The 119403-nt window shown below is 39.8% G+C and overlaps 2 protein-coding genes across 2 annotated transcripts; both read left to right on the plus strand.

Moving 5' to 3' along the window:
• Window positions 1-19008: 19008 nt before the first annotated feature.
• Window positions 19009-42659, plus strand: LOC140476142 (alpha-1-antitrypsin-like protein GS55-MS). The gene is made up of 5 exons (XM_072568274.1): window positions 19009-19050; window positions 19265-19925; window positions 37405-37675; window positions 39308-39455; window positions 42237-42659. Exons 2-5 carry the CDS (start codon window positions 19271-19273, stop codon window positions 42423-42425), a joined length of 1263 nt encoding a protein of 420 aa, XP_072424375.1. The 5' UTR covers window positions 19009-19050; window positions 19265-19270; the 3' UTR covers window positions 42426-42659.
• Window positions 42660-53051: 10392 nt separating this feature from the next.
• On the plus strand, window positions 53052-118411 carry LOC140475910 (uncharacterized). Its single transcript, XM_072567837.1, has 11 exons — window positions 53052-56426; window positions 59148-59788; window positions 64454-64724; window positions 66866-67013; window positions 69352-69536; window positions 108445-108538; window positions 109889-109951; window positions 112551-113280; window positions 114740-115010; window positions 117716-117863; window positions 117991-118411. The coding sequence occupies exons 1-11, from the start codon at window positions 56191-56193 to the stop codon at window positions 118180-118182; spliced, it is 2979 nt and encodes a 992-aa protein (XP_072423938.1). The 5' UTR covers window positions 53052-56190; the 3' UTR covers window positions 118183-118411.
• Window positions 118412-119403: the final 992 nt, after the last annotated feature.

Consider the following 119403-nt stretch of genomic DNA (forward strand, 5'->3'; position numbering starts at 1 on the left):
TAAATTTGCAGACGATACTTACGTCAGTGGAGTTGTAGGTAGTGAGGGAGGATGTTGTAGGTTACAGAGAGACATAGATAAGCTGCAGAGCTGGGCTGAGAGGTGGCAAATGGAGTTTAATGCAGACAAGTATGAGTTGATTCACTTTGTTCAGAGTAACCGGAATGCAAAGTACTGGGCTAATGGTAAGATTCTTGGTAGTGTAGATGAGTAGAGAGATCGGTGTCCAGGTACACAGATCCTTGAAAGTTGCCACCCAGATTGACAGGATTGTTAAGAAGTCATACAGTGTTTTAGCTTTTATTAAGAGAGGGATCGAGTTCCGGAACCATGAGGTTATGCTACAGCTGTACAAAACTCTGGTGTGGCTGCACTTGGAATGTTGTGTACAGTCCTGGTCACCGCATTATAAGAAGGATGTGGAAGCTTCGGAAAGGGTGCAAAGGAGATTTACTAGGATGTTGCCTGGTATGGAGGGAAGGTCTTATGAGGAAAGGCTGAGGGACTTGAGGCTGTTTTCGTTAGAGAGAAGAAGGTTGAGAGGTGACTCAATAGAGACATATAAGATAATCAGAGGGTTAGATAGGGTGGACAGGGAGAGCCTTTTTCCAAGAATGGTGACGGTGAGCATGAGGGCGCATAGCTTTAAATTGAGGGGTTATAGATATAGGACAGATGTCAGAGGTAGTTTCTTTACTCAGAGTAGTAAGGGTATGGAAGCTTTGCCTGCAACGGTAGTAGATTTGCCAACTTTAAGTACATTTAAGTTGTCATTGGACAAGCATACGGACGTACATGGAATAGTGTAGGTTAGATGGGCTTCAGATTGGTATGACAGGTTGGTACAACATCGAGGGCCAAAGGGCCAGTACTGTGCTGTAATGTTCTATGTTCTATAAATAAAGGTTGAGCAGTTTGGGACTGTACTCCATTGGAGTTTAGAAAAATGATTGTTTACTTATACAAAAGGGCATGACAAGATGGATTTGAGAGGGTGTCTCCATTATGGTAGAGGTCAGAATTAGGGGACGCAATTTTGAAATTAGAGGCCTCCTGTTTAAAGCTGGGATGAGAGATTGTTTTTCTAAGGGCATAGTTGATCTTGGGAATTCTCTTCCGAAAGAAAATAAAGTCTGAATAATTAAATGTTTTCAAGACCAAATTAGATTTTGATTGACAGGAAGTACAGGGTTATGGGGACGCAGACTGGTAAGTAGAGTTAAGACCACAGTCAAATCAGCTATTATTTTACTTATTGGTGGAGCAGGCTCAATAGCTGAGTATCCTACTCCTCTTTGTGTAGCTGTGTAAATCTTCATTCCGCAGAAGTGGATGAGATTAACTATGTTCAATGATCAGTTAGGTGAAGAGAACTGGATAAAGTTGGGAGCAGAATAAGCAAACCATTTATACGAAAGCAATTTCACAATGCAGGAATAAAATCAATACTGCAAATGCTGGAAATTTTAATAAATGCAGTGAATGCTTGAGAAACTCCCATCTGAAAATAGTGATGGAGAGAGAAACCAAATTAGTACTTCAAATGCAATGTGACATCTTCTGTGTGGGCCAATATTTATTACCCATTTCTGATTGCCCTTGTGATGGTGAACTGTTATAGCTCAGCTCGGCTAGTTACACCCACACAATACCCTTAAGGATGGAGTTACACGATGTGGACCTATAAACAGTGAAGGAACAGTGGTATATTTCTGAGTCAGGATGATGACTGGCTTGGAGAAAAACTTGCAATTGTTACTGTTTCTATGTACCTGCTGCCCTTGTCATTCCACTTGGAAGGTTTGCCTTGAGGTTTTTTGAGAATGTGACCAAGCATGTAGTTGAGGGTAAGGCAGTTGACATGGTGTACATGGTCTTCAGTAAAGCCTTTGATAAGGTTCCACATGGTAGACTGTTGGAGAAAATGCGGAGGCATGGGATTGAGAGTGATTTAGCAGTTTGGTTTAGAAACTGGCTTTCTGAAAGAAGGCAGTGAGTGGTGGTTGATGGAAAATATTCAGCCTGGAGTCTGGTTACTAGTGGTGTACCACAAGGATTTGTTTTGGGACCACTGCTGTTTGTAATTTTTATAAATGCAGGCATAGGTGGATGGGTCAGTCAATTTGCAGATGACACTAAAGTCGGTGGAGTAGTGGACAGTGTGGAGGAATGTCACAGGTTGCAGGGGGACTTGGATAAACTGCAGAATTGGGCTGACAGGTGGCAAATGGAGTTCACCGCAGCTAAATGTGAGGTGATTCACTTTTTGGGAAGAATAACAGGAAGGCAGAGTACTGGGTCACTGGAGAGATTATTGGTAGTGTGGATGTGCAAAGGGATCTTGGAGTCCATTTGCATAGATCCCTGAAAGTTGCTACCCAGGTTGATAGTGCTGTTAAGAAGGCATACGGTGTGTCAGGTTTCATTGGTAGAGGGACTAAGTTCCGGAGCCGCCATATCATGCTGCAACTATACAAAACACCAGTGGAGGATAGACAAGTCCCCCGGGCCTGACGGGATATATCCTAGGATTATGTGGGAAGCAAGAGAGGAAATTGCAGTACCGTTGGCAATGATCTTCTCGTCTTCACTGGCAACGGGGGTGGTACCAGGGGACTGGAGAGTGGCGAATGTTGTGCCCCTGTTCAAAAAAGGGAATTGGGATAACCCCGGGAATTACAGGCCAGTTAGTCTTACTTCTGTGGTAGGCAAAGTAATGCAAAGGGTACTGAGGGATAGGATTTACGAGTATCTGGAAAGACACTGCTTGATTAGGGACAGCCAGCACGGATTTGTGAAGGGTAGGTCTTGCCTTACAAGTCTTATTGAATTCTTCGAGGAGGTGACCAAGCATGTGGATGAGGGTGGAGCAGTGGATGTAGTGTACATGGATTTTAGTAAGGCATTTGATAAGGTTCCCCATGGTAGGCTTATGCGGAAAGTCAGGAGGCATGGGATAGAGGGAAATTTGGCCAATTGGATAGAAAACTGGCTAACCGGTCGAAGGCAGAGAGTGGTGGTAGATGGTAAATATTCAGCCTGGAGCCCAGTTACAAGTGGAGTTCTGCAGGGATCAGTTCTGGGTCCTCTGCTGTTTGTAATTTTTATTCATGACTTAGATGAGGGAGTCGAAGGGTGGGTCAGTAAATTTGCAGATGATACGAAGATAGGTGGAGTTGTGGACAGTGAGGAGGGCTGTTGTCGGCTGCAGAGGGACTTAGATATGATGCAGAGCTGGGCTGAGGAGTGGCAGATGGAGTTCAACCCTGCCAAGTGTGAGGTTGTCCATTTTGGAAGAACAAATAAGAATGCGGAATACAGGGTTAATGTTAGGGTTCTTAGTCAGGTGGAGGAACAGAGGGATCTTGGGGTCTATGTACATAGATCTTTGAAGGTTGCCACTCAGGTGGATAGAGTTTGTAAGAAGGCCTATGGAGTATTATCGTTCATTAGCAGAGGGATTGAATTCAAGAGTCGTGAAGTGATGTTGCAGCTGTACAGGACTTTGGTTAGGCCACAGTTGGAGTACTGTGTGCAGTTCTGGTCGCCTCACTTTAGGAAAGATGTGGAAGCTTTGGAGAGGGTGCAGAGAAGATTTACCAGGATGTTGCCTGGAATGGAGAGGAGGTCGTACGAGGATAGGTTGAGAGTTCTCGGCCTTTTCTCGTTGGAACGGCGAAGGATGAGGGGTGACTTGATAGAGGTTTATAAGATGATCAGAGGAATAGATAGAGTAGACAGTCAGAAACTTTTTCCCCGGGTACAACAGAGTGTTACAAGGGGACATAAATTTAAGGTGAAGGGTGGAAGGTATAGGGGAGATGTCAGGGGTGGGTTCTTTACTCAGAGAGTGGTGGGGGCATGGAATGCGCTGCCCGTGGGAGTGGTAGAGTCAGAATCATTGGCGACCTTTAAGCGGCATTTGGATAGGTACATGGATGGGTGCTTAATCTAGGTTAGAAGTTCGGCACAACATCGTGGGCCGAAGGGCCTGTTCTGTGCTGTATTGTTCTATGTTCTATGCAGCCACATTTGGAATATTGTGTACAGTTCTGGTTGCCCCATTACAGGAAGGATGTGGAAGTATTGGAAAAGGTGCAGAGAAGACTTACCAGGATGTTGCTTGGTGTGGAGGGAAGCTCTTATGAGGAAAGGCTGAGAGACTTGGGTCTGTTCTCATTGGGAAGAAGGCGGCCCAGAGGACATTTGATAGAGACATACAAGATGATCAGAGGATTAGATAGGGTAGGCAGTGAAAATCTTTTTCCTGGGATGATTATGTCATCTTGTACAAGGGGGCATAACTACAAATTGAGGGGTGATATATTTATATCAGATGTCAGAGGCAGGTTCTTTACTCAGAGAGTGGTAAGGGTGTGGAATGCCCTACCTGCCAATGTAGTTAACTCAGCCACCGAAGGGAAATTTAAGCAATCCTTGGATAAGCACATAGATGATGATGGGATAGTGTAGGAGCATGAGCTTCGAGTAGTACACAGGTCAGCACAATATCGAGAGCCGAAGGGACTGTTCTGCGCTGTATTGTTCGATGTTCTAAGAAGCCTTGGTGCATTTCCACAGTGCCACCCTATAAATGGTTCACACTGTTACAATTGAACAAAGATGGTGGAGGGAGTGGATGCTTGTGCCAATTTAAATGGGCTGCTTTGTCCTGGCTGGTGTCCTGCTTCAGTGTTGTTTGAGCTGCACACATCCAGGCAAGAGTACCTACATTTTGTAGATGGTGCATGGGCATTGGAGAGTCATTGCAGTATTCCTAGCCTCTGGCCACAATATTTTTACAATAATCCAGATTCTGGTCTATGGTAAGCCCCCAGAACATTGATAGTGGGTAATGTCATTGAACGCGGAGGGACAATGGTTAGATTCGGTTTTGTTGAAAATGGTCATTGCCTGGCCCTTGTGTGGTTTGACTTATTTGTAGTTACTTTTTATACTATGCATAGAATGTTTCAGAATGGGGACTAAATGACGTGCACAGCTGACTGAATTATCCTAGATACTCTTGCTGCTTTGTCTTAAGTTTCACTTTGTGTACAACGCCACAAGAAATCAATTAACACATTTAATGTAAATCTGTTACTATTGCTCATATATAGAGAACAAAATCATGCATCTTCAGAACAGCTAAACTTTGAAGAGACACTCTCCATCCGAAAACTGCTATACACAGAGAATAATTAATAATATGAGTAAGTAAGGCAAAAAAGGAATAATGGGATGAAGAATGTATTTCAAAGCAATAAAGTAAAAATAGTAAAAGAACAGGAGCTGGCAAGAAGGTTGGTATTAAAAAAGAGTTATGAAATGAAATTCATAGAATCCCTACCACACAGAAGCAGCTGTTTGGCACATTGAGTCTACACCGATCCTCTGAAGAGTGTGCCAACCAGACAACCCCCCCCCCCCCCTATGCCTGTAATCCTGCATTTCCCATGGCTAATCCACCTAGCCTACAAGTCCCTGGACACTACACAAATTTTGCAAATTGAGGAGTCATGAAATTTTCAGAGGAGCATGGTGGGAAAGGTACAACAAAAGACCCCATTTACACAAGAATTGCACAAAAGCAGTGTCCTGTCTTTGGCCACTCACCATCCCGAAGCTCTGAAGATGGAAAGAGAAAGGCAGGAAGAATTGAGGATCGTGAAGTTAAGGAAATAACCAAAGTGGAGTTGGAATAAAACAGTAAACATGAGGACAGCAAAGCTGGGCATATTTACAGGCTTACCATATGAATTCCATAGGAGAATGACTAATAGTGTATATATAATGCTTAAAGTCCTGTCTGTGCATACTGTCTATTTACCTTAATTTCCACTATTGAAATTTGGAACTTGTAGTGAAACATTTAGCTTGTCACCCTGAAATGTAAGTTTTAGTATTATTTTCTTGCTTTTTTGTTCCTATTTATTTATAAATCCAAGGTTGCCTTGTTTTTTTTTAAAACAGTTTGCTGGATAGGTCCTACCGTCCTTTTATATTTTGTGGAAATACACACCTAAGTGTTCCTTCACTGTATTTTGCTTGTTTTGCCTCATTCTTTCAACTGAAGTGTGTGATCTCATGAAATTTCACCAGCCATGACTTTGAAAAACAATTACTTACAATTGTAATAGTTTTCTTTCTATATATTAGCTAATTTTGTATTTACACTGCTGATTTCTCTTTACTTCCATGGACTTCAATTGTGATTACAGTTCCATAGAATGCACAGCACAGGAATTGGCCCTTCAGCCCACAATGTTGTCCCAAACATGATGCCAAGTTAAACTAATCCCTCCAGTCTGTTCTTGGTCCATATCCCCCTATTCCTTGCATATTCATGTGCTTATCTAAAAGTCCTTTTATTGCCCCTATCGTATCTGCCTCCACCACTGCCCCTGGCAGTGCCTTCCAGACTCCTACCATGCTGCGTATTCTAAAAAAAAACTTGCCCCTCACACTTCCTTTGAACTTTACCCATCTCACCTTTATTGCATGTCCCCTAGTTTTAGAACTTGCAACATTCGGAAAAAAGACAGTCAAGCCTATCTAGGCATGTCATAATTTTAGAGGCTTTTTTCATGTCTCTCCTCAGCCTCTGCCACACCAGAGAAAACAACCCGAGCTTTTTTCTATCCTGTCCTTTTAGCTCACACCCTCATATCCAAGCAGCATCCTCGTAAAACTTCTCTCCAAAGTTTCCACATCCTTCCTGTAATGTGGCAACCCAAAATTGAACACAACAGTCTAAAGTATGGTCTAACGAAAATCTTATCAGGCTGCAACTTGACATCCATATGTGAAATTTCATTAAAACAAGCCTTTTGAAAGTCTATTTACACAATCCTGACTATTTTCATAAGAGCATTTAATCAACTTGTTGAACCTTGGCTTGACTTTAATAAATCAGAGCTGATTTTCATTTATTAATTCCTGCTGTTTTTTTGATTAATTATTGCACAGTTACATTGTTAAGCTTATTTCCACAAAAGCTGTAGCAACAGTTTTCTCAGATGCGACTCAGTTGTCAGCACTCAAGTCAGGAGGATCTCAGTTCAGGTTCCATGCCAGAAATTTCAGCTACCACAGTGCAGTTTATAGAGTTTTACAGCATAGAAGCAGACTCTTCTGTTCAACTTGTCCATGCTGACCAGTTATCCTAAATTAATCTAGTCCATTTGCCAGCATTTAGCCCAAATCCCTACCCCTATTCCTATTCATATCCTCATCCAGACACCTTTTAAATGTTGTAAATATACCTACTTCCACCACTCCTTCTGGCAACTCATTCCACCCTCTGTGTGAAAAGGTTGCCCCTTAGGTCCCTTTTAAACCTTTCCCCTCTCACCTTTAACCTATTCCTTCTAGTTTTGGACTCCCTTACCCTAGGGAAAAAGACCTTGGCTATTCACCCTTTAAATTATCTCTCAGCTACTGCTGCAGGGAAAATAGCCCGAGCCTCTTCAGCCATTCCCTATAGCTGTAACACTCCAATTCTGGCTATATCTTTGTCAATCTTTTCTGCACCCTTTTAAGTTTAACAGCATCTTTCCTGTAGCAGGGAGACCAGAATTGAATGCAGTATTCCAAAAGAACAAAGAAAGTAAGGAGTAGGAGTAGGCCATCTGGCCCTTTGAGCCGATGCCGCTATTCAATAAGATCATGACTGAATGTTTTATGGACTCAGCTCCACTTAGCTGTCCTCTCACCGTAACTCTTAATTCCTTTGTTCAAAAAATAACGTCTTCGCTTTAAAAATGTTTACTGAAGTAGCGTCAACTATTTCACTGGGCAAGAAATTCCAAACCTTTACAACCCTCTGAATGAAGTTCCTTCCCAATTCAGTCCTAAATTTGCTTCCCCTAATTTTGGGGTTATGCCCTCTCGTCCTAGTTTCACCTGCAAGTGGAAACATCCCTTCTATTTCTATCTTATCTATTCCCTTCGTAATTTTATATGTTTCTGTACGATCTCCCTCATGCTTCTAAATTCCAATGAATATAATCCCAGTCCACTCAGTCTCTCCTCATAAGCCAACCCCCTCAACTCCAGAATCAACCTAGTGAACCACCTCTGCACCCCCTCTAGTGCCAGTACATACTTTCTTAAGTAAGGAGACCAAAACTCGCAGTACTCTAGGTGTGGCCTCACCTGCACCCATACAGCTGCAACATAACCTCTCTGCTTTTAAACGCAATCCCTTTAGCAATGAAGGACAAGATTCCATTTGCCTTCCTAATTATTGTTGAACCTGCAGACCAACCTTCTGTGATTCATGCACAAGCACACCCAGGTCCTTCTGCATAGCAGCATGCTGCAACTTTTTACCGTTCAAGTAATAATCCTTTTTACTGTTACTCTGACCAAAATAGATGCCTTCACATTTATTAACACTGTATTCCATCTGGTGGACCTTTGTCCAAACACTCAAAGTATCTATGTTCCTCTGCAAAGTTTCACAGTCCTCTGCAGACTTTGCTCTGCTACTCATCCCAGTGCCATCTGCAAATTTGACACACTACACGTGGTCCTCAACTCCAAATCATCTATATAAATTGTGAATAATTGTCCCAGCACTGATCCCTGAGGCACACCACTAGTTTCTGATTGCCAACCAGAATAGCACTCACTTATCCCCAGTCCCTGCTTCCTGTTAGTCAACCAGTACTCTATCCTTGCTAATACTTTACTCGTAACACCATGCATCTATATCTTGTGTGGCACCTTGTCAAAGGCCTTTTGAAATCTAGGTTCACCATGTCTACTGTGTCCCTGTTGTCCACCTTACTCATAATGTCTTCACAGAATTTCAAAAGATTAGTTAAACATGACATACCCTTCATGAACCCATGCTGCAACTGTCCAACGGGACAATTTCTATCTGGATGCCTTGCTATTTCTCCCTTGTTTATAGACTCAAGCATCTTCCCCACTTCAGAGGTTAAGCTCACCAGTCTATGATTCTCCATCTTTCGTCTAATCCCTTTTTTAAACAGTGGCATCACATTTGTTGTTTTCCAATCTGCTGGAAGTGCCCTAAAGTGGCCTAACCAATGTCCTGTATAGCCGCAACATGACATTCTTAGTCCTATGCTTAATGTACTGATCAATAAAGGCAAGCGTATGAAATGCCTTCTTCACTACCCTGTCTACCTGCGACTCCACCTTCAAGGAATTACAAACCTGAACCCCAAGGTCTCTCTGTTTGGCAACATTCTATGGTACTTTTTGTTTGGCAGTTTTGATAAGCTTAACCCAAATTTTGTGCACCTTTGGGTAAGTCTGATCACACCATGAGTGTCCTCTGTGGTGCATACCCCTGAACCAACATCGCTGAAGCAGGGTATGTTTCATAATTTCATTGGTTATGTTCAAAATGTCCAGAATTTATTCCATTAACTGTAACTTTAATTTGTTTTAAAATTGTGACAGGCACTATGCAAATGCAAGTCTTTCTTTCATAAAATGCCTTCAGTGTAGCAGCAGGCCATTATGTCCACACTGGTCCTCCATCGAGCATCCCACACTGTAACCTTGCATTTCCCATAGCTAATCCAACTAGCCTTCACATCCTTGGATACCACAGGGTAATCCATCTAATCTGTATAATTTTGGAATATGGGAGGAAACCAGAGCACCCAGAGGTGACATGGGGAGAATGTGCAAACTCCAAACAGACAGTTACTTAAAGGTCCCTGGCGCTATGAGGCAACAGTGCTGACACTGAGCTACCATGCTGCCCCTATTTCTTTACATCTGTTTTCAGGAGCATCAATACACCAATGAATGGCTAGCTTGTCTTCTATAAACTTACCATTTCTGCAGAGCTACAAAAAATGTACTTTCCTACTCTTCCTTTCCCTGGCCTGCCCAAATAACTACTGCAAACAAAACTTTAGCACAGGTTCTGAGGAGCTGGAGTGGTTCTAAGGTGATCGGATATGCACCAAGTTTTAAACTCCTTGCAACTTGAGAGGAGAGAAAGTAATGCAGTTGTCAACTGTGGAGCAGAGAATAAATTATTTGAGAAAAACTGTACTGCAGACGTATATAAGCGTTTATCTGAACAACTGATGGAACAGGAAACCGAAAGGTCTGTTCCTAACAATTTACTCAATCGCCACTCAAGACTTGAACATAAATTACAAAAACAAAAATCGCAGAAAAGGGTCAGCAGGTCAAGCAGCACCTGTGGAGAGAAATCAGAGTTAACATTTCACATAAAGTAACCCTTCCTCAAAACTAATGATAATTAAGAAAACGTCGGTTTACATGCAGAAGATAGGGTGGGGTGATGGGGAAAGGATTAAATAATAGGTGGAGATAGAGCCCAAAGAGTTGGACAGACAAAGGAGTGGATAACGTTCAGCCTCGGAGAATAAATAGTTTTTAGTGGACAATTAATGGCAGACCATGTGATGACAAGTCCTGGTGTGTGAGGGTTGGGTTGAGGGCATGGGAGAAGTCCTAAAATTGTTGAATTCCAAATTGAGTCCAGATGGCTGTATAGTACCCAAGTAGAAACTTAGGTGCTGTTCTTCCAGCTGAGCTTTGCTAGAGCACTGCAGTAAGCCTGAGACAGCGATGATTGCCAGAGAGCAGGGTGTTGTGTTGAAATGACAGACAGCAGGGTCTTTTTTGCAGACTGGATGTAGGTGTTCTGCGAAGCTATGCTAGATTTACACTTCAATGCAACACTGAAGGTCAACTGACCTTTGGAGGTGTTGGAAGTGTGAAAACAATCTGGAGCTGAGCCCTATTTGGTAGTTCTGCTGAATATTAATGATTCTGTTTAAAGAAGAGTAGAAAATCGGAAACAATATTGCTAATTCAGCCATAAGCACCAAACAGAATCCAAATTATTAATTTTATTGCATTTTTGTTACCTTGCTGAACATATACAAAATTGCAATACACACTAAAAGGTTAGCATTGAAGTAATTCATTGTATTTGTGATCTGATTAAAACACCATATAAACACAAATCTCTAATATGCAAGATTGACTAATTATTTCAAAGCCCTATTTCCAACACTAATAGGATTCATTTCAATTGTAATTTATTTTCACATGGAGCTCGCAGAGGTTGTTTATAATGCATTTCCTGCACCGATATCTAAATGTTATTCCCTGGACAAAAGTATTAGAGTAAAATTTAAGGTCTACCAATTTAGTCTTTTACATCACTAACAAAAGTCAATATTTATTACAAGTGGCTTTGCAATTATCCTCATTAATCTGTGATTGTATCATGGCTTTCACCAGCACTGGCAGCAATTCTGATTTTGCAACATCTTTCAATATTCAGCTTTAGTCATTTGATAGAACTTTAAAGAATGTGCAGTATATTTCTGTAGCCATTTATTGCTATCTGTAAAGAGTGCATAACTGAACGAGGCAAATTATTAAACAAGGAGACTAAATTAGAGGTGGGTTTCTTTCGAATAACAAAGAGTAAGTATGTAAACAGTTTAGCATGCTATTATGGTGAACATAATTTCCTGTGTATTTAATGTCCTCTGTGCTAGTGTTGAATTGGTATCCCGTGCATAATTATTGTAGTTTCAAGGTAAGTTTTCACAAGTTGCCAACAGTAGTTGGAATTTCATTATTTAAGTCAATCAAGATTACCTATAAATGTGGGGAAGCAATGTGTATTCATTATTTGTATTTTGTGCAGAAAAGTTGTACGGATTGAATTAAGTTAACTTGATTATAACTGTTCCTTTGTATATTTGTTTTCTGTGAAACAACCTACCTTGACAAATCAAATCTGACGTTTTGTCACCAAGTTTGTCTTCAAAACCATTGAAGAGGTTTGATTGTACACAAAGGTTTGATTTAGATTTGGTTTAAATCATGTTACACCCCTAGGCTTATATTAGGGATAGTTACATATTGGACAATGTAAGTTCACTTGGGATAATATTACAATTACAGCAATATAGGGGTGGCAGGGTAGCTCTGTGGTTAGCACTGCTGCCTCACAGCACCAGGGACCCAGGTTCGATTCCAGCCTCGGGTGACTGTCTGTGTGGAGTTTGCATGTTCTCCCTTTATCTGCATGAGTTTCCTCCGAGTCATAGAGATGTACAGCATAGAAACAGACCCTTCAGTCCAACGCTTCATGCCGACCAGATATCCCAACCCAATCGAGTCCCACCTGGCAGCACCCAGCCCATATCCCTCCAAACCCTTCCTATTCATATACTCATCCAAATGCCTCTTAAATATTGCAATTGTACCAGCCTCCACCACATCCTCTGGCAGCTCATTCCATACACATACCACCCTCTGCCTGAAAAAGTTGCCCCTTAGGTCTCTTTCCCCTCTCACCCTAAACCTATGCCCTCTAGTTCTGGACTCCCTGACCCCAGGTAAAAGACTTTGTCTATTTATCCTATCCATGCCCCTCATAACTTTGTAAACCTCTATAAGGTCACCCTTCAGCCTCCGACACTCCAGGGAAAACAGCCCCAGCCTATTTAAGCCCTACTTCCCTTACAGTGCACATTGCCTTCCAATCTGCCCCCTTTATTGCACTGATGAAAATGGCCAACCGAGGAAACAGAGGCAGGGATTTCAGCCCATACTACAAAATCAGGCCCATATCTTTGGTTACACCTCATAAACTTTCAGTTTTTTTTAATTTTTGATCTCAAAGTTAAGATCACAGTCAGACCAGCCATAATCTTATTGATTGTGGGCCAAGTACTTTTTTTTCTGTGCCTGTTCCTCATGATCTTATGATTTGTCCATTTTTTTTAGTAAAGCACTTTGGTTTCTTTATATATATGTTATACACTGGAAAAATGAAATTTATTGTAATCTTGAAAATGGCACAAAAGAGTTATATGTGGTATGTGTATGGAATGAGCTGCCAGAGGATGTGGTGGAGGCTGGTACAATTGCAACATTTAAGAGGCATTTGGATGAGTATATGAATAGGAAGGGTTTGGAGGGATATGGGCTGGGTGCTGCCAGGTGGGACTCGATTGGGTTGGGATATCTGGTCGGCATGAGTCTGTGTAATATTGCTGAGTGCTTGCACAGTTACACAAATTTCTCAAAGCAGTAAAGTATATTAATTTCAACCATAACAAGCACCTTTTATAATTTATCTCAATGTGAAAAAATCACTATACAGCTATTCCACTTTATAAGTAGTTTTGTGCTGGAGAATTTTAAACAGGTAGAGATCACACACATTCCAGTGATTGTTTTTAGTTAATATTTGATTTTATTCATGGACTTTGTCATGGTTCGTGGAACAGTTTGTAGTCAAACTGACATGCAAGTTAAATTAGTATGTTCAAGCAAAATAGTGTCATTCACGCTTTTTCCAAACTAGCACACATTCAACCTGTATTCAATCCATAATATCATAAAAGGAAAAACTATCTTCACCTCAAATACATTTTCTGTCTGGGTTTTGTATTCAAAGTAGTTCATAGAGTGCTCTCAGACACAGAATTATCCCTAAATAAAATATTATCTGTCAGAAGCAGAAAAGGTGAATTTCTATAATAAAACTTCAATATGTTCAGAAAATAAATGCTTATTGGAGGGAAAATGCAAAATCTTAAAATCTACATTTAGTTTTCTGAGTAAACTAGATGATTATAGTATAAATGATCCATATTAACTCAGCATTTAAAGGGAAATTGACAAAGTCAGTGTGTAACAGCATTATAAACGCATCTTCACAGAAAGAAATGCTCTTAGAATGGTAGCCTGGGGTTAGTTTTTAAATGCGTATATGGTGGTATTGATATGAATGACAGTGTAAAGTAATTAAGCTTGCATAAGAAATTTAGATTTACCTTAGAGTAAACCCTGTGGTTCAAATGAAAGTGATCGGTGACCATCATGGCCAGGCCAACTGTTCACTTCTATATTTGATGTGGATGGGCATATGAATAGGAAGGGTTTAGTGGGGTATGGTCCGAGTGCTGGCAGGTGGGAGTAGATTGGTTTAGGATAGCTGGCTGGCATGGATGAGTTGGACCGAAGGGTCTGTTTCTGTGCAGTACATCTCTATGACGATAATGTATAATTCAATCCCCATTTTGGTGGGACTTTCCAAGGCTTCAAAGGTCAACTTACAGATGGACAGCTGCTGCATTTCAGAAATTATCTAACAGTTTCATCCAGCTTGAGAGAAAGTGTTAGGTTATTGCGCTTCATTGTGCACTTCATAGGAGGCACCAGAAGAATGGAAGTGTTTAGTCGTATGTCCTTCGGAAGGGAATTCCTTCAGTTGGTTGAAGAACGGGAGCAGTCAGAACAGCATCATCTGCTGACATAGAGAGAGTGGTCACGGAGGAAGAGGGTAATAAGGTGGTTAAGTGACATTCCTCATTCTCTGGATCTCCTTGAATGGGTGACAGGATTCCCTTTATAATGACCAGATCCCATACAAGGTTCCCAATTCATTACAGTTTCAGATGGGTTCCTCAAACTGTTAAGATCCCAAATGAGGAAGGATAAACTCGATCCTCATCTTTCTTCACTTACCCTTTCTGTTAGTTGTACCAAGGTTAATAAAGATTAAATGGATCAGACTCTGAATTATTAGTACAGACATATAAGTTGACATTAGTTGCATTGATGTTGACAACTAAACAATTTGGAGATTTGAAGTTTTGTACGGTTTTGTTAGAAGTTCTTTTGTATTGATTCTCTTTTTAATTGGTTTGTAGCATTCAGAGCGAGTGATAATTTTTACCTGCAATACTGGGGTAAGTAGGGGATAGTTCTACGAGTGTGACTTTTACTGTACATTAACACTCAAATGCAGAGCAGAGCACATGAGAATGTTCAGTCCCACTAGCCTAGTACTGTAGAGTTGAAACAAAGCTTTTTAACCTCTGTTCTTGTGTATTCTTCAAAGGGAAATACACAAAATGGACTTGTAGTTTTAAATAAAATTCAGAGGGAGTGACATGCTGTTGAGCAGAAATTCGTCAGTCCTTAGTTATCAGTATAGTCATAAGAGATCGCAACCGAATCTGTTTAGGGGTTCCGATGTCGCTTTATATGTTACATTCCATTCTTCTATCCCTCTCGCTCTCTATGGACAGCCATTTAATTCACACCTGTATCAGACTTTTTTTAAAATAATTTTGAAGTGTTTTTGAATTAGAAGTTAAATTTTGCAAGTTACTGATGCTGTCAGACCTGCTGAATTTCTCCAGCAATTTCTGCTTTTGTTTAAGATTTTCAACACCTGCAGTTTTTGGTTGAGGCAATGTCCTGGATGATCTGGAGCTAAGGGAACAGAAGAACTCTTTAAAGGAGCAAGATAGGACACGGGGGGGAGGACAGAGTTCAATCAATACAAGCCAGAAAGGACCTGAATGACACCTAATTCCAGGAAATGAGAGCTGGGTGCAGTAGGTAATCATGGGCTATAGAACAGTCATTGGTCAATATGGTTTGCTTTGTGGGCTGAATAGCAGCCTTTATTCATTTCATGTGTGTTTACTTTTGTGGCTATGAATTTAATTTGTCCTCATGCTTGCCTATAAATGATGTTCCCCTGCTGCAGAATACAAGATCTACGGTTGGCATTGGTGACAGATTAACAATTACTTTCAGAGGATGTTTGAACAGAATGTAGCTAGGGACAGGTAAACTGTGTGGTCTGGGGTTCAAATAATGCCTACGGTAAGGGAATGAGCTTGGATGTGAAAGGGAGTTTGCAATGAGCAGTGGGGCTTTGTGGCTGCTCTGCTGTAGCGATAAAACATAGGAGCAGAGTAGACCATTCAGTCCTTCAAGTCTGCTCCACCATTCAATAAGATCATGGTTGATCTGACAATCCTCAGCTCCACTTTCCTGTATTTTCTCTATCACCCTTGATTGACTTACTGATTAAAAATCTGTCTCTTTTACCTTTTTTTTTGTTCCTACCTGAAAAAGACCCACATATACCTATTCTCAGCTTCCTGTTGGCCAGCCCATCTTCCATCCATGCCAATATGTTCGCTTCATGAGCTTCTACTCTCCACAATAACAAAAATAAATTATTTATCTGAATGAAAACAATTTGGAGGGATAAGAAGAATTTAAAGAGAGTGCAGAAAAGATTCAAGCAAATGCTTCCAGGGGTGAGGGACTTCAGCTACATGGATAAGTGGGAGAGCATCGCAGAGGGTGGAAGGGCATCTAATTGAGGTGTACAAAGTTCTGAGAGGCAGAGACAGGTAGAAAAGGAAAAAAAACATTACCCCCTTAGCTGAAGAGTCAATAATGAACATTTAGAGGGGATTTGAGGAAACATTTGTTCATCCAGAGGGTTGTGGATGTTTGGAACCCAATGCCTGAAAGGTTTGCAGAGGTGGGAGATATTTAAAAACTAGATGAGCACTTGAAACACTATAACATATGGGTCAAGATCTGGAAAAAGGGATGTGATGGATGTTGCAAGCCAAGGGCAATGCCAGATTGCCAATGCTTGCCTGGGTGGACAGTGGTCTTTCAAGATGACATAGGGTCCAGGGAAGCCGGCGTTTTGATGAGTGAGCAGCGACTAGCTCTGGGAATGGCAATTGAAAGGATGGGATTAGAATTAGGTGAGAAGGGCACCATGGGAGAGGGAGATAGTTAATGCATTAGGTTTGGAAAGAAGTGACAAGACGTCTCTTTCAGTCTTGTGGAAAAAGGCCTCCATGAAACTTGCCAACAAAGTCAGATTCAGCCCTAAGTGTTAACTTATGTTGTTTAAAACAAGAGCTGCCTATCCCAATGACTTCAGTTATATCCCAATTACTTTTGAGATCTGTGGCTATAATACTTTCTTGTTTGGACATTCAAGTCTTTCTGAATCCTCTGAATTCCTGGATAGCAAAGACATTTTCATTCTTTGGGTAAGCTTTGTTTTTGATATTCCAAACATATAATTCCTACTGCCACAGCAGTTTCCATGTTTCAGGATCTTATTTCTGATGCTACTCCCATTCATATGTACAATGTTACTATAAATTGGCCTCCTTTCATATGCCCTAGTGATTGATTTTTCCTGGGGCCCAATCTATATATGTCTTTTTGGGATTTCTGTGTGCATATACTCCATCTTTGGATCTATCCCATTTATGATCCTGTTATCATAATGCACTAATTTCTCTTCCCCAACACCCACCCTACACCCACCCACCTCATTTAAATCTCTAGTTAAACAGTTGTTCCACTTTAAAAATACTTTATTTATTGAAACGTACTTTAGGATACCCGAAAGTCTTGAAAGATGCTATATAAATACAATTCTACATTTTCCAGTTATTTTTCAGTGCTGCCTAAATATTCATCACTAGTCTTTTTATTGTCATTTGAATTATTTGCCACCAATCTGTCCTGTGCCAATCCTCATCAATCTGAAAATATAATTTTATACTTATGTTGGAATTATTCTTTTATGAATGAAGGTCACTGGAAATGAAGCATTCTCTTCACCTGCCAGACCTGCTGAGTTTCCTTAGTAATTTCAATTATTCTTTTAGACAATCAGCCTACTCAGTTCATTCTTTTATATTATTCTTGTGATATCAGTTTTCCAATATCTCCTTTAAGTCATCCGTTTTATTGGTGAATGTTGTTTTCACCAAATAACAGAAGGATATGCCAGACAACACTCATTTTTGAGGTAAATTTCATTCATCTGCTATTTAAACCTCATATTTTATCTCCCATATTGTTGATCAATAATTAGAGTAAAAATGGTACTGCTGCCTCTAGGCAAACCAATCTTGCAAAATGGTCCTTGTTCAGACATTAAGCTCTAAACTTCTACATTAGACATGGATAATGAACAGTACTTAATTATTCTTGTCCAATATGATGGCTTGTACACTTGTAGTGTGATGATGCTGTGGCTTTTAGAGTTTTTTTTAAAAGAGAGATTGAATGAGAGATACCAAGTTGTCTGTTATAAAGTAAACAGCTTGTGAGGCCTTGGTGTTTTTTAAAGTTGCAACAATAGAGGCAATCTGGCTGGGTGTGGCCAGGCTTTCTAGTTTTTTTTAGTTTTTAGGTTTAGCTTTAAGCAATTACTGTTGTGGGCTTGAAGACATAGAACCTATTTTTTCCCTCTCTTGGTAACAGCTGGGCATTCTCTGTGCTGTTGGGTTACCTTGAAAAAAATCTATTCTTTCTTAAATTGTCTTTCTTACCAAGGGAATGTGTATGGGATGGAAAAAGACATTCATCTCTATCCATCTCATAATTTTATAAACTTCTATTAAGTCTCCCCTCAGCCTCTGCCAGTCCAGAGAAAACAACTCAACATTGTATATCTTGTAAAGGAGTGGTTTTAATATGTAATATCATGGAGGCAGAAAGGAGAATCAGGACCAAAATCAAAAATGCACTGTGTGTGTGTATGTGTATACATGCCTTGGTGTGTCTAGACACATACATTAGTGTGACTCCAACAGACCACTGCTTTTGTCTGAAACAAATGTGGTAGACACTGTCAGGCTACACAATGCTTAACACTACCAAGATGTAAATCATCATCTCACAATTCAAAAGGCTGCCAAGTTAGTGAAATTATGTTTTTCAATAAATTTGTGAAATTAATGAGTGTATATGTGCATCAAGAAAGAAGGCAGCTGAAAAATAGAGTTATGTGTGGAATTAATTGCAAATGAAATGCTGCGTATTTATTGAGATGTATAAGATTGAGTTTAATATTAAATAACTATTAAATTAAGACATCATATAGTCATACATTAACCAAAATTTACCAAACAACAGCAGTTTGTGTGAAGACACTGGGAGGTGATAATGTAAGGACTGACAGCTCCTGTATTGATTGAAAAATGTAAGAGACAAAATGAATGTCACAACTATTTTGTCATATATGACAAAGCTTATACAAGCTGCACAGATTATATTTGCAATGCAGACGCCATTTATAGAAATGTTGACCATCAGACCAAAGGTCAGTTTACTGATTAATGCATAACAGATCTGTTTACAATTTCTGTGGTATAAATTAGCATTATACACCAAGGACCATGTAGAAGGGAGAAGAAAATCACGGTAAGTACAGTTTGCTTCACTTTAGGTAAAAGGAACTTAAACTACAATCAGACATCAAGTAAGAAACTGTTTAATAAATGATTATGTCTTAGAAGCTAAGTTGACAATATTTAGAAGTCTTTAGAACTCATTAAGCTTACTAAGCGTAAAAAGCTACCTCATTAAGGTTGCACTTTCAAAGCACTGCAAAACAAGTTTGTTCTTTCCTTTGCAGGTTAAGATGAGGAAGCTGATTCCTGTAGCTTTGTTGCTCACTGTGCTCTACAGTGGAAGAGCCATTACTAGTGGAAAAATGACTGCAATGAAGGCTACAATTCAACAAGCACATTCTGGTTCAAGAACTAAAAACAATCTGTCTGCACTCAAACTTTCAGCTGCAAATACAGATTTTGCCTTGCGTCTCTACAGACAGATTGCCTCCCAGCCAAGTTCAACTTCCAAGAATATTTTCTTCTCTCCTATAAGCATCTCCTCCAGCCTGGCCATGTTGTCACTGGGTGCAAAACATAACACTCTGAATCAGCTACTACGTGTTCTTGGATACTCCAATATGTCAAAGAATGATGCAGCCGAGGTGCATGCAACATTCAGATACCTCCTGCAGGAGTTAACCAGTGAAAACAGTGAGCTGCATATGATGATGGGGAGCTCTCTCCACATCCAGCAGGGACTAAGTCTTCAAAAGAAATTCCTTGACGATACAAGGCAATTTTATAAGGCAGAGACAGTCAGTACTGATTTCAGAGTGTTAGACAAAGCAAAAAGAAAGATCAACGCTTATGTGAGAAAACAAACAAATGGCAAAATCCAAGAATTCATTAAAACGCTTAATCGGAACACTGTAATGGTACTTATTAATTATATCTTGTTCAAAGGTAAGAAGTTTTTTTAATGCTATATCATGTTTACATATTTGTAAATAGAAGTGTGGCTTTCTGATTTCAAGAAGGAACATACCTTTAATTTGTTTTGAACTTGTCTTTGCTGGGTTAAAGTATTCTCATTGTTCTAGACATTGAAGACTACTAGTGCAGTGAATTAATGAAGTAAGTTGTATTGGTAAGGAATTACTCTTTCGTCTAGTTAAACTAGTCAAACCTGAGAACAATAATTTTTTTTCCATCCAAGCCATCTTATGAACTTTAGTGCAACAACTTATGGTTAATAAATTAACTTGGATGAGTTAATGACTGACAGGTTTGATATTTTTCAATCAATTATATCCATAAAATAGTTGAGATATGTGGATGGATGGCCTTGGTGTAAGCTAGAATTTTTTAAAAATTGTTTTTATATTAAAATCTGCTTTCAAGAGTTTCAGTGTTTACGACAGGCCACTTATTTAGAAAAAAAGAACTTGATTCCAAACAAGGACCTCAAATCAGAAAGTTATATTTTTGCTCTAGCCAATTCCAAAGGACCCCAAGTGGAAAGAGGAAGTCGGTGTGTTGGGTAAGCAATGGGACCAGGCATCTTGACGGAAGGACTACAGACCAACCAACTGGGGAGGGGAGTGGTTGGAAATTGAGGTTTCTGTGGATAAAAAGGGAATGCTGCTCACCTTCAAGGTTAGTTCATAAAGATCAATGGAGGAAACATATCTACTTTAGAAAGAAAATCAGCCTAGGCTTTGAAATTTGGTCAAGTTTCTGAATAAATCATTTGGCAAAAAGTGAAAATTTATTTTGGCAGGTAGAAGTGCCAAGGTGGAACAAAGTTATTATTCAGCTGAATATAACAAGAAGGGCCAGGTTTTGCAGTAGTAACCCTCCCCCCCACCCCCAACACTACTGACATGTTTCAAGATGGAGCTCATGGGTAGAAGGAGGGGCTCATATTGCAGCGAGTGATCACTTGACAGTCTTATTTAATCTCCATCTCTATTTTACCACAGCTGGGGGCAGTCCATGTGAAGGGACTGGTCCAGCAGATTTTATTCCACAGGTAGATGACAGATAAGACAGTGGGAACCTCCTTTTGGAATCCTCTCTGCCCATTTAAGGCACACCACAAAGTGCTCCTCTTCTCATCCCCTCCATTTCCCCATGACCATACCTCCATTCCCTAAATCCTCAAATTTAGCCAATCTTTGGAGTCTGCCAACCTGATTCCACAGTTTCCCCAGATCTACCTTAAGTCCAGGCTCTGAAACTTCCTCTTCTTTGGAGACCAGCAGCCAAATTCCTAGCAATGGCCACTAGCACCTGTATCTGGTGCTGCCAGAACTACAGAGCTGGCAGCCAATCAAATTGGCAAGTTACTGTCTAAGGCAAGGCTTCCTTCCCAGATGCAAGGTTCAAGTCTCACCCTGAGCCAGTTAACACTGTCTGCCCCATGCATAAAATGGCTATTGATAATTAGCTCCCAAATAGCTTGGCTTCAGGGCATATCGCTCCCCATGAAATCCACACTAGCACTGTGATGTAGATTGCTTTAAGTGTCTGTATATTTGCTCACCCAACAATTCTATAGCAAATTATTTTATAGATTTATATCCAACTACATCTTATGAAAGAGTTCTTTCCAGCACTTAGGTAAAACACAAAGGGGTATATGTGAAGGGACCATGATATCCATTCTTATAACACTGTTCAATCCTAAATTAAACTTAAGTACTACTTATTGGCTTCCAAAAGCAAATTCCTAGTTTTGATGGGTGTAGATTCATGTGCTGGCAAGATTGGTGTCAAAACCTCAGAAGAATATCCAAGTCAAACGACATTTTTATCAACGACATCCTCATTTAAAAATATCAAACTTTTGTACTTACTTTTCATTTCACGTTTTATTAACCGATGCATGTTACATCAGAACTTCATTCCTACTATCTTTAAAATTATCGAAGGTGTAGATCTCCAGGTGAAATTCTAGTGTTTGGATATTATTGCTCATAATTTGCAATGTGAGTCAACTTAGTTTTTAGAATTTCTACGGCACAAATCTGTGTGTCATTCAGCGGCGCAACTTCACTTAAAAAGTCAGAGAATGAAGCTTTTGGGAAGTGAAATTCTTGTTCACTTCAAACTACTGGTGAAATAAAACATTTTCAATCTTAAATGTTGAGAGCTGGAAAGAGAAACATGTTTCCAGAGCATTTCTTCTCTTGGAGTTCTGAGGACACATGCAAGAATACCAAATTTCAAATGATCACAGCAATTTATGAATAGTTCTGATTGACATGACAACACTGGATTAGTGGTTCTGGAAGAGCACAGCAGTTCAGGCAGCATCCAACAAGCAGCGAAATCGACGTTTCGGGCAAAAGCCCTTCATCAGGAATAAAGGCAGTGAGCTTGAAGCATGGAGAGATAAGCTAGAGGAGGGTGGGGGTGGGGAGAAAGTAGCATAGCTTCAGAGCAGAGGAAATGATCTGGGAGTTGCAGTGGGAGAGGAACTCCCTGAGATTCTTGTAGAGAGAGGAGGAAAACTTCTTCAAGGCAGGCATCCTTGCAAGAGGATTCGCAGTCGGGTTAAAATCAATGTGGTAAAAACAATGACTGCAGATGCTGGAGGGCAAATACTGGATTAGTGGTGCTGGAAGAGCACAGCAGTTCAGGCTGCATTCAACGAGCAGCGAAATTGACGTTTCGGGCAAAAGCCCTTCATCAGGAATAAAGGCAGTGAGCCTGAAGCATGGAGAGGTAAGCTAGAGGAGGGTGGGGGTGGGGAGAAAGTAGCATAGCTTCAGAGCAGAGGAAATGACCTGGGAGTTGCAGTGGGAGAGGGACTCCCTGAGATTCTTGTAATTATTCAAGACTTTGCCTCAGAGAATAGAGAAATATGTTCACATCCAAGTTCCTCAATAATTCAAACAAGGTGCAAGGCTTGATCATGTTCCTTTTGTTAATGGAAGGGGTGCATGTCTATGAATGTGTGAATGATCCAAGTTATGAGCTTGATCGATTATCTGAAATTAGTTGCCACTTTATCCATTGGCATTATTCAGCAGATGTTGCCCAATTGTAGCATCATTTTTAACAGGAGATTTATGTTTGGATTTTGCAGACTGTCTGAGTACAGTCTGTACCCTACCAATTACAAATAACTAAAGGAACATTGTGTTTAATTTGTCAGCTAAGTATGGAAAAATAAGACTTCTGTTATTGGCATCATATCAGATCAGAAATTTGTACATGAGGTTGCTCAATTGTCTTGTTGGCAAAATGTCATTTTGGACTGGTGGCACCATCCTTTTAGTGGAAAATCACACTCACGTAGCAACTGCATAATAACAGTGAGAAGTGGCTTGCTTATCTTGTATTTTGGAGACATCTTGCCTCTCCAGGGTAATTTTAGGAAGACCAGAAACTTTTCAAGTCTGAAAGTCTTCGCCCATGAGTTTGTAAAATACACTATGAGTAATGATCTGATCAAGATAGCTAATATCCTGTAGGATAGGTTCAATGCATTCTCTTTCGGTATCAGACTTGCAAGGTGATCAAATAATTAGGACCCAAAGGATGAGTGGAAGTAAGTAACAGAGAGGCACATTGAGTGAATTTGGGAGCAGGATGAAGCATATTGGAGTGTGAATAGAAAGCTAAACTTGTGGCTGCAAAACCAAAAATCGTTACATCATCTAAATATCTGAAATATGCTTGGGATAAGACTTTAGCACATGCTTCACCAAATATATGTGTTCACATGGAAACTAACAAAAATATCAGTAAGGCTGGAACTTGAGGAAATTTCAAAATACCATCAATTTGGCATCCATCATTGATACGGAACTTGACTGTATAAGTTTCTGGTGAAGAGCTTTTGCCTGAAACGTCAATTTTACAGCTCCTCAGATGCTGCCTGAACTGCTGTGCTTTTCCGGCACCATTCTAATCTAGACTCTGGTTTCCAGCATCTGCAGTCATTGTTTTTACCTGCATAAATTAAATGAAAACAAATGCAATTTATCTGCATTTCCATAAAAAAATGGTTCTGGTGTAAATGTCAATGGTCTCCTGCGGATCTACATGCCTAAATAAGCTCACAAACTGACCAAAAACATCGACAAGACATTGCTATCAATATGTAGCATGCATTTAGTCGTGGAGTCATAGAGATGTACAGCATGGAAACAAACCCTTCGGTCCAACTCGTCCATGCCGAACAGATATCATAAACTAATCTAGTCCCATTTTCCAGCACTTGACTCATATCCCTCTAAACCCTTTGAAATCATATACCCATCCAGATGCCTTTTAAATGTTGTAATTATACCAGCCTCCACCACTTCCTCTGGCAGCTCATTTCATACACGCACCACCTTCTGCGTGAAAAAGTTGTCCCTTAGTTCCCTTTTAAATCTTTCCCCTCTCACCCTTAAACTTGTGCCCTCTAGCTCTGGACTCCCTCACCCCAGGGAAAAGACCTTGTCAATTTATCCTATCCATGCCCCCCATGATTTTATAAACCTATATAAGGTCATCCCTCAGCCTCCAACGCCCCAAGGAAAACAGCCTCAGACTATTCAGCCTCTCGCTGTAGCTCAAATGCTCCAAACCTGGCAACATCCTTGTAAATCTTTTCTGAACCGTTTCAAGTTTCACAGCATCCTCCCGATAAAAGGGACAACAGAATTGCACACAAATTCCAAAAGTTACCTAATCAATGTCCTGTACAGCCACAACATGATTTCCCAACTCCTATAGTCAATGCTCTGATCAATAAGGAAAGCATACCAAACACTATCTTCACCATCCTATCTACCTGCGATTCCACTTTCAAGGAACTATGAACCTGCACTCCAAGGTCCCCAGGACCTTACCATTAAATGTATAAGTCCTGCTCTGATTTGCCTTTTCAAAATGCAGCACCTCACATTTATCTAAAGTAAACTCCATCAGCCACTCCTCAGCCCATTGGCCCATCTGATCAAGATCCCATTGTACACTGAGATAACCCTCTTCGCTGTCCACTACACCTCCAGTTTTGGTGGTGTCTGCAAACTTAGTAACTACACCTCCAATGTTTACAACCACATCATTTATATAAATGATGAAAAGCAGTGGATTCAGCACCGATTGTTGTGGCACACCACTGGTTACAGGCCTCCAGTCTGAAAGGCAACCCTCCACCACTACCTTTGAGCCAATTCTCTGTCCAACTGGCTAGTACTCCATGTGATCTAACCTTGCTAACCAGTCTACCATGAGAAATCTTGTCGAATGCCTTACTGAAGTCCATATAGATCATATCCACCATTCCGGCCTCATTAATCCTCTTTGCTACTTCAAAAATCATTAGTGAAACATGATTTCCCATGCACAAAGCCATGTTGACTATCCCTTATCCATTCATGCTTTTCCAAATGCATGTAAATCCTGTCCCTCAGGATTCCTTCCAACAACTTGCCCACCACTGATATCTGGCTCACTGGTCTATTCCTTACCAACTTTTCCTGGTTTTTCCGTACCACCTTGCTTAAATAGTGGCACCACGTTATCCAATCTCTAGTCTTCCCGCACCACACCTGTGACTACCAATGATCAAAATATCTCAGCAAGGGGCTCAGCAATCACTTTCCAAGGTCCCACAGGGTTGTAGGTCAAGTCTTGGGGATTGTTTCACCTTCATGCATTTTAAGACATCCAGCACCACCTCCTCTGTAATTGTGGATATTTTTCACGATGTCATCATCTATTTCCCCACATTCTATGTCTTCCAAGTGCTTTTTCATAGTAAACACTGATGAAAAATATTCGTTTAGTATCTTCCCCATCTCCTGTGATTCCACACATATGCTGCCTTGTTGATCTTTGAGGGACCCTATTCTCTCTTGTTACCCTCTTGTCCTTAATGTATTTGTAGAGTCCCTTTAGATTCTTCTTAACCCTACTTGTCAAAACAATCGCATGTCCCCTTTTTGCCATCTTGATTTCCCTCCTAAGTACACTCCTACTGCCTTTATATTCTTCTAAGGATTCACTTGATTTCTGCAGTGTATGTCTGATGTATGCTTCCTTCTTTTTCTTAACCAAAACCTTAATTTCTCTTGTCATCTAGCATTCCCGACACCTTCATGAAAGTGAAGGAATCTTTCACTGTGTATATGGGAAACTCATAAAGAACAGACTTGGTAATTCACTTGACCTTTAAACCAATTCATGTTTTGCAGGGTCAGTCATTGATAAAATAACATGCAGTTAAACATCACTTTTCTTTGGTTCACCTTCCAACTTGCCTTTCCAGTTTTGTCTTCCTGAATTGCTCTTAAAGAGATGGTGTTAGGAAACGAGTTCCAAGATTTGAATCTGGTAACAGTGAAGGAACAGTATTATAGTTCCAGGTCAGGATGGTGTGCACCTAGGAGTGAAATTTGCATATGGTGGTGTTCCCATGCACTTGCTGACCTAGTTGTTTGAGTTGTAGAGATCATATTTTTGAAAATGCATTTGAAGGGGGCATCATGAATTGCTGCACTACAACTTGTGGATAGCACCACTTTGTGTCAGTGATGGACGGAGGGAGTTTTGGTGTGGTGGATGGAGAATCAGATGGTGTCGAGGTTTTGAATGTTGTTGAAGCTGCATTCCCCCAGAGATGTGGGGAATATCCCATCAAACTCTTGACTTGAGCCTCATTGATGATGGACAGTTTTTGGTTTCTCAAGCAAATTATTTGGTGCAGTTCTTATACCCACAGTAATTATAAACTTGTTCCAGTTAAATTTCTGAACAATGGTAACTCCCAGGATATGGATATTGGGAATTCTGTTCAGTGTCAAAGGGAGATAGCTAGATTCTCTTTTGTTAAAGAGAACCATTTCCTGTTATCATTTCAAACAGTCTGAGGTCATATACAGCACAGATGACACGAGAGCAAAGCACTTCTCATTCTGTCTCAAAAAGACCCTGCCTTCATCCCTCCAGCATCAATACAAATTTTCTATTTCACTCACTAGTCATTTTGTTGCCCTTCTGTGTATGATCCTAATAGTAATGCTCTTTAATGATTAAATTTGGAATAGTTAATGCTGATTACTCATATTTATTAATAGAGTTGCCACTGGCCACATTAATTTCATTTCCAGCTAACAGTAAAGCAGGCCTTTCATCTCACCAGTTTGAGCTGGATTCCAGCCAAGGTCCCACTGGTAAAAGGATGTTGCAATCCATTGTTTCTTTTTCTGCTTCTTCTGTTTCTTTTATTTATCTCCTTCTGTAGATTTTGCAATTTTTTTTCCATAGTAAATGCTGATGACAACTAAATGGAATTGGATGGTGGAATAATTGAGGAACTGTTCACAATGCTGGGGATGTTGAAACTCGGCAAGTATCCAGGATACTTTATCAAAAAGATGTCTTCACTCTTGCCCATGGTAATGCTGACAGAAGGACTTCATACTGCTAGTTTCTCAGATTCCTTCAATTAGCATTACATAAACTGAAAACATAAGGATACTTGACTTAAATTATAGATCACGTCAATAAAGCACGAGCATTTAATTTGGAGTGAATTCACTCCATTCAGAAGCAAAAGAGGCATGATAATGCTGTTCTTTTGACCCCAACTCAACACTGATCTCAGCTGAATGACAGTTAACGCATTTCACTTCAACTTTTTCATTGCTTTCTCCATGGCACCATGTCAGCCAATCAGAATTGACTTGCCAACCAATCAGCACCTTTGTCTCCTGTAGACTAATTTGTTATGATCATTTGAAGTTGGCACAAATTTGTCCTGATTAGTGCAAGGCTCATTCGCTTTTACAATTTATGCGGTGACTTGGAACCTATAGATGTTCAATTAGTGCTCGTGTCGTGCAGTGGTAGTGTCCTTACCTCTGAACCTAGGTTCAAGTCCCACCTACTCAAGTGGTCTGTAATAATATGTCTGAACAGGTTGATTAGAAAATATCTAGAAATTATTTGGGTGAATGTATGGTTGCTAAACTTGCTATCACACAAAGATAGGTCAAAATGTAAAATGTAAATTGAGGCGGCAAATGGATTTTGTTTATAATTAGTGAGTACGCAAAGACCTGTCAAATGGAGGGATATGTGAATTATCCATTTGACAGGAATAATAAAAAAAACGTTATCTAAATAATGAGTTATTGCAGAGTTCTGAGAAGCAGAGGGTATCGGGTGACCTAGTGCCTGAATTGAAAAAAGTTAGCACGGGCAGTTGCCAGATTGTGAACAGGATGCCTTCTGGAGTTTGTTTGCAAGTTGATCAGTACATATTCAGAGCACAATGCAGGGCAATGGAAAGCAATGTACATAAGTGCAGAAAATATTCATATATCAGATCTTTAAAATTACAGCCATGTATATGATCACATTCATAAATTTGATATTTAATCTGAGGCTCCCTATATACATGCACAGAAAGTAATTAGGAAAGCCAATGGAATTTTATTGTTTATTCGGAGGAGTATTTAACTCAAAAATAGATGGTTATGCTTCAGTTGTACAGAGCCTTGCTGAGACCACATCTGGAGTATTGTACATAGTGCTGGTAACCCTTTGTAAGGAAAGATGTCAATATGTCAGTAGCAGTTCATACAACCTGCTGGAAATGGCCAGTTGTTTAAAGGGGAAAGACTGAATAGGCTAGGCTTGTATTCACTGGAATTAAGAAGTGACTTGGTTGAAGTATATGAGATCCTGAGGGAGCTTGATAAGGTTCAATGTGGAAAGGATATTCCCTCTTGTGGGAGAAACTGCTAAGAGGATTAATTATTGGGGAAAAAAAGAGGGTCATTCGTTTATGACAGATGAAAATGTTTTTTTTTCTCCTTAATAAATCTTTGGAATTCTTTTCTTCAAAAGGTAGTGGAGGTCTTCGAATATTCTTAAGGCATAGATGAATAGATTCTTAATAAGCAAGTGGGTGAAAGGTTATCAAAGTAGGTGAGATTATAGATTTGAGGTAACAATCAAAAGTTAAAAAAATCACACAACACTAGGTTATAGTCCAACAGGTTTAATTGGAAGCACTAGCTTTCAGAGCGCCTGATGAAGGCGTGGTGCTCCAAAAGCTAGTGCTTCCAATTAGACCTGTTGGAGTATAACTTGGTGTTGTGTGATTTTTAACTTTGTACACCCCAGTCCAACACCGGCATCTCCAAATCAGAGGTGATAATCAGATCAACTACGACCTTATTAAAATACAGAACAGGCTTGAAAGAAGCCAAATGACCTGCTCCTGCTCATCACTTGGATGATAATACATTCTCATAATATTTATCTCTTTTTAACAATGCTGACTCTTGCTGGCTCTAATACTGGTTATGTGTGAACCAAACCATTTCAGTTTGGAGAAATGTATTTGTGCTGTTCATACACCGCTGGCCTTCTGTACTCATGTGACCGCTACCTCTGCTGTATTCAGTATGTGGATGTACCTACTAGAAAAGGTACAAAATTTGACCTACTCTTGGGAAATAAAGCAGGGCGGGTGACTGAGGTGTCAATGGGGGAACACTTTGGGACCACTGACCATGATTCCATTAGTTTTAAAATCGTGATGGAAAAGGATAGACTGGATCTAAAAGTTGAAGTCTAAATTAGAGGATGGCTAATTTTGACGTTATTAGACATATGTTCTCAGGTAAAGGGACGGTTAGAAAATGGGAAGCCTTCAGAAATGAGATAACGAGAGTCCAGAGACAATGGTAGGGTGAAAGGAAAGGATGGCAGGTGTAGGGAATGCTGGATGTCGAGAAAGATTGAAGGTTTGGTTCAGAAAAAGAAGGAAGCATATGTCAGGTACAGACGGGAAAGATCAAGTGAATCCTTAGAAGAGTATAAAGGCAGTAGGAGTATACTTAAGAGGGAAATCAGGAAGACAAAAAGGAGTCATGGGATAGTTTTGGCAAATAGGGTTAAAGAGAATCCAAAGGGTTCTTACAAATACATTAAGGACAAAAGGGTAACTAGGGAGAGAATAGGGCCCCTCAAAGATCAGCAAGGCAGCCTTTGTGTGGATAAATCCCCAGTACCTGATCAGGTGTACCCTAGAATTCTATGGGAAGCTTGGGAAGTGATTGCTGGGCCGCTTGCTGAAATATTTCTATCATCAATAGTCACAGATGGGGTGCCAGAAGACTGGAAGTTGACTAATGTGATGCTTCTATTTAAGAAAGGTGGTAAGGTCAAGCCAAGGAACTATAGACCGGTGAGCTTAAAGTCGGTGATGGGCAAGTTGTTGGAGGGAATCCTGAGGGACAGGATTTACATATATTTGGAAAGGCAAGGACTGCTTAGGGAGAGTCAGCTTTGTGTGTGGGAAATTATGTCTCATGAACTTGATTGAGTTTTTTGAAGAAGTAACAAAGAGGATTGATGAGGCAGAACGGTGGATGTGATCTATGTGAACGTCAGGAAGGCATTCAACAAGGTTCCCCAGGGAGACTATTAGGAAGGTTAGATCTCATGGAATACAGGGAGAACTGGCCATTTGGACATACAACTGGCTTCAAGGAAGAAGACAGAGGATTGTGGTGGAGGTTGCTATTCAGACTGAAGGCCTGTGACCAGTGGAATGCCACAACGATCAGTGCTGGGTCCTCTACTTTCATCATTTATGTAAATGATTTGGTTGTGAACATAGGAGGTATGGTTAATAAGTTTGCAGATGACACCAAAATTGACGCTGTAGTGGGCAGCAAAGAAAGTTAACTCAGATTACAATGGGATCTTGATCAGATGAGCAAATGGGCTGAGGAGTGGCAGATGGAGTTTAATTTAGATAAATGCGAGGTACTGCATTTGGAAAAGCAAATCAGAGCAGGACCTACACACTTGATGGTAAGGTCCTCGGGAGTGTTGCTGAACAAAGAGACCTTGGAGTGTAGGTTCATAGCTCCTTGAAAGTAGAGTCACAGGTAGATAGGATAGTGATCAAGGTGTTTGGTATGCTTTCCTTTTTTGGTCAGAGTGCTGAGTATAGGAGTTTGGAGGTCACATTGTGGCTGTACAAGATATTGTTTAGGCCATTTTTGGAATTTACGTGCAATTTTAGTCCCCTTCCTATTGGCAGGATGTTGTGAAACTTGAAAGGGTTCAGAAAAGATTTACAAGGATGTTGCCAGGGTTGGAGGATTTGTGTAATAGGCAGAGGCTGAATAGGCTGGGGCTGTTTTCCCTGGAGCGTCGGAGGCTGAGTGGTGACCTTATAGAGGTTTATAAAGTCATGAGGGGCATGGATAGGGTAAATAGACAAAATCTTTTCCTTGGGGTGGGGGAATCCAGAACTAGAGGGCATAGTTTTAGGGTGAGAGGGGAAAGATACAAAAGAGGCCAAAGGGGCAACATTTTCACACAGGAGGTGGTACGCGCATGGAATGCGCTGCCAGAGGAAGTGGTGGAGGCTGGTACAATTGCAACATTTCAAAGGCTTCTGGATGGATATATGAATTGGAAGCGTTTAGAGGGATATGGGCCAAGTGCTGGCAAATAGGACTAAATTAGGATGGGATATCTGGTCAGCATGGATGGGTTGAACCAAAAGGTCTGTTTCCATGCTATACAGCTTTGTGACTCTATGACTCTATGGCATCATATTTTAGCAGTCCATTGCAAGTAAAAAGGCTGAGTTAACTTTTCCTGAGTTAAGGCTGACTACCCTGGGTATAATGTCCTTAGAGAAATAGCTTCTGGTAATCAAGGTACCATATCCATTATAGTAAGGATATGTACTGATGTCCTGCATTTATTTTTTTGACAGTGGTCCTACAGAATCAACTAATACAAGTCGTTCTGCCAAAGCACTTGTTTTGTGAACACAAATTTGCAATAATGTGATTAACAAATTGAGGGCACTGTTTCTATAGCACGAATTTTTGAAGAGTGTATTGTTTATAATGCGATTCTGGCCCCATTAGTTAAATGGTTGCTGCTATTGTGTGATTTCCTTATAATGTGGGATTGCATGAGAACGGAACTATTGCATTATAGCAGAACTGACTGCAGCTGACCAGTGGTGCTTTAAAAGCCAGTATGGGAATGCAAGGTGCTGGCATAATTAGATGTTGTACATTTCATTTTGTAGAATTGCACATCTTTATGAAGTCTTAGTCATGTAAAAAAAGCTGTTCATTACTATCTGTATTTTCCACATTCCTATGTGTCCTGCCATAGGAATTTCCTGTGCTACACACAATATTTCCCTACGATATCTGGGTGCTAGCACTACTTGATGAATAACTATACATTCTTCATCTGCAGGCCTGTGAAGATGTCTCCATTTCCTCATCACAATTCAGTTTCCAGTATAATACTGTGTCAGAACTCTTTTAGCCTCAGCTTCCATGTGATCTGACTATGCCAATTTATTTAACTTTGGATCTGCTTCCTAAATTTAAACATCAAAGACATACCAAACACTTCTTTTGAATTATCCTCTTTCTTTAATAGAGTTTTATCGACCCTGACTTGTCTTGGTATTATTGAGATCTCTGATGATGGATTTTATTTAACCACTGCTCTAGTCTCTGCAAACAAAGGAAAAATACAAAGAACCTACTCTTGCAACTGTTCTGTCTCTTTAGCCTCACTTGGATTTTCCATAATTAGAGGTGAAGTTATAATTTTCACTCCTGTCTAATCATTCCTCAGAAGTAAATGCCCTCCACCCATGAGTAATCTCTGAACTACCCCAGCTACCAGTAGTCTTGATAGTGAGCCATATTCTAACTGGACTTTGCACAATGGAAGCATGACATAATCTCCACCTATCCTGTTTACCAATATTTTGGCTTTCATTGAGCACCCTGGATGGAAAGTAAATCTTTCTGCAGGAAAAGAATTTGAGTGGCCCTTGAATCCCTTCATATAGTTAAACATTTGGCTATACTGTTTTGAAAAAAAAAGGATTATCTTCCATTTAGACAAAGTGCCTTCAAATCTCTCAAATATCGTCTGTTCTTATACTGCACTCACAGCAGTGTTTACCCCCAGTTGCTTAATTGCGGTTACAGCTTCAATTCTGTCCGGATCATTTTTCTTTTGAGTTTCCTTTTCAGACTCATTCTTAACTTGCCTCTGTTTCCTTCACAAATTCCAGCATCCTGAATGAATATATTGTACTTTGTTTCAATGGAGACAATTTGACCTCCCATTTTCACCTCCAGAGCTCTCCTTTCTGATCTGAAGAGTATAATCTGGGCTATTACCACCTATCTATTCTTTCGACCTTTGCTATTTAACTTTGTTTCACTCTCCCACTTTCTATTCCTTTTGAATTTCTAAGGGTGACAAATAAAAGGTTTTTTTTTGTATAGTTCATAATTGTCAGCCAGTACTGTTGCCTGTCTAGCAGTTGCAACCTCTAGTTCCTCAACAAGGGCCCTTAAGGATCACATACAGTGTTTTAGCATCTAGTGCTTGTATCTACCTGTTAAAATTGCTTTGATTAAGTTCCATGTAAGTTTCAAGTTCCATGTAAGTTTGCCCAACAGTTCAAAATTTGTAACTCAGGCACTAACCCATATGCAGACAATACAGTTTTTAACTTAAATGCATCACAATCCCTTGAATCTCCTCTGACACCAAAGCATAAATTTTCTATGCTTTACCTGCCAGCTTACTCTACATGTGCAATGTCAGGGTTCCTTTTCACTAATTCATTTATCTTGCTATTTTCTGAAAGAATATCTCTGAATCATTTTCCTTAAATTTTGGTACAGTCTGGTCAAATCTAAAAATTCCCTTACTGCACTTCAAATTATGACTCGTATTCTCCTTATCAAAGTCTATATTAGCATCCAATGTCACTTTGTTTACATACATCATTTGAAGCTGAAAAGCATTATTTCTCTCTTTTTCTCTCTTTCTTGTCTCCCTTTCACTTTCCCTTTGCAATTCTAGTTTTACTTTTCTCATTTCCACTTTCTGACTTTATAAATCTGCTCCTTTTCTTTATCTTTTTCTGTCCTTCAGAACAGTATCTCCTGCTTCTTTAATTCAAGTTGTTTTAAATATAAATGAATCATACCTAACTCTGATGTTTCAATTCCTAGAATACCTTGTCTCTTGTATTTCTATTAAACACAACTGCTGTGCTAGTACTTTGAATGTCTTTGCTTTCTTAGATTTAGCAAACAAAGCCATCGCCAAATTATTTGGCAATTCAATTTACCTGGTTTGCGTAGTTTCACTTAAGACTGTCAGTAACAACTCTGCCACCTGCAGGAAATTCTTTGCAATTTCCAGTGCCATTTCTTATTTGCAGTACACAACCTGGTGTTTTCTTTATCTTCATCACTTCCTAATACTGCAACCAAATTCTCGTTGCCGTTTCAATGTAATCTAACTATAATCCCCAATCTTTGTTACAACCCTCTTGAGAAATTTTGCTGATTCTCAAGCCCCACTACTCAGTGTAGTGCCACAAAAATGAATGATTTAATCAAAGCATGCAAAATCCTTCATTTACCTCTTTGTTGGAATCGAATTAACAGAAAACACTGACCTGGTTCCTGTGTTAACAATCATTGCAGTTTATTACAAACAAGTACATTCTAATCACAAGTCAGAAAGCTATGAACTATCAACATATAGGTAAAAACTCTAACCCCCTTTTAAATATCTGCGGGGGAATAATAAACTTGGGAAACACAATTCCATAACACCCGTCCAGAGGGTTTTTTGAGATGCCCTTTCGATCTGCCAGAACGCTCTGTACTTTCTCCAAGAGCTTTCTGTTCTTTGGAGCAGGCATAGGGTGATTGGTATACTAATTACAAAGGCTCTTGGTTACTGATTAAAGACACCAGCTTACAGAAACTGATGGAAGAAATGGTCTGAGATGAAGTTTGAGGTAGGCTGCTTCACTCTCATAGAGATTGATTACCTGGTCACTGTCAACTGTTGTTCTGACCATAGGGAGGTTGACCAGCTGACGTCAATGACTTCAATATCAGAAGGTTATCGCCCGACAGGTTTATTTGAAAGCACAAGCTTTTGGAGTGCTGCAAAAGCTTGTGATTTCAAATAAACCTGTTGGACTATAACCTGCTGTTGTGTGACTTCTGACTTTGTCCACTCCAGTCTAACACCAGCACCTCCACATAGTGACTTCAGTGAAACATTAGAATGTTTGAAAGTCATTATGGCATTCTTGACATTGTACTGAGTGACAATCAACCTCAATTCATAAAGGATTGGGAAATTCAACACCACATATCATCTCCACAGTATCCCTAGTCAAATGGAAAGGTTGAGGCAGCAGTAAAGATCACCAAAGGAATTCTAAAGAAATCATGAAAATCCAAATGTATACAAGGTAATCCTTGAGCAGAGAAACATGTCTACTAAAGACATGGAAACTAATGCAGACCAAATATTAATGTCATGCCTGTCCTAATCTACTCTTCCAATAGTGTAAAAACTATTGAGGTCAGGATTAAAATAGGTGTGATTGACAAAGTCAAGGAGGAATGACAAAATTCACATTGATAAAACCTTACAATATTGCTAGTAAATGTTAAATATTATAAACAAATGTCAGCCTATGTGGCAACAAAAAATTGGCACTTCGATTGTATGTGATGAACATGAGCAAACAACTATATCAACGAAACCACAGACACCTCCTTCACTACAGGCAGTGGATCGGAAAGGTACAATGTCATGACTTGCACAGAGTACAGACCATCAGACCCAGAAGTCCTCTGTTCCCCAGCAATAGGCATGGATTGACAATAACAGTTACAGTGGCAACAGCACTTGACTTGGAAGCAATACTCCCTCTAGAAGGAATCACACCAGGAAAGATCAAATATATGAGAAACAGCCAACAACAACGAATATCTGTACCATTAGAGACCTGCATAATTTATGTATGCCATACATGTTCAGTGATTGGCAAAAGTGGAACGGGCAAGAGTTAACATAAATGATAGGAGGATGCAATTGTATAATTAGCTCACTGCTGGCTTGTCATCATGTGACCTCTGCCTCTACTGGAGTCACTTTTCTTTATAATCTGGCAGAGCTATTAAAAATACATTACATGAAACAGTTTGTTTTATTTTAGCTGTGCAATTGTTGTGTACAGGCTTGTAACCCTTACAAATCAGAGGGCCTATTATATATATACGCTGTGAGGTAATGGAATTCCCTGCACGAAGGTGCCAAAGAGTGAAGGGGTGACATGTCTAAATTGCAATTTGTAGTTGCTCATATTTGCAGAATATTATAATGTGGGATCTATCTTCCTGAACAAATTATAGCAATAAAGATGAGAGAGTAATTACTCCCAAACCTACTCTGTTTGAAACCTTGATCTTATAAAAGACCTTCAGAACGACATTGGAAGTCAAAAAATCTAACCTGGTTTTGACGTGAAATATATAATTTAGTAAAGAATGACTATCATAAAAATTCAGTGATATTATGCATTGAGTAATAGTAATTTGATAGGTTTTACGACCACAAAAGTTGTTGAATTCTCGAACGCAGCCTTATCATCAGAACATAACATCTTTGGTGGAGGTTAATTGTTTCCTCACAGAAGGAAAGTAAAATTTCTCAAATGGGCATATTCAGTTCAGCTAAATCGTCCTTTTGTAAGCCTGAAAGAAGGAATCCCCCAATCCCGCACCAATCCCACGCACATTCAAATTCAAATAAGGTGATCTGAAAGAAGAAAGAAAAGGTGTAATTTTGTTATAATACCTACATTGGTAGAAATAGTATAAAAACAAAAGTTTTACCATGTGATTTTTGTGAATTTTTTTAGAATTTTGTTTCATCCCTTCAAGATTAATATAGGAAATCAGTACCAGCAACTCTTATCGATAGACCTTTAGTGTTGCAAAACATCTCAAGATGCAAGATTTGACACTAAGCCACTTAAGCAATACCAGGACATGTGACAAAAAACTTAGCCAAAGGGATAGACTTTTAAGAGTAACTTGCAATTTGTAGTTGCTCAGATTTGCAGAATATTATAATGTGGGATCTGTCCCTACCACTGGATTGGTAAGTGCAAGTTCAATTCCCACCTGCTCTAGATGTGTGTATTGGCATCTCTGAACAAGTTGATTAAGGGGAAAAAAATTGAGAGACTTGAGGCTATGTGTGAGCTTACAGCCTCGATAGCAAGCATTCAAGTTATTCAAACAAGAGCTGTGCATGACACTAAAATAAATGGAATTCAGATTGGAGGAGATTTTATTGAAAGGGAGTATAAAGGCAATAGAAGGATTTGAAAACAATTTTTGTTAATGTTTATGAATTGAGAAAAAATACACTTATATTCAAGTGAGTAAACTAAACCTCTTATTGTCTTTAATATAAAACCAGAAAATGCTGAAGAAATTCAATAGTTCTGGCAGTTTACATGGAGAGAGAAACATTTTGAGTCCAATGTACAATATCTCTCATTATCACTGTTTGGTTCTTTTAGGTAAATGGGTGAAACCTTTTGATCCTCAGAAAACCTATGAAGATGACTTTCATGTCGATGATACAACAACAGTTAAAGTTCAAATGATGAAGAGGAAAGGAAGATATTATATGAATTATGATGAAGAACTTCGTAGTTCTGTGATTTTGATTCCATATAGAGGAAATGCTTCTCTCGTGCTTATACTACCAGAGCGAGGAAAATTGGCAGAAGTGGAACAAAACTTGACAATTACCAATTTTCAAAATTTAATAACATCATCACGGATTGGGTAAGTTTGCTGCATCAATGAAATATAATTATTTTCCACCGACACAGAGGTGGTGTGTTACAATCAGTGACAAGGCAGCGAAAGATCCATGGTTTTGCGATAACTTCACTTTTATATTGCATGATCTTATCACCCCAATATCTATTGCTTTTGTGAAAGAGGTGCCAGAAGGGTCAAATTTAAGAGAGATCAGTGTGACAGATTGATCCAAATGTCTTCAGGTTGTTGTTTCTCTGACGCATGGATTTGAATCCTACTTCTGATATACTGACCCTTTGCAAAGTCCTAGCAGTATATGGGGATGCAGTGCTATAGTGGTGATGTTACTTGATTAGTAATAGCAAGCAGAGGTATAGTGATGATGTTATAGTGATGATCTGGAAGGCCTGAGTTCAAATCCGAGCGGAGTAAGTCAGGAATTTAAATTTACACTGAGATGGTTTAATAAGACAGCTCAGTCAATGGACACAAACCATTTATAGGAAAACTTTTCCAAGGAATTCATTCCTATGTTGCCCCCACAAACTACCCATAAGTTGCTTTACCAACGGGGGCATTGGATAGCAATTAGGAACAGGACAACTGGTGACTCTATGAACTCAGAGAATCTCAGGAATCTATAAAGAATCTCTCCTTGTTGAAATAGATTTCGATTTAACAGGTAAGAGTTCTAAACTTGGTAGTTCAGCTCAAAAGCATGATTTTAAAATTATTCTGAAGTCAGTTGTAGATTTTCAGTAAAATTATTCAAGGTTAATAATGACTTCTTTACATTTCTTTCATTTTAAAAATTGTTTTTGATTTCTACTTAGATTCAGAAATCGATATGGAACAAATGGGCTGGCATGGTGGCTCAGTGGTTACCACTGCTGACCCACAGTACCAGGGACCTGGGTTTGATTCCACTCTCAGGCAACTATCTATGTGGAGTTTGTTCATTCTCCCTGTGTCTGTGTGGGTTTCCTTCCCATATGCAAAGATGGGTAGGTTAGGTGGATTGGCCATGGTAAATGCAGGGCTACACAGGGCAGGGGTTGGGTTTGGGTGGGATACTCTTCAGAGGGTCACTGAGGATTCAATGGGCCAAATGGCCTGTTTCCACACTGTAGAGATTCTAAACAAATACTATTTTGACTCATCTAGTGTATTACTTCAAACAAGGTGCAAAGAAATATTTACTGGAGTGGGTGCACTGAATAATTTGATGTATCTACGCAAATGAAGAAAATTTTGATGAGATTTTAAAATGGAACATGAGATCCAAAAAGCACCACAACTACATTGTAGATAAAACCTGTATGAGCAGTGCCAATAACTAAGTATCTCTTTAATCAGTCAAACTGAAGAAGCATTAATAAGCAACACAGAGTCTGAACTGAGAAATGCCATCAGCTAGGATAATGACCATTCAGGAAAATACCAGGAAAATATGCAGTAGAGCTATGTACAAGAAAAGATCACCATCACCTTGTAAAATAGCATAGAGTTGGTGAATGGAAACCGAGAATATATCATTTATATTATATATGTTGGAGGTCAAAATTAAGAAATGAAAATAACAAATTAAAATAAAATGTAAGCTGAATGTACAAGTTTATAGAAAATGAGTGTATTCTTTCTGATACCAAATAGGTCTGTGGATCTACGCCTCCCAAAGTTGTCTTTAAGGTTGACGTACCAACTCAAGCAACTGCTGATTACAATGGGTCTTGTAGACATCTTCAGTAATAATGCAAATCTCTCCAAAATCACTAAATCTGGACCAGTACATGTATCAAAGGTAAAACATTTAACTGACATACACATAATACTCAAACTTTAATCAACTAATAAAAGGTTGTGGAACTGGTTGTCTGAATGTTCAAGTCTCACAATTTGAATAATCATCAGAAGACATAACTATTTCTTCAAGATTTTCCTGTGATTTTTCTCTTACATGTCATCTTTCTGGAGTTCTGCCTCTGTGAAATGTTTCACTTTATGCTACCTAAAGGCAAATTAAATGGTAGAGGTTCTGGTGTCAAGAGGCCATTGCTTTGTTTCTATCTACAAGTAATCAGAGTTCACCTGCACAGCGCAGCATAACAATTTCCATGTCTCGTTGACCTGTGTAAAACTAGAACGAGCCTTAAAACCAGGGATAGTCCATGGTCAGAAAAGTTGCAACTGTGACAAATGCACACATTATCAGATGATTCTATATTACAGACAATACTCCAGAATCCATAAGTTAACAATGAATAAGCGCCAGATATCCAAGCAAAAATCATTCACAATTAATACTTCTGATACAAAGAGGAAAAAGACCATCAATTCCATTCAGATTGTCCCAGAAGTTGCAATTCCTGGTGCATCTGTATAGATGCATTCTCTACCCCAATGAAAACCATGTGATCTTGTGGGAAATATGAACAATATCTAAATATCTTAACCATAGAACCATACAGAAGTTACAGCACAGTAAAAGGCCTTTCAGCCCATTATGTTTGCACTGGCTGAATAAATTAGGTGCCCATCCTAATCCCATTTTCTAACACCTGGTCCATAGACTTGCAGGTGTCTGTCCCCCGAGGGCTTGTCCAGGTCCCTTGTCAATGAGTTGAGGGTCCCCATATGAATCACCAAACTGGGCAGTGAATTCGACCCTTTGGATGAAACAGATTAATGGTAAAATGACCTGAAAACATTTTCTAAGGTCATGAGGAAAATGAAGGAACTGATAAAGCAGCTGTCTGACACAACCAGTGGAGTGATGCTGGGTTAAAATGGCTAGTCTTTGTGCTACACAGTTCTATAGTTCTGGTGTTTGAGTGAAACTGCAGCAGCACATAAACTACTTATTGGGAAACCAAATTAAACACTTGGTCACTTAAATACAATAATTGGTAAAGGTTCAAGTATAGCTCCAGAATAATAAAACGCAGATTGTGCTACTTTAAATACATTGTTTAATATTGTATCATAAACAGTGTGATTTGACTGTTAAAGTAGCAGAAGAAATTTGTAGCAATTTCAATGCCACGGTGAGATATGTGAGGGCACAGTAGTTTAGAGATACCAAACTTTGGTTTTCAAAACATACATTGTAAATGTTAGGGAATCCTGAGAGAAAAAAGAACTTTCACAGTTTTGACATTCTGGGAAATAATATTGAAGAATTTTGTCAAAGCTGTTTTTCCTCTAACACTGTAACTTCACAGTTTAGCTCAAAGCTTGATTCAATAATTCCCACATTAGAGTAGGAAACCTTCAAAGAAATGTATCCATAAAAAGCTATAGAAGGAAATTTTGGTTCAAGACATAGCTCAACATACATTTATGGAAGGTGAGTGTCAGGTGAATGTATAGAATAACACATACCTACAGCTTAGAATAAAGTAAGTTTCAAAGCAGTACTGGCTCTATTAAAATCAATAAAGCTGAAGTAATAGTAATCACAACAAAGAGAGAGTTTGATGGCTACAGCGTAGGAATGATCTCTGAATCTTGGAAGAGACTCGGTGTTGGGATTTTACCATGTCCAGCATCATAATGCACTAGAGAAAGCATCCTATCTGGATGCATCACAGCATGGTATGGCAACTTCTCTTTCCAACATGGCGAGAAACTAAGGGGTTGTGAACCCAGACTATTACATTAATCGGCCTCCTATCCATTAATTTTATCAATGCTTCCCCCTGTACCAGCAAAGCAACCAAACATAATCAAAGACCCCTCCCACCCCATTGATATTCTCTTCCACCCTTTCCATTGGAGAGAATATATGAAAGTTTGAATATACAGATTCAAGAACAGCCTCTTTCCCACAGTTATCAGACCTTTTAATTGGCCTCTTGTGTTAATGTTGATCTCTCTCTCTGCACCTTCTCAGCATCTCTAATACTGTATCCTGCATTTTGTTCTGTTACCCTGATGCTCTTGTACGGTACAATCTGCCCGTAAAGCTTGTGGTGGCACAGTGACTCAGTGATTAGCACTGCTACCTCACAGCACCAGGGACCTTGGTTTGATTCCAGCCTTGGGTGACTGCATGGAGTTTGCACATTCTCCCCGTATCTGTGCGGTTTTCTCCAGGTGCTCCAGTTTCCTCCCACAGTTCAAACATGTGTAGGTTAGGTGAATTAGCCAAGTTAAATTGCTCATAGTATTCCAGGATGTGTAGGCTAGGTGCATTAGTCAGGGTAAATGTAAGGTAGGGGAATGGGTTTGGGTGGGTTACTCTTTAGAGGGTCAGTGTGGATGTGTTTGGCTGAATGGCCTGTTTCCACACTGTAGGAATGTCATGATTCATGTAAAACAACATTTTATACTGTGCATCAGTATACGTGACAGTATTAAATCAAATATAATTATTATGTCTGTGAAACAGGAGCAGTTCCTTACCTGGGCATCTGCCTTTGATTGGCCGAGCCACTACCGTCCCACAGTAACAGGAACAGGCTTTTATCCTGATGCCATTTTGTCACTCCTGTTACCTCCCAGGCCTTCTCTAAAGGCTAATAAAATTCCAGCCATTGATCAGATTTTATTAATCCAATTTCATATTTCCCTGTTTTTCTAGGTGATTCATGAAGCAGTTCTGGATGTTGATGAAAGAGGAACTGAAGCCACAGCAGTTACAGGAGTTGGTTTGATGCCGATGTCAAAGCCTCCTCAACTTAAATTTAATAGACCCTTCTTACTATTAATTGCTGAACACAGCAGCAAGAGTGTCCTGTTTGCAGGGAGAGTGATGAATCCCACCAATTAATACTGATGCAAACTCCACACATCCACAAAATAGTCTAGAATCAATAAATTGAAAGTGATGAGGTTACTTGTAACAGCTGTTAACATTTAAATAGCAGAAGATTTAGTCAAATGTAGCTCTCGATAATGAAAACCCAGTGTATCAAATGTAGACTTATGATATATCATGCTTTATATGAGGTCTAGTTTTACTATCTTAAATATAATTTACATTAAAGTAGATGATGCATTTGAACTTTCAGGGTGTGATTTTTGTTTAAAAGTGCTCATGAAGTTGCATCAGTAAATTTATTTTATTTGAAGACTTAAAAGGACCAGAAGAGCCGATTGCTACTTTCAATTGGATTTTGTTTCTTGTATTACGCTTTTACACAGCCAAACAATTTTATGAGGCTACACTGATAGAGTCAAGCTAATTGGAGTTGAATAGTTAGGTCCAATCCACACAGATCCAGGTCTCAGTATGCTCAAAATCCCATTGGCATTTGGCTGTGCCTGTTGGAGAAGAATCAACAACAGGGGATTTGTTTGTGTCAAATAGACAAAGACAGCTTATTGTATCTGCTGCATCACTGCAATTTATTATTATTCATGAAAACTATAGGATATATATAAAACAGCAAATCACCAAATTTGCCTGTGCAGCTTCTCCCAATTCTGTAATTTCCACCACCAAGAATGTCAAAATTAACATTAACAGGGCAACACTTTGGACCAAATTGCCTTTCCAAACATAAATCATCCTCACTTGGATATCTAATGCCATTGCTGCATAAATGTCCTGGATTAGTGCACCTAACATCACTATAGAATAATGGAGCGATACAAAAGAAATTAATTGTGCCCACATCTGCTCTTTCCACAAAAACCTGCAAAATGTTCCCCCATTATCTAAATGCTTATCTAAATTCCTTCTAAAATTTATATTGGATCTTCTTCCTCTGTACTGTTAAGCAGTGCAAATAAATTTGTCAAGTACCCATACCATTAAACAAATTCCAATGTGCTTCATAGGAACATTATGAAATATGACATGTCAGTGAGCTACAGAAAGAGATACAGTATTAGTTCAGATATCAAAATCTTGGTTTAAGGAATGTCACAAAGATGAAATTGCGGCAGTGAGGCAGAGAGGTGAAGGAATAAAATTCCAGAGGATAGGCTTTCACCAACTAAAGGCACAGCCACCAATGGGGGAGCAAATTATCAGTGATGCTGAAATGCAGGGCACCATTTTTCTTTTTTCTCCAGCCGTTTCATAAGATTTTTTTAAAGGACTTCCATTTAGACCATAAGATATAGGAATAGAATTAGACCATTTGATCCATTGAGTCTGGTCCATTATTCAATTATGGCTCATATGTTTTTCAACACTATTCTCTTGCCTTCTCACAGTAATCCTTGATCTCCTTACTAATCAAGAACCCCTATCTATCTCTGTCTTAAATACTCTCAATGACTTGGCCTCCACAGCCTTCCGTGACAATGGGTTCACAGAGTCACCACCTTCTGGCTGAAGAAACTCCTCCTCATCTCATGTCTAAAGATCATTTCTTCACTGAGGTTATATCCTTGTTCTTAGTCTCTCCTTATTTTTGATTTTCAGGAGCAACCTTTTGGTTTTTGGGGCCTCCTTTTCATGCTTATTAACTCATTATAAGTGATGCAGTCATGTAGTAACACTGTCTTCAGTATTTGTGTTGACATATGCATTCTTTCAAATGCATTCATTCATGGAACATGGGCATTGATGGCTAAGGTAGCATTTACTACCCTCCCTAATTTCCCCTGAGAAGGTGATAATAAGTTGACTTCTTGAACTGCAGCCATCAATCTGATGCCGGTACCAAACAGTGCTGTCAGGGAAGGAGTTCCAGGATATTGAGCCAGCGATAATGAAGTAATCGTGATATAATTCTGGCACAGGATAGTGTGTACATTGGAGGGCAACTTGCCAGTAGTGGACTCAGACAGAAGCAGATTCAGAAGAATACATCGCTATCCTCAATAGTTACTATCCTCCTAATAAACTTAAATCCACAACACACAAGGAAAACATTACTCTTGGACACCAGAGTATTTAAATTGACATAAGAGAATGGGCAAAATTTCTACAAGTTTATTTTTAATTACTGACATACAAAGAAATCCACAGCCTGGCGAGATCTCAGCTCGTGCATTTCCATTCATATATCAATGCAGCTGACAGGTTTTAACCAAGCAGTTACTAGACTTTTTATTGCATCTCAAGTCTCTATTTCAGAATTAATTTTAACAATTGGCACACTGTTCAATACAGTAGAAGAATCCATAGTTGCTTCTGGACATACGCAGCCTTAAGCTAGAGAATCTACAGTCATTTGCAAGGAATTCATTGTGATTTCAAGTTTCCTCAAGTCTCAGTTAGCTGAATATTCTTTTGTTTACAGGTTTAAACTTTCTTTCTCCTTTGTATCAGAAATGCCTGGACTCAGATGCCCCAGCTTAGGATACACCCAATCTCAGACATCCCTAAACTCAAACATCTCTGGTCTTGGCTTCCCCAGAATTGATAAACTTCTGGTCTCTACCCAACCTAGCCTTAGACACTCCAGGCCTTGGACATCCTAGCCTCAGACCACCGCAGCCTTAACTATCCAAGCCTCAAGCCCGACTGGCCTTGACGCAGCACTGGCAAATGGCATCCCTGGCAGTTCATTCCTTTCCTTTCCTTCTTACTTGCCTTGCTTCTGTTCCTCCAATTTCAAGCTCTCATGTTTACTCACTACCTCTAAAGTAGAGAGATGCAAAGTTGCCCAATCATGGAGTGATTTCTCCTCATTTAATGAGTGACCCTTAATTTTAGAATAGGGGCCCTAGTTCTGGACTCACTCACAAGAGGAAATGTTCTTTCTACATCCATTCAGGAACCTAGAATCCATCAGTGAAGAGACTACACCCTTTGTGCAGCAGTCACAGTATTGTTGTCTGTGATTTAAATATTCAGCAGCACAGCTTCCCATTTCCCCAGTTCCTATTGAAGGCTACCAATGTAAGCTCGAAGGGGCTGCCATTTTACCAATAAGTCAAATAAGTCATATTGTCAAATGTATATTAAAGTCACATTCATAATTTCAAACTTAATATTTCATGAATATTTGTGAGCACCATTTACAGAAGGGTTGCACGTTCAAGGAGACAGTCCACCACAACCTTCTGAGGTAAGCAGTGTTAACCATGCAGCACTCTCATTTATGAATGTTGTGGATACAAATCCCACTCAAAAGATTTGAACATAAAAGGAGGAACTGAACATTTTCAGCTGCTGCAGGAGTGCTGCACTGTCAGAGTTCCTGTCTTCTGAATATGAAGATAAACTGAGATCCTTACCACCCTTTCAGATGAATGTGGGCATTCCCCTGGCATTACTTGAAGGAGTTCTTGACCGATCTTTATCCATTAACCACATACTGCTAGCAACAAATTATCTAATCATTCTCATATTGCTGTTTTATGTGTGCATAGATTGGCTGCCACATTCTTACATTGTAACAATGATAACAAGTATCTCATTGGCTGTAAAGTGTTTGAGATATCTTGGAATCACAAATAGTGTTATATGATGAGATGAGAGTGCCAGTCCCTGATGTCAAGGCTACATTTAACTGAGTGTGGCATCATAGAACCCTAGCAAAACTGGAATCAATGGGAATCAAGCAGACTATAAACCATTGCTTACAGCTATACTGGGTACATGGGAAGATGTTTTTGATTATCAGAGGTCAATCATCTCAGCTCCAGGACATCTCTGAACAAGTTCCTCAGGGTCCTAGGCCCAAACATCTTCAGCTGCTTCATCAATGACCATCCCTCCATCATAAGGTGGAGATATTTGCTGATGATTGCACAATGTTCAGCACTACTCAACTCCTCAGATACTGAAGCAGTTCCAGTCCAAATGCAGCTAGACCTGGACAATGCTTGGGCTTGTACAGAAAAGTCACAACTATAATTCATGCCACACAATACTGGACAATGACTATCTCCAGTAAGAGACAATCTAATGGCAACTTCACGATCAATATCCTGGAACTTACCATTGGCAAGAAACTGAACTGGACCAACCATATAAATACTGTGGCTACAAGAGCAGATCAGAGGCGAGGAGTACTGCAGTGAGTAATTCACCTGCTGACTCCAAAAGCCTGTCCACCATCTACAAAATACAAGCCAAGAGTGTGATGAAATATTCCCCACTTGTCTTGATGGGTGCAGCTGCAGCAACATTCAAGAAGATTGACATCACAGGACAAAGCAGCCTGCTTGATGCACACCTCATTCATTCCCTCAACTCATTCCTGATGCTCAGTAGCAGCAACATATACCATCCACTAGATGCACTGCAGAAATTCACCAAAAATGCTGAGTCAGCACCTTCCAAAACCACAACCATTTCCATCCAGAATGACAAGGGCAACAAATATATAGGGATGCCACCACCTGCAAATTCCCCTCCAAGCCTCTCACCATCCTGACTTGGAAATACTTTGCTGTTCCTTCAACTCAAGATTCTGGAATTCTCTCCCTTATGGCATTGTGAGTCTACCTAGAGCACATGGAGTCCAGCAATTTGAGAAGACAACTCACCACCTTCTAAAGGACAAGTGGGGTTGGGCAAGAAATACAGTCCCAGTCAATGAAGTCCATGATTAAACAAAAATCATGCTCTTTTTTTCTAGGAATGTTCTAGTTCCTAAGAATGGCCAAACAACGTAGTCTTGCCAGATTAGTCTATAACCTGAAACCAATACTGTATGATGAGACTATAATATATCTCCTTTGTGTTTATCTGTTATTAGATTACTTACAGTGTGGAAACAGGCCCTTTGGCCCAACAAGACCCGCCGAAGCACAACCCACCCAGACCCATTCCCCTACACCTAACACTACGGGCAATTTAACTTGGCCAATTCACCTATCCTGCACATCTTTGGACTGTGGGAGGAAACCCAGACAGGCATGGGGAGAATGTGCAAACTCCACACAGTTAGTCACCTGAGGCGGGAATTGAACCCGGGTCTCTGGCGCTGTGAGGCAACAGTGCTAACCACTGTGCCACCGTGCCACCCAATTTGAGATATTCATTTTAAAAAAATAGTGTGCGCGTTTCTGTTGTGTTAAACAAAATATACAGAAACAATTTGCCGGTATTGAGTAAAATGTTTAAATGTTACATTTTGAAGTAAAATGTTTTCCATTAAACTAATTTAGTTTTTCACATATTGCTTGATAACTATGGCTACTAAAACTCTATCAATCCGCATTTTGAGAACTGATAATGTAACTAACACTTTGCACAAGAAAATTCCAACTTTCCACCACTGTGTCAAAAAGGGTTTGCAAATTGCACTCTTGAATGATTTAGCTCTAATCTTTTCAACTGTGCTGTAGTCCTACACACCCCATATCTGCAGAAGTAGGTTCTCTTAATCTACCATATCTGTTCCTCTTAATATTTTGTAAACTTTGATCAAACCATTGCTTAACCATCTAAATAAAATCTGTAATAACTGCAGAAGTTGTAAATCAGAAACAAAAACAGAAGTTGCTGGAAAAGCTCAGCAGATCTAGCAGCATCTGTGAAGAGCAATCAGAGTTAACATTTCAGGTCTGGTGATCCTTCCTCAGAACTGTTATGAGGAAGGGTCACTTGACCTGAAATGTTAACTCTGATTGCTCTTCGCAGAGGGGAAGCGAGGACTGCAGATGCTGAAGATCAGAGTCAAAACGTGTGGCATTGGAAAAGCACAGTAGGTCAGGCAGCATCTGAGGAGCTGGAGAATCGAGGTTTTGGGCATAAGCCCTTCATCAACATTTCTGATGAAGGGCTTATGCCCAAAATGTTGACTCTCCTACTCCTTAGATGCTGCCTGACCTACTGTACTTTTCCAGCGTCACACTTTCCTCTTCACAGAAGCTGCCAGATCTGCTGAGCTTTTCCAGCAACTTCTGTTTTGTTCCTTAACCAGCTAATCCCAGGGAATACTACGATAGTTTGTGTAGCTCTTCTTATAGCTAAATCTTCATAGTACAGGTATCAATCTATTAAATCAACACTGCATTTACTCTAAAGCTAATGTAACCTTCCTAAGATGGAATGTTCAGGACTGCTTCCGATATTTCGGATTTACAGTTGATGGGATTATTGTATCCATTTCAAGACTGTTTTAATACTGTTTTTATTGCCCAAAAAATAACATCTCAGCTTCCAACATCTAGAAGTTATATTTGTATCACAGCAGGTGAGCCAAACTAATGAGTTTTTTTTTTGTTTGATTCTATATGGCTCGAATCAATTCAATACTTTGAACCGCTCATGTAAAAGTTTTATAACAAAATGAAAAAGATAATCATTGTACTTGTGTTCTCTTATGTGTCTTTTTCACTCATGCCTTACATTTAATTAAACTTTCTCCATTTCTTTAATATTGCTCTTTCTCCTCTCGGTTTCTGATATTAGGGGAGCTTGTGATTCATTAGATGTGAAAATGGATTTAAAGACTCCTCGGTGTGATATTTTACTGATTCATTCCTTAAGCCTCATGCTCCCAATTAATTTTTGAGCTGGGAGGGCGAGAAATTTTGATATAATTATAAAGAAAGCTTACAACATCCTGAATACTCAAGCTGAATGCTGATAACTTCGTGTCGCCTATGACAATTGTTTCTTTCTGCTCAATTGACAGAGCTATTGTCAAAGATTCCCATAATTTAACAACAGCCAGATTAGTAAATTGGCTTCCTGCTTCACTCAAATAAAGCTGTCTATTATTGTCAGTTGCCTTTCATCTTGTTATCTAAACAACAACCAATAGATTTCAAAAATAAGCTGCTATAATTGTAACAGAAACAGTGCATTGAACAACCATGTAAACTGCAATGTGTGCACTGAGAGGCTGATTAAAAGCAACATCTCTTTCTTGACTTGTACTTGATAACTAAAATATGTCCTTGAATAGACTGTTTCACACAAACCATTGACTTACCCAGTGAGGACACAGGACATGTCTTCCAAAGAAGAGAAATAGTTTGGACCTATTAAGGAATAGGTTACCTCAGTGTAAGGAGTTTAACTTGAAAATTTCAGATCAGAAGCATTTGGTTTAATGCTGAAAGAGTTATTTGAAGCTGCCAGAGTCTAAGCCCAGTTGTATGAAAACTTAAGAATGGGCCAGTAAGATTCTCAGGATTTTAAGTTGATGCTGGTGTGAGTACTGTAAAGGGACACTTTTGAGATTAATAAGATTACATTTTATCAAGTGTTTCAAATTTTTAAACTTGTCTTCTATGTGGATGGCTTGGTGTATTCTATTTTACCTTCATTTCTATTGGGTAATAAACTTCTGCTGTTTTATTGTTAAAACCAAAGCAGCAGTAGTAAGGGCTTGCGTTTCACCACTTGCCCAATACTAACATCAGCAGGGATTATTATAATTCGAATAGAATGTAAAACTGTATGATTTAGAAACAGGAGAATGTTGCTCAGTCATAATCCTTATTTGGATAGCTGGTGTGGACACGATGGGCTAAATGGCCTCCTCCTGCATTACAACAATTTTGTGATTCAGGGGCCCAGACACAACTTCCAGGTCAAGCAGTGTTGTACCTGTATTTCACCAACCCAGTCTGCCGTATTTATCTCTCACAATGTGGTCTCCTCTACACTGGGGAACTGAAGCGTAGACTTGATCAGTACTCTGTCCAGAAAAATGACCCTAAGCTTCCAATTGCCTGTCACATCAACACACCACCTTTTTCCCTGGCCGGTATCTCTGTCTTCAGCTGGCTGCAATGCTCCAGAGAAGCTCAGCGCAAACTGAAAGCACGTCACCTCATTTTCCATTTGGGAACTCTACAGCCTTCTGGACTTAGTATTGAGTCGCACAATTTTAGGGCTTCAGGCATTTTCCCCCATGTCCTTACCCCATCTCATACAGCAGGCCTTGTTATCACAAAGTCCGTTATTAGTTGTGGTTGTGGAAAGAATTCTGAGAGTTAGGGTTTATGACTATTCGGCAAAACATAGTGTGATTAAAGGCAGTCAGCATGGCTTTGTGAGGGGCAGGTCAGGCCTCACAAATCTTATTGAGTTCTTTGAGGAGGTGTCAAGACAGATCGCCGACGGTCAAGAGGTGGATGTGGTGTATATGGATTTCAGCAAGGTATTTGATAAGGTTCCCCATAGTAGGCTCATTCATAAAGTCAGGAAGTATGAGATACAGGGAGATTTGGCTATCTAGATTCAGAACTGGTTGGCTGACAGAAGGCAGAGAGTGGTTATAGATGGAAAGTATTCTGCCTGGAGGTCAGTGTTGAGTGGGGTCCCGCAGGGCTTTGTTCTTGTGCCTCTGCTCTTTGTAGTTTTTATAAATGACTTGGATGAAGAGGTTGAGGGGTGGGTTAGTAAATTTGAAGATAACACAAAGGTTGGAGGTGTTGTCGATAGTAAACAGGGCTACTGCAGGCTGCAGCGCGACATAGACAGGATGCAGAGCTGGGCTGAGAAATGGCAGATGGAGTTAAACCTGGATAAATGCAAAATGATGCATTTTGGAAGATCGAACTCGAATGCTGAATATAGGATTAAAGACAGGATTCTTGGCAGTGTGGAGGAACAGAGGGATCTGGGTGTGCAAGTACATAGATCCCTCAAAGTTGCCACACAAGTGGATAGGGTTGTTAAGAAAGCATATGGTGTTTTGGCATTCACTAACAGAGGGATCGAGTTTAAGAGCCGTGAGGTTTTGCTGCAGCTCTACAAGTCCCTGTTGAGACTACACTTGGAATATTATGTCCAGTTCTGGATGGCCTACTATAAGAAAGATACAGAGGGTTTGGAGAGGGTGCAAAGAAGGTTTACCAGGATGCTGCCTGGACTGGAGGGCTCATCTTATGAAGAAAGGTTGAATAGCAGACTTTTCTCTCTGGAGAGAAGGAGGAAGAGAGGAGCCCTGATTGAGGTGTACAAAATAACGAGAGGAATAGATAGAGTCAATAGCCAGAGACATTTTCCCAGTGCAGGATGGACTGGTACGAGAAGTCATAGTTTGAAGATATTATGAGGAAGGTATAAAGGAGACATCAGAGGTAGGTTCTTTACACAGAGAGCTGTGAATGCATGGAATACATTGCCTGTGGTGGTGGTGGAAACAGAGTCATTAGGGATATTTAAGCTACTGTTGGACATGCACATGGAGAGCAGTGAGTTGAGGGGTGCATAGGTTACGTTATGATATTTTACATTAGGATTAAGTCTCGGCACAACACAGTGGGCGTAAGGCCCTGATCTGTGCTGTACTTTTCTATGTACACACCACCCAGCATTAGCTACTAATAGTCCCCATTTGCAGCCATTCATTCTCCTAGGATGACTGCGATCCACTCATTTGTCTGTCCAACTGTTTTTCTCTCACTTTGGGCTCTATCTCCTCCTATTGTCTACATCTTACCCTCTCCCCACGCCCTACCTTCTGCTTAAAAAAACAACTTTTTTCTGGCTACCATCAGTTCTGAAGGGTCACTGGACCTGAAATATTAACTTTGATTTCTCTTCACAAATGCTGCCAGGCCTGCTGAGATTTTCCAGCAATTTCTGTTTTTGTTTTCTTCACTGAGACGTGGCAGCTGGTAACAGTGACTTAAGGTTTTGGAAGCAGGGAAACAACTAATACATCACTAATCTGGTTTCTTCATTTGAATTGATCATTCCTTCCAAAACAGGCTGAGAATCCAACCCTTTTGTAAGCCAATATGTTAATTCAGACAAAACTAACATGCAATTAAGTAAAATATTCAACACAATTACACCAAATAGACAATTTCACCAACAAATCAGGCAAAGGAAGGAAACAAAATTATAGGGAAACTTATTCTTGTTAGCTTTCTAAAGTGGACATAGAGACTGGGATTTTAACTGAAGTGCATGCAAGATACACAGTAGTAATCTATTTGGAATCAAACAGGATTTGTGGTGCAAACAATAAAACAGTTCAATTTGAAACCATAATGAAAACATCTTCACCAAAATATGTTAAAGTGACCCTTTAGATAAACAGAATATTTACAATGCAAACAGTAGCTATTAATCTAGCTATCTTTTCATTGTGTGTACAGAATAAAAACTGGACACTTCAAATAAAACAATCCTGCTTTCAGATTAAATCTGTTCTATATTTCATGGAAAGTATAATCTAAGAACTTCAAGGAGTCAAGCTCCCAATTGTAAAACATAAATATGCTTCAGTAACCTGACTCAGGCAAATGCAAAGAATTCAGAGCTCAGTTGTTGGTAATGCAGACCCTGCCTATTTCCCATCATGGGAAAATCAACTCGTTATTAAGTTCAACAACTTGAGGCAGATATAACTCTCAAAGTAAAAAAAACATTAGTACACATTTGTTTGATGACTGATTAAAGCAAATTTCATAACACATTTATTCTATACTTTATAGTGATGTTCTGACTATAAGACCAATTAACAAATTAAACATTGATCAATAAGTATTCAAAATAAATTGAATTCATTAAACTGTGGGTAATTATGGAGTGCCATATTTTTAAAGCATTTATCTCAAGTTAATGATATATTTCAAATGTTGTCTTGCTCTCTTCTTTAATGGTCTAATTTACTTTGATTAACTCCCATTGTCCAAGCTACATGTTGAGTTTTTAACACAGAGAAAACAAATTCAATTGTTATCAAAGAAAAGTTCTAATTTTTCTCCTGTGATATGATGGAAAAAAAACAGCATGCAGAAGAGAATTTAAAGTGACAGTTAATTTCTTTTTAATGGAAACAACATTCTTTTCAGTCATCTTGAAATCTTGAGGTCAATGGTCAATTATTACATTGTGAAATAATGTGCAGTAGATTTTACTGCTGACTCAGCACTTAACTAGATAAATGTTAAAATTGATTTTAGCCAAGTTAACTTCTTACATCTTGCATATTTTATTGTCACTTTTCTTAAATCTTTATTCGTCAAATCAAACTTGTATTTAAAGTTTGGGAATTGACAATATGGGACAGTCTTAACTTTGGAGAAGTGTTAATTTTTACCAGTAATAAGAATCCAGCAAATGCAAAAGAGGATTAAAAAATGAAGCAGGCTATTCCACCAAAAGATAGTCTATTTTAATTTCAAATGTAAAGGTGTTCCCTGCCAATTACAAATGAAGTACATTGAGCATGAACAATTATTTTGGGTTTTATTTTGGTATGTACACCAATTTGCATCAAAGCACAAGCTTTAATTTTTAGTTGGGATTTAAGTTCCAATAATGTCACTAACAAACCTTGTGAAGCCATGCTGCAGTGTTCCATAGTATTGATTGTACTCTTTTAAAATTCATGACTACTTGCATAATAGTGAAATTTATAACAATTGTTAAAAAGGAACTATGATCTAAAGAACGGATGGAATGTATAACTTTAGTCAATTAATTGTATTTGTACACACTGAACACTGTGGACATCCAATGATAAATCCAATTAAAGTCATCAATCGCTAGGAATTGACAATCCATTTTCAATGTCAATGAAGTGGTGGAGAATTGTGCTCCTCTCTTCTAAGATCTGATCCTATTTCACTGACTTGAGGTATCCTTTTGCTCCACCTCTACATTGTCAGGTTCTACCTCTAATGGTGAGGTTACTGCTCTTTCAGTCCAATAGGATTTCCTATTGGCCCTCCATGATTCCAACATTTGGGTTTTCATCCAAAAAGAAATTAAAATTTCAGCCATCCTGCCTTAAAAGTTGATTATGTTTCAAATTTTAAATTAAACCTGTAGTGGTTAGAATGAGGTCAGCCAGGTGGACCTCATAGAGTATGAGTTCCCTGATTGGGGCTGTGAATCTGGTCCAACAGGGGGAGCCCTAGCAGTCAGATACAAACAGAAGTTCTGCTCACTCTAGGAGCCAGCCGTGAGCTAGCTGGGTCAGTGTTATGTATTATGCTCGAGCAAATAAATAGTGATTTGGTGACAGGATACCAGCCTACATGGAGTTATTTCAATGATACCCTTTAGATTAGATTAGATTCCCTACAGTGTGGAAACAGGCCCTTCGGCCCAACCAGTCCACACCGATTCTCCTAAGAGTAACCCACCCAGACCCATTTCCCTCTGACTAATGCACCTAACACTATAGGTAATTTAACATGGCCAATTCACCTGACCTGCACATCTTTAGACTGTGGGAGGAAACCAGAGCACCCAGAGGAAACCCACACAGACACAGGGAGAATGTGCAAACTCCACACAGACAGTCACCCAAGGCTGGAATTGAACCTGGGGCACTGGTGCTGTGAGACAGCAGTGTTAACCATTGAGCCACATGAACTTACTTTGGGTACAGGATTATGAATAATGAGCTAAAGAGTGTTCGTGAGTAAATATACTGAAACATTTTTGCAGCAATAAAAAATATTAATGTTCCCCAGTTCAGGGCTAACCATCAGGCATTCAACTCTCATCTACCCAGCAGAGAGTCAAACCAGTTTGCCACAACTTATTCTCAAGGAAGACTTAGGTGCTTGATTCATTTGATCATTTGAATAAATCTATTTCACTGTGGTTGGGGCTAGTGGGGTTGGATTGAATGGGGAGGTAGGATGATTAGCAAGCAGTTACCTCTGAAATGGACATGAGGAAATGCCAGATTTTCATTCTAATTTCATGTGGCATACACATATCATACTGTAGAATGTATCTAACAATTTGGCTTGACAATGGCTTTTTCACTACTCTCCTGGTAACTCGCCAATGCCATTAAGAGTTGACATGGATAGACTTACATTTTTAGCCAGATAAACTTGATTAACTGAGGCATAGACTTTTACACTTCAATTTAGTTCCAGTGAGGTGATGCTCCCAAATGTTGAATCAACTGATTTTCACAGCTTTAATCCAAGTTCTCTTATTGAAATTGTTGCTGATCAATTTAACTTGTAGCTGTCTAAGAACTTTGTCCTGGGTAGGAAGTTATAAATTATCACTGTTATCTGAGGACATAGATTGAAACATGTTTACAGCAGAGGTTTTAGATTTTACTCCACTCCAGGACCTGAGCACACAAGATGGATACCCCCCACAGTACTGAAGGAACACTTCACTATTGGAGTTGTCAACTCTATGTTAAGAAAGTAAATTGAGGTCATGCCTGCCATTGGTGTGGGCATGATAGATCCCATGCCACTGTTTCAAAAATGAGTAAGGGAATATTATACCCAGTGCTTTGGCCTACATAGCATCTCTAAAACAGATTATCTCGATATTTTTGTATTGTTTTTCGTGCAAACTTGCTTTGCATAAATTGACCGCTGCATTGGCTAATTCACCACTATGTCAGCATGTCTCAGTATAGAACTGTGTGCTGTAACAGCTGAGTAGCTGAACTCCAATGTGCAAAGGCAGGCAGACCTGGCATAAAGTGCAGAAAAACTAATGTAGGCTAAAACACTTGGGTATAAAGAATTAGATTTGATAAAAGTTTGTGAGAAGATTTGTAGCTCGGGTGCTTGTTGTTGTGGTTCTGTTCGCCGAGCTGGGAATTTGTGTTGCAGACGTTTCGTCCCCTGTCTAGGTGACATCCTCAGTGCTTGGGAGCCTCCTGTGAAGTGCTTCTGTGTTGTTTCCTCTGTCATTTATAGTGGCCTGTCTCTGCCGCTTCCGGTTGTCAGTTCCAGCTGTCCGCTGCAGTGGCTGGTATATTGGGTCCAGGTCGATGTGTTTGTTGATAGAATCTGTGGATGAGTGCCATGCTTCTAGGAATTCCCTGGCTGTTCTCTGTTTGGTTTGTTCTATAATAGTAGTGTTGTCCCAGTCGAACTCATGTTGCTTGTCATCTACGTGTGTGGCTACTAAGGATAGCTGGTTGTGTCGTTTTGTGGCTAGTTGGTGTTCATGGATACTTGAGTCCAGATTCGATAAAATTGCAAATGGTCAGTCGGCATTCCAGCAGTAAGTTCAATCTTTAACAGGAAAATGTAGAAACACATACTTGGACAATACAAAACCCAGGCTATGAGGCTACTAAATTAAAATAGGAGCACTTACCAGTATAACTGACATACTGCTGGAGCTGCAAATAGATCAGCTGAAAAGATTAAATAGGGCCATTAATTTAATTTATGGCAATGTTGGGAACAATGGAAACAAATTTAAGCATCATATATCTACTGCAGAAGAAGATTTAAGATGACAAAGTTGGGAAAAAAAAATTAAAGATCAGAACATATTTTAATCATGAGAAGAGTGTGATCACGGATTTTGTCAGAGGGACAAGATGCAAGTCACCCCAAGAAGAAAAGGATAGGGCAGAAACCCTCCATTTTGTTCAAATGGTGAGAAACCTTCCAGGAAGAATCAAAAAAATGAATCCTCCATGATCCCAAGAAGGTTATACACAAACATTTTCTTAAGAGAATTTACAAGTTTTAAAAACATAAATCTCTAAAATGTAGAAACAGGCCATTTGGCCCATCAAGTCCACACCAAAGCTCTGGGGAGCATCCCATGAGACCACCGTGCCACCCAACAATGTTTAAAAGAACTAGAACAAACAAGGCAAGGGACTACATGATGGACAGTAGGATCCTAGGCACCACTAAGGATCAGAAAGATCTTAGTGTGCATGTCCACCAGACCCTTCAGACACTACGGGGGGTGTAAACAAAAGTGGTAAGAAAGGCATTAAGGATATGCCTTTATTAGGCATGGCATAGAGTTGTCAAGGGCAGAGAGGTGATGCTGGAACTGAATAAAGTATTGGTAAGGCCACAGTTAGAGTACTGTGAGCAGTTGTGAAACACACATTATAGGAAGATTGCCATTGCATTGGAGAGGATGCAGAGGAGATATATCAGGTTGTTGCTTGTGGTGGAGATGTTTACTTATGAAGAAAGATTGGATAGACTGGGGTTCCTTGGAGCAGAAGAAACTGAGAGGAATGCAATTCAAGTGTATAAAATTATGAGAGGCATAGACAAGGTGGACAGATCAATTACTGAGAGGCCTTGATTTAAGGTAATGTGCAGGATGTTTAGAGGGGATTTGAGAACGTTTTTTTCACTCAGAGGGTAGTGGGAATCTGGAACTCACAGCCTGTAAGGGTGGAAGAGGCAGAAAACCTTATAAAATTTCAGAAGTATTTAGATGTGTTCTTGTAATGTCGAGTGTTGGAAAAATAAGTGACCAGTGTAAACTCAATGAGGTGAAGAGCCTTCTTCTACAACTCTATGACTGACTATATTCTAATGTAATTCACTGTCTGTAAAACATTTTAGGACATTTTTAGAACATGAAAGGCATTATATAAATGCAAGTATTTCTTCTTTTAAACTTTCAAACATTTTCGTTGCCTTGCTTAACAATTCCAAAATTGTGGGCAAGCTTATTATAGAGTCATAGAGCTTCACAGCATGGTAACTGACCCTTCGGTTCAATACGTCCATGCCGACCAGATATCCTAAATTAATCTAGTCCTGTTTATCAACATTTGGCCCATATCGCCTCTAAATCTTTCCTATTCATGTACCCATCCAGATGCCCTTTAAATGTTGTAATTGTACAAACCTCCACCACTTCCTCTGGCAGCTCATTCTATTCCCTGGCTTGCAACTTTAAATGTTTAATTATGAGATTTTCACGCAGATGGTGGTGCATGTATGGAATGAGCTGCCAGAGGAAGTGGTGGAGGCTGGTATAATTACAACATTTAAAAGTCATCTGGAAGGGTACTGTACATGAATAGGAAGGGTTTAGAGGGATATGGGCCAAGTGCTAGCAAATGGGACTAGATTAGGTTAGGATCAGCAGGTTTGTTAGGTTGGTCGGCATGGACAAGTTGGACCGAAGGCTGTGTTTCTGTTTTGTACATCTCTATGGCTCTATATAAGTACATCTAATTATGGTAAATGTAATATTCCTTCGTTAAATAACAATGAGATTTTGTTTACATGAAAGTCTGTTTATTTTAATCTCCATGTTCAAAATTCAAAAAAGATCAACTTTGGAGTTGTGTATGTATTTAAAATAAATTGCAATGATAAGGCTGCATGTTAATTAACAACTATAGACTTCTGATTTAAAAAAAGTAAGTTAACAATAGAACTTTAACATTATCCAGCAATGTGATTTGCAATTTATTCAAAACATCATGGCCTGGGGAAGTCAATGCATAACAAAGAAGGAAATACATAGGAACAAGCTGCTTCTATGCAAAATGTAATACATGAAATTAAAGTTAAAAATGTTTTTTTGGGTGTTTTTTAGCTGCAAAGTTGTAAGAAATGTATTTATAATGCAAATAATCGTAAAGCAATGATATCTGCCAAACTGAAGGTCAGTTTACTGATTAATTTGTAACTGAGCTGTTTGCATTTGCTGCAGTATAAATTGACATTTAACACAAAGGACTATGTGTGAGCAAGGAGAAAGGTGAGTACGAACAGCCTGCTTCACTTTAGGTAGGACTCTGAAAGTTGTTTAATAAGATGTTAACAGTAAATTTATTTATTTTAGAAGTTAAATTGGCAGTATTCAAATCTCTGTCAATCCCAGCTTGCAGGATGCACTAAGTAAGCATTACTAAACTAGTACAAAATCTGAGTCAGATGAGGGTTATTCAGGATTTGAATCATCTCAAAGTATTTCAATACAAATTGGTTCTTTGTTTTGCAGGCTCAAGATGGAAAAGCTGATCCCAGTTGCTTTGCTCCTAGTCACTGTGTTTGGCAGTGGAGTGGTCAGTCTCACTGAAAAATCTGCCATACCAAAGGAAAACAATCCAGTTATACAATTATCTATCCTCAGACTTTCAGCTGCAAATTTAGATTTTGCCTTACGTCTCTACAGACAGATTGCTTCACAGCCAGGCTCAGCTGCCAAGAATATTTTCTTCTCTCCAGTTAGTGTCTCTGCAGCACTTAGCATGCTGTCCTTGGGTGCAAGAGATAACACAGTCAACCAGCTTCTACGTGTTCTTGGGTACAGTGATATGTCCCAAAATGATGCAGCAGAAGTGCACGAAGCATACAAATACCTCCTGCAAAAGCTAACCAGAGAAAATAGTGAACTGAATTTAACAATGGGCAATTCTTTGCACATCCAGCAGGAATTTGTTGTTAAACAGAAATTCCTTGAGGATGCAAAGCAGTTTTATAAGGCAGAGGTAATGGATGTTAATTTCAAAGAACCAGAGAATGCAAAAGGACAGATCAATGCATACATAAACAAGAAAACAGCTGGTGAAATCCAAGATTTTGTTAAAACCCTTGATCCATCAACTGTGATGATGCTTCTCAATTATGTCTTGTTCAAAGGTAAAACATTTTTAAAAATTATACATATGCCTTCAAGCATTTGGACCATAAAAGAGGCATGCAGCAACCAGATCTTGAGTAGGAAAATTTCTGAATTACTTATTTTGCTTCAGAAGATTCATGTTGGAGTGCAGTAATTTGATGACTGGCGATATATAGGAAAGTTAAAGTGCTGTGAGACATTAATTGGCAAAGCAATTTACTTATTTCATTTAAGCATCTAAGAGACTGATCCATGGCAAATTAATTTTGTTTTCATCAGTCAGGTTGCTTGATTGCAAGATGAAAATCTTGCTTCCTATCAGCAAATCTCTCTTTATTACATAAGTTGAATAACACGTTTTTTTCTACTTTCTGATTGATCTCCTTCCCTTATGTTCTGCTCCTCTCCATGATTTCCCATCCACTTTTCTACCTCTTGTGCTGCTGTTTCTTTATCCAACTACCTGTCCAGTTTGCAAATGGAGAGACACAATGAATAACAGAGATGGCCAGCTAATCTTTTGTTTTTAGAAAGTGATTGATTACAGGGTAGTTCCCCCACATTAGGGGAGGAATCAATCTAGGACCACAATCTAGCAGAATATGGAGGCCAGGTAACCTAGGGGATGGAGAGTACAGACAGCAATAAGATGAGAACCTAAGTCAATAAATTAATCATAAGTATGAATGTTGCATTATATTTTGATATCAACGCATGACGGAAATATTGTGGCAGAGTGAGAGACACATCATGATGCCCAAAATAAGGGTGATATGAACAGAATATCTAGAATTTGTTCAACTCTTACAGCTAGATTTGATTTGTGTGGCATTCCACCAATTACAGGTTCAATCCCCTTCCCCTTATCCAAATTCAGTCTTCTATTAGATAGCTAGTTCTGTAAACATGCACACAACCCTCGGCATCAAAGGCGCTTAGCTTATTACATAGCTTTATGCACTGCAACTTTGCAAACATATTTTTAAAATCTAAACATATTGCGTTTGCTGATTCCCTTTATCTATCCCAGTTGTTACCTACTCAAAGAATTCTAATACATTTGTCAGGTTGATTTCTCCTGCATGAAACAAGACTGAGTCTGCTTGATTATATTTTGCATCTCTAAATGTTTTGTTATTGCATCCTTCAAAATAGCCTCTAACATTTTCCCAAAGACAGATGTTATGCTTACTGGCTTACAGTTGCCTGTGGTTTTTTTTTGTCTGCATCCCTTTTTAACTAAGAGTGTTACATTAACAGCTTTCCAATCTTCTGGGACTTCCCAGAATTAAAGATTCTTGGGAAATTATGATCAATGCATGCACCCTCTCTGTTACCACTTTTAATGTTCTATGATACGACCCATCAGGTCAGGGGACTTTTTAGCCTTTAACCCCAATAGTATCACTTGTACTTTCTCTCTGAGTTATTTAATATTTTTCTTTACACTCTTTTTGCCTTGATTATTCAATATTTTTGGAATGCTGTTGGCATCCTCTTTCATTAGGAACAGAGTTCCAGGGTTTTGATTTCGATATAATTCTCTAGATGCTACTATAATAATAACTGAAGAGGAGGGGCGAACAGGCATATAGAGATAGGGTGAGGAAATGGCAGTATGTGAACTTGAGAGCCAGCATGAACGTGATGGTTCAAATGGCCTTCTTCTTCGATGTTGTTAATCTATGCTGAAAGATTATTATTGCTTTAACTCTACCTTAGGAGATGAGTGGCCTGTAATGTGATAAATTAAAGAAAATGTTTCAAATGAAATGAAATTTCACCCTTTGTGCCTGTTTTCACATTGATTATCAGGAGTGGTGATGAAAGTTTAATCTGTTCCTTGGATATAAAAATCCAGAGTCAAATTATTTGATTTCATTCTTGGAAGATGCAGGTCTACACACAAATCTGCCTATCACTCAGTGCAACTTAATAAGTGCAACAGCTTCACCCAAAAATGGCAGAGAATGTTGTTTTGGGAACAGTTCATTTTGAAATATTGGTGAAAAGATGCAAGTTCACTGGAACTGACTAATGGGCCAACATTGGAATTTGCTTTGTGCAAGAAGTGCCTTCCTGAAGCAATCTGAAGTTAGCTGCACCACAAATGCAAGAAGAGATAATATTCATAGAGTCTTAGAGTCATAGAGATGTACAGCACAGAAACAGACTCTTCGGTCCAACCCGTCCATGCCGACCAGATATCCCAACCTGCCAGCATCCAGTCCATATCCCTCCAAACCCTTCCTATTCATAAACCCATCCAAATGCCTCTTAAATGTTGCAATTGTACTAGCCTCCACCACTTCCTCTGGCAGCTCATTCCATACGCATACCACCCTTTGCATGAAACAGTTGCCTGTTAGGTCTCTTTTATATCTTGTCCCTCTCACCCTAAAACTATGCCTTCTAGTTCTGGACTCCCCGACCCCAGGGAAAAGACTTTGTCTATTTATCCTATCCATGCCCCTAATGATTTTATAAACCTCCATATGGTCACCCCTCAGCCTCCGATACTCCAGGGAAAACAGCCCCAGCCTGTTCAGCCTCTGCCTATTGCTCAAACCTGGCAACATCCTTGTAAATCTTTTCTGAACCCTTTCAAGTTTCACAACATACCAAACTGTTAGCTTTTTGGAGTGAAATTGCCATTCTTTTAAGGTCCCAATTTTGAGACATGTTGATATCTCTCACCAGCACTTAATTTCTCTTCCAGCAAAAAAGTGAGACAACCCATCATCTCAACAACTTCAGCTGGGTTCAAGCCCAGGTGTCACTGATGTTCAAACCCATTGAACCAATTATTGTTTCTATTTGTTTTATTTATACCTTTTTGTGGGCTTCACAACTACATTTAGTTCAATCTGAATAACTGATGCTTTGATAAATCCGGCAGTACAGGAATCACTCAGCAGGTCTTGTCACACCTATGACAGAGAAACCAAATTAATGGTCTATGGGAAAAGTTAGAACAAGTGGGAGAAATTTGGGACAAAAAAGGGGGAATCTGTAAGCGAGTGGAGGACAGGAGAGAATAAATGACAAAAGGCTTCATGGTGCAAGGCAGAAGGGGGTGGTAATGGGACAAGTGAAGAAACAAAAGGTTTGTCGAGAGGAAGTGGGAATTGTAGGATGCTTAATGGCTTTAACTGAAAGAAAAGTAACATGAGAGAAACAAGAAAGCGTTTAAATGATATAAGATATAGCATTGGGGCAGAAGTTAAGCCTAAAAGTGTTGAATTCAGTGTTGAGTGCAGAAGACTATAAAATGTTTGGTTGAAAGCTGAGGTGCTGTTGCTCAAAGTAGTGTCAGCATTACTGCATGGTAACAGTTCAAGGACAATGAGATTAGAAGGAATAATAAGGTACTGGGATAAAATGACTGGTGACCTGAAGATGAGGATTGTTTTTACCAACTGATGAATGTACTTTTTAAAATGTATTCATGAAATGTAGATATTGCTAACAAAATCAACATTTGATACCCATTCCCAATTGCCCCTAGAAGGTGATGGTAAACTACCTTCCTGAACTACTAGTGTCCAACTGGTTTAGATAAATCCACAGTGCTGTTAGAGCGGGCTGTTTCATTGTCTGCCGTGACTGGATGTGGTAAGACTGCAGGTTTTTGGTCTGGTCCATCAGTTATGAAATTGCTTGGTTCTGTTCATCACCTGCTGCTTATGCTGTTTGTATGCATGTAGCCTTTGTTTATGTGTTACTTGATGTGATGATTCGTCATAAGGTCAGGAATTAATATTGACAACTCCCAACGTTCCTCCCTCCTGTCTGAATACCACTCTCCTAGATGGTGTTGTCTGGAATGCTGTGTATAAGGTAGGACTCCATGAGTAGGACTATGTCAAGCTGTTGCGTAACCAGTCTGTGAGACAGCTCTCCCAGTTATGGCACTAGCCTGCAGACATTAGTAAGGAGGGTTTTGCAGGTTCAAAAGGGCTGTGTTTGCCCATATCCATGTCAGGTGCTCTGTCTGGTTTCATATCTTTTGTTTAGGATTTCTTATGCAATTGAATGGCTTCCTGACAATTTCAGAGAGCAGTTAAGTATCAACCACATGTAAGCCATTTAATGGTAGCAGATTTCCTTCCCTAAAGAACATTAGTGAACAAGATGCATTTTATGACAATCAAAAGTGGTTTCATCACCATCATTAGGTTTCTAAGGCCAGATTTTTATTGAATTCAAATTCCATGGTGGGGTTTTGAACCCAGATCCCAGCTTTTCTACTTTCCAGTTTTAGGATTTCTACTTCAGTGACTGCACGACTGCACTATCACCTGCTGTTAGCTGATTAATATCCAAGATACTTTATTAATGACTTTTCAACTCTGTTACTTAATGCTATCTCCTCATTGCTGACTGAGTTAACCATCCCTCAACCCCCCCGTTGCTATTTTCCTAGGTTTTATCAATTTAAAAAGTTAAGAATATTTTGAAGAAAATATAAGGGGCATTTTTCGAGTTGACAAAATGATATGTAACTTATTAGAATCTAAGGCTCGCAAAATGATTGTGACAATTAAGTTAATATGAATGCATTAAACTTGTATTGATTTTTATACAATGGAGAGTAAACATCTTTTATCAATATTGATGAAATTATGTGGTGTATGTTCAGATGGATTCACAGTCTCATGATCTCTATCTATTTCCTGTAGGTAGTTGGATGAAACCTTTTGATCCCACAGCAACGTATGAAGCCGACTTCCACGTAGATAACACAACAACAGTGCGAGTTCAAATGATGAAGAGGCTGGGGATGTATTACTCTGGTTATGATCAGCAAATTTCCAGTTATGTGGTTAGCATTCCATATCATGGAAATGCATCCTTGGTGCTGATTCTACCAGCCCCAGGAAAATTGGCAGAAGTCGAACAAAATCTGACCATTAGCCATTTTCAAAACTTTTTTTTCTCGCTACCGTTTAGGTACGTTCAGTGAAATCAAGTTATATTCATTTTTGTCTGACAATATAGTGGTGTTTATTATTCATTTTCTTCTAAAAATGTAAAAAAATTCTAATCTTACAACACATCTAGTTATCATAGAATCCGTACAGTGTGGAAACACACCATTCAGCCCAACAAGTCCACACCAACCCTCCGAGGAGTAACCCACCCAGATATGGCCCCTTACCCTATATTTACCCCTAACTAATGCACCTAACCTACACATCCCTGAACACTATGGGCAATTTACCATGGCCAATTCACCCAACCTACACATCTTTGGATTGTGGGAGGAAACCAGAGTACCCAGAGGAAACCCATGCAGACACAGGGAGAATGTGCAAACTCCACAGACAGGAGCTGGAATCGAACCCATGTTCCTGGCACTGTGAGAGAGCAGTGCTAACCACTGAGCCACTATGCAGCCCCTGTTATCAACTCCCTTTAGATTTCATAGCCCTAGTGTTCCTTGTCACCTCTTTCCACTAGCCTAAAGCTTGTCTTCAGCGTGTACCTTCTGGAGCATGTGCAGCAGCAACTTGCTAAACCTTCATTGGATGACTTCTTCCAAACACACTAACTGCATCCCAAAGAAAAACAAGGGCAGCAAATGCAGAGGAACAGCATCTTCTCCAAGTTCCTGTCCATGCTGCACACCACCCTAACTTGGATGAACACAGTGGTTCTTTAATTGTTGCTGATCAAAATAATAGAATTCTGTACCTAACAGCATTCTGAGAGCATTTTTGCCACATAAATAGCAATGAGGAGTTCAAGAAGAGCACATTCTCAAAGCCATCAGGGAATAGACAAATAAACAGGAATAAACATTGGCCTTGCCAGTGACCCCTATTTCTTGGGAACTAGTGTATTCTGAAAGGACTTAATTCCTTTGACAAAACCCATGACCGGTGATACAGGATTTCCGAGGGAGACAATAGTACTTGTTAGCAAGTGATAGACAAAAATATTCATTAGCAAGTGATTGCTGACAAATCCTTTAACAGCATGGTATTATTTTCCTCAAAACAAACAACTTTTTTCTTGTCCACACTGTGAATCTGTCTCTTGTTCTGACATTAATATCATAGCAATTTCTAGAGACTCTCCAAAGTGCATCTCATTTTCTCATTTGTTCCAAATCCTAATATTTGTGATTTGAATATGCCTCCTAGAGTCATACAGCACAGAAACAGAACCTTCAGTCCGACCAGTCCATGTCGAACATAATCCCAAACTAAACCAGTCCTATCTGTTTGCTCCTGGCCCATATCCCTTCAAACCTTTCCTGTTCATGTGCTTATCCAAATGTCCTTTAAATGTTGTAATTACACACACATCCATCACTTGCACATGCAAACCACCCTCTGTGTAAAACATTAGCAGCTCATGTCTTTCTGGAATAAGTCTCACCGATTCCTATAAAACATGGTTTCTTCAGTATATCAAAGTAATCTAAGGAAAAGAATCAGAAACCAATTATAATAGCCAAGACTGACTCAAATCTATTGATCATCTTAAAGTTTCTATGTACAATTTCAGTTCTCTTGTTAATTTATGCAGAGTTCATGTACATATATAACATGTATATATGTGGCCAAACTTAACACCATTTTTACTTAAATTATTGTTTTCTAGTCATGTGTTGACAAAACTAAAATTAAAATGACAAATTTAATTTTAAGTAAGAAATTAATGAGTCAACAATATCTCTCTGTGTTGTTGTGGTTCTGTTCGCCGAGCTGGGAATTTGTCTTGCAAACATTTCGTCCCCTGTCTAGGTGACATCCTCAGTGCTTGGGAGCCTCCTGTGAAGCGCTTCTGTGCTGTTTCCTCCGGCATTTATAGTGGCCTGTCTCTGCCGCTTCCGGTTGTCAGTTCGAGCTGTCCGCTGTAGTGGCCGGTATAACCGGAAGCGGCAGAGACAGGCCACTATAAATGCCGGAGGAAACAGCACAGAAGCGCTTCACAGGAGGCTCCCAAGCACTGAGGATGTCACCTAGACAGGGGACGAAATGTTTGCAAGACAAATTCCCAGCTCGGCGAACAGAACTACAACAACGAGCACCCGAGCTACAAATCTTCTCCCAAACTTTGATCTCTCTGTGTGTTTGTCATAGGTCTGCAACTCTGCACCTTCCAAAGTTATTGTTGAAGGAATCCTACAAGCTCAAAGATCTGCTGATGTCTATGGGTATTGTGGATGTATTCACAGATAATTCAAACCTTTCTGGAATGTCTGAAACTGCCCCTCTAAAAGTATCTGAGGTAAACCAACTATTTGTTTATTGCAGTCTAACAAATGATATTGGGAACACTGGCCATATTATTAGAATGATCGAGGTGTTGAAAGTACATAGAACAGATGAATGATTATCATGGAAAGGACAAAAAATGCTTTCAGGTTTCTCTGTGAGGTTTCTTTTCAATAAATCATATTTCTGGAGTACAATTACAAGAAAAATTGTTCTCTGCTGTTAGCCTGATGACCCGTATTTTGTTAATTCTTTAATTCTAAATAGATTGACTCCACCTGATACTGAGAAACATCTAAGTTTCATGTTGCTAGTCTGTGCAAGCCTTGACACAAAACCAGGGACAACTTGTGGTCAAACAGAACCAGTTGCACTATGACCAGTGTACACATGATCAATCGTCACATATCTTGACAATGCTCTGAAATCTATGATGAATCAAATAATAGCCATCTGATTTTTTAAATTAAGAGCCATTCAGTTTTATTATGACCACTAATCAAATGAGAATCTAGGATTGATAATAGATTCCCGAAAGAATGGTGTTTTAATATGCAGTTTGTCATCTTAACACCTGTCATGAGCAAACTAGAGGATGAGCATTCTCAACATGGAAGTCGGAGCTGGTACCTGATGACTTCAGCTCAATGCTTGTTGTAAAGGTCCTCCATGCTTAACACAGGGCACAAATAGCTCAGATCTTTCTTCCATTCGTTCTGGCTACATTCAGTCAACATCCACAAACATTGGCAACTAACACGTGTAAGCCTCTGAGGACCCATATGGCACATCTCTGAATCACTTACTGGATATTTCTGCACCATGGCAGCACTCAGGACACAGCAGCAACCAGCATTGTCATGATGCATCAGAGTCATGCACCCAGCTTATGAAGTGGACCACAATGCATTTCTGGCCTGTTTGCTTGCTGTCATAGCACTTACTCACTTTGAACCCACTTGGATGTCCATAACATCCCTACTTTGCTTTGCCTTTAGGTACCTTGCACCTGATCCTCACAGTCCTGCCATATTGCTATGTTGTTTAGTACAGGTACAAAACCAGGAAACTTGTTATGGTCGTCAGCAGACCCCAGTCATCAAGGAAGCAAGCTGTCACCCAGGGCTACCAGTAACTCTGGTAGTCTCTGATACCAGTCCAGGGGCATGTCACAGTCAGTCAAACTCTCAGGGTGATTAGAGTCTGACTCTCTCCACATAAGGATTGAGCAGACAAATGTCAGAGAGCGCACCACACATCTTCACTCTTTCTGCCCTATTTTGACCTGTTTTTATCCTAGAATGAGAAAGAGATGGGCACTAAGGGATGAAATTGGGTAACACAGCTGTTTCTTTTGGTGTGGGTCAGAAGGTGTCCAGAGCAAGTGAGTAGGCAGCACAGTGAGCACACAGGGGTTACTGATGGTAGGGTGGGTGACAATGAGTGAGGGAAGATGAGGCTTAGTGCAGAGGGGGATGAGGTAGCAAAAAGATGGAAAGGATGAACTATTGGAGAAGATCTGTACTGGCCAAATGGAGAAGGACATTGATCCTCTTCCTAGGTGGCTGTGCACTCCTCCAGATGGCTGCAACTGCACTGATCCACATGGCTGGCATGGTCCATATTATGGCATCTACTGTCAGTCCTGGAGGCTATTGGACATCCCACCTCCACACCACCCTGTCCACCAACATCTTCAGGTCAATGCCCGTGATGCAAGATGTCAATTTTCTCTTCTCTGCTACATCTCAGGCAAACATCAAGACATGCACCGGGGCAGCTCCATAATGTGGAGGTGTTGGACTGGGATGAACAAAGTCAAACGTCACACAAGACCAGGTTATAGTCCAACAGATTTATTTGAAATCTCAAGCTTTCAGAGCATTGCTCCTTTGTTAGGTGAAGGATGAAGGAACAGCACTCCAAAAACTTGTGATTTCACATAAACCTATTGGACTATAACCTGATGTTGTGTGACTTCTGACCATCTCCAGACTGACAATGCTACTCCAGTTCCACAATGGACTTTTACAAATGGCACCAGCACTTGGGGTGAGGTCCACTTCCAGGACATCCTGACGGTGGAAGATTGATCAGGGTACAGTGAATAGGAGAATTGGAACAGAACCAGGCTACCTTGTAGGTAATTAATGAAGTAAGGTTGGTAGGATATGATGAGACATGTTGCAGAGGTAAACCCAACTTGAAGCGTGACAAAACTGACATTTAGCCAAAGAAAACCTGAGATTATGTCCATGTATTCAATCCTCTGGATGTTTGAGTTGCCGAACTATACGGACTATGTCAAATGGTGTTTCTATTAACCTGGTGTGGTTTCCTTGTTATTGCAGGTGACCCATGAGGCAGTGCTGGATATTGATGAAACAGGAACAAAAGCTACAGCTGTTACAGGAATTGAAATAATACCATTCTCTGTTCCTTCTGAGTATGTATTTAACAGGCCTTTCTTCCTATTAATTGCTGACCACAATGTTAAGTCTGTCCTGTTTGCAGGAAGGGTAATGAATCCCACTGCGTGATGCAGGCAAAAACTCCACACACTTCCAAGAATTGTATCATTGATAAATGGAAAGCAATGACGTTATGTCCAACAACGTTTAACATCCAATTGTTTGAGAGCAACCTTAAGTAATTTAGTAAATGTGCTTTACCATAAAGTAATGTACCAAGCTTTTTATGAAGGCAAACAAAGATCTCATCAATAATAATGAATGTTTCAAATTTATTTCAAATGTTTGTCATGCTTTGAGTAATTCACTAGTATGTATATGAATAACTTACATTAAAACAGAAAATGCATCTGAACTTTGCAGTAGTATTTGCGGTTTGTTTTAATTTATTGTTTTTCATGAACAAGTGTTTGGTAATTATTGTTTGTTGATGAATAGAAGGGCCAAAGAACTAATCACAATTTCAATTATTTCCAATCTATGCAACATAATAATGCCTTTTCATGCAATGAATTTCCATGTCTTTAATCATTCACCAACATATGCTCCCATTGAAGTGAGTAATCACCAAAAACAGACAGGTTAGAGAGCACAGAAATGGCCATGTCACTCAGTTGTGTATTCATAAGCAGATAAAGAAATGTTGTTCTTTGAACAAGGCAACACATGCAGAGAAAAATCAATTGGTAAATTTGTACTTATTGTAAAAAAATGGAATGACAGTCAAAATTCACAACAGTCATGGCATGAACAAGATATTCCTGGATTTATTTCCTTACATGAGTCAACAACAGCTGATACCTCCAAATTGAACACAATATTACTCTTTCAGTTTTTTTTTACATATGTCAACCAATTAATGATAACAATTAATGATAAATGAAGACATTGATTTATACCAAGGAGCACCGCTCACGATGGTATCACGAAGTAGTAAATAAACTTTGAAAATCAGATACTAAACATCTAGTCAAAATGAATTTAGAATCAAGGAAGACTAAAGACTTATTCTAAGAATCTTCAGAATCTAGGTTGATATGTTGCATGCTATTGCCTATTGACATATTCATCAAAAGTGTGCAACTACATTGAGTGAGAAGACCTAACGTCCTATTCATACAAAGAAATTACTGATGTTCTCTTATTAGTTAAATGCTTCTTATCAAATATTCAATATTTTCAGACATTTGTAAACAGTCAGAACAACCAAGTTAAAACACATCCTGCAATCATCAGAAATGCTGACCCTATGTCTAAGACATTCATTTAATCACTGGTGTATTCAGTTACAGAGAATTTTCTGTTTCCAATGTTTTGACTATTTAATCAAATTACATTCATTTTTAAATATGCACCATGGATAGGGTTTAACGGTCTAAAAAATTGGCACTTGTGCATAAAATTTCCATGTTACTCAAGTTGGAGAACCAGACAAATTTTAAGTATTCACTTGTCCATCCTGCTGTCAATTTAGCAATTATTAATATTAATAAACAAAAGGGCATCATATAAAGATAACACAAGGACTGCTAAGATTTAAACAAACATCTAACACCATTAACATCTCAATGTCTACTAGGGGGTGTACATTACCAGCAGCGAAATGTACATCACCAAAATGTAAAATCTGAAGTCAAAAGAGTTATATTTGTATAACACCTCCACATGTCTCAGAAGTATATCAAACTGAATAAATTCAATTGCTTTCACTATGGTAAGTTTCTCAAAGGGAACCATGGCAATGGAACAGTTCAGCAGAGGGTGAAATTGCAAGAAGTCAGCTTAGTGTTCATCTGATGAAAAGATATTTGTCCTCCAAAAACTTTTATACTATGCTTTTTGTTGAGCCAATTGAATGTATTGAAACAATTAGCCCACTTGGCATAATTATTTGAAATATTATTTTGGAAAAGGGGTCTGTTATGAAGGTTTTTTTGGAGAGGTAATTGTTGGGGTAAAGGAGTGCATAGTGGCACCTTGAAAGTCTTCACCAGGTTAGAGTCTGCAGTTGTAACTCAGATGGAAACAACGCATTTCCACTTCCAAAACAAATTTAATGTGATCACAGTCCTGTTTAAAAAAGTCAAATGGAGGCACCCAGCAGAGATCATACAATGTTAGCACTGCTGCCTCACAGCGCCAGAGACCTGAGCTCAATTCCCACCTCAGGCAACTGTCTGTATAGTCTGCACATTCTCCCTGTGTCTGCGTGGGTTTCCTCCGGGTGCTCCGGTTTCCTCCCACAGTTTAAAGATGTGCAGGTTAGGTGAATTGGCCATGCTAAATTGCCAGTAGTGTTAGGTGAAGGGGTAAATGTAGGGGAATGGGTTGCTCTTCGGAGGGTCGGTGTGGACTTGTTGGGCCGAAGGGCCTGTTTCCACACTGTAAGTAATCTAATCTAATCTAAAAAGTATAGTTACACTTGGAGCAAGAACAGCACCCGGACACAGTGATGCTCCATTGGAATTATAGCTAGATGTAGTCAGGAGCCAGTAACACCTCTTTCTCTCCAGCAGCTGAAGGAAGAAATCTGCTGCTGACAAGTGATTGGAGATAAGTGATGAGATGAACCTCTGGAGCATTGCATCCTGGTCTTGAATCAAGAACTAGAAGTGGCTTAGAGATCACACAAGGTTAGGGAATACCTGTACATTGGCCTCTTCACATTACATCCTGTAATGTAATCCCCTTCACCTACACTCAGTGATGCCACATGTTCTCCATCACATTCCTCCTCACACTCAGGTTCCAGCCACACCCAGCTCTGACTTTAAATGCACTTCATCACCTTCCCAATTATCCCCATATGCCATTGCTATGTACTACAATCCATGAGCAATGTTATGTACCTGATTTACTCACTGAATGCACAGCTTCCCTCAACTGAATACCTGATTTTCACTTGTTGATCTGTTTACTCACCCCATGTGAGAGAAGAAAGTGGAACTGGAAGGACAGGGAAAGGGTGAAGGTGAGTCAATACCAATATTTAGGGAGGTGATGGCCTAGTGGTATTATTGCTGCTAATCTAGAGACCCTGCAGACTTGGGTTCAAATCCTGCCAAGGCAGAAGGTGGAGTTTGAATTTCAATTTTAAAAACCTGGCATTAGAGTATAATGGTGACCATGAATCCATTGTCAACTGTTGGAAAAACCCATCTGATTCACTAATGTCTTTCAGGGAAGGAATCTGCCATCCTCTCCTGATCTGGACAACATTCGACTCCAGACCCACAGCAATGTGGTTGCCTCTTAATTGCTCTCTGGGTTGGGAATGATGGCCTTCAGTAGATTCCTAATTCGAAATTTTCATTTCCTGAATGTAAATTCCACCATTTGACACAGTAGGATTTGAATATGGGACCCCAGAACATTTGCTGAGTTTCGGATTAATAGTCTAACGATAATACCACTAGACCATCACTTCCAATACGTGGCATGGTGAGTGGGGATGTCAATGTTTGCTGAATCCAAATCAATGCATTTTCACAATTTAATCAGGTAATTATACAAACTGGGATATTAGAAATTACACAGAAATAAAAACAGAAAGAGCTAGAAAAAGTCAGCAGGTCTGGTAATGTCTGTGAAGGGAGAAAGGGAGTTAATGTAAATAAAAGTAAAATACTACAGATGCTAGACATCTTAAGTAAAAACAAAAAGTACTGGAGAAACTCAACCAGTCAGCAGATAGGTTCCTTTTCATTTCTACTGACTCCTGAGCAATTAAGCATATAACAATAAAATCAGTTTCCCAAACTATATGGATCTCACTCTGTAAATTCTTACACTCAATTGTATACCTTTCTTGAAACGTAATACAGAATTAATCTAAAAATCAGGTCATGTGAATTGAAGCGTCTAGTTTTATATTCTACACACACAATGAATATTTAACCAGATTAATAGGCTCATTGTTTGCATTGGAAATACTAATCTGTTTATCTAAATGGGTCACTTTAACACCTCATTATTGTAGCTGGTGAAAGAATTACTTGTTACTTTAACAGGCTTGACTAAACTATTCCAACATTTCCACCACAAATTCCAGTGGATTCCAAATAAACTCATTTTATCAGAACTCAGCGTAAAAGTCTCCAACTTGCCACTTCCATTAAAAATTAAACCATTAACAAGAATTGGCTTTAACTTTTTTTCATGTCTTCTTTGAAAGAACTGAATTTGCTTTATTTAACTTACATGTACTGACTACATCAATTCAGGGAACAGACTTGCAGGAAGAATTTGTTTGTTCAGCAGTGCAGCAGAATGTAAATAACAATCAAATAACAATCAATACTCAGAACTGTCTGGATTGTTGTCTAACACCAACAGATCTTACTGTTATATTCAGTCCGTCGACATGAATTCTTTATTATGAAAAGCTGCTATGCAAATAATTAGCTAATGGGGTGGTAGACATCTTCGTGCTGCCTTTTATAACTGATGCTCAAAACAGCAACTCATGTACTGAAATTAAATCGAAAAATGTTTGATACAGTCAGAAGATTTCTATGGCAAGGTGAAGACGGGGTTGACTTTTTTTAAAATTCAAGATAGATTTTAGAATTAGAATTAGAATTAGATTTTACTGTCATGTGTACTCAAGTACAGGGATACAGGAGGACAATGAAAAGTATACAATATCACCATTCCCTGCACCATCTTCAGTACAAAGGTACCTAGGCACAAAATCTTAGATTTTGAATGAGTTGGGGATCTGAAGAAACTAACTAGGCTGATATCATACAGTCAGTTCTCAAAAGAAATCAATGGGAGGTCAAAGGGCCAGTAAGATGGCTTCACCTGAAATGAAAATTTCAAAGGCAAGAGGAAAGAGGAAAAGACTGTGTGGGAAGAGATGTGGGAGAGAAAACTTCTGGCCACAAAGACATGGGAGTGAAGGTAGCAGCAGCAGAAATAGAGTTGAATATTCAATGCAGCCTGAGGTGAGAACAGGGAGGAAGGAATAAGCATATAGAATTCCTGCAGTGTGGAAGTAGGCCATTTGGCCCATTGAGGGAAACTGAGACTTTTGCTGCAGGATGATGGCTCAGATTCAGAGGGTTTAATTAAAGCTGTCGGACATAATGAAAATGCATAGGAGACAAAAGGTGAGATTTAAAGAGTGAGGGTCAAAGGAATTAAAGCAGAAGGGGGATGAGAAGAGGCATTGAGATTCAAGGTTCATTGCAGCTTGCTGTTCTCCCACCTAAAAGTAATAGAAAGATTTTCGTACAGCATCATATAAAGCAAATTGAAGAAATAAAACTGAGGCCCAGATCTGCTCTGAAATAAAGTAAACCAGGGTTGCTGGTGGTGCATGGCAGAGAGGTGGGAGCTCATGAGGCAAAATGAGCAGTGGTTTCAATAAGGATTATTACAGAGATATCAATAAGCAGTTGTGGACTGCAAACAGGATGGGTTGAATTTAGAATGTAATCACATGGAATAGACCGGAACTAGAGCCAAATATTGTGAAACGAAGATGTAGAAACAGATTATCGTACATAAGAAGGCAGCTAACAATGGAGACAATGTTACACATATATTTAACAACTACTTGGTGCCCAGACAGATAACTAATTTAATTCATATACTGTATTTAAGAAGGGGGGGACTGAATGCACACAAGTTAATATAGACCTTTCGCCTTAACATCAGTCAGAAAAATTATGGACTCCCTACAAAAAGCGAAAATAAATAAACATCTAGAAACAAAAGAAGGTATAGTAAACAGACAGTGTGAATTATAAAGCAAAAATCCTGATTGACTAATTTAGCATTTAACAGTGTGTGTAGATAATAGTGGTGCTGTAGATGTCATTCATTTGGATTTTTAAAAGGCCTTTCACAATGGACCCCATGATAAACTAATTCATAAAGTCAGACAGAATGGAGTCAGTGCCCACGCAGGAGAAAGAATTACTAACTGGCTTCAAGACAGAAAGCAGAGTGAAAATAAGAAGTAGTTATTTAGAGTAGCAGGAGACAGAAAGTGGTGTTCTGCAAGGATCAGTGTTGGGATCACTGCTGTTTGTGACTAATGCCAATGATTTGGACTTTGGAATCAAAAACAATTTCTAAATTGGCTTGAATAATATTTGCCAAGTATGACCTTCTGTTTCCATTCACGTTAGCCCTCCTCTCTTGTAAATGCAAAAAGAAATTGACATTTCAGTATGACCCATTTTAAGCTCCTGTACAATTTCATCTAAATCCTCTTGGAAGTGTACTCCATGAATTAACATAAAAGCAGTGAACCTTCAACATAAAATATCCATTCTTCCACAGAAGCAGATAGAAAACAAGACATACGGATGCTTAATTTGAGTTGACAACTAATTTCTTAAAACAGGTGATAAAACTGTTCCTTGAAGTGGAGTTTACACAAAATATGCTTTATTTTAAATATATTTTCAGGGTTTCAGTGTTGGTGGTCTACTCATTGTTTATTGCCCATCCCAGCGGGTCAAAATGGAATCATTTTTAAGGGTCTGAAGCTCCCAGGCATGACCCCTGAACAAGAGTCCTTTCTCAATGCCCTGCAAGATGTGCAGGAAGCTGTGAGGCAGTTTCAGAATGGAAAGGCGCCCGGTCCTGATAGACTTCCCAGCAAATTCTATAAGGAATTTATAAACATACTGCTAGGCCCATGCTCAATTATTCATTTAGTCGTGATTGTCTCCCACCATCTTTTTTTTAGACTACTTACAGTGTGGAAACAGGCTCTTCGGCCCAACAAGCCCACACCGACCTGCCAAAACGCAACCCACCCGGACCCATTCACCTAACACTACGGGCAATATAGCATGGCCAATTCACCTAACCTGCACACTTTTGGACTGTGGGAGGAAACTGGAGCAACCAGAAGAAACCCACACAGACACAGGGAGAATGTGCAAACTCCACACAGAGAGTCGCTTGAGGCAGGAATTGAACCCGGGTCTCTAGCGCTGTGTCGCAACAGTGCTAACCACTGTGCCACCATGCCACCCCATAATAGGCCTTTAAATCTTGAGTTTTACAGATGTTTGACATCCTTGCAAACATGATCTGATATCATGGGTAGACATTCTCTGACCTTACTAATGTGTCTCAGTCAGTACTAGCAGAATATGTTCCTCATGATATTCAAGAAGAGTGTAGTTTTATGTCAAGCACACTAGCTCACGTGTTAAATAGACACCTGTCAGGCACTGACACTGTAGCTTCTGCAACATCAGCAATTTCAAACAACAGCTATCAGTGCGTCACAGTTTAAGCATTTCAATTCCCATTGCACCTCAATTCTAATGACAGTAGAGAAGCTCAGCTACCCTGACAGAAACATTCAGCAAAGAAATAACAATTCTGCTGTACATCAGAATTTGGAAATGTTTTTGTATAATTCCAAGGTTACTGCTTGATAATAAATCAATAAGATAGACATTATAGTCAAACATTAAACCACAGATGCTGAAAATCTGAAAGCTGGAAATAGAATGCTGGAGAAACTCAGGCTTTAAAGAAGAGTTGGATAACAGTCAAATAACATGGTGTGTGTGTGTGTCTGTGTATGTGTCTTATGAAACAAGAGTAGTAAAGAATGTGAAAATCAGAAACAGAATGAACATTTTCTTGTTCCAAGAAGGCATGGAGGTTCTATGGAGAGGAGAGGCAATTATTGCAAACAACCTGCAGATAAAGAGCACGGGAAAGGGAAGGGAGGCGGCTGCTGTGAGTACAATGTTGTTCCATTCTTCCGGTATGATGGGAAATCCACAAAGAAACAACATTAATTGCCAAATACAGGAGACCCCAATTTATGAATATCTGACCTACAAATTGTATTTACGATTGTGATCCCACAGGTTGCAATTTTAAATATCAGACATGCGAACATTTATGAATAGCTGCTTGATAATGTCCTGCATTTGTTCTGAATTGCATACAAATTGACATACGAACAGATTCGGGAGTAGAACCTGTTTGCAATCAGGGACTAACTCTACAATTTTCAGCATTCAAAATGCTAACTTTGAATTGAATTGAATTTATTGTCATGTTTACCGAGGCACAGTGAAAAGCTTTGTCTTGCGAACAATACAGACAGATCAAAAAGTTAAGTCACATAGACAAGTAAATAATAGGTAAACAGCGGGAAAAACAAAAACACAGGTACAGGGGAATATTAAGAGTTTGTGAGTCCTAGCAACAGTAGGGTAGTAACTGTTTCGAAACTGGCTGGTGTGTGTGTTCAGGCTTCTGTACCTTCTCTCTGATGGTAGAGGTTGGAGAAAAACATTGCCAGGGTGGGATGGATCTTTGAGAATGTTGGTGTCCTTTCCTTGACAGCGGGCCTGGTAAATGGTTCCTATAGATGGGAGGTTGGCCTTTGTGATTGTCTGGGCCGAGTTCACCACTCTCTAACCATCTCCAATCTTGAATGTTACAGTTGCCATACCAGGTAGTGATACATCCAGACAGAATGCTCTCGATGGAGCACCTATAAAAGTTGGCAAAGATATTTGCCATCATACCAAATTTCCTCAGTTACCTGAGGAAGAAGAGACCTTGTTGGCCTTTATAACGAGTGCATCCACATGGAGATTGTATCTCTCTTCACAGACATTATAGCTAATCCTAATGAAAAATTCTAGACTCTGACCTTTATGTCTCAGCATCTGATCAAACTATCATGCTGTATCTTTATTGACTAATTTAACATGCACGCACAGAAACAATTCCTGATGAAGGTCTTTTGCCCGAAACGTCGATTCTCCTGCTCCTCGGATGCTGCCTGACCTGCTGTGCTTTTCCAGCACCACTCTAAGCTTGACTCTGATCTCCAGCATCTGCAGTACCTACAGAAACAATTATTATTATGTTGCAGTTGCATGCAATTTTGTCTCAGTGTTGCTGTTCAGTTTATTAAATTTGAGTAACATAAATTTTCCTTAAATTATTTAAAATTTATGTATGAAGCAAAGCACAGCTTGTATTTGATGGGGTTTAGAAAATGAAGAGGCAAGTTGGAACATATAAATCCATATAAGACCACATAAGACAGAACTTAGCAGGGCAGATGTGGAGAAGATTTTCCCCTCGTGGATCTAAAAGTGGAAGTCTCTAATTAAAAATAAGAGAGCACCCACTTAAGAGAGAGAGGATGGTAACGTTTATTTGGTACAGAGGTTTGCAGCTCTTTGGATATCTGACCCTCTAAAAGGTGGGAAAAGCGCAGTCCTTAAATGTTTTTAATAAGTAGATTCTTGTTAAGCAAATGGTTAAAAGGTTATCAGGCATGAAACAGTAATCACATTAATCATGGGCTTGAGCTCACTCCAGGATCTGATGAGGAAGATCCTGGAGTTTACTTCTGTCTGAAAGGTCACTGGACTCGAAATGTTTTCTCTCCACAGATGCTGAGCTTCTTTGACAATTTTTTGTTTTTATTTTCAGTTTACCATGTTAATTGAGTTGAAAGGTATGGCACTTGAATAGCACAGTAGGTTAGCCAGCATCCGAGGAGCAGGAGAGGTGCCTTTTCAGACAGAAGCTCTTCGCCAGGAATGTGCGGTGGAAGGAGGCTGAGAGATAAATAGGAGGGGGATGAGGGTGGGGGGAAGGTAACTGGGAATGCAATAGGTAGATGCAGATAGCAGATGATGGTGAAAGTTCGGAGAGGAGGGTGAAGCAGATAGATGGAAAGGAAAAGGGACAGGTAAGACAGTTCAAGAGGGTGATGCCGAGTTGGAGGGTTGGATCTGGGATGAGGTGAGGGGAGGGGAGATGAGGAAATGGGTGAAGTCGACATTGATCGTGTGTGGTTGGAGGGTCCCAAGGTGGAAGATGAAGTGTTCTTCCTCCAGTCATCGGGTGGTTTGGATTTGGTAGTGGAGGAGGCCCAGGACGTGCATGGAGGGGGACGGGGAGTTGAAGTGACCGGCCACAAGGCAGTGGGGTTGTTTGGTGCGTGTATCCAAAAGCTGTTCCTGAAATGCTCCCCAAGTTATGTCCTGTCTCCCAAATGTAGAGGAGACCTCGTCAAGAGCAACGGATACAGTGGATGAGGCATTTCGATATGTAGGAAAATCTCTGCCAAATCTGAAAGTTTCCTTTGGGGCCTTGGATGGAGGTGAGGGGGAAGGCATGGGCACAGGTTTTGCAGCAATAAGAGAAGCTGCCGGGAGGGGAGGGCGGGTTGGTGAGGGGAGTGGACTTATCAAGGGGTTCGCGGAGGGAATGATCTCTGCGCAACGCAGATAGGGGTGGGGAGGGAAATATATCTCTGGTGATGGGATATGATTGTAGGTGGCTGAAATGGCAGAGAATAATGTGCTGTGTCTGGAGATTGGTGGGATGGAAGGTGAGGACCAAGAAGGTTCTATCCTTGTTGCGGTTGGATGGGTGGGAATCAAGGATGGAGGTGCAGGAAATGGAGGAGATGTGCTGGAGAGCATTGTTGATCACATGGGAGGGGAGATTGTGGTCCTTGAAAGAGAAGCCATCTGGGATGCCCTGGAATTGAATTGCTTCTTTTAGGAGCAGATATGGCGGAGGTGAAGGAATGGGGAGATGAGGATAACATTTTTACGGGGGTGGGAGTTGTTGAGGGGAGGTGTAGTCCAGGTAACTATTGGAGTTGGTGGGTTTGAAATAGGTGTCCATGTTGAGTTGGTAACGAGTTGGAGGCAGAGAGGTCCAGGAAGGGGAGGGAGCTATCCAAGATGGTCCAGGTGAACTTAAGGTCAGGGTGGAAGGTGTTAATTGTGGTATAGTTGGTAGCAGTTTTGTCTCTGACTCACAAGGTTTAAAATTCAAGTTCCTATCAAGCCCAAAACTCAAGTACTCCAGTGCAGCACTGAGGGAATGTTGGGCTGTTGGCAGTTTTGGTTGAGATGTTAAACAAAGGCTTCATCTGTACTCACTTGTGGACATAAATAATAACATGACAATGTTATGAAGATCAGAGGACTCTTCCCAGTGCCATTGCCAATATTTTTCCCTCGACCAACATCACAGAATCAGGTTATTTCATCCTTATCATGTTGGTGTTGTTGGAGCTTACCAAGTGCAAATTGACTACCACATTCCCTACATTACAACACTGAGTACCTTTTTTAGAAATGGACTTCATTAGCTGTAATGCACTTTGACTTGTCCAGTGGTCGTGAGAAATTCGATATAAATGGAAGCTCTTTCATGGTATTGAGGCAATACTTCATTGTTGGTCTTTCAGATGAAATTTTAAATCACACACTTGCTTAGGTGCACATCAAATATCTCATGCCACTATTCCATTAAGAACCAAGAACTGCTTCTGTGTCATCAGCAATGTTTCTCTCTTAACCAGTGGAACACATGAACTGTCATTTATCTTCTTGCTATCTGTGAGGCCTTGCTGTGTATATATTGGCTGGCACATTTTCTTTGAAAGACAACAGTGGCTTCCAAAAGTAATTTATAGACCGTGAAATTAATTTGTGATGTCCTGAGGACATGAAGTGCGTTATATAAATATAAGTGAGTCTTTCTATTGTTAATAAGATTGTGCTGATGGAACACAGAGAATTGCATGTATATTGCATCTGAACTCATCCATCAGAAACATTTTAAAGCTCACAGAAGGTATTACTCTGAAGCACAATGGATATGATTTTGTTAGTAATGGGCCTACTGGAGAAGAGAAGGCTTAAAGAGTTTGTATTTTTACTGATCAGGTGTTCCTGAGTAACACATGCATTAACATCATCAGGCGCATTACACATACATTTCTTTTTATAAAACTGATGTGAATTTAACCTTCTAATCTAAATTTAATGTATATTTGTTTTAAAACATGTTTGCACAAGCATCAGCAGAAATATCCACTCAAAAATCTCAACCGCAGTGTCACAGCCCGTACAACATATCAACTGGTTAATCATTTCCAAGTGTTGCTTAAACGTTTCAATATTATTCTATTTAAGTTCTATTTAAGTTGCTATTATTTAACTGCATTAGTGAGACTAACAGTGCATTCATATAACATATTTTTAACAAACTTGTTTTGCAACATCATTTGGAATGTGAATTGAGTAACAAGCCATAGAGATACTCTGTAGGGCAGTATGGTGAGACTAACTCATCAGGAAGTCTAAAAGTATTTGAGTCTGGAGTCACATTAAGTCCAGATTCTGAATACTGCTGTCTTTAAGTTATAATAGCATAATTAATACAAAACAAACCATTCTAAAATGGTAGCACAATTAGAAAGTAAAGACATGTTGAACAATTAATAACTTAAATTAATCATCACTACTATTTTCCCTCTTTTCACATGATGAATTTTCAGGTTGAATTACCTCACTTTCTTTGCTCTAAATAAAAAGGGTTGGTTGAAAGGTCAGAGCTGATACACTGAAAAAAAGGGAGAAAGAGCATGCAAATTAATATATACTGGATAAGACCATTAAACTGAAAGACTACAAGCCCAAGAACAGCAGTGGGCTATTTGGTTGCACCATTCAATGAGATCGGTGCTCCCCAATCGGAAACCTTGAATGAAGTGGGAAATCCACTTCCTGCTGAAGACCAGACATGCAGCATTCAAATCAGATAACCCAGATCTATACAGAAAACCCAGATACAGAGTCATAGAGTCATAGAGATGTACAGCACGGAAACAGAACCTTCGGTCCAATTCGTCCATGCCAACCAGATATCCTAACTTAATCTAGTCCCATTTGCCAGCACTTGGCTCATATCCTTCTAAACCCTTCCTACTCATGTACCCAACCAGATGTCTTTTAAATAATGCAATTGTACCCGCCTCCACCACTTCCTCTGGCAGCTCATTCCATACACGCACCACCCTCTGCATGAAAAAGTTGCCCCTTAGATCCTTTTATATCTTTCCCATCTCACCCTAAACCCTCTAGTTCTGTACTCCCTCACCCCCGGAAAAAGACTTTGTCTATTTACCCTATCAATGCCCCTCATGATTTTATGAACCTCTATAAGGTCACCCCTCAGCTTTCAATACTCCAAGGAAAACAGCCCCAGCCTATTCAGCCTCTCCCTATAGCTCAAATCCTCCAACCCTGCCAACATCCTTGTAAATCTTTTCTGAACCCTTTCAAGTTTCATAACATCCTTCCAATAGGAAGGAGACCAAAATTGCATGCAATATTCCAACATTGGCCTAACCAACGTACTGTACAGCTGCAACATGACCTCCCAATTCATATACTCAATACTCTGACCAATAAAAGAAAGCATACCAAATGCTTTCTTCACTATCCTATCTACCTACTTTCAAGGAGCTATGAACCTGCACTCCAAGGTCTCTTTGTTCAGCAACACTCCCTAGCACCTTACCATTAAGAATATAAGTCCTGCTAAGAGTTGTATTCCCAAAATGCAGCACCTCGCATTTACCTAAATTAAACTCCAACTGCCACTTCTCAGCCCATTGGCCCATCTGATCAAGATCCTGTTGTAATCTGAGGTAACCGTCTTCGCTGTCCACTACACCTTCAATTTTGGTGTCATTTGCAAACTTACTAACTATACCTCCTATGTTCATATCTAAATCATTTATATAAATGATGAAAAGTGGTGGACCCAGCACCGATCATTGTAGCACTCCACTAGTCACAGGCCTCCCGTCTGAAAAACAACCCTCCACCATCACTCTCTGTCTTCTACCTTTGAGCCAGTTCTGTATCCAAATGGCTAATTCTCCCTGTATTCCATGAGATCTAACCTGGGGGGATGCCATGGGGAACCTTGTCGAACGCCTTACTGAAGTTCATATAGATCACACCTATTGCTCTGTCCTCATCAATATTCTTCATTACTTTTTCAAAAAACTTAATCAAGTTTGTGAGATATGATTTCCCACGCACAAAGCCATGTTGACTATCCCCAATCAGTCCTTGCCTTTCCAAATAAATGCAAATCCTGTCCCTCAGGATCCCCTTCAACAACTTGCCCACCATCAATGTCAGGCTCACTGTTCTATAGTTCCCTGGCTTATCCTTACCACCTTTCTTAAACAGTGGCACTATATTAGCCAACCTCTGGCACCTCACCTGTGACCTTCGATGGTACAAATATCTCAGCAAGAGGCCCAGCAATCACTTACCTAGCTTCCCACAGAGTTCTAGGGCACACCTGATCAGACCCTGGGGATTTATCCACTTTTATGTGTTTCAAAACATCCAGCACCTTCTTGTCTGTAATATGGGCATTTTTCAAGATGTCATCATCTACTTCCCCACATTCTATATCTTCCATGTCATTCTCCATGCAAAATACTCACTTAGTATCTCCCCCATCTCCTGCAGCTCCACACAAAGGCTGCCTCGCTGACCTTTGAGGGGTCCTATGTGCTCCTTAGTTACCCTTTCATCCTTGATGTATTTGGACAAGTCCTTTGAAGTCTCCTTAACCCTATTTGCCAAAGCTATCTCATATCCCTTTTTTGCCCTCCTGATTTCCCTCTTTAGTATACTCCTACTCTTTATACTCTTCTAAGGATTCACTCAATCTATCCTGTCCATACCTGACATATGCTTCCTTCTTTTTCTTAACCAAACCCTCAATTTCTCCTAGTCATCCAGCATTCCCTATACCTACAAGACTTTCCTTTCACCCTGACAGGAATATACTGTCTCTGGACCCTCATTCTCTCATTTCTGAAGGCTTCCCATTTTCCAGCCATCCCTTTACCTGCAAACATCTGCACCTAATCAGCTTTCAAAAGTTCTTGCCTAATACCGTCAAAATTAGCTTTCCTCCAATTTAGAACTTTAACTTTTAGATCTGGTCTATCCTTTTCCATCACTATTTTAAAACTAATAGAATTATTGTCACTGGCCCTGAAGTGCTCCCCCACTGACACCTCAGTCACCTGCCCTGCCTTATTTCCCCAAGAGTGGGTCAAGTTTTACATCTTCTGTCGTGGTACATCCCCATACTGACTCAGAAAATTTTCTTGTACACTCTTAACAATTGCCCTCCATCTAAACCCTTAACACTATGGCATCCCAGTCTTTGTTTGGAAGTTAAAATTCCCTACCATAACCCTATTATTCTTACAGATAACTAAAATCTCTTTACAAATTTGTTTCTCAATTTCCTGCTGTCTGTTAGTGGTTCTACAATACAATCCCAGTAAGGTGATCATCCCTTTCTTATTTCTCAGTTCCACGCAAATAACTTTGCAAATAACTAATACATGGGCGGCACGGTGGCACAGTGGTTAGCACTGCTGCCTCACAGCGCCAGAGATCCGGGTTCAATTCCCGCCTCAGGTGACTAACTGTGTGGAGTTTGCACGTTCTCCCCGTGTCTGCGCGGGTTTCCTCCGGGTGCTCCGGTTTCCTCCCACAGTCCAAAGATGTGCAGGTCAGGTGAATTGGCCATGCTAAATTGCCCCTAGTGTTAGGTAAGGGGTAAATGTAGGGGTATGGGTGGGTTGCGCTTCGGCGGGGCGGTGTGGACTTGTTGGGCCGAAGGGCCTGTTTCCACACTGTAAGTAATCTAATCTAAACTTCCCTGGATGTATTTCCAGGAATATCCTCCCTAAGTACAGCTAAGTAACGCCATCCCTTATAAAAAATGTCACACCCCCTCCTCTTTTGCCTTCCTTTCTATCCTTCCTGTAGCATTTGTATCATGGCACATTAAGCTGCCAGTCTTGTCCATCCCTGAGCCATGTTTCTATAATTGCTATGATATCCCAGTTCCCCTGTTCCAAATCATGCCCGGAATTCATCTGCATTCCTTGTTATGCCTCTTGCATTGAAATAAATGCAGTTTAATTGATCAGTCCTACCTTGTTCTCTGCTTTGTTCTTGCCTGCCCTGAATATTTGACTCGCTTCTTTTCTCAACTGTACCTGTCTCAGATTGATCTCTTTCCTCACTATGTCCCTGGATCCCACCACTCCCCCAATCTTATTAGTTTAAATCCTCCCAAGCAGCTTTAGCAAATCTCATTACATTAGTCCCCTTCCAATTCAGGTGCAATCCGTCCTTGTTGTACAGGTCACTTCTACCCCAGAAGAGATTCCAATGGTCCAAAAATGTGAATCCTTTTCCTATACACCAGTTCCTCAGCCATGCATTCATCTGCTCTATCTTCCTATTCCTATCCTCACTAGCTCGTAGCACCATGAGTAATCCAGATATTACTCCAGGACCTCCTTATTAAATTTCTGCCTGACTTTCCTATACTCCCTTCAGAATCTCATCCTTTTCCCTTCCTATATCCTCAGTACCAATGTGTGCAATAACCCCCTGCTGGTCCCTCTCGACCTTGAGAACTTTCTGCACTCTCTCTGAGACATCCTTGAGCCTGGCACCAGGGAGGCAACACACCATTCTGATTTTTCACTGCTGGCCAGAGAGGGGTCTGACTGTGCCCCTGACTAGACAGTCCCCGAACACGATCGATCTCTTGGAATCCGACCTATCCCTCATTGCATTCGAACCAGTCTTGATACCAGCAACCTGGCTGTTCATGCTACATTTCCCTAAAAGTCCATCACCCCCTATATTTCCAAAACAGCATACTTGTTTGAAATGCGGATGGCCATAGAAGACTCTTGTACTACCCGCCTACATCTCACATCTCTCTTGGAGTTAACCCATCTATCTGACTGTATCAGCGGCTTTTCTCCCTTTCCACAACTGCAATCCATCACACCCCCTAGCTCATGTAAATTCTTCATTGCCTCTAACTGTTGCTCCAACCAATCCATTTGATCTGCCAGGATTCATAACCAATGACATTTATTGCAGATATAATCTTCGGTAACCCTTAAACTCTCCCAAAACTTCCACATCCGACAAGAAGAGCATATCACTCCACTAAAAGCCATTTTGCTCCTTCCAATCTACAGACCCAGAAAATGGCACTACCAAACACAGCTCCAGGCTAACTTAATATTTATGGCTTATATTTTAAAAATTTAATAAAGAAACAGATTTCAATAAAAGCATAAAATCGAGAAAGTACCCACTCTACTCACTATTATAGATTTACAGCAAAGCTATACTTAAAACTATTTACTTATCTGTTTCTGTGCTGTGACCTCTCCCAAACAGGTTCCACCAAGATCAGTTGTGAATTTCACTGTTTGTTAAGTTTTCCTAGTCACATTCCATTGTCCAGCAATGCATGAATTCAAACTGCAAAGGCAGATTCACTGCTGTGTCAGTTAGCAGTGTGGGTTTCTTTCTCTTTCTCCCTTACAGACCATGTGCTTGCTGCCTTTGTCTGTCTTCCTCCCTTTTTAATTGCTGTTGTTTTGACTTTTATTTTTCTCCAAAGATCCAAAACAATGCAACAGCATAAGAAACAGTAATTGCAGCTCCTAGAATTTGAGGAAATCACCTCCAACACCTAAAATTCCCCAAAAAAGGACCAGCATGTTGTGGCCAGAAATTTTTCCCGCCCTCTATCTTGAATTACACAGAATGGTCTATCTCTGCAAAGCTATCAGAGATGCTATAAGGCAGCACCAGGCCAAGTTAGAGGCCCAAATCCACCATACAGTATCCTCTATCTGTGGCAAGGTGTAAACAACATAACAGGATACAAACTGGAGCAGAGCAAGATAGTGGACAAAACACATCCCTCCTTGATGCACTCAATACTTTCTATGTTCAATTTGAGCAGAATGCCAGCAGCACAGTGTCGACAGCCCTGGATGCACCTGTTCCCTCCGTCACCATTGAAGACATCAGATCGTCTTCCTGACAGACAACCCAAGGAAAGCGATGGGCCCAGAAGGAGTCCCTGGGCTGAGCACTCAGATCTTGTGCGAAGCTTCTGGTGGAGATGTTCGCCGATATCTTCTTCAACCTTTCTGTCCTACAAGCTGAAGTCCCCATTTGCTTTAAGAATCATCCCATTACCTAAGAAAACACATGCAACATGCCATAATGACTACCACCCAGTGGCTTTGACCTCCATAATCATGAAGTGCTTCAAGAGGCTGGTCATGGCCCACATCAACTCTAGTCTTCCAGCCTTCCTTGATCCCCTACAATTTGCCTACTGACTTAACAGGTCTACAACGAAGTCTATTTCCCTAGATCTGCAGTCATCCCTGGAACATCTGGCCAACAAGGACACCTACGTCAGACTCCTGCTCATTGTCTACAGCTCCACCTTCAACACTATTGTCCTTTTCCAGACTAATCTCAAAACTCCAAGACCTGGGTCTGGAGTCCACCCTCTGCAACTGGATGTTCAGCTTCCTGACCTACAGACCGTAATCAGTGAAGATTAACAACTGCACCTCCTCCATGATAACCCTCAACACTGGAGCCTCCCAAGGATGTGTTCTCAGCCCCTTACTGTAATCCCTGCACACACAGGACTGTGTTGCTAAATTCCAAATGAATGCTACCTACACTTTTGCTGATGACATCACTGTGGTAGGACAGAAATCAAACAACGAGGAATCAGAATACAGAAAGAAGATAAAGGGCTTGGTGTCATGGTGCAATGATAATAACTTCTCTCTCTATATTGACAAAATGAAAGAACTGATCATTGACTTCAGAAAGAAAGGAGGAAAACATGCTCCCTCTACATCAACGGAGCTGAGGTGGAGAGGGTTGAAAGTGTCAAAGTCCTTGGAGTAACGATAAACGACAAAATATCCTGGACTTCCCATGTAAATGTGATGGTCAAGAATGCACAACAACGCTGCTTCTTCCTCAGGCCACTTAGGAAATTCAGCATGTCTACAAGGACTCTCACTAACTTTTACAGAAGCACCATAGAAAGCATACTCTCTGGGTGCATAATGGCCTAGTTTGACAACTGCTCTGCACAGGACTGTAAGAAATTAGAGAAGGTTGGGTGCACAGTCCAGACCATCTCAAAAACCAATCTCCCATCCATGGACTCCATTTAATGTCTCATTGCTGCTGAAAGGCTGCTAGCATCATCAAAGACATCTCCCTCCCTGGTAATGCTCTCCTACAACCTCTTCCATCAGGCAGAAGATACAGAAGCTTGAACACACGCACCAACAGATTCAAGAACAGCTTCTTCCCTGCCATTATCAGACTGATGAATGGACTGCTGAACTTCAAATAATGTTGATCTTGTTAATTTTGATCTTGCTTCATGCACCTCCTGTGCAGTGTAACCCTGTATGCCTCACTCTGTCTAAGTACCCTAGGATCTGTATGTTTTTGTTTGCTATGATTTGCCTGTACTGCTCGCAAAACAAAGCTACTTAGGAACACAAGATTACAATAAATCAAATCAAGTTATAGCTGATTTGATAATCCTCAACTCCACTTTCCAAATTTTTCTCCATTTCCCTTGATTCTCTTGTTGATTAAAAATCGGCCTACCCTTGCCTTGAATGTATCTAAACTTCAACTGCTCTTTGGTAAAGACTTCCACAGATTCATTACAGTTTGAGGGAAAAACATCCTCCTCTGAAATGGTGACCACTTGGTCAAAGATTGCATTCTCTGGCACTAGACTCTCCCAAGGAGGAAACAATCTCACTGCATCTCACAGAGGAGGCCATAAGGCCCTGCGAGTCTGCTTTGACCCTCTGAAGAGCATCCCATCGTATGCCTGTGACCCTTTATTTCCTATGATTAGATCATCTAGCCTGCACTCTATGGACACATTAGCATGGCCAACCCACCTATCCTACACATCTTTGAACTGTGGGAGGAAACCCACACAGACACAGGGAGAACACGCAAAACCCACACAGAGAGTCACTCAAGGCTGGAATCAAACCTGGGACCCTGTCACCAGTGCTGAAAAATGTGTTGCTGAAAAAGCGCAGCAGGTCAGGCAGCATCAAAGGAGCAGGAGAATCGACGTTTCGGGCATAAGCCCTTCTTCAGGGCTAACCACTGTGCCACCATGCTGCCTAAATGTACTTGCATTCCTGCATCTACATAATCAAGTCCCATAAGAATCCCACATGTTTCAATAAGATCATCTCTAAGTTTTCTAAACTCGAATAAGTATAGGCCCAACCTGCTTAATCGCTCCACATAAGGAAATCCCCCCCCGATACCTGGAATCAACTGAGTGAAACCTCTCTAGACTTTTTCCAATGGCAGTGTATCTTTCCTTAGAAAAGGGGAACAAAATCATTCTCAGTACATGGGGCTGACTTGTGCCTTGTATAGTTTTAGCAAGACTTACCTATTTTTAGACTCCATTCCCTTTGAAATAAAGGTCAACATTCCATTTGCCTTCCCTATTACTCACTGAGCCTATATGCAAGCTTTTTGTGATTCATGCACTTGATCCTAAATCCCACTGTGCTTTTCTCTATTTAAATAACATTCAGCCCATTTACTCTTCCTGCCTAAGTACATAAGCATATCTCCAAACATTATGTTCCATGTACCATGTTTTTGTCCATACTCTCAACCTGGCTCTATCCCTGTCTAGACTCTGTGTCATCCTCATCACTTGCCTTTCCACTGTATTTTGTCATCTGCAAAATTGTGATAGTATATTCACTTCCCTCATCAAGTCATAAATATTTGCTATAAATAATTGCAGTCCCATCCTGATTCTGGTGGCACTCCATTGGCTATAGTTTGTCATCCAGAAAATGCCACTCTTACCACAAATCTCTGTCATCTATCGATGCTGACACACTATCTCCAAAACTATGAGTTCTCATCTTATTAAGTAGCCCTATATGCTGTTCCATTCTGAACACCTTTTGGAAATCAAATATATTACATCTACTAGTTCCCCTTTATTTCCTCTATCCTGCATGTTACCCTCTCAAAGAATTTCAACATTTATGCCAAACATGATTTCTCTTTCATAAATTCATGCTGACTTTGCTTGACTTTATTATGTACTCCTAAATGTCTTGCTATTATATTTTCCAAATGACATGTTATTTTAACTGGCCAAGAGTTACCTTTTTTTTGTCTCTTTTTTTTGAAGGGTATTACATCAGTAATTTTCCAATTCTGTTGCTATCTATCCAACATCCTCCATCCATACCACACTGTGTTGGACTAGACCAGACTCAACGCACAGCTCTGTCTCTGTTCCAGATCAGACAGGTCCCCTTACAGTCTTTGCCACTTGACTCATCCCAGTCTGACATCTCCTGCCACCGGACCTCATCAAACCTGAATGAACCCCTGCCAGACCTGTTAAGATAATCCAGCACTTTCTATTTTTGTTTCAGATCTCCAGTATCTGCAGATCTTTCTTATATTAGAAATACTTACTTACTTGATGGGTTTATGTTCTCCCTTTGATGCCACTCTGGATATTTTCTGATTTCAACCCTCTGAGACAGCTTTTCAAGTCCTGTTGAGAGTGTGTTGCTGGAAAAGCACCGGCCGGAGCCCTTCATCAGGAATTCGGGCTCCAGCACAAACCGTCGATTTTCCTACTCCTCGGATACTGCCTGACCTGCTCTCCTTTTCCAGCTACACACTCTCAACTCTGATCTCCAACATCTGCAGACCTCACTGTCTCCTGAATGAATCCCTCCCTCATCTCCAAAGAAAGCCGACCTAACCTGAACTCCCGCCCCCTCTTGGGCCTGATTTGTCCCAGCTACCTTGACCTATTCTGCATCATTTGAATTGCCACATTGCACCCTGGCACCATAACAACTTTGCTCCTTACCTCCTTCCCACATAATGTTGTACCTATTTGGCACCCTACCATCTGCTCATCTGGCATCTGACTATTGGTTCCTCTGTGCAGATGGTACCCTTCCTGGTTGACATCTACTTACCTGAAACTCTGGCATTCTACTGCTTAGCACCTTTCCCACCTCCCACCTGGTCCTCCCTACCTATTGAGAAACCATCACCCTCAGCAGTACCCAAAATGGAAACTCTGTTTGAGAAGGAGATGTCTCCGGTGTGGGGTGGGAGGGAGAGGGTGTTCTGCTGCACTATCTGTCTTGTGTTTTTAGCTGTCTGGCTGTCAGGCCCTTCCTGCCTGTGCATTCATTAGCTGCAGTATGACCTGCTCACTGTGAATGCTAGCCAAGAAGATGTTCGCCCTCTTGGTGCTCCACGGTGGCTCCAACAACAGCTCCAGATCAAAAACATGGATTTCCAGTATTTAGAGCTGAACATTTATGGGTGTCACAGTGGTTAGCACTGCTGCCTCACATCGCCAGAGACCCGGTTCAGTTCCCGCCTCAGGCGACTGACTGTGTGGAGTTTGCACATTCTCCCCGTGTCTGCGTGGGTTTCCTCCGGGTGCTCCGGTTTCCTCCCACAGTCCAAAAATGTGCAGGTTAGGTGAATTGGCCATGCTAAATTGCCCATAGTGTTAGGTGAAGGGGTAAATGTGGGGGAATGGGTCTGGGTGGGTTGCTCTTCAGAGGGTCAGTGTGGACTTGTTGGGCCGAAGGGCCTGTTTCCACATTGTAAGTGATCTATCACACGCCCTGCACGCATGGTCATTCTAGACTCTGAAAATTCCCAGATTGCAAAGGAAGCATTCCGTCTGGCTGCCATGCCATGACTTACCCTTGAATTACTTTCCTTATGTTTACATCTGCTAGCTTAAAGAGGATTAAATATATTTTAGGGATCTTACCTTACTTCTTGATCTTGATCTAAATATCTTGATCTAAATTAAAGACTATTCTTTCCATTACAGACTAGGCATTATCAATACTTAAAAACAAAGAAATTGCTGGAGAGACTCAACAGGTCTGGCAGCACCTGTGTGGAGAAAATAGAGTTAATGTTTCAAGTGCAGTGATCCTTTGTCAGATGCTGCCAGACCTGTTAAGATACTCCAGCACTTTCTATTTTTGTTTCAGATCTCCAGTATCTGCAGACCTTTCTTATATTAGAAATACTTTCTTACTTGATGAGCTTATGTTCTCCCTTTGATGCCACTTTGGATATTTTCCGAATTCAACCCTCTGAGACAGCTTTTCAAGTCCTGGTCTCATTAAGGTCGAAGATAGGGAAGCAAGATTAAAAGATCATTTCCGTTCCCATCTCAACAATCTCCCTTCTTACTAAACTTACAGTGGTTCTACTCCAATGCAGTACACTCAAATATATAGCCTTCATGTCAGCTGACTTGCTACTTCTATAATCTGGAGGACATAAATGAAGGAGCAAGAATAAACCAGATGACCACTCCATCTCACCCTGCCATCAATATAATCACCAAGTTCCGAGGAGTGACAATCATCAAAAATCTGTCCTGGTCCACGCACATTGATGTGATGGTCAATAGAGTACAACAACACCTCTATCTTTTCAGGAGGCTAAGGAACCTTGACTTGTTCATAAAGACTCTTAACAATTTTTATAGATGCAGCATAGAAAGTGTTTTATCTGAATGTATCATGGTTTGGGATGGCAACTGCGCTGCCCAGGACTGTGTGAAACTACAGAACATTATGAACATAGCACAGTCCATCATACAAGCCAACCTTCCATCCATTGACTCCTCCATCCACTGCTTCAGAAAGGCAGTGAACATAATCAAAGACCACTCCCACCCAGTTATAATCTCTTCCAACTTCTTCCATTGGGCAGAAGATACAAATGTTTAAGCACATGAACCAGCAGATTCAAGAAGCTTCTTCCCCATTGTTATTAGACTGCTGAATAGCCCTCTCAAATTTTAAATGTAATGCTGATCTTTGTGCACTTTCTCTGTAGCCATAACATTGTATTCCTTTCTTTTACCCTGATGCACATTGTATGGAATGATCTGCCTATACTGTACATAAAAGAAAACATGTGCAGGTCAGGTGAATTGGCCATGCTAAGTTGCCCGTAGTGTTAGGTAAGGGGTAGATGTAGATGTAGGGGTATGGGTGGGTTACGCTTCGGCGGGGCAGTGTGGACTTGTTGGGCCGAAGGGCCTGTTTCCACACTGTAAGTAATCTAATCTAATCTAATCTAATCTAATTTCACTGTACCTAGGTATATGTGACAACAATAAGTCAAATCAAATTAAATCAAAAATCAAATCAATGTAATCACGGTTAAACTCTTGTATCAACTATACATTCCTTCCCCTAACTTGATAAACATTGATGTCCTCAGTGCCCAAATACCTATTGATCACAATTTTGAATGTATTGATCAAAAACACATCTCTAATGTGAAGAATTCCAAAGATGCACTATCTTCTGAATAAAGAAATTTGTCTTCATTTCGTGGGTGATGCTTTACCCTAGGACTATGGCCTGAAGTTTTGCAAAGATGGATTAGGTCTCCAACTTAGCCAAAATGGCACCAGAACCCTAATTCCAGAAATTCTGCCCCAATCCTAGCACTCATTATTTCACCAGAGGAGGAACAGGGGTGATAGTACATTCTGCATCGTGATTCACAGCAGCAGCCTCATGTGTGATGATAGATCCAGTTTCTGTCAGTGAGATCTCCAAAACATATTTTTTGGGCTTTGCACTTGGCATGACAAAGTCTAAACTTACTGGAATTATTTGGATAGGTACATTTTGGGAATGTTTATGGACTGTTTCTGGAGACATGTGTCAACATTGTGTAGAGGTAATTGCCCTGTGTTGAAGTTCAAGTGCTCTTTGTGATTTACCAGTCCAATGTATGCATGAATGTGGACAAATCATGATGAAACTCATTGTAACCCCTAAGCTCATTGGAACTGTCAACCATCAAAAGGCATTTAAACCTCTTTCCCTTTAAATTAACAGTAACCTGTAACTAAAACAAATTAGAGCTCGCTATTTCACACTGTATGTTGAAGTAACCCCGAGGAATAATGCGTGGTACAATGATTAGCAATGCTGCCTCACAGCACCAGGGACCCAGGTTTGATTTGAACCTTGAGCAGCTGACTGTGTAGAGTTTGCACATTCTCCCTGTATCTGCATGTGTTTCCATTAGATACTTTGGTTTCCTTCCACTGCCCAAAGATGTGCAAGTTAGGTGAATTAGCCATACTAAATTGTCCTGTAGTGTCCAGGGAAGTACAAACTAGGGGGATTAGCCAACGTAGATGGGGTTTGGTTGACATGGGTGGGATGCTGTTTGGAGGGTCATTTTAGAATGGCTTCTATCTGCATTGTAGTGATTTTATGATAACATTATAGAATTATTGTTGCATGACTGATTTCACAACCTGATATTATAACAATAGGATGCTTATGAGTTTGTAACATGATTAACAGCTCCAAGTATGTGTAATTTTTTAATGTCCAGCTAAGTTTTTAGAAAGGGTTAACTTGTTGAAGGAATTTAAATGTATTGAATGTGTTTTTCTCAATGAGCTTTTTTGCAAATAGCAATGGTCAATGTAACTTTATCTTTTGTCATTTCAGCATGGTTTCTGAGGTCTGCCCATAGCAGACTCTGTGTCAGTTAGTCTGGAGGGTGTGAAGGCTAAGGGTTGGCATGAGTTGGCCCTAAATTGGCATAAAGGCTATAAAAATCAGGGTGTTAGGTGGAGGGTAATGGGTTGGCATGGCAGGTTTGAGATTTGGTGGGAGGTGAATGGTGAGACAGGGAGCATGTTGGGCATATTGGGTGGCGGTCATAAGGTGGCATGGATGAATTTGTGAGGGGTGAAGGATGAGGGCTGTTTTTGTTTTCTTGTTAGTTTTATTTCCCTTGGAAATGCCTGACTGCCTCTGAACCCTTTCTGGGCGTGGGATCATGTCCTCACCCAGAATGAAACAGTCTCTCAGTGTCTATCTTGTTAAGGCCTCAAAAAAAATGTTTTTTGATAAACCTATCTCTCATTCTTCCCAGTTCAGAGAATATGAAACAAAAACAGAAATTGCTGGAAATTCTCTGTGGTTCTGATAGCGACTGTGGAGAGCAATCAGAGCTAATGTTTCAGGTCCAATAACTCTTCCTCAGAACTGAGAATATCAATCTGTTCTACTGTTTATAGGTAACCCACCCTTGTCAGGAGTCAATTGAGTACTCCTGTATTGTATCCCTCAAAGTCAAGTATCCCTTCCTTAAGGAAGTCATCTTTACCAAGTTTCTTCATGAGTTAGCACTCTACATTTTCTCTCTCTATCCTCTAAGAATGATTGATAACACACCCCACTAAAAAAAATATAAAGAATAATGCTCTTAAAATGAATTTTGTAACAATTATTGTAGAATATCAGTTTAGCTCCTTAAAACTGCCAAACATTAGTTACTCATATATGAGGAGAGCTTTCTACTCATGTTAGAACCTGAGCCAGTCAAGGGCTAAGCAATGCAATAGCTTTGCCAGGTTGCAACCAGCTATGATATGTATAGGCAGTGCTCCAAATTTTCCCCCTAACTTTCGAAACCCCTGGGAACAGAAGTTCAACAAATGTCAAGTATTTGTAGCAGAGCTCTTTGCTCAACAAGAGATTGAAGCTGGGCAATATATAACGAGGTACTGGATTCAACTGTTCCGAAGTCCTGGTTGCAGTGTAAATATATGAATTCAACATTATTAACCAAAGACTACAACTACTAACAAAATATGTAACTAATTTAAGTTGACTTGTTCCTATCTCATAATCTATAGTTAAAGAAAAAGTAATTGGCGTTTTAATGTACAGAGTATTCTTTATGTCTAATCGGCTGTACTTATCTGTCAGTTTGTTCCATTATGAACAACAGTCTTTGTTTCAAACTACTCCCACTTGTCATAAAAAGTTGCTCATAATTTTTCCTTATGAACCATTAAATAAATAGCACTTTTCTTCATCTTCTCCTTATCAGCACTTACATTGATTTATTCATTCATCTCTCAAGGTTTCATTTCTTTCAAGTACAGGAATCAATGAAACTAAAAGCAACTTAATCTGAGACTGAAATATAGATAATTATTCACCAGATCTAAGACTGCCTGGCTCCTATGGAATATATTGTTCCATTAAAAGATCTATTTACAGGTCACTGATTTTTGTTGTGCTCTTGCTCGTGATCAATAAGCTAATGATCAGTATACACATAAAAACCTTCCCTTAAATCTTTCAGATTCCATATCAAGTCTTAATGTGAATGGTTCCCTCTTTTCAAGCTGTTGACAATGACAGAAGATAAAACTGTTGTTGCAAGTTAAGTCAAGCTGAAATCATGAGCTCTATGGCAGAATTCATGAAATCCAAATTAAAAACAAATAATGCTGAACCACTCAACAGGTCAGGCAGCTTCTGTGAAGAGAGGTTAACATTTCAGGTTGTAGCTTCTTATTAGAACTGAAGAGCATTAGAAATCTAAAAGAATTTCAGCAAACAATACATCCCATTGACTATTCACAATGGGCCGAATGACAATTGTGGTCGACCAAGCTCCTAATTGCAATGCCCATCATTAGACATGACGCTGTCATTGGAAATAATTTATAAAATAATCCAGACTGCGCTAAGAGTTACATTGGAAGCCATTTTCAGATCAACAGTGGAATTTGAAGTGTGCCAGAAGCTGCACGCAATAATACACAATACATCATGTTTTGTAGGCAAAAAAGAATGCGCGCATACTTTATACATTTGTTTCATGAACAAAGGGTGATGAAGTCTGCCAATCTTTGCTGCACTTCCATGGCAACTTCCTGACCAATCAGTATCTACCTGCCTGCTCTACAAATTAAGATTGACAGTTAACTGTTTTGGCTAAACTTCCATGCAGCACCCTCTTGTCATGCCATATAAATTGGTGACACTTTACTCAAATCTGTTTCTTGTGAGATAATCCTGAAAAAAGGAAGACAAAAAGCATTAACTTGTCTCACCTTTTAGAAATGTTGAAGAACGCAATCAAGCTGGTTGCCTTTAAAACAGAATGTGCCTTTAAAAACACCACCCTGACAAATTTATATTATTGTTTCTAAACATTTCATCACCAAAATTAAGCTGACCAGTTTCAATTGCCAATTTTAACCCTCTCCTTTATTTAAAAAAACACAAATTAGCAATTGCATCAAATGGTGTGACATTGAATTGTGTGGACAGATGTTGTAGTAGAGAAAATCTACTAAAGTTAGAAATGCACAGCAGAATTTCTGAAAAATGTCATGGTTCTGTAATTTTTCAGGTAGAACCATTGAACAGGACTAATATTCGGAAAGGAGCTTTGCACAATACTGAATTTAGGATTTCCAACTTAAGCAGTCAAATGTGCATTGCACAGAAAATGGAAAAAAGAAGGTTGTGCTAAAAGTACAATATCTTTACAAAACCGCCTAAATGCTTTCCAAGTGACCTTGCAGAAAAGTACATAGGAGGTATCACAATGAACCAATAAAAGCAATCTTCTTGAACTTTATCTGTTAGTTTTTATCTGTGCAGTGTTTGGACTCAGTGAGATGCCATCCCCTTGTGAAATTCAAATAATTGCCTTATGAATTCTGCAAGGTTGCTAAGTTTAAGCAAACATCTGCTTTTGAAATAATTGATTTTATGCTGCAAGGATCTTAAACCAGTTTAGGTACAAAAACCCAACTCATTCTGTGACATAATTATAATTTTTTTTAAGTAATCATGTCCCACGTCAGCAGAATGTCCATACTTCCATGGTTGATAAATGAATACCTTTGTGCTAGCATGAAGCACGGCGTGGAAGTATATTTATAGAGAATGCTGGAGAAACTCAGCAGATCTGGCATTATCTGTGGAGCGAGAAACAGAGTTAAAATTTGGAGTTCACCCTAACTTCTTCAAAGCAGATTATCTCAGAATTAAGCATTAATTGTCTCTCTCTCCACCAGACCTGCAGGATTGCTTCAGAGCTTACTGCTTTTATTTCAGATTGTCAGTATTTTAAGAAATATAACTTATCTGATACATTAGTATATTCAGATATCTCAAAAGCCCAATCTTGATGGGTATGCATTTTGCAAGTAACATTACAAACTTAAATTGTTATGGTTTTTGCTAAAAGGATTACATTTCAGAGTCCTTGAAAATAAGCTTAGACTGAAAATTCAGATGAGTAAATTAATGGTTTTCCTATGATCAGTGATGAATGGAACGTACTCAATCCAAAGTAAAATTATTTGTTGCATAGAGACACACAGTTCCAACATTTCTATTATCCAACTGTTAAGGAAAAGGATGGTAGAACAATCCTAGTTTATTTGGTTTATTCCACATCCATCAAAGTTTCACCTGCACATCCACCAATATTATTTATTGTATCCGTTGCTCCCGATGTGGTCTCCTCTACATTGGGGAGACTGGGCGCCTCCTAGCAGAGCGCTTTAGGGAACATCTCCGAGACACCCGCACCAATCAACCAAACCGCCCCGTGGCCCAACATTTCAACTCCCCCTCCCACTCTGCCGCGGACATGGAGGTCCTGGGCCTCCTTCACCGCCACTCCCTCACCACCAGACGCCTGGAGGAAAAACGCCTCATCTTCTGCCTCGGAACACTTCAACCCCAGGGCATCAATGTGGACTTCAACAGCTTCCTCATTTCCCCTTCCCCCACCTCATCCTAGTTTCAAACTTCCAGCTCAGTTACTGTCTCCTTGACTTGTCCGACCTGCCTATCTTCTTTTCCACCTATCCACTCCACCCTCTCCTCCTTGACCTATCACCTTCATCTCCTCCCCCACTTACCCATTGTTCTCTATGCTACTCTCTCCCCACCCCCACCCTCCTCTAGCTTATCTCTCCATGCTTCAGGCTCACTGCCTTTATTCCTGATGAAGGGCTTTTGCCCGAAACGTCGATTTCGCTGCTCGTTGGATGCTGCCTGAACTGCTGTGCTCTTCCAGCACCACTAATCCAGTATTCAAATAATATTAACTCTGACAATATAGCACTTATATCATAGAGTCAACCTGATTTATATGCTCAAGCCTTGGAATGGGGTTTGAATCATAAACCTTGGAATTTAGAAATGAACATGCTGTGAATTGAATAAAACTCACCCCAGAGGCAGAATAGACTTTGAACATAAGTTGAGTGTTTAGCAATAAAAAAAGTTCCTTCTAATTCTAGATTCATCCAGAAGAAGAAATATCTCCTCAGCATTTTCTTTGTCCTTAGAATCTTCTGTGGTTCAATACATCAACTTTCTTGTCCTAACATGCATACACCAACCTATGCAACATAAGGCAATACTTTCAGCCCAGGCATTAATCCACTGAACTTTCTCCCAACTGCCTATACTGAGAGTATAACATTACTTAAGTAAGGAGACCAAAGGTGTACACAATATTCTTGGTGTAGTGCCAGCAATGTTCTATACAGTTGTAACAAGGCAACGTTAATTCAATATACTTTTTCACCTTTCAATAAAGGCCAACATTTTATTTGCCTTTTATCTGCATCCTAATATTGTGTGCTTCTTGTATAAGGATGTCTTCTGTACTATCGCATGCTGAAAACTCTCTCCATTGAAAGGAAAAGCTTCAGTTTTCCATTGTTCTTACCAAAGTGGGTAATATCACAGTTTCCCAGAAAATATTCCATCTTCTAAATTTGTATCACTGTCTTAATCTATTTACACCACATTGCAGATTCTTTGGTTGAATTTTCAGCGTCCGGTCAAGGAATGGTGGCCAGTTTCAAGACACCATTCCCAACAGTGGCACTGTCCATTGGAATGGGGAAGGGCTGGACAAGGATTTCACTTCTCTCTTGATTGACCCCAATAAACTGAGTTAAGAAACTATTTCAGAGCATGGTTGAGAGGGAGGTTGGAAATTTGAAGTGGGGATGCATAGGTTTCAGGTTCGACCAATTTTCAGCTTTAATAAGGTGGAAGCTACCCCAGGAGCCACAAGGGGTCATAACAGCAAACGGCAACTCAATCTTCGCAAACGAGATGCCATAGGCATTGCACAGGTGGCAGGATTAGGGGGCACTAATTGCTCAGGCACTGAATGGGCATTGTATTTCCCAGCCCTTTCAAAGAGTCACCAATATTGCCATCACAATGGGGCATTACCTATTCAAAAGAAGGCTTCAGAATGACAGACTGTGCACCCTGAGGGGTGCATCCACAGGGAAGGGCAGAACCCTGAGCAGCAGGAAGGCACAGAAGAGAAAAACATTGCAGGTTCTGACAATGTAACTCTGTCTCAGTAGGGCATTGAAGAGTCAGCATGGGTTATGTGCAGGTCCCATGGAAGCCAAAAACCTCATTACAAAACCTACCAGTAGAGGCAGAGTTAACTGAGGAGGACTGTGACCTAGTCAGCAGGTATCTGTGACATAGAGTCATAGAGTCGCAGAGTTGTACAGCACAGAAATGCACCCTTCAGTCCAACTTGTCCATGCCGAACAGATATCCTAAATAAATCTAGTCCTATTTGTCAGCATTTGGCCCGTATCCCTCTAAACCTGCCTTATTCATATACCCATCCAGATGCCTTTTAAAAGTTGGAATGATATCAGCCTCCACCACTTCCTCTGGCAACTCATTCCCTACAAGCACCACATCTGTGCGAAAAGTTGCCCCTTAGGTCCCTTTTAAATCTTTCCCCTCTCACCTTAGAACATAGAACAATACAGCACAGAACAGGCCCTTCGGCCCATGATGTTGTGCCAAACTTATGTCCTAGATTAAGCACCCATCCATGTACCTATCCAAATGCCGCTTAAAGGTCGCCAATGATTCTGACTCTACCACTCCCACGGGCAGCGCATTCCATGCCCCCACCACTCTCTGGGTAAAGAACCCACCCCTATACCTTCCACCCTTCACCTTAAATTTATGTCCCCTTGTAACACTCTGTTGTACCCGGGGGAAAAGTTTCTGACTGTCTACTCTATCTATTCCTCTGATCATCTTATAAACGTCTATCAAGTCACCCCTCATCCTTCGCCGTTCCAACGAGAAAAGGCCGAGAACTCTCAACCTATCCTCGTATGACCTATTCTCCATTCCAGGCAACATCCTGGTAAATCTTCTCTGCACCCTCTCCAAAGCTTCCACATCTTTCCTAAAGTGAGGCGACCAGAACTGCACACAGTACTCCAAATGTGGCCTAACCAAAGTCCTGTACAGCTGCAACATCACTTCACGACTCTTGAATTCAATCCCTCTGCTAATGAACGATAATACACCATAGGCCTTCTTACAAACTCTATCCACCTGAGTGGCAACTTTCAAAGATCTATGTACATAGACCCCAAGATCCCTCTGTTCCTCCACCTGACTAAGAACCCTACCATTAACCCTGTATTCTGCATTCTTATTTGCTCTTCCAAAATGGACAACCTCACACTTGGCAGGTTGAACTCCATCTGCCACTCCTCAGCCCAGCTCTGCATCATATCTAAGTCCCTTTGCAAACGACAAATGCCCTCCTCACTGTCCACAACTCCACCTATCTTCGTATCATCTGCGAATTTACTGACCCACCCTTTGACTCCCTCATCCAAGTCATTAATCAAAATTACAAACAGCAGAGGACCCAGAACTGATCCCTGCGGAACTCCACTTGTAACTGGGCTCCAGGCTGAATATTTACCATCTACCACCACTCTCTGACTTCGACCGGTTAGCCAGTTTTCTATCCAATTGGCCAAATTTCCCTCTATCCCATGCCTCCTGACTTTCCGCATAAGCCTACCATGGGGAACCTTATCAAATGCCTTACTAAAATCCATGTACACTACATCCACTGGTCTACCCTCATCCACATGTTTAGTCACGTCCTCGAAGAATTCAATAAGACTTGTAAGGCATGACCTACCCTTCACAAATCCGTGCTGGCTGCCCCTAATCAAGCAGTGTCTTTCCAAAGCTGTGCCCTCTAGTTTTGGACTCCCCCACCCCAGGGAAAAGATCTTGTCTATTTACCCTATCCATGCCCCTCATGATTTCATAAACCTCTATAAGGTCACCCCTTAGCCTCCAACGCTCCAGAGAAAACAGCCTGAGTTTGTTCAGCCTCTCCCCATAGCTCAACCCTGGTATCCTTGTAAAATCTTTTCTGAAACCTTTCAAGTCTCATAAATCTTTCTGATAGCAGGAAGACCAGAATTGCACGCAATATTCTAAAAGTGGCCTAATCAATATCCTGAACAATATGACCTCCCAACTCCTATACTCAATGCACTGACCAATAAAGGCAAGCATATCAAACAGTGCCATCACTATCTTATCTACCTGCGACTCCATTTTCAAGAAACTATGAATCTGCACACCAAGGTCTCTTTGTTGAGCAACACTGCCCAGAACTTTACTATTAAGTGTATAAGTCCTGCCCTGATTTGCCTTTCCAAAATGCAGCACCTCACGTTTATCTAAATAAATAAATAAATATCTATCTGCCACTCCTCGGCCCATAAGCCCACCTGATGACGATCCCATTGTATTCTCAGGTAACCTTCTTTGTTGTCCACTACACCTCCAACTTTGGTACCATCTACCAACGTACTACAGACCTCCGACGTTCACATCCAAATCATTTATATAAATGACGTAAAGTAATGGGCCCATGACCGATCCTTGAGGCACAACACGGGTCACAGACCTCCAGTGTGAAAAGCAACCCTCCACCACCACCATTTGTCTTCTACGTTTGAGCCAGTTCTGCATCCAAATAGTTAGTTTTTCCTGTATTCCTTCTTGGTTAAGACTTCACACCTTACAGTGCTGGTTAAACACAACCTGCAAGTGGCCTTTAAAATCACTGTGACAGAAAACACTTTCATTTCTAGCTCCTTCCAAAACTCACCTGCTTGGAGAGACTGCTCAATTGGATTTTTTCATGGCAACAGTGCATGTAATCAATTGACTATCAAGACACTCTTTTCTCGACCAATCTGGTCCATCAACAGAAAGGGCTTCCATTCCCTCAATCAGGAACTACATCAGGAGTTTCCACTGTGTGCATGTTCACTGTCCTGGCAGCTCTCATATCTCCTTCATCCTCAGTTCTTCATACCAATGCCAAAGTTCCTGGGTGGACGCTTTGAGTATAGGAGTTGGGATGTTACGTTGAAGTTGTACAAGACATGATGGAGTGCTGTAAAAACAATGACTGCAGATGCTGGAAACCAGATTCTGGATTAGTGGTGCTGGAAGAGCACAGCAGTTCAGGCAGCATCCAAGGAGCTTTGAAGCTACTTGGATGCTGCCTGAACTGCTGTGCTCTTCCAGCACCACTAATCCAGAATGATGGAGTGCTGTGTCTAGTTCTTCGGTGTTATCGGAAGGATTTTATTAAGTTGGAGAGGGTTCAGAAGAGATTTACTAGAATGCTGCTGGGAATGGAGATTTTGAGTGATATGGAAAGGTTGAATAGGCTGGGACTGTTTTCACTGGAGTGTAGTAGGTTAAAGGATAACATTATTGAGGTTTATATAATCAAAGGGGACAGATAAGGTGAATGGCAGGTGTCTATGCCCTCTGGTGGGGGATTTCAGGATGAGGGGGCAAATTTTTAAGGCTGAGAGGGATAAAGATTTGAAGAACACATGGGGGCAATTCTTTATGACAGAGAGTGATTTGTGTGTGGAATGAACTTCCAGAGAAAATGGTGGAAGCAGGTGCAGTAATATTAGATAAGTACATAAATTAGAAAGATTTGGAGGAATATGGGCCAAGCGCACACAGTTCAGAATAGATTACTTTGGGGATTATGGTTGGCATGGACTAGTTGGCAGAAGGGTCTGTTTCCATGCTGTATGACTATGACTCTATTCCAGGGAACAAGAAAACTCTGCTCAGGCTTCAGGACATAGCTGTTCACCATTTTGTTTTGTTAGAGCTCCTGACAGAGCCACAGAGGCAATATAACCAATCTCCCATGTTCAGTCTCGCACCCACTGAATTGGCATCTGGGTTTCAGAAGATGCATTTCCAGAGCCTGGACTCCAATACCCCCCTGAATAGTTTTCAGTTATTATGATGGTTGTGTTGTCCCTTCAGTAAGATTGTCTTCCAGAAGCAGTGTGCACCTGGAGGTGGAAGAAGCCCTTTCAAGAGGCACCTCATTGAGAAACAACATCGATGAGAGGTGGAGAAATTGGAACTCGAGACAGAGGATGCTGACCATAAAGGAGTCCAGCTTTTTAAACATTTTATGGGTAACAGTGTCGCTGAGTAGGCCAGCAATTACTGCCCTTCCCAATTGTCCAGAGGGCAACTAAAAGTCAGCCACTGTGGATCTGGAGTCACATGTCGGTCAGACCAGGTCCAGGATGGCGGTTTCCTTTCCTTAAAGGACATTAGTGAACCAGGTGGGTTCTTCCAACAATCAACAATAGATTCATGGTCATCATTTGACTCTAATTCCAGACTTTCTTAAAATTAATTTCTACCATCTACCATGGTGGAATCAAACCTAATTCACAGAACATTACCTGGGCCACTGGATTAACAGTTCAGTGATAATATCATTCAGACATTGCCTCCCCATTGCACTCCCAAACTTGTGGTCATAGTTTGTAGGTTTGAAAGGCCAATGTGTCACAAAGGTCTATGATTTTTTGATTTACCAAACTTTCAAACTAGTCACCCTGACACAGATTGAAGGGCCGGGACGAGAAAGGGAGCCTGGGAGGCCCACATTAATACCTGCAGGAAAGGCACAACCAAGATTATTTAACCATTGACTGCCAATGGAGGAAGTATATCTGTCCAGATTTGCACTCTTGCCAGAGTGCCACTCTTTCACTGCCTCAAAACATGCTTTCCCTGACACCAGGAATTCCAGGGGAAAATAATTGACAAAGTCAATAAGAAGGTACTCCAATGACTCGTATCGGGTTCTGAATTGGTGGTCTCCTCTTCCAGGAAGAAGGCCTCATTCTATTCCCTCTTTGCCTTCAACATAATATCTAAGTTGTCATCAGTGAAGATATTGTGACAGCCCCACCACAGATGCCAGGCTCCATCTCTCCTGCGAAATCTCCCTTCCCTCTGGGGCAGTGGAAGGTTATGGCATAATCAGCAGATGTCTCCTTAAAGACAACCAGCAACCTCAGTGATGGGGTATCTAAATGAGTCCTGTATATCATGTGCAATGTGAGCAGAATATGTTGTAGTGAAACATTCAGTTATGATTGGAGGACATCCATGGATGCAAGGGAAGGAATGTTGGTGCTGGGTTTAACTTGAGCAACAGAGGTGCTCTACAGGGAGGAGCAAAGCTGTGAAAGCCACTTAGCAGACTCCAACAACAGTCGTTATAGTAAGACCCATAATCTTTTCTCTGGAGTAAAAACAGAACATGTTGGAAACACTCAGCTGGTCAGGCAGCATCCATGGAGAGAGAGAGTAACATCAATGCAAATGCTGCTTGCTCCACATCCAATATCCATACCACACAATCGGACCAGGGAGCTCAGGCAACAAATCGCAACCACAAGTGTGACCTTCCTGTGCCTCAACACTAGAAAGCAGACAAGATGTTCCAGATGTAACATTCCAGATGTTCCAGGGACATGGATCCAGACTGGATCATATATGCAATATGATCAGTGGCAGAGTAATGACATGAACTACAAAGTGAAGCAATAACAATGAGTGATGAACTAAACTACAAAGGAGCCAAAAATGTACAAAATCCCGGTGGATTGGGAAAAAGAATTTCTGTTCACAACTGTAAAGGATAAGAGTGTTTACCTTATATGTCATCAATGTATTTTTTTTAATATAATTTTTTTCTGCATGGAAACAGACCTTTCGGTCCAACCCATCCGTGCTGACCAGATATCCCAACCCAATCTAGTCCCAACTGCCAGCATAAGGAGGGGAATTTGAAACGACAACACCCACTTTTTTCCAAGTTAAAAATCACACAACACCAGGTTATAGTTCAACAGGTTTATTTGGAAGTACTAGCTTTTGGAGCGCTTCTTGTTTATCAGGTAACTGTGGAGCAGGACCATAAGGTACAGAATTTATAGCAAAAGATTATAGTGACATGCAACTGAAATGATACATTGAACAAACCTGGATTGCTGTTAAGTCTATCATCTTTTAGAATGGGTTGCAGGTTTAGATTCATTAATATGTAAATCCCAGAACTTCTTTTAAGTCATATTCTTGAGATAACTTAAGGTTTTATTTTTAAAAAGTGGCATCTCGGCTCAGACAATACATTAAAGGTGCAAATTTAGAGTCTGTTTGTATCCCAATTTTGAGTCAGACTGGTTCTATTTCCAAAATGGAATTTATAAAATATTACATGGATTGACTGCCTGCAGATTGTACATCGTTTTGAGAAAAAATACAGTGCATCTGCAAATATAATTCTGCAAATACAAATTCACCCCATAGACTTATATGTGTGCGTGTGTGCGTGCAGGAGAGAGAGAGAGAAAGTGTGAGTGTGTGCACGTGAGTGTGTGTAAGAGAGTGCGTGTTTGCATATGTGCATACTTGGTAAAGTGTGCATGTGAGCGTGATGGAGTATAAACCTGTGAGAGAGAGAGAGTGTGTGTGTGTGTGTGTGTGTGTGTGTTGAGGCTACCTATAGTGTGACATGAACCTAAGGTCCTGGTTGAGGCCGTCCTCGTGTGTATCGAACTTGGCTATCAGCCTCTGGTCGGCCACTTTGCATTGTTGCCTGTCCCGAAGTCCGCCTTGAAGTATGGTCATCTGAAGATCCGAGACCGAATGTCCATGACCGCTGAAACTTTCCATGACTGGGAAGAACACTCCTGGTCAGTGATTGTTGTGTGGTGCCCATTCATTCGTTATTGTAGTGTCTGCTTGGTCTTACCAATGTATCATGCCTCGGGGCATCTTTGCCTGTAGCGTATGAGATAGATAATGTTGGCCGAATCACAAGAGTACCTGCCACGTACATGGTGGGTGGTGGATTCTCCACATCATGACTTTTTTTCTAAACCAGCAGCAATAGCCTGCATTGAAGCATCATTTCATGTTTGCCTACTTCCAGTAAAAGACGAGAAATCATTCACAGATGGTTAGGTATTTAAATGACTGTGGTTATAGAGTCATAGAGATGTACAGCATGGAAACAGATCCAACCTGTCCATGCTGACCAGATATTCTAACCCAATCTAGTCCCACCTGCCAGCACCCGGCCCATATCCCTCCAAACCCTCCCTATTCATATACCCATCCAAATGCCTCTTAAATGTTGCAATTGTACCAGCCTCCACCACATCCTCTGGCAGCAAAAACAGCAAAGGCAGTAACTGTGCAGGTTCTCTCTCTCTCTCTCTCTCTCTCCTGCACTGACCTCACCATGTGCTTCTTTAGTCTGTTCTTCTCCCTTTTAAAACTGCTGTTGTTTTGACTTTTTTTTTCCAAAGTTCCAAAACAATGCAACAGTATATAAAACAGTAATTGCTGCTCCTGGAATTTGAGAAAATCACCTCCAACACTTAAAATACCTCAAAAAAAGGAGCAGCTCTTACAGCCAGAAAGTTTTCCCATCCTCCATCTTGGATTACCCATCCTCCATCTGGTTGTTGACAATTTATTCAAAGATTTTTAAAAGCAAAGAAGAAATAATAACAGAAATTCACAACATGTCATTTGGTGGTTCCACAGTCACAAGATGAGTAGAATCTTGTCCAAAGATATCTTTCAGTAACCACAGCAGGAGCAGAAGCACTGTGAACGCCCCTTGTTGTAGTTCAATAGCTGTATCGATATGTCCAATACCATCTGATCCTTTCTGTATACATGCTTCATAAGGACACCCTGGTCCATTTCCCTCTGACTAATGCACCTAACACTATGGGCAATTTAGCATGGCCAATTCACCTTACTTGTACAGCTTTGGACTGTGGGAAGAAACACACACATACACAGGGAGAATGTGCAAACTCCACACAGACAGTTACCTGAGGCTGGAATCAAACCTGGGTCCCTGGCGCTGTGAGGCAGCAGAGATAACCACTGAGCCACCACACCACCCATTTGATAGCAGTCTCAAACTACAAGCCAGACTTTAAGGGACTGGCAGGTAATATACAGTCACATGTGTCACCCTGAAATTTGGTGAGTGAAGAACAAAATTAATAATTGTATATCCATGGTTTTAGATTTCAAATGCTATCAGATCAATTCTGTACTTTCTATCTGCTGGACAGATTGTGATCCGATTCCAGTCACTACATCTTTGATGAATTTCCCAGCAGGATTATGGGATTTTTAGTTATCATTAAGTGGAGCTTTGATGTAACGCTGAACCTGAGTGACTACGTAAGTTTTCTCCATGTTCTGCTCCAGTGGTCAGTCTATCCAACTGATTCAGCAAATGAACTGTTGTGAACTTTTAGTGCTTCCAGTTTCTTAAAATATTCAGATTATAAGTATTTACATTTTAATAACAATGTTGTTATTAACACTTGTGTATAACATGATTGAAGTTGAAATCCAGTTAATATATTTTTGGGAATATTGATTTTGGGAATTTTGGGAATCTGTGGCCCACCCAATGACATTGTCATATGTTTCATTTTCATGGTCGGACCTTAATGATACAGATTGCTGAGTTGCAAATTATAATTATAATCCCTGTAGGCAGCTCTCTTTAGGTACAAATCCAGTGGGGTTGCTGCTTTTTTAAAAGCAGCTCAAAACTCTGGAAAGGGAATTGCATTTTCCACAAGTTGGGTGATGGTGCTCAGTTTTTTGAAACTGCTATTGGCAACTTGACTGCAACCAATCCTGATGAAGGGCTCCTGCCCGAAATGTGATTTTCCTGCTCCTCGGATGCTGCCTGACCTGCTGTGCTTTTCCAGCACCACTCTAATCTTGACTGCAACCAGACCAGCTCAAGTGCTGAGTTGGTGGCCATAAAGTTTGTTGTATGCAATGGAAAGAAGTAGGCCGAACATATTCAGGTACCAGCATGTTATAGTTTTGTGGTAGTGATATCATACAATATGATACATTTGTAATTAGGTGCCAAATGGTAATATCAAAAGATCTTCAAAGTGAATCACTAATATGTAATCAGACAAGGAAAGAGATATTAGGGGGGTTACCGTATATTTGGTTCAGGTGCTGGAGTAAGACCATAAGATCTTAACAAATAAGAATGAAAGGAGGCCATTTGGCCCCTCAAGCCTGTTGCACCATTCAGAAGGATCATGGCTGATCCAACATTCCTGATGTCCACTTTCCTGTGTTTTCTCCAGAGGGTTTGATTTCTCTAAGATCAAGAAAGGAGAAGATTAGAGATGTGAGGTAGCAATTGCTAAATAGAAGAGAATTCTAAACCATGGGTTGAATTGACTGTTACCGTTTGGTTTCTGAGTGACAGGGTAGGGGCCTGTGGGGGGGTGGGGGGGTAGAGGGGTTGTGGGTCAGGGAACGGCTGTGCCTAGCAGCCTGTCAATTTTCCCCGTTGTGTATAACAGCTCCCTCATGCTTTTGGATCAAGAGAAAAATAGAACTGAAAATATATCCAAGCTAGACTCTGTTCAAGCTCAATAGACTAGATAGTGAAAATATATTGAGTAATGTGTATTTATTATTAATGGATAACTGGCAAAAAAGTGGCTTGTTTACTCAATTGGCTTTTTTCCACAACTCATTATCCATCAGAACGATGTTGCAAGGCATGTAACAGTAAAAAAAAGACTGTTGCTTTCAGCACAAGCAAGAAATGTGAGTGGTAAGATTTGATGCAGCAATAGTTTGTGTTGAATCTCTTTTCTAGTGTTTTGCTGATTGATTTATCATTTGTACGATAATATTAAAATTAAATCCATAGCTTGCATGGATTTAGATAGCTGTTTGGGAAGGCTGAGTTAGAATCAAGACCAACGAATTGGTAAAGTGGTAAGTGAATTACTGAACTACTGTCGCTGTTGTCCATTCAAATGAGCTGCTCTTAATTCTGTATCACACTGTTCCCTTGGAGAATAGCATGAAGTATTGAAGAGGCTGAGTAACAAAAGTCATCCATGAAGCAAACGTTCCCTCCATGGTGGATTGCATCTTTTTATATCAGTTATAAGATGGCTATTCCTGAATGACAGGTAGATTCTATGTGCTCCTAGAAAATATACCATGACTGGGAGGTATGGGGGGAATGTGGCCAACTCCAGTCACATCCACTGAAACTGGATGACAGTCTGGTACTTAGAGCCAGAGCTTCAGTCTCCACTCATCAGCACTTTCAAATACGGGGTTCAGATTCTGCATCTTATAACACGGAAATAGAAATGCTGCCACTGAACAAAGACTTATTCCATCAAATAGATGATATGGAAAGTTGAAAGTCCAATGTATTGAGATATTTGCATTACAGATGTTGATTTATTTTTAGCTAAAATTCACACTTCATTAATTTAGTTTGATCCACAACTATCCATACTTGAACGCTTTTATGTGAATAACATTTTTATGTTAAAACATGGAGACAAAACGCTCAAACATTGAAAAGTAGACAAAGTCAATAATATTTCTAGCCAGTCATACTGTTCAAGATTCTGGACTGGGCTACGTCTACACATTGGTTAATGTGTACTGACTATTAATGGGTAATGTGCAGAAGATGGTTTGTGGAATTATTTAATTGATTGGCTTTTCTCCATAACTCACTATCCATCGGAACTATGCTGCAAGGTATGCATCATTTAAAAATCACTGTTGTCTTCAGAAAAAGACAGATGAGATTTGATAGTCATTCATCAATTTGGAAAGCAGTACAGACTTCAATAGTGGGAACTTTAAAAAGTGTTAAGTTCATAATTGTGAAGACTCATGTATTATAGTTAACATTATTTAATTATTCTCTTCCTATGCAGAACATAGGTGACAAATAATTAATGAAGTGCTGGAATTCTGCAGACAACCTAAACCTGCATGAGTTAAAGTTGTAATTGAAGCATGTTTTAAGGTTTTTGGAATTTAATTTGTTCCATCTTCTCAATATACATTGTGCAACAACAAATTTGTTCTTAAGATGTATCTTACAACATTGACAGTTCTTGGCTCCTTGAATCTATGATCTAATGGGAAAGAACTTTTTCTGAGTTTTGTCTCATTGTGTGGCAGTGTGACATTCTTTATTTCGAACAGATTTCAGGAAACTATAATGAAAGAAAGAAACGAAACAGACTATAAAAGATATTTCTACTTATATGAAAAAAAACCTGCAAATACTAGTTAAATGTGATTCTCAACACATTTCACCACACAGCAATGTTGAAAACTGGCAATCAAAACAAAACATAACACTTATCACTCCATAATTAAAGGTTCAATGAATTATTTAAATGTAACTATGATTTAAGAATACTCTGTCTCTACTAAGCTGGATGTTTAGGCTCAGTTTCCATTCAGTTTAACCTGAGCATATAAACCAAGTTGTTTATTTATTGAGCTAATGCCTTAGATTGGACTTCTTAATTATAAGAAAGAAGATGTCAAAATACACTTCTTTCACATGACCCAACTACCCACTATCTCCTCTGAAAATTACCCAAATCATTCTTCTTTCTTAAGCCTGATGCTGGCAACTTGACCATACTTCTGTCACCTAGCTACCTGACGAAGGAACAGCGCTCTGAAAGCTTGTACTTTCAAATAAACCTGTTTGACTATAACCCGATTTTTAACGTTGTTCACCACGGTCCAACACCGGCACCTCTGCATCATCACCTCTGATCTTAATTAGTGTTCTCCTTGCTGGTCACTCATCATCCTATTCTCATGTAACAATTTATCCAAAACTCAGCGTCCTTTCCCTTTTCTACATTAAAACTCATTGGACCTTTATCCTAACTGATTTCTCCTGTCTGCTTACTGTTTACCCTATTAAAATTTGCATTCTCAATACCACTTCAGATCCACCCTATTTCTACAACGACAGAATTTCTATAACCTCTGACATTGTATTCCCTCCTACAGCCTTTGACCATGGGCCTTTGTGCATCTACTCTATTCTTCTTTTTGGCAACAGTCTTCAACTATCTTAGTACTTTTCTTTAAATTCCTACTCTAATAACCCCACCTTAAAAAAAAATTCCAAACCCATCCTTTGATTGAGTTTTGGGTCATGTCTGAGGTCTACTTCTTTCAGACAGGATCTCTGTTCTTTTACATGTTTTGTTTTCTTTTCCCTGGCAAATAGGCATTGAAAAATATTCCAGTGAAAGATTGTACTACATTTGTTCATTACAGCTTGCCAAGATCATGTATGATTCGCTACTGCAAATATAATGACTTATTATCAAACTAATATTCATTTATTATCCAGAATGTTGCTCTGCAGGTAATTCTGAGATCATCAAGACAAGAAAAAATGAAAGCAGAAATTGTTATCCTTCTGATAAGTGGTGAATTAATGATCACTATGATGGCGCAGCAGCACCATTGCAGCCAGCCACAGCAGCCTCGGAATTTTAGTTCAGATTCAGAACATAATGCTGAAGCCATACTTGCACCAGAACCACCAGAACCAGTCCCCGATATGCAAGCAATCTACACATTGACAGAAAAAAACAGGGAATTTGGTTTTAACCTCTACAGGAAAATAGCAAACCTACACGAAGATAATGTGTTCTTTTCACCTATTACCATCTCCACAATGTTTGCCATGATGTCCCTTGGTGCTAAGCAAGTTACATCTGATGACATACTCCAAGTCTTGAACGTAAAAGATTTGATCAAAATGAACAACCCATACCTGTTGCACACATTGTTTCAGTGGCTTCACTGCAATGTTAGCAGCAACAAAGATCTCCTTATCTCAGAGGGAATTGCTTTGTTTGTACAAGATGACATTCGTTTGAAACCAACATACATCAATGATGCTTCTTATTTTTATAATGCTGATATAATTCCTGTAGATTTTCAAGATGCAGCCAACGCCACAGATATCATTAATCAATATATCGACAATAGAACAAATGGAAAAATCAACAAGTTGCTTGATTCTGTGGATAGCAAAACCAAACTTCTGTTTACTAATTACATCTTATTCAAAGGTAAGAATTCAAAATTCATTCAACACAGTAATATAAAATGCCTGGCCTATTATTTATAAATTATGAAGCTGGGTCAAAGGTTCAAGTTAAAGAGCAGTGAATGGAAGAGTAAATTAATTACATGTGGCGGCTAGGTGGCACACAATGTGTAGATTATAGGGAGAAAGTAAGACTGAAGGAGTTTGGTAGATTCAAAGTTTCTGTTCCAAAAACCATGGATTAATTTTATGAGGTTCAGTCACCCCGTCGTACTTCCTTAGTCAAATTGAAACTAAAGATTAAATGGAGCATATTAAGTCTAGTTGGTGTGATAGTAGGATAAAAATGTATGCCCTTCAACATAAGAGTTTGCCAGTAAGCCTCTCAAAGATCATAGCAAATCAATTTAACTATGCCTGATCCTAATATCTTAAAACATTACCTAAAACAATGGTCAATCACAGTCTTGGAAATTTGGCATCCATAGCCTTTCCACAATTCCAGTGACATTTGTTCATTACAGCTTGCCAAGATCATGTATGATTAGCTACTGCAAATATAATGACTTATTATTAAACTAATTAGCATACAAAAACGCTTTCTTATTGCACCAGTGCACTGGAAAAGCCAATCTCTTAATGTTATGATGTGTCCTTTTGCTCTAGATTCTCTCACTAGTGGAAATAACATTGTTTTATGTGCTTTCATCAATATAAATGCCCCAATTAATTATCCTTCAGCTTTGGAAACTCAAAGGAATAGAATGCTTTTTTTTGGCAACTTGTTTTCATAATTTAACCATCAAAGTTTCAGAATCATTTTTTTTTTAATCTGCAGAGTTCCTCTTTAAAACCATATATTCTAGCTATGGTATCGTGCCCAAAACTGAATACAATGCTCCAGATGTGATGGAGAAATGGCCAAGGTTCAGACCAACTGAAGCATAACCACTTCTATTTGTATACCAATCTCTTTGAAATTAAAGCCAACACTCCTTTTGTCTCTTTTGATTATTTTTTTTTACCTGTGCACTAGCTTTTAGTGATTTGTGCACCTGAACAAATACCTTTGTTCCTTCAGTTTCTATTCATCAAATAAGTCTGTCGTATCCTTCATGGCTATTACAGTATGACCTGAACTTGTCTTCAATAGACTGATACAACTTATCATCCTTACATTATTAGCTTGTTTTCATAGTTTTGTTCCTACCCCCTTTCTGCACATCCAGGTTTCTCCTTTTATTTGTATATTATTTTCTTCAGCTTAATATTGCCTTTTAGATTATGAAGAGGTAGGAGAGAGTGAGGGGAGAGAAAAGATAAATTATTATGAAATGAAAACCAAGAAATTGGTGACTCTCACTGCTCCACCTACATAATACTCCGACCAACAATAGTCAGAGTACGAACCATTATCTATAATGTTAAAAATTTAAAAATGAGTAATTATAGATCAGCAATAATTGCTTATTTTTGTTCAGGGAAGTGGATGGCTCCCTTTGATCCAAATGGTACCAAGGATGGAATATTCTACATAAATGCATATACCAGAATCAAAGTGCCAATGATGTTCAAAGAGGACACTTTTTTCTTAACACATGACAAGACACATTCTTGTATAATACTGAAGATTCCATACCAAGGAAATGCAAGTATGTTGGTGGTGATACCAAAAAATGGAGAATATCTACATGTGGAAGATGAGCTAACAACAGAATTATTAGCCAAGTGGATCAAAGCATTGAAACCAAAGTATGACTTTCAATTTTACAATCAAACAGTAATGGGTATGTCAAAATGCAATAGGTTACAACTGAGAAAAAGTAGCTATAGTGAGGCAAAGATTAACATACCTTTTTCAATGAAGTGCTGTTCTTCATTCTTCATTATTGGACTTAGAACTTATTTTATGTTTCTTTGACATATGTGGAGCCAGACAGAAGTCTGAGACAGGTTTATAGACCCAAAAAAAAGCCTTAAGCATTGTTGTTATCACTTGTAACTTAATTTTATCATTTAAATTTAATTTAATTCCAATTAAAATATGTTCTTGTTTTAGTAAGGTATTAGGATTTCTATACTGAAATAATGATGAATAGTTGATAGTTAAGTGTGTTTTCGTATGGTAAATTGTGCATGTAGTTAACTCTACAGAAAAGTGGTTGAGTAAATATTCATAAGTAGACTGGATATTTTTACTGTATGTTCTGGACTCATGGCAATGCTTGCAGAATCACTTTAATTGTCTATCTCTTATCTGCTTTTCTGTGGGTAAGGAAAACTAAAACTAGAGGGCATTGGTTTAAGGTGAGAAAGGAAAGATTTAAACGACCTGAGGAGTGACTTTTTTTACGCAGGGGTGGTGTGTGTATAGAATGAACTGCCAGCAGAAGTAGTGGAAGATGGTAAAGTTACAGCATTTAATAGGCATCTGTATGGTATATGAATAAGAAGGGTTTAGAGGGAAAAGAGCCAAATGCTGACAAATGGGACTAGGTCAGATTGGGATTAATGGTCAGTGTTGACAAATTGGAATGAAGGGTCTGTTTCCGTGCTGTATGTCACTATGATTCTGCTGTAAAATTAATTGCTACTAACCACCTTATAATGATTGTTTTGCGCAAATAGCAATTACTGAGTCACTTGAAAGGATCAAAACCTTTTATCCACTGTATGTTGGTTTAATAAGTTTCCTTCTCAGAAAAACTTATGTGAAATATTTTTAATTTCACATTCACATTTTACATTATGTCCCTAGTCCTAGATCCCCTAATCAGCAGAAAATGTTTATCTATATCTACCTGATTTGTCTCCCTTAGTAGCTTGAATAATTCAACTAAATTATTCTTTAATTTCTAAATTTCTGGAGATATATCTGTAATGTGTAATTTCTCTTTCTAATTCAACTCTTGGAATCCAGGTATCATTCTAGTAAATCTACTCACTTCCTCTTGAAACAAATCCATCCTTCCTAAAGCAGAATACCCAGATTTTTTAAAATCTGCTTACTATCACTATTTAAAATATAAATACATTCAGATTCAGATCAATGCAACTTTAAAAAAAACAAATGCAACTGAGAAATATAAAAAATAAAATCAAATTTAAGTATTTAATAGTAAAAAATAAAATTTAGTCAGGAAAAACTTCCTTTGTTGTCAATGAATTATCACATCATGGTATTTTTATGGCTCATTCCTTTTTAGTGCAATTCACGAAATTTTGAATCACTGCATGTCAAACTCCATTCTCTGGAGATGAGGAGTAAAAAGACAATATGTTTATATATCTTTGTCAATGCTGGTTTGTGATCAGTTGCTGGAAGTGATCAAAATTACTTTAATTATTTTATTTTTCACCTCTATGTAAGAAAGTACAGCTCCACTTGGCACTTGTCCTCAACAATTTGACTGAAATCTGGAACCTGCCAGATGGCTGACTCAGATACTAATCTTCATCCTGTCGCTCAATGGAAAAGCAATAATGGTTAACTGCTATGCTGCTTTGCTAATCTTTAAACCTAGATTAATTTTAAATTTTATTTTGAGAGTCATTGTCTTTTATTGAATCCACACAATTTAATGATAATTTAATGAAAATGAAATACCTTCAACTTACTAACATAGTGCATGAGTAAGGTTAAAGTTTACACAGAATTCTCCTTACATTTTGCAAACAATGCATCCAGTTTCCAGTTCTGAAATTCTTTTCCGTAGAGTGATGGTTACTTCTGATTTTGCAGAGTCCCTACCGTTATAGAGGCAGCATGTTTTATTTGGCATAGCTGGCAGCAGAACACTTACCATTCTGATTCCATTTCCAGAGTGCATTCAACTATATATTATATACATATATATAAAGGGAAAGGTACTTCTTGAAAAGCAGACAAGCTTGATTGCTGAGTTTGCAGTATCTGAATAGATTGTAATCAAATCGAAGATTTTTTTGGGAAAAATGGCATTGACACACCTTACTGTTCAGCATTGCATTTCTCACATTAGCTGTGCAAAAGGGAGCATGCCAGTTGGAGCTAAAGTGGGCAGTAGAGTTGATGTATGGATAAGCCACGATTTAATTGAATACCAAACCAGGCTTTTGGGGGTAATGGGCTTCCTCTTGTTACTTTGTAAAGCCAATTGGAATAAAAAACCATTTTGTTCATTGAATATTTTCTACAATGAATCCATTTTTAAAAATGCAGAACGTGCTATTAAGCACTCCATAATTGTCACAAATGTACAAGGAATTTAGCTTCACTAGTTTAGGCTGGATACAAATGAGACTCCACAAGCAAAGACTTTGCTCTAGGTCTCAATCATCTATTCTTCCCTCATGATTCCAACATAAAATATTAACGTGCTCTATTACATGTCAATACATCTGAATAGCAATAACATTAAATGTTTTTGTTCTTAGTTTTTCGTTGTTTGTAAATCATGTTTATTTTCTTGTCCTAGGAAAATTGAACTATATTTTCCAAAATTTAAATTGAACAAGTCATATGACATGGAAAGGAAGCTGCGACAATTGGGAATTATAACACCCTTCACAAACACTGCCAATTTTTCTGGAATCTCTTCATCTTACCATCTGAAGATTTCTAAGGTACATTTGTTCTGAAAGTAGTCACTGAACCCATATCAGTTTTTCTCCTGTTTGCTATGCTTATTTGAATATGGCAGGAGAAGGAGGAAGTTGCAACTGATTAATTTCATTTTGTTCATTTTTCCAGGTTATTCACAAAGCAACGATCGATGTGAATGAGAGAGGAACTGAAGCAGCAGCAGTAACCAGTGTTTCAGCAGTGCCTTATTCACTTCCAACTGTCATAAAAGTGGACCACCCTTTTGTTTTCATGATATATGAAGAAATAACAAACATGCTACTGTTTATAGGACGGGTGAAAGATCCCACCAAGAGTTAATGTTCGCGTGAGATTATTGTTTTTGAATTGATTGTTGTTTTGTAAGTCAGGCATTAGAATAATGACTCTTGAAAGGATTAACAATATTTTAGGTGATACTGTATTGGCCTATAGCAGTACAGAACATAGAATAATCAATTTGATTCAATTTTTCAGATTTGGAAACTTTCAATAACTATGTTTAATATTTAAAAGCATTGAAATAAAAAAGTTCTTTTCTCAAAGATTACTTTCACTTTATGCATGATGTTAATTTGTTTTCAATCAGAGGTCACTTTGCACTTTTGACTAATGGGCATAAATGTGTTTTCAGTTTCTCAAAAGTTCCACATTATCCTGAAACTTTGAAACTTAAAACATCCTCTTGGAGGTCACAGCAAAATTCAGTTGATGAAAGGGAACCACTGGTTTTCAAGAAACTCTATGGTACTCCTGAGCTTACGCTTGTCAGGTTATACACGATAGGCAGTAATTGCAGTTGATGCTAGCTGTAGCACTTACTATTGAAGGACAATGAAAAGGCAATTCTGGTGCAGTGTAATTGATAGACCTTGGGGTGGGGGGCAGAAAGATATGGACTATTTAGAAGAGTGGTTTTTAGACGCTGAATACGTGCCAATGGCATGCATTAAGGTAACATTAGAGATATTGAAACATAAAGGAAAGGTACTACTCTCAAAACTAAACTGATATTTAATTCTCAAACTTAAAAGCAAGACATAAGACCACAAAAGCAACTAATGATACAATGCCTCTATAGAGGTAACACAAAATTTGCTCAGGCTGATTGCACTGTATATATTTAGAATGGCTTTATCCCTCCCAAGTTGGAAACTATTATTTTTAATAGCATGATCACTTTCACTCTTACTGACACTAAAATAACATACACTTCTGTACAATCAAAACTAAGGTTCAGAATAAAACATATAATGGAGTGACTGATATGACGGATGACCTTTTAGTTAAGGTTAAAATTGAGACACTGGGGAATTACATCTGTGAAGTTGACCTCTGCTGTGTGCATTTTCTGCAGCAAACCATTCTTTACCATCCTAAGGTTTTGGGCAGGAGCATGTGCAACACTTAATCTTTTAACAAAACTGCAACCATTGTTTGTACATTATTTAGATACAAGACAGCAACCCTTTTGAGATTAATTTTGATTGCCAAAAATAGATAAATAGATTAAGGTCAGGTGGGAAGTTAAACTTTAAAAAT

Source organism: Chiloscyllium punctatum, chromosome 4 (genome assembly GCF_047496795.1).
Source record: "Chiloscyllium punctatum isolate Juve2018m chromosome 4, sChiPun1.3, whole genome shotgun sequence".
Classification (NCBI taxonomy): Eukaryota; Metazoa; Chordata; class Chondrichthyes; order Orectolobiformes; family Hemiscylliidae; genus Chiloscyllium; species Chiloscyllium punctatum.

What these genes read in the sequence shown, in the direction of transcription:
- LOC140476142 (XM_072568274.1), top strand. Translation starts at nt 19,271, where the DNA reads ATGAGGAAGCTGATTCCTGTAGCTTTGTTGCTCACTGTGCTCTACAGT. An exon ending in ATAACATCATCACGGATTGG is followed by an intron (nt 37,676 to 39,307) that starts GTAAGTTTGCTG and finishes GATACCAAATAG; the next exon opens with GTCTGTGGATCTACGCCTCC. An exon ending in GACCAGTACATGTATCAAAG is followed by an intron (nt 39,456 to 42,236) that starts GTAAAACATTTA and finishes CTGTTTTTCTAG; the next exon opens with GTGATTCATGAAGCAGTTCT.
- LOC140475910 (XM_072567837.1), top strand. Translation starts at nt 56,191, where the DNA reads ATGTGTTTGTTGATAGAATCTGTGGATGAGTGCCATGCTTCTAGGAAT. An exon ending in CGCTGAACCTGAGTGACTAC is followed by an intron (nt 108,539 to 109,888) that starts GTAAGTTTTCTC and finishes ATTATCCATCAG; the next exon opens with AACGATGTTGCAAGGCATGT. An exon ending in ACCATCTGAAGATTTCTAAG is followed by an intron (nt 117,864 to 117,990) that starts GTACATTTGTTC and finishes TCATTTTTCCAG; the next exon opens with GTTATTCACAAAGCAACGAT.